The 123,401-nt window shown below is 38.6% G+C and overlaps 1 protein-coding gene across 1 annotated transcript; it reads right to left on the reverse strand.

Moving 5' to 3' along the window:
* Nucleotides 1-45,698: 45,698 nt before the first annotated feature.
* On the reverse strand, nt 45,699-120,915 carry LOC122812806 (interleukin-23 receptor-like). The gene is made up of 3 exons (XM_044084862.1): nt 120,821-120,915; nt 112,786-112,876; nt 45,699-48,076 (listed from the first exon to the last, which is right to left on the reverse strand). Exons 1-3 carry the CDS (start codon nt 120,844-120,846, stop codon nt 47,399-47,401), a joined length of 795 nt encoding a protein of 264 aa, XP_043940797.1. The 5' UTR covers nt 120,847-120,915; the 3' UTR covers nt 45,699-47,398.
* Between the last annotated feature and the right edge of the window lie 2,486 nt (nt 120,916-123,401).

A 123,401-nucleotide genomic window follows, 5' to 3' on the forward strand; every position in this document is an offset into this window, starting at 1 on the left:
ATTTTGCATATGACAATGAAGCCTGAGTGGGTAAATAACAGTCTCTGCTGGTAAACTCCAACCCTACTAACAAATGATTAGTGGTTGTTACTATTATATAACAATATATTTTAAAAGAAGAAAACAGCTTTAATTAATCTCATTTCATAATGTGGTACTTTTTTGTCACAGTAATTTTTAGACAGAAAACACCTACATCTACCAGGGTGTTTATTGTACTATTTGTCTGTCAGAACACTCAATAAAGATTCTGACAGCTTAGATTTGTGGCCAGACTTATTGGGATCTTTAATGTGTCTGCTTTCTAGAAAAAAAAATTAACACATGACGTATGCATTTCTTGTCTGTCAGTTCTCTAATATTTAAAAGTATAAACTCCAACATTATACCTGCATTTTCTTTTTTTTCCTAACATCTTTATTAAATTTACACATATGACAAAGTCAATCTTACATTTATATAAATGAAAAACATATAAAATGGTATCATTTTAGTTACAATTTACATCACAGGCACCATTGAAATAACTAAAGTGTAAACATTATATGTTACTTATAAACCATCCAGTCATTGTCAGTTAAGCATTATATAGCTCATTCAAATCCTGCCTCTAAAGCCTCATTCCTGCTCTGCATATATTGTTCCCACAATTCCCTTTTCATAAACAACAACAACAACAAGTTTGCTCCTTCCTTTTTCTAAAGATCCCAATTCCAGTTGTTTTATTGCTGTTACTATATTCACTACTTCTAGTAAAGTTTGTCTAGACTTTGATTTCTATTTTTTAGTAATCACATTTTCTTTAGTTATCAAGCATGCTATTTTATAAACATTCTATCATATATCAAATATTAATGTACACTGATAAATTTAAATTATCTCTAATTATTTATAAATCTACACTAAGTATGTCATGGACATTTCTTTACAATGAATCATGGTCAAATGTTGAACTGTCTGTATATCTGGAGTGTTTCTCCAGTAGTCCTCCAGATGTACAATATTTAATAAGATTGTTCTGTGTGGACTTGTGATCTTCCATTTTGGACAGATCTGGTTGCTCAGGTACTTGTAATGATGCAACAGAACCATCTTTTCATATGTGACTACTCTCGCTCTACATTTATCTGATTCTGCAGAGTAGACATTCTTGTCTCAAAGACTTATCCCTGGTTTCTTCTTTATAACTGACCATCCTCTCCTTTACTTGCCTTTCTGAGGTTCTGAGAGATTTGTTCAGTGCTTGTAGAAACATTTCTGCCTTTTTCTATTTATTAACATTTTTTACTTTGTTTCAGTTATCTGGCATTAACAAATGTGTAAACATCCATAATTTGCATTTTTCTTCAACTACTAAATGAGCTAGTGAGAAACTGAGAGTCTCTAGGAAATAAGTGATGTAGTACAAAATTAAAAGATAAGAAAGGTACTTACGTATTATCGCAACCACATTCTAAACGGCTCCCTCTGGCAGACGTTCAAGCTGTCGTTTTAAACCGCATGCTACTTCGTCCTCTATTTTTTTGGGGGGGGCTGGTTCTAAGTCAAGCACATATGTCTGTTTTTATCAAGTTATTATTAATAGTACATGTTTCAGTTGTCCAACACCTCTTAGTTCCGCATTTCTGCAGAATGTGCTGATGTTTAACTCATAATTTTTGGGTTGTTCCTAATAAAGTGTTTTGTTTTCTGGCAATCGTTGAGGACTGAAGTCCTCATTTTTTTTGGGTTGTTCCTAATAAAATGTTTGATTTTCTGGCAGTCACTGAGGATTGAAGTGCCTAAGTAATGACATACTTGTGAATGTAGACTTCCTATCATTCAAGAAAATGCATGCTAACACAAACCGTTTTATTGTACCAGCAATGTCTAAAAATCCCTGTTTTTTTATCTATACTGTCTCCGACTATTATGTTTTGTGTTTGGGCAGATGTATTAAACTCAGAGGTTTGGAGGTATGTGTAACAGTGTTAGAAAGATACTGTTGTTCATCAGAAACAGAAAATATTCTTGATGGAGCTCGTCAAACTTCTACCCCCTGATGTCATTACCATTTGGGGGTCTACCAGCATCTTTCTTTCTTTCTTTCTTGTTTTAACACATATTTTTTAATTCTGTTATAAACAACCATGAAGAAAATGAGGGGTTACAGCGATTAAAATATTGCCGTGATCAAATGGTGTTACATTAGAAGTGGATCAAAAAGTAAACTGAAAGCACAGTTGAATATCAGCAGCTTTTGGTGGGAAAAATAAAGATCATACAGTGCAACTTGCATGCTGACAAGCATAACATTTTATAACATCTTCATGTGTTCAATATTTATATATTTTGTGTTTTAAGCATGACATCCTAAAAAAGGTGGATTTTCTTTCCCAAAGAAAATGATAGCTTGAAGGGCTGCCACAGTACATTGACTGTGAGTTGTTAAGAATGTGGTTGCGATAATACGTAAGTACCATAAGAAACTCTTTTTCACTGGATTCTTTATAGTTAGACTAATTATTTCTGTCTGGCTATTAGATTGAATGTATCTTGGGCTAACAGTCACATGCCAGAACTTCCACTGTTATTCATATATTTGACATTCCATAATTTTGAATCATGTGTACTTGTCTGAGAATATAGACTTTAATGCATTTATCACCATAGCAGTTAAAGTATTTATTTAATCTCTTCAGGGTATTTGAAAAATAACCCACTAAAGGTGAGTGTGCTACCTTTTATGCCACTTGCACTGACATTTTGAATTTAGTGTCAGTACATTTCTGAAATTGTTCATCTGTCGTTGGTAACTGGAATATTACCCAAAGAAGTTCTTATTAGTTCTTTTGTTGAAGACTCTTGAGTGGTGTGAGATATAAGCTTTTCATCAAAAGGAAAGACAAAAAAAAGCTTTTATTTCAATTCTGCTTAGATATTTCAAGTTGCACTTATATAGTGATAATTATTGTACTTATCTGCTTTTTTGTTCATGGTTTAGAAAAAAAGTTACCTTTTGGCACTTTTTATTTTGTTTGGGGACCTTAATCATGTAGCATCATTTGCATTTGTGTGAAGATCATGTATTACTGCAAGATTTTAGCACAGTTTACACATTATACTGCACTTCTGTTTTCAAAAGTCAAATTACATGCAAAAGGAAGCTGTTTGTACTTTGAACCCAGTCTGTGGCCTCAGTCAGTCTTGTAGCTTCTTTCATAGTTGTGGCAGGGCTGATACTGCCAGATACTGCCAGATTTGAGCCTTGTTTAATCATTTATTACAGCATTACTAGTAAATTTCTGCATAATCTGGTACCTTTGTCAGTGGAAGGATTGTATTAGTGGAAGTACTGTGAATGCTGCTTCTGGATTTGTGCTTTGGTACTTTTTATAGCTGAATATACTTGATTAAAGTTGCATTCCCGTGAATTTCTGTTTACTTTGATACTGTTTTCCCCTGTTCTTTGAGTCTGCCCCATCCCCACTCAGACGTAGCTAAAACTTTCTGAAATTCTAACCATAGGACTAGAGCTGCAGTTTGACTTTTTTTCCCTCAACCTTCCCATACTTATCTTGTTGTGGTTTTAAAAGGCTTTGTCTCTAGCTTCTGCCCTTTATGGTGATATAAGTCAAAAAGTCGCTCCCTCCCATCTTTCATTGCTATTGTCTGTTGTCTGTTGTGTTACCTATTTAAGTACTTTCCCAGCCATTGTTTTCCATATATCCATAATATTATCTGACCACCCAGCAAACCAGTACCCCAGCAGACCCTGTAACAGTTAGGAACTATTCCAAAGCAAACTACATCCTATTAAGCAATAGTGTGTCAAAATTCAGTGCCCCTCCCAACCCTTTGTTCACAGCAACCTATGCAGAATTGTTCACAGAGACCCTGTACAGCCATGTAAATGGCTATATATAAGCTGCTGTACAAACTAGAAGTAATCCCAAAACAAACTCTGAAAACAAACCACACTGGTGAAATTCTAACCTTTATAGGTATACACCAAAAGGAGAAAATCATGACTAAAATCAGGAAGACAAATTCCATAATGACAGGAGCTCTGTGACTGAATTAAACAGGAAACTAAGAGGACTAATTTAGTTCAACAATGCCAGTTATGAAGTCAAAATAGCCTCACAGGCTAAAGACAACCACAAGGCCTTCTACAGCTATGTCAGAAACTTAAAAGGCAGTACACACCAGTACATATCTCTCAACCTTCCATCTCCTAAATGAGGAACACTACCTCTCATAATGTGGACTAAATGGGAAAAATGTGGAATACCTACAACCAGCTTAGTAACAACTTTAACTAGGAAGCTCACACGATGGTTAAAATGTGCTATTTTATACCTTTAAGAAATTATTTTGATTAGTTAAAATGATTCAGTATTATTTGCCATAGATTTCAGTAAAAAAAAATCCTAAGTCTGAATGTGTGACAGAATCTTTCAGTGTGGAACTTTGAGGAACATGGGCTTTTTCAGACCCAAAATGAGGAATGTTTCTCATAATGAGGTACACTTGAGAGGTATGCACCAGTATAATATCCATGACCAAACATATGCAATGACTGGAACATTCATAAAGGTTTTTTCCAGGAGAATGTAGGGTATAAACACATTGCCCTATATGTGTCACTTTAAAGCCCTGTCTCTATTCTTTTTCTCCTACTGGTTGCTGAGAGGCGATCTATGCCTGCCATACAAGGCATCCTCAGATCCAGGTCTGATGGACCTTTTGCATATCTGCAATGAACAGTATCAGAATCACTAAATAAAGGGATTTAAAATTTGCTTGTGACATAAATAAGACATGTTAGAGGGACAGATATGTGTCTCACATGATTCCCATGTTCTGGAATAGGCTTCCCATCCATGTGAAGGAGAGTCCAGCCCTAACCCTATTTAAGTATAACCTTGACCAATGGATGGAAATTAGAAATTCACATTGGGTCTGACCCTTATGTCTCTGATAGACAGAGAGAGAGAGAGAGAGAGAGAGAGAGAGAGAGAGAGAGAGAGAGACAGTAATGCCCAAAGTAACATACCCACCCCACATAACCTCTAGAAACTTCCTTATATGACCTCTCCTAAGAAATGTTCATGATACATAAGGACACAACAGCTGTGCTTATAAAGACCATGGTGGTCATTAGCCTAGTACATACTTATGAACCAACAATTCTGTTCTTCTTCTATATATTCTTTATTCCAGTCATTGTCCCCTTGCATGGTCCATATTTTATGTTTTGAGTCATACATGTTTCTATGGTTTAAGAAACATCCTCTATAATCTCAGAGATACCTTGTACAAGGACTTTTTGAATAGACTTTGCAATGGTTTTGTTTTCTTCTCTACCTGTCTCATATCCCTATGCTATTGCTAAGAATTATTTTCCTGAGAACATCAACGGTGAATCTGTAAAGGTTTTTGACACGTGTTTCATCTATTTCCTGTAAGATTGCTGCTCCTATAACATTCTATCTTACATCTACTTGCAACTCAGCTGTTTATTTACATCATATGTCAACAAAGGTGCTTCTGTTACTAGTTTATTGACCATCCCAGACCTGATTTCCTTTAATAGCTCCAGTTGTCATGTTACATCTTTCTCAAATGTCTTTCTGAGAGGCATGACTGTTTCAGACACTTTAGATAAAACTGTGAAGGATACTGAATCATTCCCAAAACTCTGATGATGCCTGTTTGCCTTCTGATTTTGACATGAGCACCGTTCTGTATCTCTATGAGTTTGTATTTAGTTCCTCTAATGCTAGAATATGACCAAATATTTCAGATTTCTCAGTCTTTTTTCTATTAGTTTTTATTTAACTTTAACATAATGCTATCTCATTATGTTCAATAGTGGGTCTGTGTCAGAAGACTGAAAGTTCAAAAGAATGACAATCAAAATATCTAAAACTCAAAATATTGAAAATATTTTTAATGCAGGGGGCAAGCCACCCCCTGCACCCTGCTTGTGGGGGATACACTCCCTACAGCCCCTGATACTTATATATGCCAACTCTAAGAACGCACAACAATGGAGAAAGGGCAAATTCCATTTTTGATATTTTGATTTTCAGTCTTTTGATCTTTTAGGCTTCTGAAGGGGATCTGTTCAATAGCTTATCAATCTTCTGACATGATCTTCCAATGCAACACATATATTATCAACTCATTGTAAGCCTTCAGTTACTTGCATGATTGCTATTTGCAAAACGTTGAGTGTAGATGAGATCCCAAACAGAACTATAAGAATTTATGTTTTCCTAAATGTGTGCTAAATGTGCATAACAAACAGCCTTCTTTTTCTAGGTTTTTCTGACAGAATCCGTTTGTTTGCATCCAATACTTAGAAACCTCAGTATTTGTTATAGTTGAAAACATAGTCAACAGCAAAGTGTAGTGTACTCTATTAATAACTTCATTCAAATCTTTCATATTAATGCAAATATAAACCTTTCCTTCTTTATAACTTGGTTTAGTCTGTTTCTTAACTAAACTTTGCATTCTATTTAATTCCAGTTGTAGTACATTCCTTAGAACATTTATTATTAGAATAGCACATGAACTTATGTGAATATGATGTTCTTTGGGCAAGCTACTTAAGCTGAAAATGTAAAAGCATAGTTATCTGACAATTCTTTTCTGTGGCTTTTTTTAAACGTGTAACAATTTTATTAAATTATCACTTATGATATAGGCAATTATACATTTATGTAAATGAAAACAAACCACATTGACATAATCATAGTTGCAAGAATTGCACATCACAAACCTTATTGACATAATTTTAGTTGCAAACATCATATATCACATATAATCTACCCAGTCATTGTCACACAAACATTATCCAGCTCATTCAAATCCTACTTTCTTTTAAACCTTATTCCTCCCCTGTATGTATTGTTCTCACAATTCCTATTTTTTTCTATGTAATTTGCTCCTATCCTTTTCTAATTATCCCAATTCCAGTTGTTTCATCTCTGTTACTATATTCACTACTTCTAATACAGTTGGTTTAGACTTTGATTTCCATTTTCTAGTAATTGCTTTTTTGGCTATAATTAGATTAGACTCAGCAAAACCTTACTATGTCTAGGCAATTCTGATTCTGATAGCTTAAAAAAAAATTCCTAGATACACCAATTTGCTCACCCAGTATCACTGATAGATTAGTTTGCAGAGAATCTTTAAAGTCTGCCAACTCATTACACTCCCAAAATATGTTCCCAGTTACCTTTCTTCCCCATTATACCTCCAACATTTGCTGTCTACCTTCAGAAAAATTCTCTGGAGTCTACTTGGGGTATAACAATATCTATATAAACATTTCCAAGCAAAAATCCTAACCCATCTAGATTTTGTTGCATATCTGGAAGACATACATATATATCCCTCATTGTTTCTTTGTGAATTGCTTATCCAATCTCTCTTCCCAGTCCTTATTAATCACCTCTGATTGATTCTTATAGTTATCATGCAATATTTATATGCTCTACTAATTGTTCATTTTTTAACAGCAGCTTCTGTTCTAGATTCTACTAAAAACTCTACCAGTGCTGGTCTTTCATTTAGGACCCCCTATTTCTTTTTCTTTGTCTATACTCTGAAATCAGTCCTTGATATGGAAGGTAATCTCTAGACTGCAGTCCAAATACATTTTTGGCGTCTTCTTATTTTATTAACTTTCCCTCTCTAGCTATTTGCTCTCAATACCTTGGCTCCTTTGCCAGTTTTCTCCAATAGATTCCAGACCCCTCTTGCCTATTGTCTGTATGCCTAATTGCAGTCATCTCTAGCTGCAGAATCTCCCTTCTCCACTCCTGTGTTGGGTTAGTTCTTAGAATACTTTCTGCTACTTTATGAATATAATATTCTTTATGATTATTGTTACTCTCCTTAAAGATCTGCATAAAAATCCCAGTCTCTCTTTGATTCTTGAGCTTCCCCCTGTTTCATCATCATCCCTTTCCAATTTGAAATATAGGTTCCTGCTTGTGCTATGTATAGGAACATTAACTGTGTAGCTCTGAAATACCCCTTCAAATCAGGTAATCCCAATCCACCTTGTTCTATTGGAATAATCATCTTATCTCACTTGACTCTTGCCATCTTCCCCTCACAGAAAAAAATCATTCAGCTCTTTATTAATTACTATCCACAACTTCTCTTTTGGTTGATAAAAATATGCCTGACCTGTGTATAAGATTAAAGGGGCAAAACATTTGAACTGCTTGTATCTTAGTATCCACATCCATATAACAGAGCTTCCGATTTATTTTTTGTATTATCTTTTGTTTAGTCTCTTTCCACATATCCTTAGCTGTCACATAGGAATAATTTTTAATCCATACTCCTATGTGCTTCTTTTTATCATGTCCTCATAAATATGGATATTGCTGAACCGATTCATGTGTGTGAACATAATTTACAGCTATTGCCTTTGTTTTAGCTTCATTAATTTTGTATCCTGAAAAGATTTGAAACAGTCTCAAAATGTTCCACAACACTGAAATGTCCTTTTCTGGTTTTATCAGCTATAAAATAATGTCTTTTCTGTGGTCTTGTACATTATTTGTAGTGGCTGTATAGCTCACAGTTGTTCCTGTCCACATAAACTCTGTGCTTACACACTGTGAACATATTTTACCATACCCAGCTTCTTACAATTTATTTTATTTTATTTATTTTACATTTGTTTACCAGGATAGTCCAACTGGATACATGTCCATTTTCAGGGGAGGCCCAGGGAGAAAAGCTCCACATTGACAAACTTACATAGATTACACAGAAGTTAACAAACAATTATAAAAACAATGTGATTATATACAATGGCTTAGTAGTGTTCCCTAGTAGGGACTCACAATTCTCTTGAACAGACACAATTAAAAGTAAGAGACATCAGATTGGAAGCAGAGCTTGGTGATGTAGTTACAAGTTATGATAATTACAGAATATGCTTTTAGTTTATAACTTAATCAGGGTTGGTACATAGGCATAGCCAATTCACTTTGGGATACTGTTTGAGGGTTTTTTTAAGAGACTTTTGGAGGATTGTAGGGTTATATAGTTTGGAAACGAATTCCAGATTTTGCCAACGAAGTTGGCAAACAGAGATTCACCAGCAGAGTTACAAGTCAGACAATCCAAATGTTAGGTGAATTAACTTATTTATCCAATGGTAGCATTAGAATGAGAATCTTATACATTCTATGTAAATATTCATATCAGTAGCTTCTGACTCAAAACCTTTATTTGTTGTCCACAGTAAGCTAGTAATATGCACACTACTATATTTTCACTGCATTTTCAGCCTCAGTGCTTTAAGTCTATATTTCCTGACAACTATCTACACTCAGCACCAGTGTTTGATTCAAATTCAACATTTATAATTAATTTTGAGCAATTCTTGTAAACAGTCTGATTGATTATGTTAAGGCTGTGTCTTTTTTCTCTGGCTAGTCACAAAATTGTCCTGCCCTGTTAAAGCTCTGCCTTTGAATAACTCAATTTTGTGTTTGGCTCAGTAACACACAAACTTTTTGATACACTGTTTATTTCTTCTTTTATACATCTTTGATAAATCATTCTTTCTACCACAGCTTTTGTAAGACTAATTGCAAACTGGATACTCTTTTCTTGTCATGCTTAGGATCATAGGATCATAGAAAATTACTAGGCTATTGGACTCTGAGGCCCTTACATGGCCTAGCCAAGAATTTAGTCCATGTTCTGACAAGTCATCACCCAATGCCCCTGTCCAGCAGGGACACAGGTGGAATTCCAGGGGTGTATTTTCTGTTCCCCATCCAGTTATCCAGGTTGCACTTAAAAAGGGTTAATGAGGTACTCTGCTTGACATGGAAGGGGGAGTCTATTCCACAGAAGGGGGAGTCTCTGGGACACAAATCTTTACCACCAACAAGTCTTATTGATGTCACAGACCAGGTTGAGGTTGCACACTCTGGTTACTCGAGTAGAGCTTGACTTGAGGATATGCAGCAGTCCCATCAAGGTGAGGTCTGAGATTGCTTTGTATGCCAGACAGAGGTCACCTCTGAGGACCCATTGAGGGACAAGGCTGTTAGCCTATATGTGTAGGGTAGATGTTTGAGGTCCTGGATTCTCTTGGCGAGGAACCTCTGTGGTCTCTCCAGTAGCTGCAAGTGCTTTGTGAGGTACATGCCAAAAGTGACATTGTACTGAATAATGGGTCTTATAAGGGAAGAATACAGGGATGTTATGACCTCCTTGTCCCTGGATGACATACTCTTACTAATGAGGTGGGCCACATAGAAAGCTTTCTGTACAACGGGGGCAACATGGTGGCAAAAGTCAGTTTGCTATCAACCTGGGTGCCCAAGTTCCTCATGACTGATTGCATGCTTAGGACCTTGTTATTAATGTGATAATTTGTGGGGATATCACTCTGCCCAATGGAGATTATGATGCATTTTTTGGCATTCAGTTTGAGGCCATGTTTCTGGCACCAGTCATTTGTTTGGGTGAGACTCTCTTGGAGGATGTCCACATCACTAGGGGAATTGATGGCAGTGCCCAGCTTACAATCAGCTGCAAATCTGGTCAGCCATAGCCCACTGATTTTGGCCTGCACCCCAGAAAAGTATATCCCAAACAACAGAGGCCCCAAGACTGATCCCTGGGGTACACCTCTCTTTATGGGTCTACTGCTTGAGGTGGCTTCCCCTATTTTGACTAGGTGGGTTCTATCAGTGAGCCAGTTTGCTACCCATATGGTAACATATAGATTGATGCCTAGTTGAGAGAGTTTATCTATTATACCTGAGTGGGGAATTTGGCCAGGTCAAGGTAGACATTGTGCACTGTCTTCCCCTCATCCATGGCTTTGGTCTCAAAGAAGTCGACCAGATTTAACAGGCATGACCTCCCATTGACAAAACCAAACTGCATGGGATCGAGTGTTTGGAGGTTGTCAATGTCCTTGTTAATGAGGTCCATGATAATCCATTCCACGGCCTTGCAGATCAGGCTACTTAGGCTGATGGGTCTATAATTTCCTGGATTGGTGGATGCTCCACCCTTGTGCAAAGGGATGACAGTAGCTGACCTTCACTCAGCTGGGATGAAGCCGGTACTCAGGCTTTGGCTTTATAGGGTGCCTAATGGTGCTGCAAGTTCCTGAGTTCATGAAGGATGCAGCCTGGGATGTTATCGGGTTTCATGGAGGCTGTATTTTTTTGCCTTTGATAGGGCAGTGATGACTTACTCCCTATAGATAAGGGGAGGGGAGCAGGTGCTGGGGTGTCCTGATTTACTGATGGGGGGACAGATGAGTGAAGTTTTCACTGAACCTGACTGCCAGCAAGTTGTCTATATCTACACCATTTGTGTATGTGGCGTCATTGACCACCAGTTCTGAGCAGATCTGAGTGCTTCCTGTGAGACTGCAGACATATGTGAAGAATGCCTTATGATTGTCTTTAGTAGATGTGGCCAATTTGGACTTGAAGTTTGCATTGGAGGATTTCACTAGTGTTCTTATTTGCTTGTTCAGGCTAAGAAGAGATTGCTTTCAATTAGGCGCCTGCTCCTTCTTGGTTCTGGATAGCAATTTTTTCCTTTTATTATATAGTTTATTTATTGCAGATGTCCGCCGGACAGGTTTACTCTTCCTTGAGGGAAGATGATTTTGTCCTGTTGGGTATTCCTGATTCCATGCGGCTATATAAATGATTGTATAGTACTTTGGTGTAGGTTTGGGCATATGTGCCAGTTCCTATGGAGGGGGAGGGGGCTGTGAAACTGTTTATACCTTCTCTCAGGAGGTTGTAATTAGCTTTGGAGAGGTTTTTTTGTTTGACTGTAGCTGGGGAGGGGGGGGGTCAGGGGAGATGGTGACTTCAAAAGTGACCTCTTTGTGGTCGAATCTTATCAGGGCAGATGACACTGTAGCAATGCTGCAGTGGTTACTCATGTTGGTTAATACCAAGTCCAAGATATTATCACCTCTTGTGGAGGTGTCGACCAGCTGGTCCAAGGCATTTACAATGATGAAATCAAGGAATTTGTGTTTTGTAGCCATACTTATCATATGAGACTTGTATTTAGCTGTGCCACACTCCCTACACACCTTGTGGGTATCATTTTCATAATCACTAGTGTTGTTATGCAATTTCACATTATGCTTCATTTTTATGTTATATATCTCATGTTGTGTCTTATATACTTCCATTTTTTCAATTAACTTCTTTAACTATGTATTTGAAATTACACTTACTTTGCATTAATCTATAACTTTAGATAATGTCAGGATCATATGTGTTTTCTGTAAAGCATATCTTATAGTTGAACATTTATACTCCATGGGTAATTCTTTCCCTCTCAAAAAGCATGCAATTCACCAAATTCATATCCTGGGATTCAGCAAGCAGCCATGCAAGAATAAATTATTCCTGCACGGCAGGGACTGCTCCTGTTCAGCATGGCAACACACCATGCATATGTATGAAGGCGTACTGCTGTGCTCTTAAATGGACATAGTTACGTGTACAAGCACAGGGTGTATGTGTGAGAGCAGAGCTCTCACAATATACACGCCCCCTGCACTCCAGAATTGCCTTTCGGCAATTTAAAATGAACGAGAATGCTTGTAACACCCCCAACCCATCAGGATAACAAATCTGGGTCAAAGCCATAAGGGACAATCATCCCTACCAAGACAAATGTTGTCAGAATAACAGATGTAGCATAAGCACATAGCGCACACCTCCCAACCCATTAGAGTAAGTAATGTGGACAAAGCCAAAAGGGACAATCGTCCTACAAAGCAGAAAGTTGATAAATAACAGGTTCAGCATTATCAGGAATATTCTGAAGGGTACAAATAAAATAACACAACAAATATTTTTTTTATAAATGTGACAAAGTTAATGAGTAACTACGCGAGTGTGCCTTTTGCTTAAACAGCACAAGAAGTTAAATAGCAAGAGACATCCAGCATAAGCAGTATTTCAATAGTGTAGTGGTTAGAGTGTACACTTTGCAAACAGCCGTTCCTGGTTTGATCCCCATTATAACCAATCTCCATTTTACATGTGAAGGCAGTACAAAAACATTTATTTTTATAATTAGCTACTAAATAATATATATTTGTTAACCAGGGTACTGCATTAGGTCCAGATGTAAGGTGTCAGTTTAATAACGTTGTGAATCCCCCATATAAACACAAGTGCCCCATACATTATAGTCACACATGAATAAATGTAATGAAAGCACATTGGGGGATGTCAGGGACAGTAAACAAATTCATAATATGTAATGAATGATGAATCAATGCCATACAGCAGATAGTCTATAAAAAGAAAAATAAGCAATGATAAGCATTGCACAGCTCTGCCTACCAGGTGTATGCATTGTGTAAATATGACTGCTAAGCAATGAGTAGCCTAGCTAAGTGGATTTGCCCATCGGTAAGCAGTGCTGGACCTGTCCCTTTAAGCACTGCTGACCTTAGCAAACCAGGTTTGCCCATAGCTTAGCTTAACTCAGCATATTCAAAACTGTCCAATCACAGCAAAGGGCGGGAAATCGGCCATATTTAAACCCCACAGGTAGGAATACAGCTCATAACTGGTTCCAGCTTTCCACTGAAGGCAGTATGGTTGGAGTTGGTGAGGGCATGCACTTCCAGGTGCAGTGCTGGGGCATACAGGAGTCCAAGGTAATGATAGGACTCTTGGTACAAAACCATGACGAGAGAATGCTACAGGGCCAGTACCAAGGCTCTCAATATAAACCGGAATCCTGGGACTGTCTCGTCCATGATTTCACAAGTGCCATTGGTATCCCTCAGACTGGTGAGCAGGTCTAGCACCACTATGTCGACTTGAAGTGGAGAAAGAAGGAGATCTTGGATGAGTGGGTCCAAGAAGCAAGGCAGAGGGGTGATGTCTCAGCAGTGTGAAGGTACTCATACCAATAACTCTTTGCTGATCTCCAGCCCCCAAATGGAAACAGTGGGACTGAGGTCCCCACCCATGGGCAGTCACCACTGCACCTTCATGGCCTCGAAGGTGGCTATGCTGGGGGCTGAGCAGGAGCAGCAGGCTAATCCTCTAATTGTGCCATGAGCCCCTCAAGCTGGTGTAGCAGATCTCCCAATTCTCTGCAGAGCTCCCTATTCATCAGACCTTGGACCTGACTTCAGGTGACAGGATCCTGTCTGTGCCTGCTCCCAGGGGGGGGAACGAGCCCCATCCCTTGAGGTGGTTTCACCTGAAGGTAGTGCAGGACCAGCTGATGAGAAGGTCCTGGGGTGGGTCCCAGACATGCTGTGGCCTTGTGCCATGGCCAGATGAGGTGGGAGAGGTGGGTCTGCTCAGAACGGCCTTCGCAAACATGCTATTGTGTTGCAGTTTTAGAACATATGTGGGTTGGTAATAGTCAACACAATCCAGGATTAGTTATAACAGCATGCATAGATATTCCCATTAACCCAAAACACCAGATTTGGAACAGTTGCATAGCAAACAGAACACATGCATATATGGAACCACAGTGGCTATTACAATGGCATGCAGGTTACATTGATAGTAACAGGCTACCAATAATAGTGTTTCAACATGAAATATGAATAAAAACACATTTCAGTATTTGTTGAACAATAGGATATATGTCCCAACATTAGGTTTGGTGAAAACATACCCATTGATTTGTGTGTTTAGATTATTGTTGCAAATATGGATGGGGGAGAGAGAGATGTCAATTAACAACAATTATATCCTTGCAGTATGAAGACCTCTGACCTTTTTTCTTATTTATATCTTCCAGGTACCATGTCCCATGAACGTCTCCCTGCGTATACTCCCCAGGAGAATGATATTATCATAAACTTCATTGTACTACATCACAGAACCCTCTTTGAATGCAGGGCCTATGATCTGCAGGAGAGGACCACTCTGTGGAACAAGCTCGTCCACAGTGTAAATGATGTCAGCCTGTGTAACCACAGTTATTAGCAGGTACAACATCATTGCACTGATCTCATCTGCCATGCCCATCAGCATGCTGCTGCAGTTAGAGGGGACCAGCTAGCCACAGGTGGGGGTCATGCCATCCAGCCCCCACTGACACATCCTGAGGAGCTCCTCGCTAGCCTTGGGGCACCCACCCACCAGCCAAGCCAGGAACCTGAAGATAGCCTTGTAAAGGTGGGTGCTACCCACACAATGGATGAGAAGCATGCAGGTAAGGCCCCAGGCCACATTAGTAGACCACTGTTGCTTATCCATCTTCATCTGTAAAGTATCTTCATGCATATGTCAGATAACATAGTCTGTTGCTGCAGTATAGTAATGAACAGATGTGCATAATCTCTAGTATTGTGGGTTTGTACTGCTGATGTACTGAAATCCTGCTCCCACCCTATACCAATGCCACAGGTGTGGGTACTGACATTACATCTCTCACACAACTATGTAGGTCCCTCTGGTATGCAACTAGGTCAGCAGCCTGTAGCTGGTGAGTATGGAGTTGTTTTGTTCAGGTTTGACAATAAATCGGCCATTCTATGGCTATGGTATTTGCCATGCACGCATTTAACACACCTACCCATAATGCATGCTGTACATGTTTACTTATTGTTGCTGTTAACTGCACTGCATCACAGTGGTCACCATGGTGGCATATCTGAAGGGTATGTAAGAGTCCTGCAGTATACCTAACAATCTGTCAGCGCAAGATGTGTGGACAGAGATGAACATAATGGCGGGACAAATGGCCTACAGTAGGGACATGTCTGAAACATTACCCTTATACAGTGACTACAACAGTGTAGACACCACTATTACAATGGCAACTGTTACAGATCTACACAATGGCATATCACAATACCACATTCCACATGTTTTACAACCTGTAATGTGATCCTAACATGAGCAATGAATGTGTAATATGGAATCCTATGTTAGGACAACAAATATGGGGAATACATACCTTAACAAACACTGGAAGCATATGTGTGCAGACACTCCAAATAACATAGTGTGGAAGCAGCTTTTGAGGTACTGACAGCATTCACTCTTCTTGAGTATGCACCTTATATCAAGTACAGGGCCTCAATGTCTGCTGTCCAAGAAGTATGTCTATGACATTTGCCCACTCACCTGCAACAGAGGCAGCTGTGGCTTGCACACATCTTACAAACTATAGAATGGATCCTATATCCAAAAGGTAGCACTCAGAAGTGGGAGAAGTAGCCTTACCTCACCATTGTATATACCATGGCAGACAGTGCAACCAGTCATGTATGTGACTATGAAGTATGGGACAACATTAATGTAGAAAATAAACAGATGCCCATCTGAGATAGATGACAACACATGTTGCAAACTGGTCATGGAGACTGGCAAGAAACATGTAGCAACAATGAGGGACTTGCAGGAATGTCTAGCAAGTACTGCCTGTGCAGTACCTGTGTTGACAATTGCCTGGAATCTGCATAAGTGTGGCCTATGGTTTAGGGTAATCAGATGGAAGAGTTGTTCCACAGGAAACATCATCCAGGGATCTCTACAGGTAGCATATGCATAACATCAAGTCTCCCAAAGGCATGTATTGCAATGTGTAATGGTGTACCAGGACCAAGGCTATTAAATAAGATACATGTGGTGCACAAGCAACACCTCACTCCACCTCAGGCCCACCATCCCCATCTGTCCCTTGCTGGTGTCAGTGTACACCTTTAGGTTTGCTGTTCATTAGCAGGAACTAGGCCAGTAAACATGGGGTTCTGAATTTGGAACACTGCAAAATGACACTCATGTGTGGCCCATAGTTGTCAAGCATCTGCACTAAGGCTGCGGATGGGGAGGGGTATCATCCTGATACACAACAGTGAACTGGAGCATACATCCAAAGCTTGCTAAGAATGGCTGTATCTGAACACAGTCAAAGTCATGAATTGTGCCAGACATAACCCTGACTCCACAGAAATAGTGAAGGCACTGTGTGACCTCCAAGGGCTGTGCACATGAGCTGACCTTGCAATCCGGCAGAGTTGGGGGACATTTGTAGGGCAGAGTGACCAAATAATGGCAAGTGAAGATGGGCCATGCTAGTAAACCCCTTCCAGGAATAGTGACTGCTGTAGTTCTCTTAACAGGTGCTGCAATAAACAATCATGTTAAGGGTGTGCACACTTATGCAACCCACATATTGTATGCATCTCAATCAGCATCTGTACAACTAACACATTTGTTTGATACTGTATTTGATTACACAGGTCATATGTCACATATCAGGTGTGTGTAATGTTAACATATGCAGTATTGTGGCCCCATTGCATATCATGGAAGAGGCTGGCATGTCAACAAGGGTGTGTACGCTCCTCATAGCCACAGTAAGCTTTGAAGGTTGTCAGTGTAATCAGATTTTATTGCTCATACATGCACTGATGATGATATCTGCAAATCAGAGGTCAGGCATTCACTATTGACATTTGCCCTCATATCATCCCAGGTATGTGTCAGACAAACACACAGGGGCTGTGAACAACAGAGCAAACATAACTGGCACACATATACACATTCATCAATGGTGTGTACACTCATGAGTTATGATGCACAGTACATGCCAGGGTGCTGAACAGGTGCACAGCAATACTATGTACATGAGTGCAGTGTGCTCCAGGGGAAGGGGAATCACCTACTAACACAACTCATGCGTCACAGAGATGTATAATATTGGTAGCAAGGATTGAGTATGGCTGCAGTGCATGCTGTTGAGTGCCATATGTCATGCATGTTGACTGTTGGGTAATGAGAGGGCTGTGTAATATCTTTATGCTACCTCACCTGTAAGTGTGTGTGTGTGTGTGTGTGTGTGTGTGTGTGTGTGTGTGTGTGTGTGTGTGAGTGTGTGTAGAGGTAAGCAATGATGTATAGGTCTTAAATTACATTTGTTGTTTTCTACTCACAGGTGGCGATGTGGGTCAGGGTCCCTCCTGCAGGCAAACTGATGTTAGTGTCCATACAGACTCTGACAATGATGATAGGTATGGTGAGACATAGGCAGGGTTGTCAGGGGCTGAAGCTGTGCCATTGGTTGACATCCCACTTTTATCCACCCCATTCCTGCACACAGTCACAATGCCTATACATATCCCATCAACAGTGGCCATAGATGAGGGACAATTGGTGGGTGGTGGCATGGGTCAGGACAGTGTGGTGACTATGGCAAGTGTGCCTGTAAACAGCAGCCATAGCCAGATGACAGGTAAGGTACCACACAGGCAGATGTACAGGGGTGCTCGTAGGAGCACTGCTGGCCATCATGCCCCTGGCAGAAGTGCCACAGCAGGTGCACCAGATGCATGTTTTGGTCCATCATGGAGGCACAGGCATGTATGGAATGTTACACCAGAGAGAGTCTGAGGCTCCAGAGGGCTACTCATTCTGCTGTACTTGACAACATCCTTGATCTTGCAGGTGCCCACTGTTATTTTGCAGAGGTCCTGGATAGATGGTTGGGTGAGATGGTGGGAATTCTCGACCGTGCAGTGTCTGTGTTAGAGCATATGGTGGGAGTAGGGTGACAGCCACATGGATGTAGGTCAGCAACACCAACAGGTGGAGGTCTACGTGGACATGCAACAAGTCACAGCCACTCCCACAGTGGCAGTACCAGCACCAGCACTGCAGGGGGGTGCTGTCCACACCACAACACAGCAGGCCACATGCACATGGTCCTGGCAGGTCCCAACAGGGACCTGGATCCAGCGGACATTTGTCATCATTAGGGGAGAGTACCATAGTTGGGCTTCTACCTGGTAGTGCCTGTGGAACCCCTGGCAGGCACAGTTCTCATGTCCGTGGCTGGACATGGTGCACTGTACACCCTGCCATGTACGGTCTGCAGTTGTCCAACAAACCCCTGTATAGGGCAGCCACATGGCAGAACTGTGTGCATACATACACACACACATCACCAACACAGCTAGGGCAGCACCATACCTACACACACCACATCTGCACAGCCCAATTAATAAAGAACCCCCTAACACACACACATGATGTCAACCAAATGGCTCAGCCTAGGTCTCTGGCAAACAAGCAACACACCCTGTGCATATGATGATACCTGTGCCACATCCTTGTTATCCATTCCATTGATGCAGGGACATGCAAATATGGTTCTGATGCACAGGGTGACTGTACTAAGGTTTAGCAATGTAATGCTGTATAACATGTTTTCAGCTGGAAAGTTTAACACTTACATGTCAGGATGTGTAGCTGTCCAGCCATGATGCATTTTAGCTGTTATTAACACTGACTGATTGTGGTCTCTATAATGTATTCAGTTTGTGTTGTAGGTGTCTATGTGTCATCAGGATGTTGGCCTGCTGTTGTTTCCTACAAGAGGTATGGCACTGTGGTGACACACTGACTGTGTCATATTCTGGGTACAGCTGAACACAAGTAACAGGTCTGTATAACAGTTACTGCATGTGCCACATGGCTGATAGGTCTGAGGTGTGTATACAAGTGCGTGCATAGTGGCTGATGTCAGCAGCTCTTCTACAGTGGACAATGGTAAGTGTACTGGGTGGCACATCCCAAATGTTTGTGAAAAACACACACAGACAGAGGCTTTGGTGTTGATGCAATACACAGAATACTGTACACATGGATGTACTTAATTTTGCATTTAACTCATTTTGGCCTATGCAATTCCACTAAAACAAAATAGACAAAACATCACATCAGTAAATAATCAGTCTGGCAGTTTAATGTCATTGACAATGGTACTGGCAGGATATATGTCTTCTTCCCCAATATAGTGCAATCCTGGAGTTGGTAAACATAGGTGTGCTGGTGTGGGTGGCACAGCCCTCCACTTTGTAGGGTGTGGGGTGGTGTAGAACCATACATAGAGTAATTAACAACTATTTAACCTGTTAACATACACTGTACAGTATTACAGCGACTAAAGCGGGGGTATACACACAACAATAACCCCAATGAGGGTGGCTATGCCCACAACATTCACACCCAACTATATATACCAACTCCAGTATCGCTGTACAGCTATACAGTGGGGAAGAGGGCATTTACACATCTACTACTAGTTTTGATGGAATGAATTTCCACAAGATGGTTCCTTTGAAATGTTAGTATTTGCCAGTTAGTTCTCAGACAAATGACCTCCTGGGACATGTATTTTCTGTAAATTGAGGTAGATCCCGTCACATACACACACACACACTTACTTGGCAACACTGAGAGTAGAACCCCTACCTAGGGACTTATTGGTACTAATGTGTTTGGTCTTAATTGCACACATCACATAGCTTTTAGGATGAGGTGTGGCCTGAGTTTCTTGTTAAATGAAGAACATCATCAGGTCTTGTACAGTATGGTAATGGGGGATGTACTAGGTGTTAATGAACAATACATAGTATGACATACTGTCATATACACATTGACAAACACATAACAGTCATAGACACATCTGAGAGACCTGGGTTATCAGTGCAAACTACCTTGACAGTGAGTCCATTCTGTTACAGAGAATTTGCACACAGCACATGCATCATTCGGCTAGATAGTGTAATCAGTTACCTGTATGGTTGATGGTGACAGTGGTCCTCATACAGTGGACCTTGGGACATGTACTGGGGGTACCATGGTGTAAAGACAGTATACCCAGCACCCACACCCCACATTGGATATTTTACTCACTGAAACCCATAATAATGATCTGACATACCCACAATCACACATTGAAAAGGACTGCAATACACCCCCCTTGTCTATCTAATCAGTTCTACTACAAGGATATGCATTTACTGCACATGCCACAGGGATAGTAGGGTGAGGGTTTGTCATGGCTCTTCTGTCAGCAACATCACTATCCCATATAATGTATGACAAAGTGCATTGTATTTGGAGGATGTGGCTTCAGAATGCTGTATTCTACAAATATACACACTCGCACAAATACACACACTTGCCAGGACTTAGAGGGTAACCCATGCCTATCTACCCATTTGTACAACAGTGTTATGCTGGTACTGCAAGCTCCAGGTAGCTCATAGGGTGAAGAGTGTAACAAGGTACATTTAATGTCAATTACAGCAGCAGCCATTTCTAACTATGGCAATGGGGGGTGTAGTGGGTGAGAAGGCTCTCAGGGTATTATCAACTCTAAGTTTACAAACACACAAGCACTGTTATTCTCAGTAATGCACACTGACACATTTGTCAGTATTGGGGTCCATAGGTGCAGGTGTGTACCAAGCTAATGTCCATGGAGAGATGAAAAGAGTAGGGGTTGTGGGTACACTGGTATCATGCCACCTGACATTTGTCAGCAGACCATCTATCAATTGATGTCGCTTGAGTAATTGCCAGGGTGACAGTCAAATGCAACATCCAATCATCTGGTTTTCTCTTGCCGAGGGCCAGAGAGGTGCTCTAATTGACATTTATGCAACATATATTACATAACATGGCCAGTGTCTGGGTTGGAGACCTGTACCTAACCAAGTTCTGTTGACTGTGGTAGTCTAGTTGAGGTATCCATGGCATGTGGTGCATACCAGGTGGGGTTTCCTAGCTGTGGCATTCATAACATAGCTGGCAGACATGTCAGTGTCAGTCAAGCATAGATTGCCTTTGAGCAGCCAAGATGGATACCTGACATCTGCACATCTCTACAAAGCACAGACAGAAATCAGCTAGCCAACAGGTTATGCATTAGGATGAATGTTTTGACAGATAGACATCTGACACTGATAGGTATGTCATTACTACATGACAGCAGCCCTCAATGACATGTCCTATACACATAGTAGTCTACAGTTAATATCCACATATCAGATCAATATCCAGTAGCAAATACTTAACACACAGCTCACACACCAAGAACACGATAATCAGTACTCAGAGTCCCGCTTTGCATGCAGGGGTGTATGGTTCCAGTACTACAATCTGCAATCTACTCTTACTTGGGAAAGCACTGTTAACAGTAGTAATGTAATTATACAATACATGCAAGTGTGACTGCATATAATCTGGGATACTACCCATGTATGAAACACATACCAAGAGAAAGGATTGTTGTACTAACCATATATACTCAGGTGTCCCATATAGTATACTCTCACCCCTTGCTACTGTAATGACAGCACATAGAATATGTTGTGTACATGGAATTAAATACACTTATTAAAGATGTCATTACCCTGCTATTTCATCAGACTGGAATGTGATCACTAGTTACCACGGCTGAGCTATGCTTAGCATGTGTTATCATCACTTAAATATAAATGCTAAGCACATTTGCGCACTGGTAAACGAAGCCTACATGGTGTAAGTGCCTTTTCATTTAACCGTATGTTAGCACTGCTTACTGTTGCGCAAACCCGTGCAAACCAACATAAAGTTGCTCAAAACTGCCTTAACCATTCTGTGTCCAACAGTCCTTGCTCTGCCTAGTAACAAAATAAACAGCCCTTGCAGGTCTTGAACCCAAGGACCTTGTACACTATAGTCACAGCAGTTAACACTTAAGCCATCAGCACTGTAAAGATGTTGGTTGTTTTTTCAAATATATCTTTCGATACACATGCTGAATAGTAGTAAGCAACTGCTTTGACTACTACAATTGTTTAGTACTTGTAAGTGAAAATAGTGTTGAATCAGTATGTTATACCTAAATATACACATATCAGATAAATATGGTGGGAATACATCTGGGAACGTATATACAACACTCGTTTACACCCAACAAGGATATGAATATATATATATATATATATATATATATATATATATATATATATATATATATATATATATATATACGTACATACATATATATATATGTATATATATATATATATATATATATATATATATATATATATATATATATATATATATACATATATATATATATATATATATATATATATATATATATATATGTATATATATATATATATATATATATATATATATATATATATATATATATATATATATACATATATATATATATATATATATATATATGTATATATATATATATATATATATATATATATATATATATATATATATATATATATGGGTCTAGGACATTTCACTGAATGCACACTTCACTGGAACTCAAATGACTGAACACAAATCACTGAAAGCACAATTCACTAAAAACTCAATTCAGTGAAACACATTTCACTGAAAGTTATATATGGCCTTTTCCCCACTGTAGTGTGACCCTGGAGTTAGTATATATATATATATATATATAAGGGGGGTTTGGGGGCGTAGCCCCTCACATATTTTAAGTATATATCATGTTCGGAAAAGAGTAATATATTGGAATTGCAAGTATCCATGTATATAGTTCAAAATATGCTCCCCACACCCCCCGATGTGGGAGTGGTGCCCCCTTACTATATATACTAACTCCAGGGTTGCACTACAGTGCAGAAAAGGCCATATATAACTTTCAGTGAAATGTGTTTCAGTGAATTGAGATTTCGGTGAATTGAGCTTTCAGTGAAAAGTACACACTAATTTGACTTTCAGTGAAATGTGCATTCAGTGAAATGTCCTAGACCAATATATATATATATATATATATATATATATATATATATATATATATATATATATATATATATTTATATATATATATATATATATATATATATATATATATATATATATATATATATATATATTATATAAAACATATGCCCGTAACATGTAGTGGAGTCATACCTCAGCACCAATAGTCACAACCTCTTAGTGCAAGAGGATGTAATGTAAGTATTGCAGGTATAAATGTAGAATGTTGCTACAATAACAGGGGTTGTGTCAACAGACATGTTGTGTGGGAAGTCACTTCTGATACTGACATGTACACCATCAGTTACTGACAGACATCATAAGAACATCATAGTGCGGTACCACACAAATCACAGTAATGATCCTGTGGAATACAGCAGAGATATGACCAATAAGCATGGACAGTCTGACACAATCTGGTCAGTCCAGAGGTATACACAGAACTCCTTAGTGCAAGACGTGCGGACCAAGCATGGCAAAGTGGATGTTTACAGCCATGTAAATGGGGATATCACAAAAATACTGGAATAGATAAGCTCACACAGCTGATGCATTCACACACTCCTGTCTGAACTAACACATATTAACCGGAGGAGCAGAGGCCCCAAGCCCACATACTTCCCACTAGTTAGTGATATACATCTTCACAGCACCCCACTGCTTTTTCAGAAATACACAACACTTATGGTTGCCAGGCAACAGTATATCTGACAAATATCCGGACATAACATCACAGGTAAATACACTGAGCTACTAGGCATGTCAAAAAGCATTGTACAAACTACAGGCAGACTGCCACAACACTGACCCACGTTTCCTATGGGGGAATACACATGTACTTGCAAATATAGCAGGCACTACAGGCATGTAACAGCCCGGAGTAACAGACACCAGTGTGAAAGTGCATACCCACAATCAATCTCAACACAGTCACAGTCACATTATGGTAAGCCTAATTAATAGCACAGTATATGGACTGTGTGAACAAAGCCATCCTCATATGTGCCACTCACACACTAACACTACACATACTGGCCCAATACATAGTATAGTCTGATGCCTGACTGTGGTATGGGACATGTCTCAGTCTGGCCCTACAAACATATACGCTGATAGGGTAACGTAAACTAGAGCAGCATGCAACGTCAGATAGAACAGGACCAAGAACAATGACATCTACCACAGTCTGTACACAGGCCAAGAAACATATTCACAATACACGCTCTGTCAACAATCACCATAAGTACACAGACTTCACTACTGTACAGACTACAACAGAATGTCCAAGTTTTGTCCTCAAATATAAGGCCTATATACGTAACATGTCTAGCTGTCTATCTCACTGACTTATCAGGTATGATGTCAGTAAATAATGATATACTGTACATATGCACCTCTTAATGCATGACATATGGACAAAGGGTGACAGACTTGGGGGACAGAGGCACAAACACAGGGCCAATATTTACATATTGCTGTGATAAACAGAAAATTCCTGGTGTAACAGGGTGTGTTGTGGCATATCTCTTCTAAGGGATATGAAGTCAGTAACTCACATGGATGTTACCATGTACTGACTGCAATCATCAGAGTATGCTACTGCATTTCTAAAGATAGGAAATGTGTGAGTAGCACAACACATGTAAGACTCTAAACTCTGGCCAGTCTGCAGATAGCCCTACAGGTGAGAGTCTCCTCAACCACATAATACTGTCATGCCAGACTTTAAATCATGTAGAACAGCCGTATCCACACAAACTCTGTTAAACCAACATTGCTTCAAATGTAGAACAGCAATACTTACATTCTGTCCCCATGTCTGGGACATCCTCCTGTTTGTTGGTCTGTCTCCACAGTGTATGTTGTAAGAGTATGTTGTAAGAGGTAGTTCCAACTACCCTCTGTGATGCTGTTTGTCAAACACCCACATGAAGTCCTGCTCACAGTGAAGGAAAAGTGCCAACACCCACATGAAGTGCTTAGTTATAGGAGTGTGTTTCCATGCAATTGGCTATAGGGATCATACCACAGCTGTTCCACGTGCAATTGGCAAGTGGGGGACTGCAATTCGTGCACAGCCATCAGCTGATCATGAGCATTACTTACAAAACTCAAGCTGCTGCCTGTGCAAAACAGATGCACTTTTCCACATCCACCAGAGAGGGAGAGAGAGAGAGAGAGAGAGACAGAGACAGAGACAGAGACAAAGAAAGAAAGGAAGGGAGTAAGAGCCAAGCGTGTTTGTGTATGATCCGTGGGTGGAGAGTGGTATCTGGGTATTATAACGGTTGCCTATACTGTTTACTAATCCATACTGTCACATAGTAATTGCACACGGCTATACACATTTATGGCTGAGGATTGTTTACAACAACCTCTACAGTGTTTGAAAACTGTTGGCCTTGTAATGTCGACATTGGGACATATAGGTCCTCAATATAATGATGTAGCAAAACCCACACCGCAATGGATCCTGTCATTACACAATCAACTCAACACCCACACAGGATACTGATTACACGCACACAAACACACTTACCAGTATTGAGTTTCAAACCCCTACCTGACTATGCATTGCCATTACAATGTTACACAGTTATTGCACGTGCCACGGAGCTTGCATGTTGAAGAGTTGTCCAAAGGTATCTTTGAAGGTGAGTAACATCAGCAACAGTGCTAAAGGAGGGTTAAGGGAAGTGTAGTAAGTGTGAATGTCCACAAAAGTAGGTGTCAACAAAGACATACACACACACACACATTATCATAGATGGCAGGATCAGGATTAGAACTCCTAATTAACTAGTTTGCTACACTACTAGCATCCCACTGTTTGTATTACGCAGTTATCGAAAGCACCACAGAGCTTATATGGCTGAAACATGGCCAAAGGGTTATTTCAAGGTGAATGACATCAGCAGGCATGCTAAAGTAGGGCAATGGGAGGTGTAGTGAGTGTGAATGGCTTCAAAATCATTAATCTCCACATGCGCACACACACACACACACACACACACACACACACACACACACACACACATACACACTTGCCAGTACTGACATGCAGAGATTCATTGCTTCACAGAGGTGTAGTAGGTGAATGGGCCTGAAGGCTGTACAAGGCTAGGCAAAGAGAATACCTTGGCATCATGCCACATGACAATAGTCTCCAGTGTGATTAAGGGGTGCAGTCTCTGACGTGGCTCCCAGAGGTGGGTATTGTATTCACCATCCACTCATCTGAGTTACTATTGTGGGTGGCCAGTGATATGCAGTGCTTCCCATGTATGTGATCTATATTCCATAACATTGACAGTGTCTGGGTTGTACACATGTCCCACATGCATGTTCTTTGACATGTGGAAGTGTACTTGAGGTCTCTGGGGCATGTTGTGTGGACAGATTGTTATCATCTGATGTAGCATTCCTGACCTCATTTGGTGAGACATGGCTATGGAACTGAAGCTGTGCTTGCATCTACATTAACAGCATGATACAGGTATTCAGTGGAGTTAGTGGCATCTGTCTATACAGGGCATGTGCATAAGGCATGGTATTCCCTTTGCAGGTTACATTTGCAGACTCTACAGTTGTTGCTGGCATCCAGTGGGGAACATAGCAAAAGGGCCACTGTAAGCATTTATTTGTCTACACGCACACACACACACATATGCACACACACACACACACTTGCCAGTACTGAGATTCAGACCCATACCTAGCTATGTATTGCTACTATAGTGTACTGCATTTATCTCATGCGCCACAGAGCTTATAGGAAGGATGTTGTCCCAAGGTACTTCTAAGGTAAGGAACATCACCAGCCCTTGTAAATACTGGCATCGGGTGATGTAGTGGGTGAGAGATCCCAAAAATAATTTTACCCTAAACACACATTTACATTTGTGAGGGGTGAGGTTCAAACCTCTATCTAACAATCTTTATGGACCATTATGTTGTGCATTTACCACATGCACCACTGACCTGATATGGTTTAGGGTTGGCAACAGGTACTTCTAAGGTGGATGATATCTGCAAGACTGCTAAAGGCAGGCTCTGAGATGTGAACTGGGTGTAAATGGGGCCAAAATCTTTGAGGTACACACACAAACACTTGCCACAGATGAGATTCAAACCCATACCTGTGTAGTTACTGCTACTACATTGTTCCACATTTATGGCATGCTCCATTGGAGCTTACATTTTGAAGAGCTCTCCACAGGTATCTTTGAAGGTGACTAACATCAACAGCAGTGCTAAAGGAGGGATAAGGGGAGAGTAGTAAGTCTGACTGTCCATAATATCAGGTATTATCAAAGACACAAACACTCTTACACAAACACACACAGTTTCACAGTTGCCATGTCTGGGATTAGAACTCCTACCTAACTGGTATGTTACACTATAGCATTACACAGCTATCACAATTACCATGGAGCTTATGGGGCTGTCCCTTCTTCAAAACGTTATTTCAAGGTGACTGACATCAGCAGGCTTGCTAAAATAGGGCAATGGGAGGTGTAGTGACTGTGAATGGCCTCAAAATCATTCATCTTCTCAAACACAGAGTTTCACAGTTGCCATGTCCGGGATTAGAACTCCTACCTAATTCATATGTTACACTAAAGCATTACATCATTATCGCAAGTGCCATGGAGATTATGGGGCTGGCCCTTGTCCAAAGGGGTATTGCAAGGTGACTCACATTAGCAGGCTTGCTAAAGTAGGGCAATGTGAGGGGTAGTGACTGTGAATGGCCTCAAAATCATTAATCTCTGCACACACAGAGTTTCACAGTTGCCATGTCTGGGATTAGAGCTCCTACCTAACTAATATGTTACACTATAGCATTACACAGTTATCGCAACTGCCACAATGCTTATGGAGCTGAGACTTGACCAGAGGGTTATTTCAAGGTGACTGACATCAGCATGCATGCTAGCATGGGCATTGGGAAGTGCAGTGTGTGTGAATGGGCCATAAACCATTCCTATGGAAACACACACACAACACTCAGTCACACACAACTTTACATTTGATAGGACTGAGTATATAAATGCTAGATGAATACAGATTTGTACTATCATGTTACACAGTTATCACAAGCACCACAGGCACTATAGGGCTGAGGACTATCAAAAGCAATGTCTACAGTGATTGACATCAGCCCATTGTGATACTGGCCAATTGGATGGTCCAGCACCTTGGTACTGTGGTGGCTGAGGATCCCCTGCTTGTACATATATCGAAGTAACAGAATGGTCATATTCTGCTGTGGCCATACCTCTCAGCTGTACAGATTCACCCAGGTTACCCAGAGGCAGGGGTCGTATATCTGGTCAACTCCCCTTTGTGGTTTATGAGCAAGTTTCTAGCCACCCATTACTGGGTTTGCAGGGAGGCGTAGTATGGGCACACATCAGAATTTCAGATTTCACACACTCCATGACGTCCATGCTTCTACACCCCCCACTCTGTTATTCTATCCTCTTCCTAACATTATGCAAGCGATATCTGATTAGTATCCCTATAGTTGTCCCTTCATCCCAGTAGTATTTAAGGGGTGGTCCACAGTTCATAAAGTAGGATATGGTGGGCATGCTGCTGGGAATTGTCAACATGGTCTTGCATTTGTGTTATGTGGACTGTGTTATGTTGTTAATTGGGACCCCATCAGATAACACACATTGGCAGTATGGGTGAGGCACAGGCCTTTGACAGAGGACTGTAGGGCATTTAGTAGTGATGCAGGCCATCTGTAGCAGGCATTCTGTCACTCCTACATTCCCAGGCTGCGAGCCACTGGAGTCCCCTGGGGTGACAGGGTAAGTGTTCAAGGTGTTAATGGCAATAGTTCCTGTCCATATTAATCCATTGGTGTGGATGAAGGGTGAGAGACTGGTGATTGGAGCAGATTTCAATGGGCATGTTGGTGAAGGGAACAGAGGGGATGAGGAAGTGATGGGTAGGTATGGTGTTAAGCAAAGGAATGCAGAAGGTCAGATGGTAGTGGATTTTGCAAAAAGGATGGACATGGCTGTGATGAATCCATATTTTAACAAGAGGGAGGAGCATAGGGTGACATACAAGAGTGGAGGAAAGATGCACACAGGTGGATTATATCTTATGTAGAAGGGCCAGTCTGAAGGAGATTGGAGACTGCAAAGTGGTGGCAGGGGAAAGTGTAGTTAGGCAGGATAGGATGGTGGTTTGTAAGATGACATTGGTGATCAAAAAGAGGAGGATGAGTGTGAGGGCAGCACCAAGGATCAAGTGGTGAAAATTGAAAAAGGGTAATTGTGAGGTGATGTTCAGGGAAGAGTTAAGACAGGCACTGGGTGGCAGTGAAGAGTTACCAAATAGCTGGGTAACTATAGCAGAGCTAGTAAGAGATATGGCTAGAAAGGTGCTTGGTGTGACATCTGGAAAGACAAAGGAGGACAAGGAGACCTGGTGGTGGAATGAAGAAGTACAGGAGAGTATACAAAGAAAGAGGTTGTTGAAGAAGAAATGGGATTGCCAGAGAGATGAAAAAAGTAGACAAGAGTATAAGGAGATGAGGTGCATGGCAAAGAGAGAGGTGGCGAAGGCTAAGTATAAGGTGTATGAAGAGTTGTATAAAAGGTTGGACACTAAGGAGGGAGAAAAGGACCTGTACTGATTGGCTAGACAGAGGGACCGAGCTAATAAAGATGTGCAGCAGGTAAGGGTGATAAAGGATAATGAGGGAAATGTACTCACAAGCGAGGAGAGTGTGTTGAGCAGATGGAAAGAGTACTTTGAGGGGCTGATGAATGAAGAGAATGAGAGGGAGAGAAGGTTGGATGATGTGCAGATAGTGAATCATGAAGTGCAGTGGATTAGCAAGGAGGAAGTAAGGATAGCTATGAAGAGGATGAAAAATGGAAAGGCTGTTGGTCCAGATGACATACCTGTGGAAGCATGGAGGTGTTTAGGTGAAATGGCAGTGGAGTTTTTAACTAGATTGTTTAATGAAATCTTGGAAAGTGATAGGATGCCTGAGGAATGGAGAAAAAGTGTTTTGGTACCGAATTTTAAGAATAAGGGTGATGTGCAGAGCTGTAGTAACTACAGAGGGATTAAATTGATCAGTCACAGCATGAAGTTATGGGAAAGAGTAGTGGAAGCTTGGTTAAGAAAGGAGGTGATGATTAGTCATCAGCAGTACAGTTTCATGCCAGGAAAAAGCACTACAGATGTGATGTTTGCTCTGAGAGTGTTGATGGAGAAGTACAGGGAAGGTCAGAAGGAGTTGCATTGTGTCTTTGTGGATTTATAGAAAGCATATGACAAGGTGCCTAGAGAGGAGTTGTGGTATTGTATGAGGAAGTCTGGAGTGCCAGAGAAGTATGTAAGAGTGGTACAGGATATGTACGAGGGTAGTGTGACAGCAGTGAGGTCTGCAGTGGGAGTGATGGATGTGTTTAAGGTGGAGGTGGGATTACATCAAGGATCAGCTCTGAGCCCTTTCTTATTTGCAATGGTGATGGACAGGTTGACAGACAAGATCACACAGGAGTCCCTGTGGACTATGATGTTTGCAGATGACATTGTGATCTGTTGTGAGAGTAGGGAACAGGTGGATGAGACCCTGGAGAGGTGGAGATATGCTCTAGAGAGAAGAGGAATGAAGGTCAGCAGGGCTAAGACAGAATATATGTTTGTGAATGAGAGGGAGGATAGAGGAATGGTGAGGATGCAGGGAGTATAGGTGGTGAGGGTGGATGAATTTAAATACTTGGGATCAACGGTTCAGAGTAATGGTGAGTGTGGAAGAGAGCTAAAGAAGAGAGTACAGGCAGGATGGAGTGGGTGGAGAAGAGTGTCAGGAGTGATTTGTGACAGACGAGTACCAGTAAGAGTGAAAGGGAAGGTCTACAAGAGAGTAGTGAGACCAGCTATGTTATATGGGTTGGAGACAGTGGCATTGACAAAAAGGCAGGAGTTAGAGCTTGACGTGGCAGAGTTGAAGATGTTAAGATTTGCACTGGGTGTGATGAGAATGGACAGGATTAGGAATAAGTATATTAGAGGGTCAGGCCAGGTTGGAAGGTTTGGAGACAAAGCCAGAGAGGCAAGATTATGTTGGTTTGGACATGTGCTGAGGAGGGATGCAGAGTATATTGGGAAAAAGATGCTAAGGATGAAGCTGCCAGGTAACAGGAAAAGAGAAAGGCCTAAGATAAGGTTTATGGATGTGGTGAGAGAGGACATGCAGGTGGTTGGTGTGACAGATCAAGATGCAGAGGACAGGAAGAAATGGAAACAGCTGATCTGCTGTGGCGACCCCTAACGGAAGCAGCTGAAAGAAGAAGAAGAAGGTGTGATGCTGGAAGGATGCTGCTTAGAGCTTGGGACACACCTGCATGGGGCACCTCTTCAGCATGCTGCATTCTGTGGGTATTCCCATACAGAAGTAGGGGGTCATACTGTACTCATTCCCAACAGCAGGGATATAACCTGTGATAAACCTGTGGCTGATGGTGGGATGAGCTGAGTCCATGTGTGATAAGAAAGCTTCTTGCAGCTGACTCACAGATATACCTGGGGCATTCCCCTTATGCTGCCTTGTGTGGGGACATAGGCAGTCTCTCATTACTTCATAACTGTGTCTTTTGTTGTCTGCCAGTGATTGGCCAGACTACATCAGTATTCCATACTACACAGACAACTAATGTGCTGCTAACCTGTATGTGCAATTCCAAAGGTGTGTGCAGTTAACAGTTACATTATATGTACTGTGTCTAGGGTGCTTCCTCCTGTGTACTGTGTGTATGTTTGGGCCCACATGCATGGCATGCCCATCTTTCAGATGGTGACAGATATTGACATCTGGACAGTGAGTATGGATGACTGCTGAACTGGGTATTGCTGGGATGCATTGTGGTTGGCACTGCAGTTGTCAAAACATGGCCCTGTCATCAACAGTACTGGCCATAGGCCACCAAGACACAACCCTCCATGCCTACATGCTGACCACTTCCACACAATATAGAACACACAACAACCTAACACATGGACCCCTGCATATTGTACACATGCAACAATCTATCATGTAAATTGGGCCAGCTCAGGTAATCTGTGCTCCACTGTTATTAAACCCACATGTACATGTTACTGCATTTCTACATAGGATCGTGGGGTGGGGGGGGGCACACCTGACAACTGTAAACATTTGCTATGACTGTACTGGTATTTCAGGTACTCTGTTGATTTTCATTATGTTTTGTATTCTGACCTATCATGCAGACTAGAGGCATATCAATAGAGTACATATCTTAGGTTTTATTGACCTACATTTCAGTTTCAGACTTCTTACCCTTCCAAACTAACATACAACTGGCAGACCTGTTGTAGTCTGTCTGTTTAGGTCTGGAGGGGGGCTGTTCACCACTGCCATCAATTGGAGGTCTTAGCACAGCCTTTCTTTATGGTTATCTACACCCGTCCTGCTGGCTGAGGCTGGTGTTGGGTATGTGAGCCTCACTGACATGCATATGTGTGTCCTATGGACACATAATTGGCCCACCACATGTCCTGCAATGGGATTTGTCACCTTACTTTGTTGACACCAGTTTTTGTTATGGATTTCATGCTGCCCATATAGGTGTCCACTATCTGCTGCCATCCCATTCAACCACCCAATTCCCTTGCATGCTCACATCCATACCATAGATACAACTAGCAGAACATACTACTCCATTCAGCAATTGATAGGAAAGGTGACTTACCTTGTAGCTGTGCCAGTATTGAGGATGGTGCTGGAGGGCTGACTATGTCGGATGCACATAGTACACTCCCTATACATGGTATTACACAGATAGCGTCATGTTTGGCATCCCTTTTACTGTATGTGTGTCAGAGAGAGGTGTCATTCCCTGGGTCCTTACCGTGTTAGTGTAGTGTATGTGTTGCCTCTTTGTCAAAGCCTGGGCATACTGGGCATGCCTCCTTCTGTCTACATGGGCAGGTTTGGTTGTTCCTCCTCCGAGTCCCTGTGTGCCTGTGATGGCCTTGGCAATGGTGGGGGATTGTGTGGCTCTGCCCCGTGCTGCTCCTGCTGCAGCTGTTTCCACAGGATCATACTGTGTAGCATGGCACATACAATGACAATTTGTGTACATGTAGCTGGAGAGTACAGCAAGGCTCCACCGGATATGTCCAGGCACCGGAATCTTTTCTTGAGCATCCCAAACACACGCTCTATTATGATTCTGGTTTGCGCGTGTGCCTCATTATGGAGTTTTTGTTCGGGTGTGTGTGCATTTCTGATAAGTGTCATCAGCCACGACTCCAGTGCATAACCAGCATCCTCCACTAGGTGGCCATATGGCATGTCCCAATTGGCAAATTTCTGGTACAGCTGTGTCATGTGCCAGATGTGGGAGTCATGACAGCTTCCAGGGCTGCCTTCACACACATTCAAGATAATGCTCTGGGCATCGCACATGACCTGGCAGTTGATGGAGGGGAAGCCCTTGTGGTTTATGTAGACCCTACCTCGCTCACCGGGTGGTGCTTTGATGTGTATGTGCGTGCAGTCTATAGCACTCACTACCTCAGGGTATTTTGCTATTTGGTGGAAGAGATGCATATTGCTGGTCAACACCTCACAGGTGTTGAGTAAATATATATGCTCACTGGCATTTGCTGACATGGCATACAGGAATTGGTGGAGTACCCCAGATGCTGATGTCTGTGAGATCTCCATGATATCTCCAGTTGGCCTTTGGAAGGTACCTGTGGCTAGTATTCCTAACTGTACACATACCTTGGTATCCACTGAGATGGGTTCCCCTTTGTTGGTTCTGTGTGTGAGGCGTGGCTGGCACAGCTCAACAATTTGCTGTAAAATGTCCCTGTCCACCCTATAGTACTCCACTATCTCCAGCTCATGTAGCCCCTGGTAGGTTACCCTGGGTCTGTACACTCTTCTCATCCTCCTCACTGTGGGTTGATCATCAGCATTCACATCCTAACCACCCTCAATCTCTTTCACTTATTGATGTATGAGAGCAACAGCAGCCCCTCACATTTTGTTAGTTTTGTCAGATAAAATTTCCCCATCTGCTACAGCGGTAGTGTAGAGTTTGTGGGAAAAACCAGAGTGAAAGGTGTTTGCATAGTTTATAGTAGTGTGCTGGATTGGGCTGCTGCCTGTGTAATTGGCTGATTCTTATACATTTCACCTGCCAGCTATGCTAGTTCTCCTTGATTGCCTTCCTACTGCTGTTTTCCCTTCCCATTGCCTTCCCATTTAAGCCACGGCACGAATACCCAGTGCTCAGATGTGAACAGAGCTGCTATTTCCTGTTTTTTTTTTTGTTTAAAACCTGGTGCACGGCATGCATCGGTTTAGATAATGTAAACATTGCTAGGCAGCCTCAGACCCCCCCCCCCTTCCTTAGCTGTGCTTAGCTAAGGGCAAAAACGGGCCACAGAGCTCCAATAAGCTTACAGCAAGCATGACACTCCCCTGTATGAGGTCATCTACCTCTTATACGTATGCCACAGTGTTGCTGCACCTACATGATTGGGTGCAAGCTAACACTGAGAAGAAATCTGATTCAGTATCAATCCCATCATTTGCATAAAACAGAATGCTAATTCATAGTTACCACACTCACACTGAGCCTTCCCCCTTAGCAACCACTATTCCCTGGTATTGTTGTCTTATGCATGCCATTGACTATCATGGCAAAATACTGATATGGGTTTAAAAGCTTATTTCCAACTTTTTTTCTTATTTTTGGGCCGATCCCATTTGGCAACTGCTGCCCTATGCTTAAACGGCCGAAATTGGCCCCCAAAAAAATAAAAGTTATTTTTTATAATTTTGCAACTATTTCCCATGCCAATGGCCATCTATATCGCCATTGGCATGCCTACTACATTGACTACATGCTTTCTTTGGAGCTATCATGCCTCTGTTTTGTAATCTGCAGAAATGTATTTGGTTAGTAACCGAATGCATTTCTGCAGGTTGCACTATTCCTGCACAGGTGCCTGCCTGCTTCCTGGATCGCTAATTCACCTCATTTGCATGGTTTTCACCAACAAATGGGGTAATTAGCATAGTGCAGTGGTGTCCATGCAGGAAGAGTGTAGGAGCGCTGGGGAGCTCGTTCCTGGATCACTCACCGGCCATATTGCGTGCAGCAGCTCTTGCACTATTCCTGCACACTGTGCAGAGCTTGTTGAATCCTGGGGATAGTCTTTGACTTTTGATCTTTAGCTTCATGAAATGAGCATCATTAATCTCCATTGATTCTTTATTTTCTTTGTAAAAAAAAAAATGGAACTTTTTATTTTCTGGGCTCAAAATAATTTCTAAATTTTTCTTGTTGTTGGTACTTAATATTTCTTTCCACTTATTAAAAAGCATACTTATTAAATATATTTATGGCTACTTTTTTAAGCTTCTCAGATATTCTACTCACAGTGAGAAACAAATTAAATTTCTGGATTTGCATTGTCCAGTTGTCTACTTACTTACTTTGTTGCCTTCAAGTAACAGACTTTTGATGATTGCTGTTGTATCATATTTGCATAAAATCAAAATGAACTTATAACTTCTGATTAGTTATGTAAGAATAACAGTATTTTCTTTAAAATAGTTTTGAACTACAAATTATAATTCGATTTTAGCTTTATCTGCATTTTATAATACAATTGTGTATTGTTTTGTTTAAGAAAACAATTTCATTGATTTATTGAACCATGTGATTTATGGGAATGTAATATGTGAGTATGTAAGTGTATAAGTTGCCGCAGTTCTGAATAAGTTGGTTTTACATGAAAGCACTTAAATGATGATTTTTTTTAAACTTTGGTCCTGCAATTCTGATTTTTTTTTATTTTGCTCCTGTGAAGCATAAACTCAACTTGGGTTTGTTAATAGTTGCTTTTAGTTGAAACTACAATGCAATTTGTGATAAAAAATAAAATATATATATTCTTGACATGTAGTATCTGATAATGACCCACAATTTCCCAGCCAGGAATTGTAGTCTTTTGAGAGAGAATTCACAAACTTAATTTCAAGTCAATTACATCAGCAATCAAATGGTCAAGTAAAGAGAATATTTCAAACAGCAATGGAAAGTGTCACTATTATAATCAAATTGACTGTCATTTACACCTCTCAGATCCATAAGACTTTCTCCAACATATCTGCTAATGGGCAGAAGAGGAAGATCCAAGCTACCTGCATTTTTTCCACCATAAAAGAGTAAACAACTGGCAGGAGAGCTGTTATAGAGTAGACAAATGAAACAGAATATGTTTAACAACCAAATAGCTGGAAACATATATGTTTTAAAAAAGACAATCAGGTCTGTCCCACATCAAAATTAGACCATAAAATAGTTACTGTCATTGGTAATCATAACCAACCAAGATCCTATTTAAGAGGCAATAATATGAAACTTTATAGGAGGAATTGTAGACAGTTGTTGTAGTCGTCAGATGTGGTTCCAACTTCAATTGCCAGAGAATAGTCAAGTCTTAGAAGAATTAATAATTCCAACAGGAAGCTGTCCCCAAAATGACTCCAAACCAAATAAACCATAGGCAGAAAATCAGAGAACCAGCTGTCACAAATGATCACACAATGAAGCCCGAGGGAAAATACTTTATTAATGTTGTAAAAACAAATTACATTTTTGTTCAAAATTTCTTCAGACATTACACAGCATATTCATTTGGTTTGCTTAAATACCCTCCCTACAATCAGTTAACCAATCACAACATGATTCCAATCAATAATTGTAATGCTTTAAGAACTTTAAAAACTTTAAAAACCTTATTCTATCCATAATGTGTCATAAAATTCAAAATGTACTTGTGTTTTAACTCATATGAACAAAAGTAAGTAAAAATAAATAAAAATACAGTGTAGTTAAAATAATTCATAGCTTGATGCCATTTAAATAAATAATTAAATAAACTCCATCTAGTGGTTGAAGTAAAAAGTGCTTGTAGTTGATTATAATTTAGCAGCTCTAAGCTTTAATACAGAGGCCAGAGAAATGAAATAATTTAATCCATAGTTTTTATTATTAGCAGCATCTAATTTAAGTTGCCAAAACAACTCACGATATTCAGTGGAAGTTTCCCATGGCCCTCCACATGGATCAATTTCAACATTTTCTACCACATAAAAGTGAAATTTTGCTAGAGGACAAGTGGTAATGTGTCTATATAAGGCATTCTTCCCTTCTTTGTTTTTGAGGTCATTTATGTACTCATAAATGCATCTTTTAAGCTTCCTAGTGGTTTTACCCATGTAGAAAGCATAGGTCACAAACCACAATATAAACTACCCCTACTGTATCACAGTTTACATATGTATTTGTCTCTATTTCTATTTCTCTTCTAGATAGATATAAATTCTTCCCCTGTAGGATATAGAAACATTGTGAACATCTTCCACATTTAAATGTTCCCTTCCTTTTGCCCATATTTCTATTCTTTTTACTTTCCAGGACCTCTTTTATGTTTCTACCTTTCCTATACGTAAATCTAAGGGTTTCTTTGAAAATGGTGTTCAAATCGGAAAAATTGCTAAATTTTTCCCAGTTAGAACTCACTATATTTTTTAAATGACCTCAAAAACAAAGAAGGGAAGAATGCCTTATATAGACACATTATCACTTGTCCTCTAGCAAAATTTCACTTTTACGTGGTAGGAAAGGTTGAAATTGATCCACGTGGAGGGCCATGGGAAACTTCCATTGAATATCGTGAGTTGTTTTGGCAACTTAAATTAGATGCTGTTAATAATAAAAACTATGAATTAAATGATTTCATTTCCCTGGCCCCTGTATTAAAGCGTAGAGCTGCTAAATTATAATCAACTGCAAGCACTTTTTACTTCAACCGCTAGATGGAGATTTTATTTAACTATTTATTTAAATGGCATCAAGCTATGTATTATTTTAACTACACTGTATTTTATTTATTTTACTTACTTTTGTTCATATGAGTTAAAACACAAGTAAATTTTGAATTTTATGACACGTATGGATAGAATAAGGTTTTTAAAGTTTTTAAAGTTCTTAAAGCATTACAATTATTGATTGGAATCATGTTGTGATTGGTTAACTGATTGTAGGGAGGGTATTTAAGCAAACCAAATGAATATGTTGTGTAATGTCTGAAGAAGTTTTGAATGAAAACTTAATTTGTTTTTTACAGCGTTAATAAAGTATTTTCCCTCTGGCTTCATTGTGTGATCGTTCGTGACAGCTGGTTCTCTGATTTTGTGCCTGTGGTTTATTTGGTTTGAAGTCTTAGAAGCAGATGTAAAGAACTAATATTCTGATGCATTGATGTCAGCTGCCAAATCCCATATTGAAGCCATTTCTATTACTGTGTCAAATCTACCCCAGTAAAAGTACATTAATTTTACTACTCTCAGTGGTGGTAGTCAACATATTAACAGTTACAAACCATCAAGTGACTGTTAATATTATACAAGGTATGGTTACAATTATAAATAGTTTATAAAAGAGTTCAGTACATTAAATCATATGCTGTAACTTGTACATGACACGGGTAGTCATAACTATAAAAGAATGACTTGTATAGACGTCTATTATCATGTAGAGGTTGTATATGACAATAGGAAGAGCTCTTCCTTCAATAAAAATGGAGAGTAAAGAGCTTCTGTCCCAGAGAGTTTTAATGAGTGTTGTTTCATGAAAAAAAGAAAGAAAGAAAGAAAGAAAGAAAGAAAGAAAGAAAGAAATAAGCAGTGGTGTCAGTCATAACATAAGTCTTTAATCGAAAGAGCTGAAGTTAAAGCCATCTCTCAGGTGTTTATATGTATGCCTTTTCATAGTACTAGTTTTATGCATAACAGACAGCAACCTAGAAAATAAGGGCAGCGTGTAGATTTGTTTACTTGAGTGCTTGATATCTATGCATTCCTATTCTGTCTGCTGCTCTACTCCATTTAATTTAGACAGCAGACAGAACTCTTAGAATGGTATTGGAATTTTCCAGCCATGAGAAAGCAGTCTCATCCAGTTTGCTGATGGGAATTAGGTGAAAGATGCCTCTCCCTTTCATAGTGAGACAGTTCCACACTTGTCTTATCAAACTTCTTATTTGTAACTATCACAGGCATTTCATACACGCAAAGCCAAAGTTGGAAGTGTTCTGCACAGTAATTGGTAGATCAGAATTTTTCATCATTTTCTGTGATTAAATACTCCCAACATAATATCCACTTAATCTAGCTCAGAGAGAACATACGTCTCTTTAAATGCATTCAACAATTCTATTCCGTGTGCTAGAGAACACACCAGTCAGGAAAAAATATGCCTTATAGGAAGTGGCCACACAGAATTGGTAGCTGTGAATTTGGTGAATTATGTGTCTTTCCATTACACAGATACAAGTCTGAACTTTTCTCAGCAGGTCTCCCTTTTTCGTTGTCTACACAGGTTTATCCTGCAGAAGAAGCCTAGTATGAAAATTCTCCTTCTTCAACTTCCTGCTCTAAATTCTGGTATGCTATTTTATTTTAATCGTATCTGTTTTAATCATATATAAAAATTGCTATTAGTCAAAGAACTAAGCAGCAGTTTACCTTTACCTTGTAGACTGGCCAGTATAACAGTATTTCTGACATCAGGAAATGTTCTTGATACTTAACTACAGTATCAGGATTATTTTCAATATTCTGGTCACCAGAATAAAAAAATAAACATTACCTACCATTGCATGTTGGTTGACAGGTGCAGGCATAACTGATTGGCAGGACTTAATCTCCATCATACAGTCATCCAAGGCAAGGAACACTCCTACTGCCTCTTACATAGTGCTACGTGTTAAAAAGCTTCGGAATTCCTTGAATTACACCATTGATATAGCATCTTTTTTTGTCATTTCTGCCCACTGCTCCCCAATCATCTATCATTTACCAGTCAACTATGCCATTCATTCACCTTAACTATGGTTAATGTTGGCGAGGAGAGGTCATCATTTAGGTAGCCATCAGGGCTGGTTTAGCTCTTTGCGGTTGCGCCTTATCTCCTACAAGGTCGTAACAAAGCTTCAGAAAGGGACATGCAGTGGTCTTTCTGTGGAAAGTCTCCCCTCATTTCTACAAGGAGTGTTTCCTCCAAACAGCTCTGTCCTTCCTGGGAAGCATGAACAGTGATTTCTCCAGTCTCCACCAAGGAAGTCACATTTCTTCAGCATGTCCTCCAAGTGTCCTCAACCCTCCCACTCCCATGAGATGGCAGTAGGCCACAACCCTTCACTTCTCCTTCTCCCTAACTGGTTACTCCAGGGCCAGGACTGACTGAACCCAGATCACATGAGTCACAGTTTGAGCACCACTCCTGTGCATCATGGAGACAAGCTTAGTATTAGTGTAACACCTTGAAATGTTTACAGTTTGTCACACATTTCTTCTTACAATATGCCAGCTAAAACAGTCACACTTCTGGAGCTGAGACAAGTTTGATTGTGCTCCTCTCTTCCTATTATTGTTTATGCTGGATCCTCTTTGAATGGCGTCAGATGAAGTATACACATAAAAGTTCTTAAAGATGAATCCCTTAGAGTGTCTAATTTATTTACAGATGATTGGGTTGCCTGACAAGCACTTTAAAACCTGTAATTTATCTACAGACAGATGATTGGCTACTTGTTTGAGAATCTTACTATCTCTAATTTATTTAAAGATTACTGGGTTACAGATTTGGCCATGTTAGAGTATCTAATTTATCTGTAAATGATGGGGCTGCCTGCTTGAGTACCTTACAATTTCAAAATTTTCTACAGACAGATGATTCGGCTACTTGCTTGGGTATCTTAAAATCTTTAATTTATCTACAGATTACTGTGTTACAGGATTGACCAACTCAGAATCCACAGACAGATGATTTCTTTATCTGTTGTTATTACAGTGACCATAATTCTGATCCCATGAATTTCCAAATGGTTATTTTTGCATAAATATACTAAGTCGCTAGTCATTGTATCTCAACATATCTTCCTACTCTGAGGTATGATGGTCTGAATGGTTGTATTTTAGTTAGCAAGGGGTTGAGGCTAACCTAATGTGGGGGCTGAAGGGGGTAAAGCTGTATACAGCTTTTCAAAGTTTTCACACCCTTAGTCTTGGGTCACACTTGCGATGAGGAGACAAATGATTGCACATTCATACTGCAATATGAGGTAAGACAAGTATTATTGCCCTTACATTAAAGAGGACCCAACTCCTTCAGCCAAATCAGTGGTTTTAAAGTAAATTCAGTTCTCCATAAATAATGCCATCAGTAGTGACCTCATTTCCTTCCCAGTCAACAAACAGTTGATTAAATTCCAAAGAATACCATAGCCCCCTTAAATAACAAAACATTCTAGTAATGAACTCCAGCCAGTAAAGATAAATATTCAAGCATTCCTGATGAACTGAAACACACTTTTTCTATCAAAAAAAGAATGTATGTGATGGTTAAAATGATTTACTAAATTCAACTAGGGTAAGAAGTTTGAGAAATGTATGCCATGATTAGTTAGAGAAGCTGCAGGGCATTGACTCAGTCAACATGAACTACTTGATCACATATACATGACTAGATGAAATGTGCACAGAATAAAGCCCTACATGATGATATTTTACATGGTAGAAAGATAATGCACTCCAAGTATAAAGCGAAGATGATAACATTATTGTCTAGTGAAGCTCTTTCCCTCTTTTTTGTTTAGAGAGAAAATATTTAACTCCATCAGTTTATCCTCATATACCTTAATATTCAGGCACCATGTCACATGTGTAGCCTTTCAGTTGGCCTTCTTGACTTGCTTGATTTCTGTCCTTCTGTGAAGGCAGCAGAAATGTACATACCACTAAAGCTGTGTTCTGACAAAAAATGTGTAGACTGACAGCATAAGCTCGACAGTTCTTGAGTTATTTCCCTTTAACATATATTGTGGTATCTTAACAACTTGAAGTACTGCTTTCTTAGTTTGTGCTTCATGGTTCATTTCTGTAGTCATTATCACTTCAAGGTCCTTCTGTATCCTTCTGGGTGATGTCAACTAATCGTCACTCCCCCTTGGGATTGTTAAACACCAAGGTAAAGTACATAGAACATGTATGTAGTAAAAAATAAAACCCCATATTTCTTTTACTGTTGCTTATTTATACCTACAAAAACAAACATTCTTTCTTTTCAGTATTCTCTCCATAACAATGCCTGCTAATAAGGCCAACATATACGAGGGTGTAGTTTCTTGAGATAGTTCATATTCTTCCTTTGTGAACTGGTACCACTGTGACTGCCTTCAAGTCCTCTAGTACTTGGTAGAATAGTTATGCACTTGGGTATGTGAACACATCTTTCAAGTTTCCCAGTATTTTATCATGTTTTGTTAGCTGTCCGTGTCTTTCTCTTTATCTCCATTCACATATCACCCTCTCCTTACCTTCTCTTTTATAAAGACTGGTGAGAAAATTTAATGAAGAATTCACCCCATCCTCATCCTCTTTGCACTCCTTACCTTTTCTCTGAATTCTCTGCACTTCTGTTTTTACCTTCCATCATTCACATATGCCCTTAAAGAAACTTCTTTCTCCGGTTTGATTCATTTCACTAATTCCCTCTTCAGCTTTCCCTTGGTCTTTCTTTACATGCTTGATGACCTTTTTCAGGTTACCTCAGTCTTCTGTTTAAGCTCCTCCCTTTTCATTTTTAGCTTTTGGGATGCTGTTTCATTTGCTTTGATTACCTTGTTGGCTTTTCTATTAAACTACACTGCTCTATTTTGCTCTTGCTATGTAGTTCCTTCTATATGGCTGTTTGTAAGTTTTTCTTAATCCTAATCTGCAATATGCTTCCATTAACTCCTTTCATTTCTCCATTTGTACTCCAAACAGTTCTCCCAGCCTACTGTAAACTGATATTCTAAAGTCCCACTTGTGTTCATGCTCATCTGCCCATGCTGTGAACCAGACAAAGACATGCTCACTGATGGTCAGGGGTGCCCCTAATGTCAGCCTCCATCCTTGGTAATTATTATGTGACAATATTTCTCTTTTCTTGTACCTTCAACCTGGAGAAATCCCACCTAATTTTCTTTTTAGCTCATTTTTGTGTGCACGGTAAATTTGGATGAAGGCATACTACAATTTTCTTCACACAGACTGTTCTCTATAAGTATGGCTTACAATATTCTTTCTTTTGCTGACCCTTTTATTCTGTTCTACTTTATTTCATTGTCTGTCATTGTTGCATGTGCCCATTCTACCCAGCTTCAAGTTAAACCATTTTAAAGGGGGGTTTCCATATCTGTCTACAAAGACGATATTGTGTCACTTCTTAGAAATGTTTGTTTTGTTCTGGAGAAATTTACACTCTTTCCATTTAAACCAGCTTATTGCTATGACTTCTGCAAGAAGATTATATGCATTACAAACACTTAGGGTGAGTCAACCTTATCTCATTTTTCACAAGGATAGGGTAACTTTGACAACAAATCCTTCATTTATGCCTAAAGTGGTTTCAGAGTTTACCTTGAGCCAGACTGTTCATCTCCTTGTTTTCTTTCCAGAACAAAAAATAAGAGAGAAAGCATTTTATCAACTCTAGGTGTTCAGAAGCAACTCAGCTATTTTATTGACTAAATCCTTCAGGACTTCTGATCAACTGTTACTTCTAATGAAGGTAAGAAAAAGGAACAATCCATATCAAAACAGATAGTTTTTAAATAGTTGTCTCACACTTTTTTATTCTAATCATAACAGCTCACTTCCAGTTAAGTTCAAGGCCCATTCTACCAGGGCTTTGGCTTCTTCTGTGTTTTTTTAGAAATAGGTATATCCTAGAAGTATAGTAGAGGCAGCAACTTGGCAATCTTTACTTTTACTTACTTACTTTTCCAAAACATTAGAAAATGAGATTCCTGAGAAGGCTTTGCTAGGACTGTTCTCCAGGGGCTCCTGGAGTCTGAGTATTCTTCTTCCTTGTTTTCTACTGAGTTTTGGTAATAAAACTAATATAGTTTATGCTACAACACCATTGATCTAATGATGACCATAATATAGATGTGTAAGTAAACTTACCATAGCAGTAGATATTTGACTAGATCACTGTTGCAGTAGGAACACCCTCCATTCGCCCTCTTCTTTTTGTTATTTTTGCCAGAGTATGGCTACATTTTTGTGTTCCCTTTTTCCTCGCATATAACCAAGTGGCAGGACTCTAGCTTCTCTTACTCTGAGGAAGGAAATCTCTAAAGGTTTGACGCTGTAACCAATGACTTTATACCACTCTCCTCAAGCTACACAGCAGTTAGGGTGTGTGGAAGGTGACCTTAAGCTTTAGAAGCTGGTTGGTTGTCATACCTTGGCAGGATATAACCCCTACAGCTTAGGCTACTGCAACAGTAATCTATTCAAGCATCTACTGTTATACTACATTTTTGTACACAGGGGTACTTTCTCTATATCCATCAAATTCCATTGGAATTCTACACTTTCAGTTATGGAACATATGTGTCTTACTCCGATTAAACTCATCTGCCTTTTAAGCTCTTCTGCAGCAGGGCAAAATATAAATAAACATTACTTGACAAATGCTATACTGCAGTCTTAAATACACCAGACTGTTGGAATTGAAACATTTGTTCATTCACTGTGTATTATAAACTACCTTTCACACATAAATGTGCATATCTTTTAATCCAATCATCCCTTCTCTCAGTTCTGCTAGAGAAACAATTGCTTATACAGCCTGGTCACCTGCAGATTATGGGGCATGTAGCACTGTGACTATGCTGAGAATAAGTCTGATGATACTAATGATAGTAAGTCAGAGCTGTGGAGAGCTGTCTCAGTCTTCCACTGTTATGAGAAACATGCCATTACATATCTTGTTGTTTTTCCAACACTACTTACCCCCCTTTATGTACATCTGGTCAGGTGAGCTAAGGAAAGAAATGGGAGGCTTTCATGCCAGTGTTTATTTAACAAAAAAAAATGTTTTAATTTCTATAGTCTTCTTTAACAAATATTAAAACATCTGCATATCTTATCAGCACAACTGGAAGTGATCAAGCATCATTTGTTACTTGTCATGTTTATTTATAGGTAAGCTTTACAAATAAATCAGACCTAGACATTCTAATTGTTTATAAAATAAGTATTATTTCTTGTCCTGAGATATTGTAGTAAGTATCAAATCATTTCTTCTTGAGAACAAATAGTCCATCGCTTAGATGTGATATTTTAGCCAGTTGTTTTTTAAATCAGTTTACTGAAGTATGTGATTTTAGTATAGACCAGTTGTTATACACCAAGTCTGAACATAAAAAATATTTATAGCTTTCCTTCCACATCTTTTCTTTAAGACATTACATATCTCAGCTATTTATTGGACTGATTTATTAAAACACAAGACTGTTATAAACTGACAGTTACAAAACTAGACAGAACGTTAAGCAAAGGCCAATGTGTATGCACTGTTTTCTTGATTCTGTCATTTTCCTTTCTTTGAATTATTACATTATTTTATATGCTGTTATTTCTTTGTTGGCACAAATTAACCTTTCTTCTCTTTTGTCAATGGATGTATCAAGCGCATCAGTGTCCTGAAAAAATACTGTGTTGGTATATGCAACTAAGGAATGCTGCATTGTTAATGCGTTAAAACCTAACTGAATTTTAACACTTTTTATTTGAATGAAATGTACTTGTTGGTCCGTTATGTTGCAAAATTAAAGGTGAATTACTTTTGAACAGATTTGAGCATGCACTAAGTCCAAAGCATGGCACAGGGAATTTTATTTAGGTAGAATTCATATTTAAAAGATGATATGACCTCAATCCATTGCAATTTTCCTATGTATACATGTTGCAGTGGTAGTATTAAACAGGACAACATCTGGTTTTGAAGAATGACAATCCACACAGCCAGTTCTGTCAGCTATGAAGTAGCTGCAGATCAGATGTTTTTATTTATTTATTTGTTTTATTTTCCTTGTACTAAAGAATGTGAGTAAAAACTGAGATTTGATCACTAATCCATGTTTATATGAAGAAATGTTTAGATAACTATAAAGTGCAATGTCTTTACTGTAAATGAATTTAACGCTTGCCCCATTTTAGTGTTGCAGATACTGGAAGTTTTACAATCCTCAAGGTAACTGCAAATATATGTGAACTGAATCAGCAAATTTATTTCTAGATGTATTAGTATATTTAACCTTCCAGAGAAATATTTTGATGATATATTTATATATTGAGTTGTAATTTTCTGACTCTGTCTAATTGCATAGATACTTTATCTTTCATAGGAAAGTAGCAGTTAGCACCATACAAACTAAATAAAAAAATCAACAAAGTATCAGTGCAATTTTGGTTTTGCTTCTCTGCTTCTAATATGTTAGACTCACAACCACCTGAAGCCCTAACTGGTCAACTGCATCTGACTGACAACACAAATCCCCGAAATACCACTTGCACATCTGAGTTAATGTCATCTGCAAAGAATTTCAGTAATCCTTCTGACAGCATAATTAATGCTTTGTGTCTCTCTTGTCATTTCTTTTACTTGATAAGTAACATTTATCCAAGGCATTTTATGAGCACACCGTAACGTAGACTTGTTCTAACTGCAGAATTGTACATTTACTCCGAATCACCCTGAGTTCTATAGTCCACTGATCTCTGCTTAGAATGCCTGTCAGTGAAGGCATTAAATATTATGCATCTGCAAACCCTAACTCTTTGATTTCCAACTGCATCAATGTGTCTTCTTAGCATTCTGTGGAAAATAAGAATTCATATCAGTTGTTGTATCACAGTGGCCCATATTTAGATGTGTAATGCATAGAGTCAGATTACCAAGAATAAATGTTTGTTTTTCCTCTGTCCCATGTGATAAATGATTTTTCCTTTTGAGTTCCTCATTAATACAGACAACTGATTCATTTCTGGAGGGCACCTCTACACAAAGGCCTTGTCCACTCTCACCACTGTTTACATTAGTCTTTACATTGTCAAGCAGTCCGTACCCATTTGTCAAAGTCTTAAACCACAAGGGGCTAGTATGGAAAATACTGTCATCTAACATACTGTGTTCCTCTCTCTCCAGAGGCTCATCATTTGGACCAGATATCTGAGCGTGGCTTTTCTGCAAATCTTGCAATAAATCAGACTTCTGCTTACTTAAGGAAATCTGAGGTTTGTAGCTGTTGACCATTTCAGGCAGCTGAGTGGTATCAGGTAGTCTTTTGTAGTATTCCATTCTTAGTCTGTCATCCTGAAGGCTGACATCTTCCATTACTAACTGGGGTAACATGCTTTCTGTTTCCAAACTATTGTTAACCTCTTGTGTGACATTTTCAGTCACTTCTGTTATGACTGGCTCTACATATGAAGAAATGACAATTGGATGGATGGCTTCAAGTTCATGGTACTCCTAGAAGAGAAAGAAGCATTTCAGATTAATTAGAAAAGGTTTTATATGATAATGGTAAGAGCTACATAATTTGTGGTGGTCACTGTAGTAGTAACGGGAGTTTAAAAATTAAACATATAATAGTAGTGGCATACTCGACAAACATGCATACACGGTATTCAGGGAAATCTTTTGATTAATGAGCATAATTACTCATACTAGATATGTTTCCACTGTAACTGTACTGATGACATAACATGCTACAGTCCTTCATTTAAGCAATAACCCATGCCTGGGTGTGGGTAATGCTGGATTTACCCACGGTTGGTGTGGTTTGGTCATGAGGACGAAGCCCGAGTGGCCAAACAAAGACAACCGCGGGTAAATCCAGCATTACCCACACCCAGAAGTGGGTTATTGCTATTATACAATGACATTATTTAAGAAAAAAATACTTACTTTTCTTAAATAATGGCATTGTATAATGCCTCCTTGCTGCCCTTCCGCAGCTGTCCAGTATTCTGCAGCAGTTCTAATGTACTGTGTGTGTGGAAGCAATGGAGAAAGGAAGATCTCCATTGCTTTTAAAAACTTGTCTCGCTATGTTAAAAGAGTTTAACATAGCGAGATAGCTTTAAAAAAAGCAACGGAGATATTCCTTTCTCTGTTGCTTTTTTTAAAGCTGTTTCACTATGTTAAATGAGTTTAACATAGCAAGACAGCTTTAAAAAAAGCAACGGAGAAAGGAAGATCTCCATTGCTTTTTTAAAGATATCTCGCTATGTTAAACTCATTTAACATAGCGAGATAAGAGCAACGGAGCTCTTCCATTCTCCATTGCTATCCAAAAAAAAAAAAAAGACTTATACTAATGGAAAAAGTCTGGGTGACCGGACCTTTTTTCCATTAGTATAAGTCTGATTTACAATGCGCATGCTGACCAATCAGCGTGCACATTTTGGAATATCAATGGGGGGGGTCGTTGTAGAATACTATATAACTTACAGGATAAGTAAAAATGTTCTGCCTGCTTTCTTATTACTTAACTCTAAATATTGTCAACAAATAAAATGCTAGAAAAATGTAGTGTCTATCTGATGAGGTGCATCTGAAAATAAGTTCCATCTCCAGAGAGAATATTGACTACCTCTCCAATGTTTGGTCCAACCTATATCAGCCTTTATTAGAACTGAGGCTGCATAGTAAGTGAGAAACACCTGTGATATCTTAGCATTCAGTTGATTTTATAAGATGAGAAATGCGCGTGTTAACAGTGAGATATTCTTGTCCACCACCTTTCTGTAAAGAAATAATAGTTAATCCATTATTATAGTGATGCATACATCAGGGGGTGCTTTATACATTTTGTCATATGGTTCATTGTGTTGCATTCTGACCTATCATTTGACTTCTGTCCAGTGCACACTTAATTGTTCTTATTGGAAAATACTGATATGCTTTTAGCTTGTAAACATGCATGAGACATTAATTACTTCCTGTTTGTATATAAATATATTCAAGTAACATAAATATCTGCAGCATATAAGTCCATCACTCCTGGCCTGCATCATCTGTTTGAAATTTCTCCTCTCTTATCTCTTCACCGGCATAAACGAAAGAGGAAGAGAGAGAGAGAGAAAGGAAAGGTTTGCATATGTAGGAGTGCTTAACTGAGCTGTTGACACTCTCCAATGCACTCCTCAGTTGGGTTTCCCCTTTAAGTCCATTACATACAGGTAGTTGCCAAGATGCAACAGTCTTGGCATGTCTTCATCGAATTACAATAGTGGGCAGGGCAATGGCTGCAATCATGGTCGCGTGTACTGACAGTCCTTCATACTTCAACAAGTCATACTCTTTAAAGGAATTTCCTAGAGGGCCTGCAAGGGCACTATGATCCATCAATCCTTCATCCTTTAGGAAATATCTTTTGTTTGTCAAACTGTAGAATTAAACATCATACTTCTCAACCTCTTAGCACAAAAAATCTGGACAAAGCCTGACAAAATGGGAGGACAGATTTTAAATATTGCACATATAAACTTAGAAAGTTGCTTGAATAATCGGGTTTGTTTTAGCTTGCATTTTTCTGATGGATATGACGTCTGAAACTCAAATGTATATCATTATTTAGTGACTTCAATACACAAATAATCCCAATGATTTGCCAGAAAATCGCAAATTTTAAGAGGAACAACCAAAATATGAGGCAAATATCTAGACATTCTGTGAAAATCTGTACAGTTGAGAGGTATAGTTGTCCACTAACTACTTAGATGAAATTGTGGTTTGACTTCATTATCCATTGGGAGATAGACAGGGTGTAAGAAATAGGTAATAGGTTTTATGTTCAGCTTTTCTCTTCGTTTTAATTACAAAAGACTGTAATAAGCTAAGTCAAAAACAGCTTATCCTTGAGCCTAAAGAAGTACATGTTTCAATTCTATCAAATGTACTGCTAAGTAGTTCTTATTGTAATTAAGTCTGCACTTTCAAAATATTCATTTGTGGTTACTAGTAGAAGTCCATAGATGTTGGACTGGATTCTAGTGGAGTTAAACAAATGCGCAGAATGGTTTAAAGTAGCTAAGTAGAGTGTGACCTCAGGTTTCACTAAATTAAATGGAATGGCGCCCTGGACGATGTTTTCTGGCATGGATACAGAGGCACAGTCTCTAGTGTGTGAATGTAACACTATTTAATTCAGATGTGGAATTTTTAAAGCATATTATATTTTCATTTTTTTTGTATAAGTATTGATCTAGTTGCTTTCTAGTTTATTCTGTTGTTAGTGTGCTAAACAGCGGCTTTGGTCTAACATGTTGAGATTACTCTATATTTAATTGTCATAAATTTAAAATTTCTCGCAGTGCTGTACTGAGAATTAGATTACAGTAGTGAGATGCTAACAAGCTTTCCCCAGTAGCACTGAGTTTGATTTCTTCAGTCTCCATTTACCCTTATGTCACTCTGAGCTTCAAACATTAGCTCAGATGTCACAGGTTCTGCAACTGTTTGTCATTTTCTTAAAAGGTATTTTGGGTGTGAGTGTCAGGAATTTGTTAGTGATATCTGGTATTTCACTTTAAATACTCCTTACCGATGATGCAAGTTCTTTTATACATGATCACATGATTTTAGCTGTGATATGCACCATATAAACAATTTCTCCTATTATTTATACTGAAAAATCTGGCAGTGTGTGATTTTTTTAAACTGGACTTAGAATATAGACTAGTATGGCAAGTTAAATGCAAATTAAATTGCCTATCTCATCCTGTTCTACAGTTTCAGTAAAAGACCGTCATTTGAAGTGTGGTCTTACCAGTTGTATATACTTTGGCATGGTTATTTTTATAACCGTTTTAAATATTTTACCATTGTGTAATTACAGCCAATTGGTGTGAGAATATACAAAGTATAATTGGTGGTATGACACCTATAGTAAAATGAAATGATGTATATCTGTTAAAACTCTTTAAGAGTTGAGCTATAACTATGATATGACAATACCACATTTTTTTGCCCTGTGATTACCAGTTTTATCCATTTAAACTGAGGGAGAATGCTATTCCTTTATCTTGTACAGCCTGTCGACATAAAAATAGTCCTGGTCCCCAGCTCTTAAGCTCCACCTGTTTATTGCTTATTTTATGTTTTCATACATTTTTAACACTGTTGATCTCTTTTTTGTATCTTCTGGAATGCCTTCCTTTATTTTTCTTGTCTTTAATGTGAATGAGTTGATGTATAAGATTCCATAAACAGCATAAAATCTTATGTAGTGCATGGAGTGCCACCATGATTATGCTCCAATAATAAATAATATCCTAGTTCTGTGCTACTGTAGCTTGATAACCAACCTTAGCAATGATTAGAAGGGTATTAGACAATTATTAAGCACCCCATATGCGCTGTTTAACTTAAGTCTGGCACTAAAAGCTAACAACGCTGACCAGTAAGCAGCAGCAGTAGAACAAGAAACTGTTTAGTTTCAATCCATGTTTCTTCCTGCTGTCTACGACATTACAGCGGGGTCTACATTAGCTAGCCAAAATGTTATTCTGGTGAACACCTATTCATTGACCCCTAATCAGTGAAATTCATGTCAGCAATTCACTGAATTTACTAAGGGTAATGAAATAGTTGCCTGAAGCACAACGGACCAACTTGTAGTTGACTCAAACACCTCCAAGTGGGGGGCTTTGCCAACTTCGAGATCACACTACAGTGGAGAAAAGGGTAAAGTTCTGTAGTTGTCTGTTGTGCTTTGGGCAACTATTTCATTGCCCTTAGTAAATTCAGTGAATCGCTGAAGCGATTTTCACTGATTAGGAGTTGATGAATAGGTGTTAGCTGGAATAACATTTCAGCAACGTAATATAGACTCAATACAGCAACTATTTTGATTCAAACTGCTTCCCTTCAACAGGGAATATGTAAGGACATCAGCTACTTCCCCACTGGTTTGCCAGCACAACACATTGCAATTTTTTTGTTTGTTTTAATTTTGTTTTTTTGCAACTAATAGTACATGGAGCAGATAAATCTCCACACACAACAAATAATTATGATGAGATCTCAGGTCATAACTTACTATTATGTGCTGTTGACATGGATGCCTAGATTCACATCTTGAGCTTTGCTTTCAAGGTGAATTTCTTGGCATCCATGTTTCAAGCATGTAATATAAACCAACAATAATCCCCGTGTATTCTAGTATGTTCTATTAGGTCTCTTCTTATTGGTCACATTCCAAAGATGTGAGATCTTGCATTTAAGAACAGCTTCTCCCCAAAGAATCTTAATCTGTTTGCTTCTACATTCCTTATATAATGTTAAACTTACATTTCTAAACATGCAGCAGTCTTATGCCACTAATCTCTAGATTGTCACTTTATTCTACTTTGAAAGAGCTAGGTGGAATAACAAGGTCTTATATGCAAACATTTTGTTTGCAATATGTATGCAGAAACTATTGTTTAATATGTGTCAGTTCCCAATTGCACCTTTGATTTAGCTTTATTTCGTACCTCATCATTAGTTCCTTTTTACATTTGACCTTGCTTCATCCCATAATACTGTTTGTACCATATTTGCTGTCACCTTTGCCATAAAATTGACAGCTCCATTGGATAACACAGTAGGTCTGTTTCTTTATCTTTTCCCCTGCTGGTTTAAGTAATAGTATAATCATTAACTGCTTTGTGAATTTTGGCATTTCCATTTCATCTTATTGGCAACTTCAGTTAATTCACCCTGGATTGCTTATATAAACCATTTGGTATACTTCCACCTTAAAGCTGAAGTTTTCTTTTTCCTCATCTGATTTACTGGACTTATTTCTTTTCACTGTTTTTCTCCTTCATTTGATAGTGATGCCTACTCAGCGTTGATATTTCTTGATTTATTTTTGCAAAATATTGCTCTATCTTTATTCTTATGCTTGATGTTACACAATAGTTTAAGGCAAAAACTCTTCAGATGTGACATTTCTGCCCTGTTTCTCTCTTCTTTTCTGAGCTTTATCAGTTTCTTGTCTGACTGTGTAAATACCTGATATCGACTAATCATATACAACCTATGGTCACCTCTCTTCTGCCTTCAGTTCACTGTTTTTCATTTATTGTTTTCCACTCTGTATGTATCTCTTTCATGGTGATGTTATTTTTAAATCCCTTCGTCTGGTCACCTTCTTCCCAAACTTTTATAGGTTCTTATTACCTACTAGTAACCTCTACAGCTTACTAGTCAGTCTGTTAGTATTTTCCCTTCTGTTTTTGCTTCCTGGCATCTGCTGTTGTTGTCTGCACGTCCCTCATAGCATTCCCAAATCTTTCACACTTTTACTATGTACTCTCCAGCATATTTACTTCCGACAATGTACTTAGTTTTGTTTTTGTCAAATTCTTGATCTGAGCTCTCATCTCTAAAGGTACACCTATCACTTCAATGAATTACTACTTAAGAAAATTTGCCATATTCATTATTAATGTTTAATCTAAGATTGCAAATATGTGCTTGGGGATTCAGAGAGAAACCCACAGGTGAGCTGCAGCTTAAAAGGACTGTTTCTGTGATCAGGGAAAACGCAATTCAGAGACATGTTAGCTGCAAAGATGAAAGACCTCATTATCAACTAATTTGCATGTTTCTGAATCACCTGTAATCATTGCAAGTGCAAATCAGTGCTTTCTTGCACTAGTCATCACTAGTAACCCATACATTGCATTAGTACAGATACCCCCATCCTTCCCCCCACACACACATACCAACATACCACTTACCTGTCCCTGTTTTGACAGAATGTCCTTGATGTATCTCATTATTGTCACTGCTCCCATAAATCATGGATACTTAATGTTGTTCAACAATGTCTGACTTTAAAATCTCATTCTTCTTATTGTTTGTAAACTACATCATGATGCTGCATCTGCTGCTTTAACATTTTAAGTGAGTACAAGTAATAGTTTAAAACTGTCCCTGATATTACAGAATGTTTCTGATGTTGCCTCTTGTACATGCCCTTTCCTTTGTAACTCATGAATAGTTGCAGTCGGTGAATAATGGCAGACACTGGAGTTCCATATGTCCTATAGTGTAAAAGTGCACTCTAAAGTAAGCTGATCTCTGCTAGTGTACAGGGTCAAGGCTTTGTCTTAATAAGTACCTTTCTCTGCTGCTTTAACTTCTTTTTTTTTAAACTTAAGGAAATAGATTAAGATCATTCCTGATGTCTAGTGGTGGTGCAGAAGTGTAACGCTTTACTAAGGAACTAGCTGTGTTCTGAGGCTACAGGGTTTGAAACTTCCCCCTTTTTCCTCTAACGTTTCCCCCAAGACTTAAGGAAAATTTTAAGAGTATCCTTGGTGTACAGTAGTGCACCGGGCTAAAGCACTACTAAAGAGCTGTTTGCATATGTTGGCAATACCAGGCTTGAATTGTTCTGTGTCTTTTGGACATGATATTAAGAATATCCCAGGTGTCTAGTATTCCCTGATCCTATGTCTTTCTTGTAGAAAATTTCTATTATCTTTTTAAATGCCTTTAGGGAATGATATAAAGAGTATCCTTACCATCTAGTGTACTTCATCCCCCCAATATTGCAGGATTTGTTTGTTACTCTAGGGAAGTGTGGAAATATGACAACTCACACACACTCATGGGTCTATATTATAAGCTCGACATTTGAAAACATCGAACAACATATGGTCGACACCATATCCTTATAAAAAGACAAAAAAAAAAGAAAAAAGTACCCTAACAGGTTTAAGAAGGGGGGCAAGCCCCCCTGTACCCCCCACTACTTAAATATACCAACTCCGAGACCACACTATATTGCAGTAAATGGAAATCTCCCCTTACGGAGATTTCTGATTACACGCTCGAGTTTCTGAGCGTTCAATATTCTCGTGTCGACAATGTCAGATTCACCATTGTCGGCTATAGAGAATATAATATAGACCCACACACACACACACACACACACACACACACACACACACACACACATACACACACGCACACACACACACACACACACACACACACACACACACACACACACACACACACACACACACACACACACACACACACACACACACACACACACACACACACACACACACACACACACACACACACACACACACACACACACACACACACACACACACACACGCACACACACACACACCTAAGTCCCACTTTATTTTTTACATTACTTTGGTGAAAAATATATTTCTTGTAAGAAAAATTACATGTGAAAACTGGTTTCATTTGGTTCCTCAGTGAGTTGTAACTTGAGGAATCATAGTAGAAGCTTCTAAACTTATACAAAATAGGAAACCAATCTATATTTATAGCATGAGTTTTAAGAATAGATAATATGTTGCTTGGTAATTCTCCATTGCTATGAATTTCTGCAGCAATGATCCTTAAAGTGTGACAAAGCACATTTTTTTAAACACAGTCAACACAAATATTCAAATTTCTTTCACTATGACTTGTTGAGTTAGAGTTTGGTGAGGAATTGAATTGCTGAGCATAACTGGTCAGGAATTCGACAGGACAAAAGTATTACATTTCTTTTTGCATGGGGACATGCTCCACTGTATCCCCACATAGGGGTATGGATGCAGGACCTTAACACTTTTCAAGACCTTATACAACCAGCTTCATAGTTGTACCAATAAAACAAAGGGAGAAATCTCCCAAAAAAGGTAAATCACACTGGCAATGATTTACTGTGGAAAACAACAAATGGGGAGTTCAACCTCCAATGTGCACTTGATGACTGTTCAAATAAAAGGAGTGCTGGTGCTAGGCCGGTTACTACCCTTCATCTCGCTGGCTGCGCACATACTGGGTTTGTTAGTCTTTGCATACATTTACCTCTTTATTATTAGAGGCTTGATTAGTTTCTAGTATGTTTTATTTTATATGAACAAATGTTAAGTATGTGTGTGGATAGGTTTCCTGTTGCCATTAGCTTTGCAGATAGATATACAGTTTAATGATTTTGTAAAAGTATAATGTTTGTATAATTTGTGTGCTTTCACATATGTTGGTTTAACCTTTCAGTGTTGAGTTAGTTTTCCCCAAGAGTATCTTTTCTCATACTCTGCCCAGCACTTTCCGAACACCCTAAAAGAACAGAGTACAGCATTCAGTGTGTAATTTTTTATAGCTGAGCTCCATCTAGGTGTATATATATCTTGGGGAGCATCCAATAGCTGAAAAAAGAGGAGTCTAGGAGACTGGCAACTGCCCCAATTGTTTCACATTATTTTAAATTCCTGAGCAATGATTCCATTATTTGATCATTTACTAGTTTGCAGACACCAACATATTCCCCTTCTGTTATAGCCTGTTATTACAATTAGGTTAATTACTGTTATCAACTGTTCTCCTTTCATAAATTCAACAGACATTCCCAATTTTGTGACAAAATGGAATTACGTATTATGCAGAGCCTGCAAGATGAATTAATACAGCTTCTCTTATAAGACACTTTGACAGAGAAACTGCAGTAAGGAAATAATAATAACATCTGAGAATTCTGTATAGAAGTTTTTATAACACTCTTATAATGCAAAATTCAGGCTGGAACTTGATAGAGTACCAAAAAACTGTGGGAAAAAGGCTGAAATTAGAAAGCTTAATATACTGATTATGTAAAATTAGATTTTTTTTTCATAATTTCCAGGCCGAGCCTGAAAATGGTCCATCTTGATCAGCGTTCCACCCTTGTTAATGAATAATAGATAAATACATACAGTGGATATAAAAAGTGTACACACCCCTGTTAAAATGCCAGGTTTTTCTGATATAAAAAAAACAAAGCCACAATAAATCATTTCAAAACTTTTCCCACCTTTAATGTGACCTATAACCTGTACAATTCAATTGAAAAACAAACAAATCTGTTAGGGGAAAAAATATAAAATTTAAAAAAATGTACAATAAGCTGGTTGCATAAGGGTGCACACCCTTAAACTAATACTTTGTTGAAGCACCTTTTGATTTAATTACAGCATTCGGTCTTCTTGGGTAGGAGGCTATCAGCATGGCACATCTTGACTTGACAATATTTGCCCACTCTTCCTTGCAAAAGCACTCCAAATCTGTCAGATTGTGATGGCATCTCTTGTACTCTGCCCTCTTCAGGTCACCCCACAGATTTTCTATTGGATTTAGGTCTGGGCTCTGGCTGGACCATTCCAAATCTTTAATTTTCTTCTGGTGAATCCATTCTTTTATTGATTTGGATGTATGCTTTGGGAAAAGTTTTGAAATTATTTATTGTGGTCTCATTTTTTTATATCACAAAACCTGGCATTTTAACAGGGGTGTGTACACTTTTTATATCCATTGTAAATATTATTATAATAACAGCAAAGTGTTTAGATGTAGATAAAGAAAAGTAGACTGAAAACAATAAAATATAATAAAATACATATACTAATGGCCTAGAGAATTATGTAAATAGTTAAATGATAATATGTGTGCTATTAATAATGATGTAAGTACTTTCTCAGAAATGAGTCATTTTGGAGAATCATATTGTGTTGCTTTAAATTCTAACAGTGCGTTTCAGTCCAGCTTGACATATGCCATTACATGGAAGAGGAAAACCAATATCTATCAAGAATGTATATAACATCTGCATGCCCTGTAGTATATGACTGCACATTCCTTTACAACAAAAAAGACAGTGGCCAAAAAGGGCCAAAAGGAATCTAATGATGAGATCAAAGTAGGTTGTCTCATATACCAAAAATATAGCAGAATCAACCTGCTTGAGCGTCATCATTTGCAATTTAATCATACATACCCTTACTGTTTAGGATAAAGAACTGGTTACTAATGGGCTTAAAGTTCTACTTTTTGTTTTATGTAAATGAGACTATAATCTTGTATCTGTAATAAACTCATGCACAAACTAAATGTAGCTGCATTTTCAAAGATTGGGATCAAGATGTTATACAGTGTAGATATGAAGTTTTGTTTGCTGAAGGCTAGCTATCTTATTAGTTTGGTAATAAGCATTTTACTTTTAGTAAAATAAAAACATAGATGGCAATGGCAGCACACTGGAAAAATAAAAAACAAAAACAAACCTAAGTGTAACATGGTCGAAGACTTTATTAACCGGTGCCAGGAATAAGCACTTTCGTCTAAACTAAAAAGATTTCATCAGATCATGGTTTATTTTTAATGTCAACTTTACTGCTTCACCGAAGCAGGCATTTGGCTAATGACAATATTATTGTCATACTCACAGCAGATAAAAGTGCCTTGGTACTTGTATTGACACAGAATTTTATGAGACACTTTTGTTTGGACATTTAACGGTTAGGAATAGTTATTTGCTATTAAAAGAGAATCCCACACCTTGTTTCATATCTGTTATTGATGTTCACATTTAATTATTTTAATTTGTTTATTGGAGTATGGCAATGGGCCATTTTTGCACCTAATTTGGTAATGTACACACTGATAAAAACAGTAATAGATTAAATAATATACAAGGTATATGCAAATAAAGTTTGTGTACAGAAGAATAAAGTTTTATAACTTTTGTAACACAACAGAAAGACTAAAATCAAGAAGTATTTTGAAGAAACTAAACTCTGCATAATCATAATTCCTAGAGTTTAATAAATTTGCCATTAAATAATATTATTCATCTAGACATTACATTATTGTGATTATAATCCATAAAATGTATACAATATGATCAAGTTTCTTACCTATGTTTTTTCTATGCATATAATATAATTCACTTTCTTATCTATGGTTTGTCTATGTTAATAATGTGTTTCATTAACAAAGGACTTGCCTATATATACACACAAGCATATTATGCTATTATACAATATTATTGTGAGAGTAAAGAACAGGTTAAAATGGATTTCTGTAGATTTTTCTGAAAATGTGAAATAAATGTTTTGCATTTCAGTGTGTAGAGTGCACTCAGCTAGAACTCAGTTACCTAACTTGGCAAAACTATATAGCTTGGCATTCATTGTTAATAAGAATCAATCAGACTATACTCATTAGAGCCCTTGGGGTAGGGTGTCAAACAGGAGAAATGCAAGTTTGGAAAATAAACAATGACAATAATACTCTAAAGCTAGGTTGGAGTGAATGCTCAAAGATAAATTGTTTTTGTGGGCAAAGACAGCAGGACAACTTTATTTGTCTATGTAATGCAACTTGTATCTTCGGGTACATAAAGTTTTCCAGTAACATTACCTTTTGGTCCACGGTTAAGAGTCATTATTACATTCGACCAAATAGTCCTAAGGTAACCCTTGAATTTGATGCCATCGTTTCTATTAAATGTTGTCAATTTCTTATATTTTATTTTGGAAAAGGAAAAAATTCAAAGAAATATCCAATATCAATACAATGGCTAATCTTCACATATGTAAAAAAGTGTGGTAATCCTACTATACAGGAAATTAGTATTCCTCCCAATAATACAAAAGTACAACTAAATTTTACTACTGGAGTTTCTGTAATATGTACTAATACCGCAATCATTACAGGCAGCATACATTGGGCATATGTTCTATCAGTATTAACAGGTAAACCTACCTCTGTTTATACAGACCATTTGGTTAAAATCCCTTCTACCTGTAAAAAGGTAGGCAGACAGTATCAAAAGGTTGTGGTACATTTTAACATCACATTCCCAGACACAGGCAGGTGCCGATATAAAAGGGCATGGTATGATACTCTGCTAGAAAGCCTAGGTACAAGCATTGGAGCTATTAATGCAGCTGACGTCAAAATTCTGACTAATCGATTAAAAGTAGTGGGGGAAGATATGTCTCAGATTGTGCATTTACAATCATCTTGGAATCCAGAAATATGGAAGACACACCTGCACAATATAAATCAGCAGCAATTTTTAGACAATTATGATGCTATGCAGCTATATCAGTTGAAATGTGATGGTAACATGACAATTTTTGTAAAGTGGACAAAATGCACTATGCAATCTTTGTATGTGGAAATTCAGGAAAATAGAGTACAAACTGAACTTATGTTACAAAATGAAAATGTTTGGCGACAATTGTTTAACAAATGAATACATGATACCGATTGGATTAGGTACTCCACAATATTGTACAGGAAAGTTTATGTATTATAATATTACTGATACAACTATTATGTGTCAACTTACTGTGTTACCTATGATATTTCTCGTACCAGAAGGGTATGAGTATTGGTTGCCACAATTTGAAGGTAATTATATGGATATGAGAGGAAAAACACATAAAACTGAGCATTGTACACAGACTCAAAATGGACTAATTTGTGAACAGCATTCGCCTGTCTATGAACCAGATTTACTGCAGCATTTTGTTAATTTGTGTAAATGGACTATTATGCCTTCTTCTTTTCAAATGTTTATAGACGTGGCTCCTCAGTATATTTGTGTGGTTACAGATCAAGACATAGGTCATAATTTAAAATTACCTTTTGTAGGATGTTTATCACATGTTGATTTCCTTAAATGGAATAATAAGACCTATGTGTTTACTGAACCCATAGAAGTGAATACTTCCAAAAACTGAATTATGACTTAATATAGCTTCTCAATATCTGTATCTTTGGATAATTTAAAAAACATAATGAACAATACTAAAATTCTCAGAGAGTATTTGGAAAAAAGAAATAAAAGTATTCTGTATTATGAGGCATTGAGCATCATTGCAAAACATAAACTACTTAGTTTGGCTGAAAAGATCAAAAAAGACACTGCTCACAGCTGTGGGATATCTTTACTGGTTGGTCAAAATCAGGAAAAAAATATGTTAAATTGGTTGATGCATCCTGTATTAGTAGTGCTTGGCATTATAGTCATACTAACTATCTGAAATTGCTACCTAAGTTGCCATTTGCAAAAAATTTATAGAGTTCAGCAAATCATGATGGTTAACCTGAATAAACTCGAAAAGGTTTCAATGTGTACCATTAAAGAAAAAATGAAAATGAACAATCATTTTCCGCTTTTTAAATAAAAAGTGGGAATTGTGAGAGTAAAGAAAGCACAGTTGTGTACACTTACCATGAATGTAGATGTTTGAGTGTATTCACTGCTGCAGTCATCACACTTGGGTTATCTGCCTGCAGGTAGCCCTCAGCTGGCCTGAATACCAGAGTCTTGGGATTTCTGCATCGGATGCTGTCGCCTCTTCCATGATGTCAGGTCGTCAGGGGTATAAAGCATGCAGCCGACACCATTACATCAGTTTTTCTTGCCCCAGATGTCAGGAGCCCCCAAAATAGGAAGCAATTACATGGTGTGGAACACCTCCAGTAAAAAGTAAATACCATTGCCATAACATATGGCCAAAAAGAGGATAGGTAGAAAGCAGAGAAAAGTCAGGGGGCTGGAGGGAGGGTAACCAGGACTGCAACAGTGAATACACTCTAACAACTACATTTATGGTAAGTGTACACAACTGTACTATGTTCTTCGTGTTTCACTGTTACAGTCATCACACTTGGGTTGATTTCCAAAGCTGAGGAAGGGTGGAGGCAGTCAAGAAGTATTAGGGCTGTCTAGCAGGCCTTGTAAGACTGCTGTGGCAAATACAGCTCTGGATTTAGAAAAGACAGGTAAGTGGTAATGCTTGGTGAAAGTGTGTACAGAACTCTAGGTTGCAGCTTCCAGGATGTCCCTGGTAGGGACTCCCCAGAGAAATGCTGTAGAGGTTGAGGTAGCCCTAGTGGAATGAGTTCTGATCCCTTGTGGGAGAGGTTTTCCATGGTGTTTGTAGCAGAAATGGATGCAGTGTGCTATCCATTTGGAAATGGTTTGCTTTAAAATGGCCTTGCCCTCTGCCCCTGTAGCAAAGCTGACTAGCAGCTGGTCAGATTTTCTGAAAGGCTTAGTCCTGTCGAGGTAGAGCCTGAGCTGTCTGCATGTCCAAGGAGTACAGGATCCTTTCCCCTTTATTCTGAGGATTAGGGAAAAAGGTTGGTAAATGGATGGATTGGTTTAAAGCCACACTGGATACCACCTTGGGCATAAATGATGGGATAGTCCTGAGGGAACCCCTGTCCACATGGAAAATAATGAAGGGTTCCACAGCCATTAGTGCCTGTAACTCAGACACTCTTCTTTCTGAAGTGATGGCTAGAAGTAAGGCTGTTTTCCAAGAGAGGAATTTTAACTCTTCTGTAGCTGCAGGCTCAAAAGGGGGAAGCATGAGGTTCTCTAGTACAAAGTTAAGGTCCCAGGCAGGGGTGGGAGCTCTCCTCGGGGGTCTTAAATTGTTGGCTCCTCTCAGGAACTGTTTGATCAGAGGGTGAGAAATGAGAGGTGGCTCAGTATTGTAATGAGCTAAGATAGCAGAGGCATGAATCTTAATTGATGAGAAGGATAGGCCTTTGTGGAGCAGCTCTGCTAGGTAATCTAGTATTTGAGGTAAGGTGGGCATGGCTGTGTCCTTTCCTTGGGACTGGCTCCAACAACAGCATCTTTTTCACTTTTCTGAATACAGTTCCTAGTACTAGGCCTTCTGGCCTCAAGGTTGACGTCCAGCACCTGTTTGCTGAGTTTTACTGGTGGTTTTTGTCAGACTGCATAGGAGTGGGTACCAGTGCTGGCGTGGCCAGTCAAGTGCAATAAGGATTGTCCTTGGTCTGTCCTGTTTGAACTTGAGTAGTACTTTTGAGAGGAGGGGCAGAGGGGGAAAGGCATAAATTGAGAGGTTTTCCCATGTAAAGGATAGGGCATCCACTTTACATTCTTGGCTGTGAGGATTTCTGGTGCAAATTTTGCTCAATTGATGGTTTTGGGGGGAAGCAAAGAGGTCCACCTCTGTTGCCCCCCACCTGTGGATTAGAAGTTTGAATGAGTTGGGTTCCAGTTTCCACTCATGTGGGTCCAGTAGATTTCTGCTTAAGTCATCTGCCAGTGAATTTTGTTTGCCTGCCAGGAATTCAGCTTGCAGGTGCACTTTGCTTCTCAAAGCTGTGTTCCACAGCTAATCTACAGAGTGGGTAGGAATGCGTTCCCCCCTGCTTGTTTATGTACCACATAACTGTGGTGTTGTCTGTCTTTATCAAGAGTTGTCCTGGAAGGATGAGGTATTTGAAGGCTGTCAGAGCATTCTGTACAGCTAACATTTCTTTTTGATTGATATGTAGGTGAATTTGTCCTGAGCTCCATTTGCCTTGAATGCATTTGCCTGCCATGTGAGCCCCCCATGCATAGTCTGATGCATCTGTTGTCATGGTTTGGGCAGTGAGGGGTTGAGTGAAAGGAAGTCCCTTGTTGTGGTTGCAAGCCTCTGCCCACCAAAGGAACTCTGCCCTTAGACAAGGAATGATAGGAATCAGTGTTTCCAGGTCCTGAGAATGTTGACACCAGAGATTTTTTTTAAGTACCATTGAAGTTTCCTCATATGCAGTCTTGATTGTGGAATTAGTAGAATGCATGAGGCCATGAACCCTAGCAATATTTTTCTTGCAGATAGCTAGGTTTTGGTGGCCATTAGTTTGAAGTAGTTTGTCAAATAAACCTGCTTTTCTGGAGTGAGGAATGCCATCTGGAAAGCTGTGTTTAAGCTTGCTCCCAGGAATACAATCTTTTGGCTGGGCACCAGATGTGATTTCTTTTCGTTGATGGTGTACCCCAGAGAAGTTAGAAGTCTATTTACAAATGCCAGGTGCTGAAGCAGCAATTCCTGACTGTTCACCTGAATCAGGCAATCATCCAAATATGGGTAAATTTGAATATTTCTTTGCCTGCAGTATGCAATGGCTGGAGCAAGGCACTTGGTGAATACCCTGGGCACAGTAGATAAGCCAAAGGGAAGTGCAGAGCACTGATAGTGCATAGAGCCTGCCCTAAAACATAGATATTTCCTGCAAGGTTCCCTTAAGGGGATGTGCAGATAAGCTTCTTTTAAGTCTAGAAGCAGCTGTTGTAGTATAAGCATTTTGAATTTTGGGACCACCAGGAAGGTGTTGAGAATGAACAGATTCAGGATAGGGCACCAAGATCTCTCTTTTATGGGCACCAGGAACAGTCTGTAGTAGAAACCATGTCCCCTTGCTCTATTGGAATAGGTTGAATAGCCCTGATACTGAGAAGAGAAAGTACTTGCTTTTGAGCCTCTGCCCACTGGTTTGGAGGAAGGTCTGGCAACCCACTTGGGGTTGGCAGTGAGTGGAAGTAGAATCTGTATCCCTGTGATACAATGTTTAGAACCCATCGGTCCTGGGTAATGGACGTCCAGTTTTTTTGCATGCAGGGAGAGTTTTCTTTCTAGAGGTGCAAGTACTTGGGCATGGCTGGGAACGATGATAGACAAGTCATTGTGAACCTTTTCCATAAGGGGGTGGCTTACCACTCCCTGTTTTTGAGGTGGGAGCACTCCATTGTTTAGATCTCTGCATACCCCGAGACTGTAGTCTTGGTGGTCTGTTACCTCTGGGTTTGGACTGAGAAGGCCTGGGAGGGACTGGAAAGGACCAGTTTTTAGAAGGCCAATGCCTATTGAATCTAGGTGGCAGTACCTGTAAGAAATCTTTAACAGTTTGCATAGATTTAGCTTTTTCCTCCATCTTTTTAAGAACTTATTCTGCTTTTGTGCCAAACAAACGTTCCTGGTTTAATGGAGCATCTAGTAATTTTGCTTTGGCATGGTCTGGCAGCATTTGTTCCTTCAGCCAAGCATGCCTTCTCAGTACAGACCCAGTGACAGCATCCCTGCAAGATGCTTCTAAGGCATCAAAACCACACTGTAAAGTATGTTTACTAACTTGGTTTGCAGAATGCATTAACTCTTGCAAATCTTTATTTTCTGTACAATCTGGAAGCAACAACATTTTTTGTTTAATTAGTTCCATAATATGTTGCCGGTACTTCAACATGTGAAACTGGCAATTTAAAGCCCTGATGGCAAGAGTTGCAGAGGTATATACCTTTTTACCCCATCTGTCTAAAGCTCTAGAATCCCTGTCCGAAGGGGTAGGGTTTTTGGCTGTAGCAGCCTTAATACCTTTAGGTCCCTGGGAAATGGTCTCTGGATCCACAGTGGGATTCTTAAAGAGAAATTTGTAAGAGACAGGTACTCTGTAGTACCTGTCAGGCTTTCTCAGAGCTGGTGATAAAGTATCAGGAGTAAGACTGGATTCCATGAAGACATCATCTACAATATCCAGGACAGAGGGTATAGCTAGAGGCCTGTGCTGAGGCAAGTCTAAAAATTCTCTGAGTCTCTTTTTGGACTGTGGGTAGTCCTGGCATTCCCAGTGGAAATGCTCTCTTAAGGTATGCAAGGTTTCACCAAAAGAAAAGTCCTCTGGAGGGGAGGCAGAGGGAATGGAATCCTCTGCATCTGAATCCTCATAGGTAGATAAGGGTATGTCCTGGTAATCAGAGGGAATCAGAGTCATCAGATTTATGGTCTGTAGAATCAGAAGGAAAATCAATTCTTTGTCTTTTAGAGGGGGAAGGCTGGCTTCCCCTAATTAAAATTATAACGTCTTCAGCCATTCTAAGCATTTGTTTTTGTGGCATGGGAGCTTGAGCATGCTCTTTGGTCATCGGTTTTCTAGGCATAGTGCAAACTCTGGGCCTGAGAAACTCAGTAGTTTTTGTCAGAAATGAAGTAGTCGGTTTAATATGTACATCAGAAGTTCGGAATACACCCTCAGAAGCCGGTGCCTGCACAGTGACTCCAGACCCATCTAAGGTAGAGACATCCGCAGGTTCCATTGTCGAAGAAGCATCTCGTGGCATACCGGACTCCGAATGGGTCTCAGCAGAGGCCTGTGAATCTGTAGAAGTGGGTATCAGGGGCTGCGAAGGGACCTCACTGAGTACTGGTGGACTTAACGGAAGCGTCGTCGGCAGTTTTGGACCTATGCGGTCTGTCTCTGTCTTTATCCTTATGTTTTTTCAGTAGATCGGTAGTTGGATGGCTTATCAAAAGCCATTTTGGAATACGGAGAATGAGAGCAAAAGAATTTAGTGACAAAGATAGCCCAATGATGAATAGTTCGGGCATTAAATAAGGCACAAAACTGACAGCGAGGAACGTCGTGGTCTGGGCCTAAACAGGTGATGCAGTAAGAATGAAAATCTCTGTGAGGTATTTGCATTCCATAGGCAAGACAATTGTTAACTTTTTCTGACATCAGTTAGAGCAAGAAAAAAGGATCCCCAATGGAGTACTTAGCTTTAGAAGACCTCAGGTTTGAAACTCGAAAAATGAAAATTTCAGGTAGCGGCCGACCAGCACTTGTGAACTGCTTCTACTTCAGGCTCCTGCATGGTAAGAAATGCTGGTTCAGTGGCATCGGCTGCATGTTTTATACCCCTGACAACATGATGTCATGAAAGAGGGAACAGCATCCGATGCAGAAATCCTAAGACTCTGGTATTCGGGCCGACTGAGGGCTACCTGCAGGCAGATAACCGAAGTGTGATGACTGCAACAGTGAAACATGAAGAACATCAGGTTAAAATGGATTTCTGTGGATTTTTCTGAAAATGTGAAAGAAGTGTTCTGCATTTCAGTGTGTAGAGTGCACTCATCTAGAACTCAGTTACCTTACTTGGCAAAACTATATAGCTTGGCATTCATTGTTAATAAGAATCAGAAGTAAAATATTTTATCTCTTATAAACTAAGCAGCTTTGTAAAATTATTATCTACAAGCAGGTCAAGACGAACTCTTGTATGAAGCTGTGTCTCGTCAACATGATACGCAAAGTTAGGTCAAGGACAAAAATAGTTATTCTTCAGAAACAGAATGTTTAAAATATGGAAAACAGACTGTCAGCAGACCAGCTTGAAAGGAAAGACTTATTATTTTGGCAAATTCTCTAAACTGCTGATGCAGGCAGAAAAGACACTATAAAGATTGGGACTTTTTCTTTTGTATCAGAGACTTTGATTATTCTATTCTTGCAGACCTAAAACTGTAAGCTGAAGTATGTTTTTGGTGTATATACCTTTCATTGTTAAGTTAGATGTAAACCTCGCGTGCAGTAAATGAATGTCATAGCAGCAGAACTGTCTCAGTGTCTTCACTGAGTAAAGGTACATACTACCTGAATAGTGTAGTATAACTTTAACAGTTATGTTATGGTATTTCCCAAACCAATGTATCCATTTCCCAAACCAATGTAAGCCCAACTGGCTGCTAAGTAAACTTCCAGTCAAGTCCTCACAGCACCTATACCTTGCCATTACCTATTTACCACCTCATGTTTCACTCCACAAATTAAAAAAATTGACCCTATCCATAGATTCAAATCAAATAAACACATCATTGTCCTGGGTCACTTTAACCAAAACTTTCCAGGTCAAATTAAGTATGACAACTGCATTTACTGCAGATCTCAGTCTACTCCAGCTAGTAGACATCCCAACTAAACCTAACCCCAAACCTAATCACATTCATTTCTTGTTCTCATTAATACAGCCAATCCGAAGAATAACTTCTCTTTCTCCATTCACCTACCAACTTTTAGTGATCATTGGTTCATCTCATTCTCCTTACAAAATATTCAAGTCAGATACGGCCACAGGCTAATAGCTTCCAGAACTAAACCCCTCATAAAATCCCCATACCACACTCAAAATGTGATACTATTAATTACTCCCTAATACTCTCCCATTCTGATGTTAAGCTGCCACTAGTAAATTAATAGACTTTCTACCCTCACTTCAGGACACACACTGCCTAGTAATCTCAAGGCTTCTGAAAGACCTCAAAACTTAATGTCTCCCCCTCAGAGCTTAAGTGTCTAATGAAGGTATGTGATGACGTCTGGGAAATGTGGAAACAAAACTTCACTCCCAATAATTCAGACTGTTTCAAAACTCTGAGGAACTTGATCAAGCAGGTACCCACAGACTCAAAACCAACAACTAAAATCTAAACAAAGCTCCTTACTCGACTCCCCTAAACATTTCTGACAAGAAGCCAAGAAAAAAACTAACAAGAAGATCCACCCCAAATGACTTATCCAATCTAGGATGTATACACTGCCCATGTGGTAACCTTACACCTTCTGACTTCTTCAGAGAATTCTCAAGCCTGCCCACATTCTCAGTTACCCTCAGTGTAGCCGCACAACAAAGACAACCTAAGGCCCTGATGTCATTCCAGACTTTCACTTCTCAAAAATTACCTCTAAGCATATTTTACCCCTACTTGAACAGAATCTTATGGACTCACAGCAAGGACCTGACAATATCTGCCCTTTGATCTTGTAACACTGCATAAATTTCATTGCTATCTCACTTAAGCATATTTATAACCTTTGCCTTACCACTAACTCTATGTTGAATATTTGGAAATCATCTTTTGTTAGACCAGTACCTAAAGAAACCAAGTCTTTACTTGCAGTCACATCTATGCTATCTGCATCATACCCACCCTTGGTAAAATTCTTGAAAATATCACATGAATCAAATTACCTACAAAATACCATCTGCTCTCCATCAAACAGTAAGGATTCTTGACTGGTAGGAGCACAATTATTGCTCTATAGATCCCGACTGAAAACACCTTAACTAATATGGGTAAAGGAAATCTGCTTACTGAAAAATGACTGTCTCCAGAAGATTTATTTCAAATCAAGTTCATTCACTAAGAAAAGAGCTGTCAGAAATTATAATAAAATCTGATCTGATGAGAAAAGATAACTTAGTATGTTGTTACTTCAGTGATCTCATAGCTGAAAGCTTACAAGTAGTTGTTTAATTTTCTAAGGTAACACTCCCAACATTTCAACATCCACCAGGAGTGCTTTATTGTTATTTCTTTGTTTTGGTCCCACAATTACATAAAGTAGAATGTGGGGTCCTGTCCTATGGTAGGTACACAGTTGATGTGCTATTAATAAAACTACATCATGAGGAACATAAGGAGGACAGTGCCATCTCTTTATTCAGCAAGGTCCTTGAATGTGTACTTGTTTAATTCGGTAATACAAACATAATATTTCCCTTTTTCTGGATCTCAAAACTATTTTAAGTATCTATCTGCTTTGATAAGACTTTCCCCTTATAAGAGTTAGACAATAGCTATTAGTCCCTGTTGTACCTATTTACTCCAAAACACATGAACAAGGATAATGAACAGAGCAAAGCATATACTATTAAACATGGCATAGTCCTATAAAGCTCATGGGCAGCTTGTTTAAATGCATTCATAATGGAGCCAGGCATCTAATGCCAACATTCTGACTCACGCATATATATATGTCTGCACACGATCCTTCATATATATGCAGTCAGTGCTGGTTCAAGTCATTTCATTTGTTTAACAGCAGTTATAAATGTTTTGATCTGATCCAGGATGCATTTCACTGATGTTCACATATCTCTGTTACTGAACTACTACAAATATGGCAGTCAGACTTTTTTAGTTAATTTTGCTATTTTAAAACTTGTGATTTGTAAAGTACTGCAATGCACCTGCACAGTGCTAATTCTGAGAGCCCCACAGTCAGAAGCCACTGAAAGTTATTTATGGATGTAACAGGCAATGAATGGTACTGGCATAACAAGATAAAAGCTACAATATAAAGCAGAAGAGAAGCAGTAACTTGCATAGCAGCACTATATCAGCATAAGGAGGAACAGCACTGCTACAGCATGCAGGGATATCATGAAGGGCTTCAAAACAAAGCCACCCACCCCTACATAAAACAGTACAAGTGGATCCATGTAGTGCTGTGTTGTACAGCAGTAGCTGATGGCAAACAACAACAGCAAGGGCAGCTGTGGCCAAAGATTATATAATTATGTTTTGTAATAATTTAGAGCTTTTCTCCTGTGGCCTCTGCTGAAAATGGGCTTCTACCCATTCGAACTTTCCCAGTAATCAGATGTCAATAAATAAATAAATAAAACATGATCATGCTGCAGTGGTAACACATTCATCAAAAGAATGAAGAGGGAAAGGGATAGATAAGAATGTAGGAAAGAGAAGTGTAGCAAGATGAGGAAAACCACAAGGGTAACCAATATGGAATGGGCGGTAAGAAGAAAGGAAGGGCATTTTTGTAGGTTAATTGTTTATCCCATGCCTGCTGACCTTCAAGCCTTCCCCAGTTAGAGAACACCCATTTATTTCTCACTAACATGAACTATGCCACATATCAAATGGGATGTGAGAGCAGTCCATGGAAGTTGCCATGCTGGCAATCATAAGGGTCATATATACCCATGCCAGCATCCTGACAACTGAGGGCAGTTTTGTATCGCCTTAACCCACCCGTTGAGTGATAGGATGAGCTACCCATTATAATCATTATACCTTCCCATTTTGAATGCACAGTACCATAAACTCATGGAGGCTATCACCAAGCAGTGGCTTGACAAGCAGAAAGCCCACTCTCCATGAGTGCTTTTTACAATTCTGTCCTTCTTTAGAGGGTTTATGGCAGTTACATCCCCCCTCAATACTACCCCCCCAGAATAGCCATAACCATAACCATCCTCCCCTGCTAATGCTGTCAAGCACTTGAGATATTAATTGTACTTGGGTCAGCTGGGATATAGTGAAGGCTTTATTCCTCTATGTCAGTGGTGTTGGCTGGATGTATTTTTTTGTGAGAATATAGCCCCTTTTTCATTAAAAGAGAAAGGAATGTGGGGAAGATGGAGAAGATATCAAGGAATAGCTTTGGGTGGGATACAGGGGGAAGGGCAGGTAAAGGGAACAGAGAAACATGTAGCACATTGATAGACAGGGAGGGGGTGGTGTATACACAAAAGGTGAAGTAGACAGTGAATATATACATATAGACAGAGGTACACAACTGGTGATTTGGAGGGCTGGGCAATGAACAAGACACAGAAGGGGGGGCTAACAATGGGAAGGGGATGGAGTAAGCTTCTGGAATGGTTGACTATAACACCAGCTAGGGGACAACCAACCCAGGCATGGCATATTTGGGTGACTAATGTTATGGGCCAGTTACTCCACTGGAATTCTGATGGCTGGGGATCACTGGTTAAGTGATTCCCCAAATTGCTCCAGAAAGTACTGTATGTTTCCAGTGCAAGCATATATCCACCCCTGTGCATCTCAGCAGCCACCAGCCCTTGTACCTGTTGCTGGGATACTACAGATGACACCCCATCTTCACCATCATTAGGAGAAGATTCACTCCCCTTCTGCATGTCAGACAAAGAAGGCACCACAGACACATTTGGGTCATCTCCAGCAAAGAAACCAACACCTCCCATGAGACAGACACAGAGGACACAAGCAGCATAGTATCAACTGCAGTGATTGTCAGAGTGAGAGATGAAGGAGTCTGCGTTTCCTCCTCTGTCTCAACTGGACCTGCATATAATTAACACAATGGGAAGACAATGATAAGACACACATATGACATGAAGGCTATTGCTGCTGCACACTGGAATGTTATAAAACACGTGCATACCCTGCTGTCTGAAAACTGTCCCTGCCTTCTGTCATAGTCAACCACATTTATACAATGCTATGAAAACAGATGAAGTATTGCTAAGCATAGGTGGAGAGCACTTAAGACAGAAGGACATAATTAGAAGAAATGCATTATATATTTCTCTCTGCATCTCAAAAACCTCTGTCTCACACTGGCAGAGCAGGTCAGGGTGGTGCCACTTCAGGTCATGATACTGATGCTTGGTTTGTTCTCTGATATGACTGATGCCCATGGAATTGTACAGCACTTGAGCAAGATCAAACTAATCATCAGCCTTTTAAAAATGGGCCATAATAATTCTCCAGCAAGTGTTCATTGAAGTCTATTTACATGGAGAACTGGAAAATGCTGCTCTCCCTGGCACACCATGCTACACCCAATGCATGCAGTGCGTGATATAAGCACCACCTCTGACATGGGCATACTCACCACATAAGGGGATACACTACAGAGTCTGTTGCTGACATAACTCTTGTATTGTACTGTCCATGATGTGTATGTGTGTGTGTGTGTGTGTGTGTGTGTGTGTGTGTGCGTGTGTATGTGTGTGTGTGCGTGTGTGCGTGTGTGTGTGTGTGTGTGTGTGTGTGTGTGTGTGTGTGTGTGTGTGTGTGTGTGTGTGTGCGTGTGTGTGCGTGTGTGTGTGTGTGTGTGTGTGTGTGTGTGTGTGTGTGTGTGGAACTAGCAGATGATCAGGTCACTGTGAAGTTGGTGAATGTGCTCCATGGCATGCTTGTGGATATGTAGCAACTATACAACGACCGAGTGGTATGGGACATTTTGACCCCTGCATTAACACATTCCATATCTAGATCTGTAACACTTTGAATACAGTTATACTACTATATGACCTAGTTAACAAGGCTTTATAATAGTTTATAACACTCGTCAAGAATAGTGAAAAAATATGACAATCATGCACAAATGCGCAGAAAATAACCCATCATTAAACACAACAAAGTATTATTCATATTACTGGTCTGTAACCTGGCACAATCATAGAGAACTCACATTAGCAAAGTAAAAAAACTAGAACACTGTCTGGAGAATAAAACCAACTTTAATAACAATTAAATTCATAAAACTGAATAAAACTTCAGATACGTTGAGTAAATCTTCAAATAAGCTAGTTAAATGTGTTAACTCCCTATGTAAAATTTATGATTGATTTCATTGTTAACATGTAAAAACTGTTAGTTAAATTCATTATATTTAGATGTTAAATAATATGTTAAAGAAATTAATATTTATATATTAAAATGTTAAATATATTAAATTCCTATCTAATATTCTTATTTAAAATATTATGTATTACATTTTTTTTAATAAATTTAATTGGGGTCAGATAGTCTGGGGTCAAAACATCCAGGCTCAAACTGTCCAATAAATATTCTCATAGACAATAAATGTGAATTTTAATATGAAAGCGTATCCAGTTGCATTGGGGTCAAGCCATCCAGGGTCAAACTGTTCTGCTTCCTGACTGAGAGTATCTCCACAAAGAAAAGATATTTTTCTGAGGTCACTGATTGCAAAAGTTACATTCATAGGTGTATTCATGTGATATATTATGGCTACCATATAGTCTGCCTCCACTGACAATGTGGGTTCTGGCTATGGGAAGGTTTGTACACAGGGTGGACATGCATGGTCTGACTTATGTTAGAGGACATAGACTATGCAGATGCACCATCAGTGTCACAAACTGGCACATGGCCTGGTAGCTCTGGTTGTGAGTGACATGGAACAACAGCTCAGGGTGCTCCAGCAAGGTCCAATAGTTATATCTATCTAGTAAACTGGCTCTGAGGTTCCATGACCACATGCAGATGGTGTGGGCACACATTTTTTTAGTTGAATTCATTTATACAATTGATCTTTAAGTGTAACGTAATGACATTTTAATTGGTTTAGCTTGATGGACAGTCTGTATATCAGCTAAAGGGAGCATGACATGTGCACACAGGGTTTTTATGTTCCTGATTTACTCTGCCATGTTTTTTTTTGCTTCATCGGCATGTATTTCACCCATGTATGCCTTAATTTGTATATTCTGCTGCTTACCCTTGGTTTGTGATTGAGCATGACATGTAGAGCTGTTTAATGAATACCAAACAGCGTACTCATCACTGTGTATCATACACAGAAGCTTAGAGCAAAGTGTAAGCTTTCATGAATTCTGGGCTTAATATTTCTTTAGCTGCATCAAATACAGTCCAGGTATAAATCTATCTGTGTTGCTCATCATGTAGGCTTTTAGATGAAATATTTCAATACTTATATACAGCAGGGTGGTTCAATTATTAATGCAGATGCCTATAGGCATCAATAGACTGATCATAAATAAACACATGAAGGTGTCATTAGGGTTTAATGAAATATCACAGGCTTTTGCCTTTTGAATATTTGACCAGTTCCATGGCATTATGCTACAGCATGTGCAGGACATCAGAGAAGACAATCAACATCAGATTCCACTGTATAGACACCTCTGATAGGGCATTACAGTATATTCCTGAGTTTTCTTGCAAAATATTCATTCACTGTGGCATGCTGCATAGCATGGTCTTACAAACAGGCAGTACAGTTGAATCACACCATGGCAGAACATGCCACAAGTGATGCAGTAGCAGGGCTAGGACAAGGTACAGATAAAGACAATATAGCACTGGAGCCAGAGTTAAGGCAGTAGCAGGCACAATATACTGCAACACTGGCAAAGTGTGGCAACAAGTAGTCCATAACTAAGGTCCATGTCACAGACAACACAAAATAATGTAAAGCATGCTGCAATGATCAGGCTATGCAGGCAGTGCATGGTCTAACCATCTTGTACATCATATATCAACATTCCCACACAAGTTAGGAGGTGGGTAAGGTTCAGTAATAATCACTGGTAAAAGTGGGAGAACATTGAAAAGCTATAATGTGGAGTAGAGTCACAAGATGTCAGATCAGAAGCTTTTTACTCTGATTAATTGCTGAGGGTCACTTTTCACATCCTCCATTAACAGTGCTGAGATGCCACTGCTTGACCATTATTGACATCCACTGTGCCAGTTGTCAAGGATCACATCCTCCAACAATGAGGTTGGGATGCTACTATATGACTATTGTTGCCATCTACTGTGTGAGCTGCCAGGGATCACATCCTCCAGTGTTAGGGCTGGGTTGCCACTGTATGAGTGTTGTCAGCATCCACTGTACCATTTAATGGTGTTGGGGCTAGGTCCATCTTGTGGAAGGAATAGAATCCTGTGTGCACATGTCATGCTCCCTTTAGCTGTCATTTCCAATGCACTTTGGAATACATACAGGAGGACACCTAGAAAAAAAATGTTAGAGGTTGCTGCTGATATCATTAATCTGTGAGTGCAATAGCCTTTAATACAAGGTACTGTTACTTAATCCAGATCAAGATAAGTGAAGAATCTGTAAAAAACAGAAAAAATGGTTACCCTCATATGATATGCAAGCATCAGATCTCACCAAGATAAAATATGGCTCATCTGTACAAGAATGTTTGATGTAACTTATGAGTGATATATGCAACATAAATAGTAATATATTACAAGGAATATAACAATATCTTTTCACAGTACATGGTATACAGACTGTCCATCAAGCTAAACCAATTAAAATCTCATTACGTTACACTTAAAGATCAATTGTATAAATGAATTCAACTAAAAAAATGTGTGCCTACACCATCTGCATATGGTCATGGAACCTCAGAACCAGTTTACTAGATAGACAGACTAAATGGAGATAGATAGAAGTACGACAAGCATTAAACAGAATATGACACATGAAAGACAACCCCAATACTTATAACGCTAAGCAAAGTTTTATAAACTATATCTGTATACTCTCTCTCTCTCTCTCTATATATATATATATGTATATATATATATATATATATATATATATATATATATATATATATATATATATGACATACTTGAAGCATCATCTTTCACCTCTGCAACTATGTCCAGTACAACACTGGGAAAACTCAATGAGCTAGTGGACTGTCCAGACAAAAATATACATTTATACAGGCATCCATAAAAAACATGTATGTCTAAAACATTTGCATTCTAGATTCAGACATCTGTTAACAATGCTAAGGACATGTCAAAAGAACAAATTTTCGGTATGTCATATAAGTCAGTGATCCTTTTATAATAGCAACCATTAAACCTTCCTTACATAAAGGAATTTGAAAATTGTAAACAGCACTCAGTTAAGTAATTAAAATCAAAGACCATTGATAAAACAACTATTCCCCACATGCTACAATAGCAAACACAAATATCAAGGACATAACCCTCTTCTAATTGTATTGCTCTTGTTTATGTCAGGCATATACAGCAGGCTTACCATACTATATTTGCTGAAATGTAACTTTGACATTACTACTTCTAATATACAGTTTCTTAAATGTGTCCACACCCTCAGAGAAATGTTGGTATAAAGGCATGTAACATTAGACTAGGATCATTACAATACCAACTGCTATACCTTCTATACCAACACAAACAGGCAAAATGCAGGCATCACTCAATTTCCACTGAAAAATAATAGCATCATAACTGTGTGACTATTACTTGTAAAAAGCCATCACATATCTTGGCAGGATATGCAGTAAAGTTTTCCATAAGTAATGTCATTGCAGCAGTCATACAGCAGTATCTGCAGATGGTGAATCCAAGCAGTCTTCCCTACAAAAATACAAGTTCCTCAGTCCCAAGTTGTGCTTATATAGTGCAGATTAACCCCTCTGGATACGATGAATTTGTAAATCAGGTGTCAGATCATTATCATTCATGAATCACTCGATCTTCTTGAAGTGCTGGCAAGTAAACATGTTGTGAGGACCTACACAATGAAGTGCACATGCCCTAGCAGTACAAAAGCTAGTATTGAGAAGTCCAGCTAGCTAATCACTTGTAAGTGTCAATCATCACCTGTAGTGCACAAATAATTAAGTGGTTAATACTCTTCCCACTCTGGTGTATACTTACAGAGGATGTGTCAGACAGAATAGAGTTAAAAAATAAGTTTGAGATTACATTGACTTACTTAGTATATAATCTTTAAACCACCTTAATGACTATAAGCTTAAGAGGTAACTGTGCCTATGAGCATGAAGTGTGTGTAAGTTATATGAAGTACATGAAATTTAAATATACAAACAATAACTATCCAAATAAATACAAATCATAATGCAATAATTTTACAAATGTATCAATGGAGAGTACTACTCACAAAAGAAAAGGAAGAACACACTCTTGTACTGTATATATTTGTTTTTATTGTGACAAGATTTCTTAGGTTAACTGGTATTAATATCACATTCATCCAGACAGCTACTGTGAAATGACAAAGGACAAATTTGAAAAAATTGGTATATTGCCCTATAAATGTAAAGTGCTACAATATTACAACTTGAGTATATCTGCTCCACCTTCTCTGACTCGTAAATATCTCTTTGTATATGGCAAATACTATTAATCTTCTCAATGTTTCATGTTAATGCCATGGTTTCAAGGTTCAAATCTAGAGAAGTTGATGTTTATGTGAATGAAGGGATCCTTAATGTCTACATTTTCATAGTAGAAGACCACAGAATTGTGAATTCACTACACAGAGACATTTGTCTTTTATTTTTGGGGCATAACTTACTGACAGCAATGACTAGCATTGAATGACAGTTCAGTTCCCCAAGGCAAAAACTCAAAAGTTTAGTTCAGGTGGCTGCCAGTGGTATTAATGAGACTGGTGCTGCTGTACTTCCATCAGCACTATGGGCAGTACTGAGTGAAGAAAATATATCTGTCATGCACCTTTTGTCTGTGGTTCAAGGTGTTAATGCAGTAAGCTTAGAGGAGCAGCAGCAGAAGGAATACAATATGAATGTATAAAAAGTTCCATTCAGGATTAAACCAAGCGGACAGTCTCTCCTGCTCAAAGCATACACGAAGCAAGTTGTCTATTCAGACCAATAGCAAAATTCACGACAAGTACTAGATGCAAGACTTGTTATATAAAAGTCTATTCAGACCATATATATGAATTCCAAGACCAAAACAGTATCAAATAAAATACTGAATTTATTAAACGAGGTTAGCGCTTTCGCTAAATAGCTTTTTCAAACCATCAAAGATACAAGTTCAGCACAAATAGTTATATAGTTCAAAAACTAATTAGAATAATTAATTATCAATTAAACAAAGATTCTTTCTGAAATAATTTAAAGATATATAGACTCATATGCAACTCATTCAACACATTTTTACACTTTACATTTATATATAATTAATACATCATAAATACTACTAAACATGTATATGAAATCTAAAATCTCAAGTCTAAAAATTAAATTCTAAAAACTACATACCTACTTAAAATCACTTACATTTTATTTTATTTTTGATTTCCTACCTATTAATGTGGGCTTCAAGGGAATCTTCTCATTCAAACCAGGGAATATATGAGCCTGTAACTTAATAATCCAACTGGTTTCTTTACATTCTGTTACATTTCTAACATTCCCTCCCCTTTCATTAGGTATGTTAATATCTATAGCCATGAATTTAAAAGTATGTTCTGTTCCTTTCTGTAAAACATGCTTAGATAGTGCATTCACCTCGAGGCCAAGGGTCGAGGAAGAAATTGCTCGATGAGCAGGGGGCGACAGAAGAGGAAAGCCTCAGATGTAGAAATGAAGGAACCAACTTTAAAAAAGATGTGGGAGAGAATGACTTAGTTTGGAATTTATCACATAGACCTTTAAATAAATTTGAGTTAGAAGTTTTGAATAAGGGTCTATCTTTTATTCCATCTAAAAATAGTAATGTAACAGACACTATATTAGATATTAAGTTATTTGTAAGGAATCTACAATTGAAATTGTTCTATAATGAGAATAAGAATTTAGAAGTTAGTAGACTTTTTAAAAAACCAAGTACATTCGTCCCGACTTTGCATCCCCTTATAGAGGCATTTAGTAAAATAGTGGAAAATGACATCTATACCTTAAATAAGGGCAATATAAGAGAAGATAAAAGAAACAAAAGAAATAATTTAACATTTAAACAGTCAAGGGCCTTGCAAGATTTAATTTCTGATAAAAACATCTGTATTAGGCCTGCTGATAAGGGAGGACCTATAGTAATTTTAGATAGAATATCTTATGAAGGCATTATGACTGATATGTTAGGTGATGTATGTTTTTATGAATTGCTGCCTAAATCTATTAGTCATAAATACATACTTGAAGTTCAAAATACACTATATGACTTATATAATGCAAATTATATAGACCATGATATGTATAATTTTTTGTTGGTTGAGAATCCTGTAGTGCCAGTCATTCAAGGTCTACCCAAGGTACATAAGGATCCTTTTAACCCACCCATGAGATCTATAGTTTCAGGCTGTGGGTGAGCTATGGAACCCTTGTCTATATTTGTTGAAAAAACTTTGAGACCCATAGTAAATTCAAATGACCATATTTTGAGAGATTCGAAACAATTTTTAATTGATTTATATGAAGGGACTAAGTTATTACCTGATACTCTCCCATATATAATGGTTACTATGGCTGTCCAGTCATTGTTCACTAATATTCCAAATGATATAGGAGTAGAGAGCATTTTTAAGTACCTAGTTAGACATTCTAATATCTTGATCAATAAGATAGAACTTTTATGTCTCCTTTTGAAAATGATATTGGAAAATAATATTTTTATGTTTAATGGACAATTGTATTTACAAAAGGAAGGTGTAGCTATGGGCACATCATGTGCCAATAGCTACGCCAACCTAGTAATGGCTTTTTGGGAAGAGGAGAAATTGTTCACATTGGACTTATATAAAAGGTTTGTCTATTTTTATAGACATTTTGTGGACGATTTGTTTTTTCTTTGGACTGGCACTATAGAAGAATTATATTTATTTAAAAGAGAGGTCAATATGCTCACATCTTTTTTAAAATTTACTATGTGTGAGTCTACAGAAAATATAGCTTTTTTAGATGTGTCTATTCAACGTTTGGAAAATGGAAAGTTAAATACAGGAGTCTTTAGAAAGTCTTGCTACAAAAATAATTTATTGCATAGGAGTAGCATGTATCCAGGACACATATTCACCAATATTGTAAAAAGACAAGCCATTAGAGCTTCAAGGTTAAATCCATTACAAGATGAATTTGAGGCAGAACTAGTAAATTTGGAAGAGAGGTTAAAAGTTAGGAATTATAGAATGGAAGAAATTAAGGAAGGTTTTTCCTTTACATAAGGAGCTCGAATGGAAAAAGCCTGTCCCATTTTTTCTGAAAAAGGAATAATTTTTTATAAGGAGACTGATAGGGACATCTATAAGACCTTTAGAGACCAATTAAAAGTAAATCTATATTATACTCAAGATGTACATCTAATAAAAAATGTTATTTTTAAGCACTGGGACATTTTAACTGTTAGTCCTGAAATCAAGAGTATAATAGGAGAACAACCAAGGTATATTTTTAAAAATAAAAAGAATTTAAATAGAACGTTGTGTTTCCCTCGCTCTTTGCAAGAAGATGTATTGTGTAAAAATTATGTTACCGAACCATGCAAAAAGTGTAATTTTTGTTCCTATATTATTAGCACAGGTATGTTTGTACATCCTAACACTGCACAGATTTTTAATTTTAGGGTAAAAGCTACATGCAATTAAGAACATTTAGTGTATCTTGCTACCTGTGTTAAATGTAATGCATTTTACATTGGAAAAACAGATAGGAAATTCAAAAATAGAATTAGGGAACATATTTATCAAATTAGAATTAAATCAGAGGTGAATGCACTATCTAAGCATGTTTTACAGAAAGGAACAGAACATACTTTTAAACTCATGGCTATAGATATTAACATACCTAATGAAAGGGGAGGGAATGTTAGAAATGTAACAGAATGTAAAGAAACCAGTTGGATTATTAAGTTACAGGCTCATATATTCCCTGGTTTGAATGAGAAGATTCCCTTGAAGCCCACATTAATAGGTAGGAAATCAAAAATAAAATAAAATGTAAGTGATTTTAAGTAGGTATGTAGTTTTTAGAATTTAATTTTTAGACTTGAGATTTTAGATTTCATATACATGTTTAGTAGTATTTATTATGTATTAATTATATATAAATGTAAAGTGTAAAAATGTGTTGAATGAGTTGCATATGAGTCTATATATCTTTAAATTATTTCAGAAATAATCTTTGTTTAATTGATAATTAATTATTCTAATTAGTTTTTGAACTATATAACTATTTGTGCTGAACTTGTATCTTTGATGGTTTGAAAAAGCTATTTAGCGAAAGCGCTAACCTCATTTAATAAATTCAATATTTAATTTGATACTGTTTTGGTCTTGGAATTCATATATATGGTCTGAATAGACTTTTATATAACAAGTCTTGCATCTAGTACTTGTCGTGAATTTTGCTTTTGGTCTGAATAGACAACTTGCTTCGTGTATGCTTTGAGCAGGAGAGACTGTCCGCTTGGTTTAATCCTGAACGGAACTTTTATACATTCATATGACATTTTTCTTTTACATTTTCGTCAGGATTATTTATTTGCTGGAGGTGGTGTATATTTTTTCGTTTATCCTACAGAAGGAATACAATGTTTAAATTTAGATTGCAAAGAGTTTTACTGAGATCATCATAATAACAATTGTCACAGACTTTTTATTAGGAATTGAACCTGAAACGTAACTATCAACTTGTACCATGAAATGTGCAACACAAGTCTGTGTAATAAATGTTAAATCAGCTGTAGTCTGTGTGAAGTATGTTAAGCATAATTTAATTTAAAATACACTTGCATATGTATAATCTTCACAATATTGTTTTGAAAAGATACGACTTAACACAAATGTCATTATTAGGCGTACAGGACAGTATTTCATGCAAAGTATGTATGGCACTTCCCTCAGCATGTTTCACTTAGCTTATTCAAATCAATGCATAGGAAATTGACACCCCTGAGTTGTGTAAGTATAGTGACCCATCACCAGCCAGTGCTTTACCATGGATTGGCCAGACAATACACTTTTTCATTATTTTTGTTTTTTACTTTTCTGTACAGCTGCTGAAGACATAGCTAGAAATATGGAGGTGCATCAGGAATGACTGGCATATGTCAGAGAGCCACGAGGTGTGAATTGATCATGTATTAGTGCAAGCAACATCATAATACATCTGACATTTTGTTAATTTTACTAAATTTCAGGGTATCAGTCCATATGACCTTGAGACATACACACAGCAGAATAGACATACCTTACCTATATATAATTAGCTCTTGAACAATGCATTAGGCAATGTGTAAATCAATTTAGCTGTGTGTGTGTGGGTTCAATTCCAAGCTGCAACTGTTAGCTTTTAACACAGAATAATGTATAAAATCTATTTTCTGCAATCATTAAATAACTTTGAACTTTCCATTTTTGTAAATGGATATCATTACTTAGAACACATATATCATGTATCATATATGCCATAGTTGCTCATTTGCCTAATGTGTATAATGGCATTAGGATTTATGTATTTTATGACACATTTATGACTTTACAACATATCTGGATGTACAAACATTTACCATATGCGTCTGTCAAGTTTGTTATAATTTGAATATTAAAATGACATGGGATTAATGTTATTTTATATATTTTCACTTCCCTAACCATATAGCTGTTTTTTTTCTCTGTGGAAACATTGCTGCTATAATACAAATGACCATCAGCACAGGGAGATAGACTGACCATTGGGGATTGGATCCCCATACCTCCACAAATGGCTGCAGTGGTACAACCACAGGCAGCACATTCACCCAGCACATCTGGGTCTGAAACTGTCAGTACTGGCTCCATAACTTCTGCACTGCTTGCTCCAAATATGGCAGGTGACTCTTCCCCAGAGATTGGAGCAGTGGTACCCACTAGGAGTAGTACTATTAGAGGTGACAGCTTCATCACCCATCAGGAGCTGACAGGGCTGTTGGAGGATATTATAGAGAAGGGGCTCTGTGCCTGAATTGGCAGAGTAGAAAAAGTCCTATGTTGAATTGCAAAGGTAATGCCCCATCCAGCTCTGACCCAGGGATCTGCAACAGGAGACAGTGATGACAGTTGTGAAGGTGAGAACGAGATTCTTACTGTGCTCATGCTGGATGCAGATGCACTTCTGATGCTCCCTACTTATCCCATTCAAGCTGTCTCCCAATCTTGTGTGTCTATCGCCACCCCTGTCTGTTTTGTGTGTCTGTACCTGCTACCTAAGCTACACCCCTACCTAAACCTATTCTTAAAATACTTCCCCAGCATTCCTTTCTCAAAAAATAAAAATAAAAAACGGGCACCTGTCCTACAAAGAACAAATGTTATGCCCCATACTACCACTTGATTGGTCTAGTTGGCCATACAACATTATTCAGCCCTGATATGGTGACTATCCAAATTCATCAAATTCTTGTTACAAATGTACATTTATCCTGTAAAGATGTGGATAGTTATGGTTCTCTCCCACCCCATCCTGCACATTCCTTTATTCTTTGTCCTGTGCCCTACCCTCTGCTTGTCCTCCCCATCAGTTTCACCAGTGTCTTAGCAAACCTTTTTACAAACATCTAACCTGGTGAAAAATTAGAAATCATGCACAACATGCATGGCCAGTAATGGCCCATTAAAAAAATGTTTTTTGTCCTCAGCATTTGCACGGTGCTTGGCCTTGTGCTCCAGGGGTAAATGCATGGCATTTCATATCCTATGACAAATACTGAAGATTTTAATTTTGACACCACTAGTATCTTTATTGTCAAACAAAAGTGTGTAGCCCTGCTGTGCTACTGAAATACAGACTAAGATCACTATTGTGAGACAGTTGCTTACATATTTATTAGGCTGCTGTATGCATACCTCTCAACCTCAAAATGTCAAAAATCTGGACAAAGGCCCATGAAAAGTAGGTACAACTGGCCAAAAATTGTGATGCTGATTAACATGAAATTTGCATACATAATTATGTAACCACTCACTCCAATGGGATTGTGGGATACCATCATTGAAGAAGTTGAGAGATATGGTGTGTTAATGCAATTTAAGGACACAAAACTTACTGCTTTCAGAAGTGTTAGCAATCATGTTTTAAGTGCACTGTGATAAAAAATGTGTATTCATTTTCTAATTGCTAAAAATGCTGTAAAGATACTGAAAGCATAAACTAACAAGTGCATGTAACAGGGAGAACTAACTAGTGGTGAAAATGCTAGAGCAAATAGTGTTTCTAGTGCTGAATATTCTGTTTTGATTACATTCTGGTTCCAGAACAACTAGCTCTAATGATGACTGCAAACCTATAAAGAGAACAAAAGCCTCTTTGTATTCAGGTTTATGAAGTAGTAAGGGACAATCGGATTTTACTGCAGTTTAATGCTGAAGTTGTATATCACTTACTATGCAGTCTGAAAGCAAATTAATGAGAAAGCGTAGGCAATGCTGCGGGGCACATGCTAGACAGTTACAATTACCAATTAAGCACTATACTTTGTCCTATCTTCCACAGTGCGGTATAGACACAGATTGTTCACAACTCTCATAACTTCCCATTCAGCTCACAATTAGTGCCAATCCCTCAATAAATACACAAGAAAAAATATAGAGTGTCGTAAATGAAGTAGTCTGTGAAGTATGAATTCCCATGTGGCGTGCTCAGGTATGTAGACTACATTTTGCATAGTGTCAAGGGTTCAAATCCAGACGTATGGCAAACATTATTTCATGTTTTTTTTCATATTAATATCATGTATGTAAATGTTGGCTATATATGTTATTAACCCATTAGTATCCTGCTTTGATCTTACTCATGGTTCTACTATCTTACCCCTGGTTGCACTCTGTTTGTAATACTTTATTACACAGATAATGATGGAATCATTATGATAGCAAACCTAAGAGTAAAACACCATAAAGATGGTCAGAAGTGGTCCATAAACAAAAAATAAATAAAAATATGTCTCTTTCCCTATCTCTCTCTCTTACCCTTTCTATTGTATCACATTTTGTCCTCAGTATTTGCAAGATGCCTGGCATCAAGCAGCAATAGCAACTCGGTATAAATGACAGTTCACATCCTATGGCAAAATTGGTGAGTTTTTTACTTTCAGCTGCATTAGTCTGCTGCCCCTTGCACTACTGTGTTTAGCCTTATTGTGCAGTGGAAAGGTGGACTGAGAGCACTAGGAGGAGACTGTTATTATTGTATGTTTAACAGGCTGTAGAGTTGAATGTACACCATATGGAATGTTTCAGTTATGAAGTATGCTGCACACAAATGTCCTTGCTTCATAGTGTTTTTATAGTCCCTTCAAATGTATGTGTTTTTCCACCTGATGTTTGCCTTCCTTTGTGGTGTGATTAGTTATTGGTCATGTCTATTGGCTGCCAATGCAGATTGGCAGGTGTTTCAATCCAACATCAGGACTAAAAATATTGATCATTATAATTCATCATTACATTTTGCCTTATGAATTCCTGTATACATCTGTGATTCCACCAGCAGTAAAATGATCGGTCCCTTATGTGGTTCATAATCACCCTAAAACTGCACATGCCCTCCCAGCAATAAGTGCAAGATATTTGTTCAAATCAATGCTTTATGGAGTAACAATCATATTATGCTAGGCACATCTCAAAAGTATTGCTGCTATACACACAGACGGTGATAAGATTAATTATCTTGCATTACCATGATTTTCTGAAGTCTTTTAAGTATGATACATTAGTGGACCGGAGTTCCACTGTGGTGACCCCTAACTGGGAAAAGCCAAAAGAACAACAATAACAACATGCTTATGTTTTCAGGTAGTGAAAATACTGATGTGGTCTTCCTCACAAATGTGCAGCATCTCACACTTAAAGTCAGACTTCTCCTGTGGCACACGTGGTTGATACAATGTATTCCTGATTGTATAAGTGTTGAAATACAGCAGTAACTGATTATCACGAGTGTTTGTGTGTGTGTGTGTGTGTGTGTGTGTGTGTGTGTGTGTGTGTGTGTGTGTGTGTGTGTGTGTGTGTGTGTGTGTGTGTGTGTTTGCTTCTGTAGTGTTAGGTAGGACTGGCATCACCCATACATCTGATGTGTAGAAGTATACTCAGGAGAAACATTTACTCTGGGAAACTCCCCTATTAATTTCTTCCACTTTCACACAAGCAATTGTTCTGTTTCACACTGATGAGGTCATTCTTTCAAATGTGCACTGTCCCACAATTGTAGCCTGAATTTTACTGTGGTACTTGTGACTGATACTATGTACTCTAAACTGAGTAACTAAATATATAGGTGCCTCAAATCCAGCAATGAAGAAATAGTATGAATAGGTGTGTGCTTCTCTAGAGTGAGGTACAAATGGCTTTTCACACACATGATATGTGTACACTTACTCTCAGGAGAGACATTTACACTAGGAGAGGCTCCCATATCAATTTCATCTACTTTTAACACATAATTATTCTGCAACACACTGACGACGTTAACCTTTAAAATGTGCTATATCTCACACTAACAACAAGACTTCTGTGGTAGCACTTGTGGTTGATACTGCATATTCTAGAATGTGTAATGAGACATGTAGGTGGTTTAAATCTAGCAGTGACTGACTACTGTGTGTGTGGGTGTGTGGGTGTGTGTGTGTCACTCTGTAGTGCTAGACAAGAATGGCTTCACCCACAGATATGATGCATGCCTTTACAGTGGGACAGGGCTCTCTCACCATTTTCAGACCCTTTTATCACACACATCTCCCTTGACAAACAGTGGTGATGTCATTGTTTCAAATGTGTACTATTTCACAATTGTAATCAAACTTCTTGTATAGCACTTTTGATTCATGTCATGTCCTTTAGCTTGTGACCTTAGGTAGTCATTTCAAATGCAGACATTATTCCATCAACTCAGTTGCATTAGTGTGTGTGTGTCTGTGAGCGACTGTAAATGTAGGTAGTAACGGCATCACCCACAGAGCTGATGTGTAGGTGTATATCCAGTAAGGGCTCTTCCACTACTTTCTGTCCATTTTAGCTCAGACAACTACTTTGTTAAACAGTGATGAGGTCATTTGTTGTAATGTGATTTAGCTTATCCTTGTAGTAAGCCTTCTCCTGTGGCATGAGGAAATGATATAACATTTTCTAGCTTGTGGATGTAGTTAGGCATGAGTATGAATCTATCTTTCATTATCTACTGTGTATGTGTGTGCTTCTACAGTCACAGAGATGACTGGATTATGTAACACATGTGGTAGTGTACACTTAACTTCATGCACGATATTGGCACAAAGAGACAAATCATACCACTCTTTTAATCAATTTAAGCCACACATATGCCTTGCACCAGTAGAATGATGTCATGCCTGCAAATATGCCCTGCCTCACAGCTGAAGTAAGACTTATTCTGTGGCACATACAGTTGATACTGTACCCTGTAGCTTGTGCACCTAGATTAGCTGCTCAATACCCACAGTGATTGAGTAGTATGAGTGTGTGACCCTAGTGTTAGCGATGAATGACATCCATAGGTTCATAGGTTCATACTAGGCTATCTGCCCTAGGACATTTATAAGCCTAGCCAGAGTGTGTTTGGCTTTCGCCACCCATTTTAAATTAATTTTGCTATGCCCTTTTTTGAGGTTAGTATACTGTGCCTCTGTCTAACAGTGACACAGAAGTGATACCCGGGGTAAACCTACTATCTCCCATCCACTCATCAAGATTCCTCTTGAAGAGAGTCAATGAGGGACTCTGCCTAACCTGGACTGGGATTTTATTCCAGAGTGAAGGGGGCCTCTGGGTTATGATTCTGTCCCTCCAGCATGTCCTATTTATTTCAGTGCTGAGGTTCAAGTCTCTCGAGCGTGTAGCATGATGGGATTTGGATTTTCTAAGGTGCATCATGTCCATTAATTCCGGGTTGGACATGGCTTTATACGTCAGGCACAGATCTCCTCTGAGCAGGCGGTATGCCACTGGGTAGAGCTGGAGTTTCTTTAACCGGGCAGCATATGGCATCTGTTTAAGCCCTTTGATCCTCTTGGTGAGGTACTTTTGGGGTCTTTCCAGTTGCTGCAGGTGTCTGGTAAGGTACATCCCAAAAGGGGCATTGTACTCAATTATGGGCCTGATGAGGGATGAGTAAAGAGGCACGATGACCTCCCCTGATCTAGATGTGAATCCCTTAATGATTAGGTGGGCTATATAAAATGTTTTTCTAACCACTTTGGCCACGTGGTTGTCAAATGAGTGATTGCTATCAACCTGGGTCCCCAGGTCCCTAATTACTTCTTCCGTACTTAATGGATTACCACCTATGTGGTAATTTGTGGGCACTTTGTTTTTGCCAAAGGGGATGACTATACACTTTTTGGCATTTAGCTTGAGGCCATGGCTCTGGCACCTGTTGTCTGTTTCTATGAGGCCCTTTTGTAGGATGCTTGTGTTGGCTGGAGAGTCTATTATGGTGCCAGTTTGCAGTCATTTGCGAACTTGGTCAGCCACAGTCCTTCCGTGTTAGCCTGTACCTCCGAGAAATATATACTAACAAGAGAGGTCCCAGGACTGAGCCTTGTGGGACGCCACTTGCAACTGGTTTGGAGTCTGACATGGCTCCAGAAATTCTAACCATGTGGGTTCTGTCCTTGAGCCAGTTTGCAACCCATCTAGTGACATAGGGGTTTATATTTAAGATGGTGAGCTTATCTATAATGCCCAAGTGGGTTATTGTATCAAAGGCTTTTGCAAGGTCCAGGTAGGCTGTGTGGACCACCTTCCCCTCGTCAATGGCCTTGGTGATTGTTTCAAAGAAATCAACCAGGTTTAAGAGGCAGGATCTGCCCTTAACAAAGCCGAACTGGGTAGGATCCAGTGACTGTAGGTCCCCAATATCTTTATTTATGAGGTCCATGATGATCCTTTCCATAGCTTTGCAGACCAAGCTAGTCAAGCTTATGGGGCGATAGTTTGCAGGATCCATTGAGGTACCACCTTTGTGGAGAGGGACCACTGTTGCTGTACGCCACTCTTTGGGTACATATCCTGTAGTAAGGCTGAGATTGAACAGTAGTTTTATGTTTGGGTTTAGTTCTTCTTGGAGTTCATGTAGGACGCAGCCCGGGACACCATCTGGTCCCATTGATGCTGTGTTTTTTGCTTTGGAGAGGGCGGCTCTTACCTGAGCATCTGAGATGTCAGGGGGGCAGCACTCTGCTGGGATAGATATTTGCCCTTTTGGTGGGGAAGGGGGGGAGAAGTTTGCGCTGAACCTGTCAGTTAGGATGTTGGCAATGTCTGTGGGTTCGGTGTATTTTTTGTCATTTTGGACTAATTCTGAGCATATCTGGGAATTCCCACCCAGGTTCCTAACATAACTAAAGAAAGCCTTGTGATTATCCTTAGTGTCCTGTGCAATTTTTCTCTCGAAGCTGCCCTTAGACGATTTTATGTGTGCCCATAGTTTTTTGCTAATACTGATCAGAGATGCCTTCCCTTTTTGGGATTTTGCTCTATCATGTAGTAGCTTCCTCCTTCTATTGTATAGTTTGTTTATGGCTGGGGTCCACCAGACAGGACACCTAACTTTGGAGGATTGGGTCTTGGTTTTATTTGGGATTGCATGATCCATGCATTCCTGATGGTGTTCATAGAATGCATTTATAAAGGATTCTGCGGTCTGGGCCATATTTTCCACAGGCCCGGGGGCTTTGAAGGATTCCACCTCGGTTTTGAGGAGTGTGAAATTTGCTTTAGAGAAGTTTTTCACTGTGGTTTTTTGGGCAGGGGCTGGGGTCGGTTGTGAATATCTAGTGAGATTAGTTTATGGTCTGATCTTACTATTGAGGGATACACTTCTGGTCTGGAGCATAGAGTCCCCATGTTGGTGATGATCAGGTCCAGTATGTTTTCCCCTCTTGTGGGAGTGGCAACAAGTTGTTCCATAGCATTTGAGTTTATAAATTCTAGGAACCTTTGGGCTAGGGTGTTGGAGCTAGAGTAATGCTCCCAGTCTATGTTAGGGTAGTTGAAGTCACCCAATATAATGGTGTTTGGAGAGACCTTCATATTTTCCAGTGTTCTCAGGAAGGCTGAGTGGGGTTCCTGGGTTTGGGAGGGTGGTCTGTAGCAGGCTATAAACTGGAAGGCAGTTTTACCCACTGTTAGTTGCACATAGATAGTCTCTGATGCTTCGTGCTGTGCCACCAACCTGGAGGTGTGGGTATCTTTGACGAATATTGATACTCCCCCTCCTTTTGTGGTTCAGTCCAAGTTTTGGGGCCGAGAAACATGGTATGAGGTATAACCTGGCAGTGCTGGGGTTCTCTCGGGAGCCTTGAACCAGGTTTCTGTTACTGCACAGATATCGATGTTCTCCATGCTAAGGAGAGTTTCAAGTGCGTGCATCTTGAGGTTTAGACTTCTGGTGTTGAGTAGCATTACTCTTAGTTTCTTATCCCTTGTGATACCTATGGAGGTGGGTTTGTCTTTTGAGCCTTGCCTAAAAAAGGCACTATGGGAGTGGCAAGAGCCTTTGCCAATATCCGAAAGCCCAGGGGTGACAGGTGCAAGCCATCCCTAGCGAAGCATCGTGGCTTGTTGAGCATGTCATCCCAGGCAGACAGGCATTGGATCCCCTTTGAATGACACCAGTACTTAAGTCAATTGTTGAAATTGATCATCTTGCCTTCATATTGTGGCATCATTCTTGGTGAAGTGAACTACAGTTCTAATGTGTACTCTTACAGGAGGAGAGGACTCCTCCATTGTTTTCTGTCTTTTTCAGCCAAAACAACTGCTTTGCACAATAATGATGATGACATACTTTCAGATATGTTCTCTCACACCTGTAGTCAGGCTTCTCTTGTGGCACATGTGGTTAATAGACTGTTCTGTAGATTGGGGACATACAAGGGCAGCTGTTCAAATCCAGCAAAAGACAACATAATATCAGAGTAGAGACATGAAACAGTGATATATACATTATATCAAATTTTTTATATCACTTTTAGGCCTAACAAAGGTTTTTCAACACACTGAGTATGTCTTGTCATTCAAATATATGGCATGTGATGCTTGTGATGAGAGTTCTCCTGCAGCACATGCAGTTATTTATGTCTATAGCATGTGTAGTCAGATAGGCACTGGTTCAAGTCAGGGAATGAACATGTGCAAAAAATATTGATGGACAAGAGTGGTTTAAGCAACAAGCAGTGCCATGGCTAAATTCCACTTGTGTGAACAATTACATTGTTAAATCCTTTGGATTCCTCAGAAGAACATGTATTGGATACATGACCATCAAGAGCCTTTCTTAGTTTACAGCTTGAAGTGTGTTCTTTCTGACATCCGCCTGTTGCTGTCTCTTGTGGCAGACACAGTTAATCCATGGCTATGTAGAGTGTGGCGCATGATATGCAGGGATTTGAATGTCGTAAAGTATGTCTGTTAGGCAACTGTGACAAGCAGGAGTGGCCTATACAAAGAATGGTGATTCGGTACAGTAACAGGTCCACATTTTTTTATATCTCAGATGCTATGTTAGGGGAGCCAGAAACATTCCAAATAGATACTGAAATAATCCCTTCAAGTGTATTCTTCACGTGACAGCAGATATGTTTCTTTCTATGGCATCAATGGTTGATATACCTCTCTTTCTGAAGCCTGCCCTCAGGCATGTGTCCAAGTCTAGCAAGATGAAACTGCTGAGAATATTAGACAAAGCTTACAGACATTATTAATTTCACCAAACAATAATGATCTGTATTCCGCAACTTATTGCAAACATTTACGGAGATCTTTTATTATTATGTTCACAAGAGAGGGCTTTAAAGGCAATGATGGTTTATTCATCATTTCTTTATGAGTGCCATGCTGCAAAGTTGTCTCAAAGTGTGAGTGGACCTGTGCTATGTTACTTTCTTGTAGTTTTGTGATGTGTAATCAATGTTATTGTAGTCATTACTGGACTGCCTTATGAGCATGCCCAGTATTATTAAGATGTAGATGCATACCACGTAGAACAAATTTATTTGTTTATTTTATTTATTTGACATTCGGTTACCGGGAAAGTCTGGCTGGGTAAGAAACCCATTTTCAGTGGAGGCCTGGAGACAGAAGCTCCAGTACAAATACAACACAAAATAACTTTTACATAAAGAACAACAGTATGCAAAACAATACAAAGTGAACAGAAAGTCACTTTTACATAATAAACAGAATACAAAATCAGCATACCAAAGAAACCCAAGAATCCATATACATACTGTTGCAAAAAAGATTTAACAAGCATAATTGACATGTAGGCACTTTTACAAAGATAAATTAGCTATCAAATTTACAAATATGCATATTTTCATGGAAGTAAAACTAGGTATGACAGATAAGTCATTTTGTCTTAAGAGACACAGTTGCATTAGAGGAAGAGTTGTAAAGATAAAGATTTAATAAAGAGAAATGAAAGAATTAGAGATTTAATAAAGAGAAGGTATATAGAATGAAGAATATAGGGATTAGTGATCAGGTAGAGTACAGTAAGGGGCTATGAAATGGGCAAAGGTAGGTGAGAGATTAGTAGAAGTGAGTGTAAGGAGGATGGAATGAAGAAAGCAAGAGGGGAAGGGGTAGCTGAAAAGGAAAGGAAGGTGGATGAGATGAAGAAAGACGAAGGAAGAAATAATAGGGTAGGTGAGTGGAGTAAGTAAGGGGAGAGCATGAACAGGAACAATTACACATCTTGAGTAGGTATTCTTTTAATTTAAACTTGAGTTTCTTGAAGTTTAAGGAAGTTCTAATATCTAAGGGTAATGTGTTCCATAATTTGGTCACTGAGTAGGAGTATAAGTATTAACCAGCAGTTTTGTCTGGTTTCTATACAGTTAGATGATGCTTGTCTTCAGAACAGATAGCCCAGTTAGGTCTATAGATTTGTAGTATAGAGTTTAAGGCAGGACAGGTTTCAGGTTTATAGATAACTTTACGGGCGATTGTTAGTTGGAGGCACTTTAGATGTTGGGAAAGTTCAAGCCGCTTAAGGGAGCTAAGAGCAGTACAATGGTGTTTATAGAATGGTGAGCCTGTTGCAAATTTAGCTATTTTATTGTAACAGGATTCAACCTTATTTTTTAGTTTAATTTGAAGGTTGCTTAGTATAGGGGCAACATGTAGTAAGGAGGGAAGTAGGTAGGTTGAGGCTAATGATATTTTAGTGGCTGAATCCATGAAGTTTTTGTGCTGATAAAGCATTCCTACTTTGTGGTGTGTTTTTTTTTTCGATAGTATTATGGATATAAAGGTCAAAGGTAAGCTTATTGTTTATTGTTACCTCTGATAGTTTGGTATATGGAACCACTTCAATTTCTATGCTATTTAGTGAATATATCCTGAAGTTAGTTGAGAGTTCCTTTGGAGTAAATAAAAGGAGTTTGGTTTTATTAGGGTCAAGTAATAGTTGTGCATTATTAAGCCAGGATTCAATAGGTGAGAAGACAGTTTGGGTTATCTGTCAAAGGTGTACAATGTTATTGGAAGAGGAAATGAAAGATGAGTCATTGGCATATTGGATTAGGTAGTTTTGGCAGAAAGCAGCATGGAGGTTATTTATGAAGATATTGAAGAAGAGGGGTCCAAGGATGGAACCTTGTGGAACTCCCATTTTATTGGTTAGATATTGTGAGAGAGATTCTTGACATTTTATACATTGTTTACTTTCAGATAGGTAGCTCGAGAACCACTGTTGAGAGGCAAGAGAAAGGCATAGGGAAGAAAGTTCCTGTAAAAGTTTGAGGTGTGAGACAATGCCAAATGCTTTCGATAGAGCAAAAAATATTGCTGAGGTTCGTTGGCCAGAGTCTCTTGCTTTGTTAATTATGTCCATGAACAATATTAGTGTGGTCATTGTGCTATGCACTGGTCTGAAGTTGTGTTAGGTAGATATAAGTAGTTTGTTTTTAATAAAGTAGTCTAGGAGTTGTTTATAGGTTCATAGGTTGGTACTGGGCTATCTGCCCGAAGGTATATATTAGCCCAGCCATGTTGTGTGGTATTCACCGCCCCTTTAGTAGTTCCCTAGACCCTTATACCAGCAGCTAATACCCTTGGCCCCTATCTAGTAGTGCTGTTGTTGTGATCCCCGGTGTGAACTTTCTGTTACCCATCCACTCATCAAGGTTCCTCTTGAAGAGTGATAGTGAGGGGCTCTGTCTTATGTAGATACATAATATATACATTTTCCCAAAAGTTTTGCGAGTGGAGACAAGATGGACAATTCATTAGATTTGCCTCCTTCATGTAAAGGAATTATAATTGATTTTTTTTTTCCAGAGGAAGGGAACATGGGATTCTATGATGGATCTATCAATGAGAATACTAACAGAGTAGGCAATAGCATCAGCAGTAATTTTTTTAAGCTTTCGGATAGGATATTAATGGATGGTATTAAGTAATCAGTGTTATGAGATAGCTGTTGCCATTTGTTCTTCTTCAAAAGGTAATAGAATTAGCCTCTGGAAGACTGGCTTTGCCACTGTGCAACAACAGAGGTAGTGACTTACACATGTAGGATAACATTTATTACAGGCAAGTGTACAGCTGGTCTATGCAAAATGTAAATTGTCAACATTTCACTGACTAATACACATTAATATTTCATGTGGTTGTGATTCATGTTACTGTACTGTCATACAGGTTTTACTAATGTGTTTAACAAGGCTTATTACTTCAAGGCTAAATGTGATGTACAACATGATGCCATACTGATTCACATGTATATTTGGATAGACAACATGTATGGTGTGGTAGTAGCAGCAGGAAGGACACACATAATATAACTGTTTATATTCACACAAATGCATTGGACTCAGTTAATTACACCATGATAGCTGATACATTTCCTCTGTAGCTGATATCATTATACAATGCTGCTGGCATGAAAGTCTGTTTGGCCTATGTCTTTTATGGGCTACCTATCCATTTGTACTATTGGTATCACACATACATACAGCTTATGCATAGTGATATATGGACATTCCTACACACACACCGCACATGTTGTGACTGAGTACACATGCATTTTTCCTTGATTTATATGCATGTTATGCAATATGTGATATGACCATACCTCTCATGTTGCAAGTACATACGTCTAATATCTGCTATAGTCAGGGCACTGTAAATCTGGATAGTAGAACACTGTTCTACTCATATGCTGGTCAAAGTTGCAGTTCTGTATATATGTCATGTCCTTCTGTACTGCAGTACATGCATACATGGTCACACTTTCTACCTATCACAGCATGCAGATTGTGGGTACAAATGTTTGTTTTCTGCAGTAATACTATTATTGGAATGATTGCACGGGTATCTGTGATTCTTCTTAGCATTACCACATTGCCACATGTGTGTACATTATCATTACAACTTCATTATTGTTTTGCTCATACACATAAGGCAATTAAAAGGTTATAATCCTTTAACCTGTATGTATGTTCTAACATCACTTGTGTATCTACATTATTTCCTTTGATTACTCTCACATTATACATCACAATGGAAGTATAGGTCCATATATCTGCACAAGTGTAGCTAGGCATACTCAATGTACTCCTGTGAGAAAAATTTTGCTGAGCATGTCTCAGAGAATGTATAGTTGAAACAGTGCAAATTTTTATTACTATCTAAACTATTGTCTAATGTACATTCCTATACAACACATGCTTTCCAAAGACAATTTTACCCATAAAATAGCCTTTTTACAGTTACAAGTGCCAGCAACTACCAAGAAAAGCCCATTCCTGAAGTACATAGGACAATAGTTTGAGAGTTGGGTGCATTTTTTAATGATAGGTTGTTGGTGGAGCAACAGCATAATTATTTGTTACAACATATAACTTTCTGCCTACACAACTGATGTGCACTACCTGCAGTATATGCAATATCCCCTAATGTATCTGCTTGCCTTGCAAACTATCTCACATCTTTACTTTAACACCATTTTACAGATATCACATTTTGCTATCTTTGTTACATAGTAGCTGTGTTCCTCTCACATCCTTTTGTCAACTTTTCCTTTTCCATGTAGATGTGTCCTTAAGTGGACAGACTTTCTTCTATAGTTATCGATAAGTTTAATCAGCAGTGTTTGCACATTAATCTACTTGTATATAACTACACATCCCTTATTAAGGGATCCCTTGCATCTAAATTATGTACTTCAAATTGCCCTTGCCTTGTATTGTGCCTTTTGCTATGCTTGCTTACTGAAGTTGAAGTTATGTACAACCTTTTCTTTATGCTGTGTGCTCAAGGCTATGTGCACCTCAGTGTGTCTCTTAGCAGGTGTTCTGGCCATGAGGCCATGAACTCGTACTGCTTAGCATATAGTGTTGCTTACTAGCTTGCATATTCAATGAAAAATGCTGCTCGTCATGCTAACATGGCCAAAATGTGTTGGTTTAGTGCAACATGTATGTGCTTGTTAAGTAATCTTCAGGTAAATGTTGTTCACATAATATTTATAATGTCATAATTTTCAAATTACTCTAAACATCTTAACAGCCAAGCAACAAAAACAGAACTGTTTACACTCAAATGAATGCTCAACAAAATATTAAATGCTGTTTACAGTATGTGTGTAGCTTGAGTGGTTACTGAGGTGCAAGTTGTTTACAAAAAAAATATAAAAAAATAATATTTACTTTGGTTATTGTGATTTATAAAATCTACTTTAAGGCCTAGAATTTAATTAAAGCCACCGCTGCAAAGATTAGTAGGTGCTAAACTGTTTGCCATTTAAATTTATATGGCAAAATGAATGGTTCTAGAGAGATAGGAATATGTGTTTAAACTGTGAATATAACATGATTTTGTCAAAGTACAGAAAGCTACCACTGGATGTTAGAGTACAAATTTCTCAAGCCTTACTGGAAGGAATGAAATACAACTAATGTGTCCTCTGCAGTTTGCTGGAAGGTCGCTGTAGTTAGGATGACCAGCACTACACATACCTTTATGCCTACTGGAATGGGCAATTCATGAATACCCTTCAATTATGCATACTGGTGATATAGTTTGACAAGGTGGTATAGCATCTCCCTGTCTATTCTGAAGTGATCAATTATCGCTTAATTTGTCAAATGATCAAATGTGCGTTGCTGTCTGTATCATCTTCATGATATATCTACAGATGGGACAGATAAAACTCACTCAATGTCAAGTACCTGAATCACAAGAACAGAAGAGAACACCAATCACTGTTTCCAATATGAATCACTGCTGATGCAATTTCTGCATTGTATGCCAACAGTGATTCCTTTGATTAAGGCAACGTCTCCCTTGTTTGCATTTGTGTGACTGTGATGGTGGTGGACCTAGTTCAGAAGCACAGAAGTACAGAAGAATGAACTTCAAAAGATCGAGACCACAATGCTGAAGCTTCATAATAATGAAAGCCGAAAACAATGAACTACAGAACATCGAACATCTACACAGCACTATGGAGTAAATAAAAGTACAATCCAAATGTTTTTCAAGGAAGCAAGCCCCCCCTGTATCCCCCCACGTGGAGGCACAGTCCTCCACACATCCTGCACATTACATATACCAACACGGAAAGCATACTGCAGCTGGAAGTTGGTATAACCCCAGACCTAGCTGTACTGCAATCTCGCACAATAACTCACCTGCCCATTTGATGCTCTAAAGTTAATTGTTTTCAGCTTTCATTATTATGGAGTTTTGTGTTCTGCTCTTGATATTTTGAAGTTAATGCTGCTAAACTTTTGTACTTGTGAGGGTAATCTAATGGTGGTACATATAACTTTGGATTATTCCCACATTCGGTGGGGGGTACAAAGGGGCTTAATCACCTGAAAAAAAGGATTACAGTTGGAGAAATTTCAGCCTTTCAGTATTACAGGCATTTGTACCAAAACAAATACCATGCTTTACGATAATGTACAGGAAAATATTTAATAAAGCAAATATTTAGCAATTTCATCTACAATAGTTTAAAAGGACTTTATAATATAAATCTAACCATATAACCATTCATTTAAATAACATTCATAACATTCATGTGATAAACCACATAGTGTGTTGACATTTCCAACATTAAAAGATTTTAAAAAAGCATACAATTCGCTAATAAAAAAATCACTAGCACAATTTTGCAGCATTCATCCTTAAAACACTCGATTTAAATATACTTGCGGCACTTCAGGCATTTTTGTCTATGGTTTTGATCATTCGGGATACTATAAGTCAGGGTTGCATAAGGCAACCCATCTTCATGATATTCAAGATTGCCAGCACTATCTCCAGTGATGCCTATCTACACATGCTGTTGATCCCTTGCGTTGTGATGCCTAACATGGATCCTGTGATATACGATGTAAGTCATGACATTCAAAGTAGTGAATGAGGGCATACAGTGCCACCATTTTATACAAGCCTTAATTGGTATGCCATCTTAGCCTCCTGCATTTGCATATTCTTATGCTGTTGATTTGCATGAGCTTTCTCATTAATGTCATTATGCATTTAGTTGTACACTTGCACTCTTGCTCAATCCATGTCTTTGAATCACTCACATTCTCCACATGGCCACTTTCCATGCTGTTTTGCTCTGTGCATTCTATCGCACCTCTGTTTTTATGCATCTTTTTAATGCATTGCTACCAATGATGTTTCTAGTTTTTTTTTTTTTTTTGCAAATTATTTGCTTGTGTTTCATGTATTTTATATCCTGCATCCCATATTTCCAATATTTCTCTGCCCCGCAGATTTTTACTGTAATGGGATACCACTAATGGTACCAATGAGACTACTCAGTTAATAAATAAACAGACAGCACTATAAGATAGTAGGTGATAAGCTGTAATTGTTTTGAATATGATTGCATTTATTTCTTATGTGTGACATTGGGAATACAATTTGTCTGACTCTGACATATCACAGGGAATGCATTCATTCTCTCTCTCTCTCTCTCTCTCTCTCTTTGGGGTAAAGGATTACAAATCTGCAGGGATTTCTACTGCTGCTCCAGATTATAACTCTTCATTTATCCAGCTTTATAGAATAGGAGAGAGGGTCACATTATTTTTCTTATTTTCTATTTGCTCTTTGCCTGCCAACCACCAAGGCTTCCTAATTGGAAGCTATTCCATAGAACAGAGTGATAAAGCCTTAGCTATGTTGCAGATGATCTGAGTTTGAGCAGCAGGTTGGTCACCAGTCAGACCTGGCAAGAGAGGATGGGAATGAGAGGCTGATGCTAGCTCACTCATTCTGGTGGAAGGGAGGTGGCTCTGGCTTACCATATGAGTGACATCAGTAGATATATACCAAGTGAAGCTTGACTCTATCAAGCTCACACTGACATGCAAAAGTCACACTCTGCTACCTGGAAGGCAGCTATTGGAGAGCTCAAAAGAGCTATTATAGGGATGTATTCCACTGCGAGAAAAGATAGGCTGTCTCGCAGAACCAGCAAAGCTGATTTACTCCCTAGCACCTGACTCTTCCCACTGACTGAAGAGCTCATGGGGAGGAACACTCTTGCCTGTCCAGGAATCCCCAGGACCTGCAACAGTAGAATGAATAGGCTGATTAGGTGCAGGCTCATTCCTGTGAAGATGCAAAAAAAAAGTCAAGCGCATTTATTTTTCCATGAAGAGGAGTTCCCACAACCATGGATGTGAAAGCCATCTGGAGGTTCCTCATTCAGGCAGCCATGAGGGTTGCTTGTGTTCTCACTAACATCAGTTCTATTGGTTAATTTTTTGTGGCCTAACTCCACCACTGGGTAGGAGGAAGAGCTACCTGTATCACCGTAGAGATCTACAACATCTCCTCATGTGAGTTAATGACAGCTACCTTCAAACTTAACTCCCATCCCCAAGATATCTGTACAGCATTGCCCCTCCTCCAAAGCATTATGGCAGTATGTTTTCTGCTCTGCTCTACCCAGCCCCCCCAAGATGGGCATGCTCATTCTCCACTGCCAGGTCGATCAACTGCCTTTGCCTTTAATCAAATTCAGGTCACCTGGACTGTAGTCAGAGCTTTATCCTTCTTTCTATCTGAGCTGGGTGAGGGTCACATTGCATAAAGGTGGATGTAGTGCTTTCTAGTTGCTTGCTAACTTACATCATTAATTGATGCAGCATCTCCTCACACTTTGTTAAAATTAATAATTATCTGTTATACACATTCAGTCACATAACTCATTCATACCTTGTCAGAGTTTAATTTTATACCTCCTGCTACCTACAGAGTTCCTGGCTGGAAAGTTTTTACTTGAGATAATTTACTGAAAATGCAGTTTGGAAACCTGTCTGTAAACAGATGTACATATACTGAGAACTGTAAAAACACAGTACAAATATGAAAATTGTCCAGCACAAGTGCATTGTTACAACTGTGATATTATTCATCACCAACATATAAAGCTGATTTTGTACTGAGCAATAAATTATGCATACCTACACTTTTTATTATAATTATACCAACAACTGTTAACATCTCTCTAACCACAGAATATAGACCACTACGTATCAGTGGTACATTTATTCACACAGATGTGATCTTCAATTTTCTGTAAAACAGCTGATGTCATTCCCTTTTTGAGATATTTATACAGCTATGATAAATATGCATATTTGAATGCATAATTGATAAATATAAAATAATAGATAAATAGATAAACCCATTGGACACACAGTCCCTTTTCACGGCAACCAAAAAGTAATGTCTAGTTAAGCTCTAGGTCTAGAATATCGTGTTAAACCTCAGAACAAAACACCAGACACATATATGTGCAAATATATGTAAATATCTGTTAAGCAGTGCTAGTTAGATATGAAATATCTTTACAAAGATTGTCCTGTATTAAATAATACCAAATGAACGTTTTTTTAAACACCTGTATGGAATTATTACTTGTGACATAGGCAAATTTACATTTATACAAAACTAATCAAGCTATATTAACAAATTAACATTAGCAAACATTATACTTCACATATATTACTATATATCATATAATCTAAGCAACATTACATAAATTATTCAGTTCCTGCCCCCTTTTTTTTAAAGAAAAAACATCATCATTAAACCATCACTTACAACATGAGCAATCATAACAAATGAAAATTTTATGGTTCAAGTAGTTAATAGGAATATTAAAATATTGCATATATTTAAATTTTGAAAAATAAATTATAATTCCTTAGTTACTGTCCACCCCATTTTGGTCAGAAGCCATTGTTGACCTTTGTGCTAGGGTGCTTGTGAAATGCTGTTCCATAAGGCTTTCAGATAGACAATGCTCAAGACATTTACACTCATATGATATATATCCATATTTGTTTATTTTATTGCTGAATATATATAAATATTGGTCAAGTCATTGCTGTTAGGCGCTGGCTTTTTATGATAAATGTTTCAGCATTATATAGGTTTTCATTTTATCCCATGAAGCAACAAATAAAAACTGTTTACATTTCCAACAGTCTGAGAATAAATTCACTGTGTGTTTTTTTTTTCTGTTAGTGATAGAAAAAATATGTTATATGTGCAAAAGTTTCAGTCAGGAACACTTAATGATCTGTGTGCTGACTGGAGCAGTCAAATGTTATTGCAGAATTCCTCAAGTGGACACTGCCTAAAATATTTACATAAATATATCTGATGCATATTTTATTGTTAAACAAGTATCAATATCTGCAAAGGGATGGCACTTATACAATTTATTGATTGATTGATTGATTGATTGATTGATTGATTGATTGATTGACATTTGATTACTAGGAAAATCCCAATGGGTAGGTGCTCATTTTCAGCAGAGGCCTGAGGAGAAAAGCTCCAAGGCATTACAAAAAACATGTTTAGGACAATAATTTTACAATCTTTAAAATAATATAAAACATCTACCTTTTGAATAATTATACTGAATTAGACATAATTGAATATATACAACTTAAATAACAATGATTTAATATTTACAGAAATTTTAGCCAGTTTAAAGAAATTAAAAGAAAGTTAGTATAATACAATCAGGAATTACAATATGAAATGGGAGAGAAAAAAATAAAGTTATGGCATATTTAGATAGCGAGTCAGGGGAAAAAAATGATTGAAGTAAGGAAGGGAGTTAAGAAGGAGGGAGTAAGGATGTGCAAGGTTTGAATAGGTACTTGTTCATATATAGGGATTTAGCTTTTCCTGGGATTGAACAAGAACAGAGACAGACTTGCACTAGGAAGTCTTTTAGAATGGTTTTAAAGGACTGGACGGAGAGTACTGACCTGATGGATATAGGTAATGAGTTCCAGGTCTTAGCTAGATGGTATAAGTACAGACCACAGCCAGCAGATTTGATAGGTCTGTGAACAGACAGGAGTGTTTGGTCATTGGATTGTGTTGACCAGAATGGTTTTAAGTGCTGGACAAGCAGATGGATACTGTATAATTTAGGGCTTATATTACGGCATCAAAAAAGCCATTAACCGAATGGCTTAATAATCGAAAATACCGGTAATAGAACTCGCTTTTGTAGGGGGTCGTACCCCCCCACTAATTATATATACCAACTCCGAGATCGCACTACAGTGAGGAAAGGGCAAATTTTCCAATCTTTACTGTACCGCGATCTCACAAAATACACTTCTGTTACTGGCATTTTTGATAATATACCCGATCGACTCCAGTAATATAGACCCATAATTTAAAGGTGAGAAGAAGCTGTATATGTGTTAGCTGATGGGGTAGTTCTAAATAATTTAGGCTTTTTAGTGCTATACAGTCATGGGTTCTAAAAAGGTATTTGCTGCAAATGTAGCTACTTTATTACAGCATTGTTCAGGTTTTGCTTTTTGTGATTCCTGGAGGCTAATAAGGTCGGCAACACCATAAAGTAGTGAGGGGTGGAGGTAAGTAGTGGCAAGTTTAGTTTTAGTTGCATTGGTGAGAAAGTTTTTGGCTCTGTAAAGCATCATTCATTTTTGGGGATTTTTTTAATGCAATTTTTAATTTGCAGGTGAATTTAAAATTATCATTCACTATCACCCCTAATAATTTGCTGTAAGAAGTGACTTCAATGGTTATATTATTAAGAAAGAAGATTTTAAATTTCGTTTTCTCATGAGAGAAGGATTTTGGGGGAAAAGTAGTATTTTTTTGTGGAGGTTGTTCATGAGTTGTGAGCTACAAAGCCCTGTTTCAGTGGCTGTTAAAACTTCTTGAGTAATTTTTTGGAGGTGTGCCATGTAGTCAGATGTGCAAATGAGTGTGGAGCCATCTGCATATTGTATTAGGGAGTGCTGCTGTGTGGATGTATGAAGGGTGCTGGTGAGAATGTTAAAGATGCAGTGACCAAGGATGGAACCTTGTGGAACACCGGTGGTGACTAGGAGGTATGGAGAGAGGGTGAAGTATTATTTTACTGATTGATACCTATTGAATAAGTAGCTTTTGAACCATAGAAGGGTGGGCTGAGATAGATCTTAAGAAGACTTTTGAAGTAGAAGTTTACTGTGACAAACTGTGTCAATGGTTTTAGATAAGTCTAGAAATAAGGAGGAGACTAGTGTGCCATTATCTCTAGCTTTATTGACAGTATCTATAAAGGTTAGAATAGCAATGTTAGTACCATGGGAGGGATGAAAGCTATATTGTGTTAGTGATTGGAGTTCTTCCTTTACGAGATAGCTTAGCAGTTGTTTTGAATACATATTTTAAGTATTTTGGAGAGGGGATAAGATTGCTATAGGTCTGAAGTTAATGATGTCTATCAAATTTCCTCCTTTGTGTAGAGGGATAAAGTGTGACTTTTTCCATGGAGAAGGCATGTGGGATTCCTGGATTGACCTATTTATAAGGACCAGGATAGGCAATGCTATTGGCTGCTATTTTAAAGCACTTACCTCGAATGTCAACAGCTGAAGTAGAGCATGTTTTGAGTTTAAGAGTAGTTTCACATAGAATGTGGGCACAGGCTTGAAGGTGAAAGTGGATGTGGTGATATGTGGCTGTTGTGCAGGGTTAGAATTATATATTGGGGGGTCCTTGGTTAGGAATGCTATACTATCTCTGAAATATGAGTTGAATTATATTGCAGTTTCAAGTGGAGAGTTATTGGGAAAGGTGTTAGGGCTGAATTGTTGGCTGGGATGTAAAATTTCTTTAATGGCTGACTAGAATTTTTTGGGTTGCGTTTACTATTGTTCTGAATGTTGTCATGGTATAGGTTTTTGTCTTCATTTATTTACTTTTCGTTGCAGAACATTCTGAAATCTTTGAGATATTGGGGTGTTCTATATTTCTGTCATTCTTTTCATGCTTTTTCTTTGTACTGAATTAATATTCTACTATTTTTGGATAGTCAAATTGCATTATTTGTTTCTAGTCTCCTCCTTCTAGGAGGTGCAAGGATATTTAGGGTATTTAGGAAAATTGTACTGAATTCTTTTACAGCATCATCTGAAGGTAAGATTTTTAGGATTTTCAGTTAATACATTTTAGGCTAGTTATGAATATTTGTGGGTTAAACTTGGACAGGTTGTGTGCTGTTTTATAAACCTGCGGTTTAATTGGATGTGTGAGATGTCTGGTTATACAGATTGGGAGATGGTCACTGAGAGAGTCTGACGTTGTACCTGTAGTTGTGAATTTGCAAGGGTCTGATACTATGATCCAGACAAATAAGGAGTTTGATATCTTGCTATAATGTCTGGAGCTATTAACTAGTTGTGTGACACTGTATAGGTTTATGCTAGATGTAGGAGAATTAGAAATTATGGCCAAACAGTTGATATTGACATTACCTAGTAGTATTTTTTCTTGTGGAATTGTTATGGCATCCAATGCAGAATATCGTCCAGTGCAGCTGTATTGTCACCAGAAGGGATGCAATGGATAGTAATACATATTTATTTATATTTGTTTATTTTCAGGAAAGAAATAAGAAGCTCTGCTGAACTGAATTTTGGTATTGGTTTGTTGTATGAGGAAATGTTTCAGTTTTTGGGAACTATTAAAGCAATACCACCACCTTTAAGCCAAATTTCAATTATAGCAAGAATATCAGGCTTGTATTAGGTAATCCAGGCATGTAGTTCAGTAGTTTTATTTCTTATGCTTATAATATTTATTGAGGAAAAGGTTAGATTACCACGGTAGGGTGTTGACCATTGAGGAGTTCTAGTAGTGAGTGGAAGGGAATTATCTTGATGATGGTTGTGACAGGTGTGGCTATGATTAGGGTGAATGTCTCCTAGGAAGATTTTAGGGAGAAGTATGGATAAGGTGGTTGGGACAGAGTTGAGGAGATGTTGACAGCTATTACTGAGTGATGACAGGATGAGAGATGGCTCAGTAGAAGGAGAAGAAGAGATGACATGCTGGGGAGTAGAATGCTCAGATAAAGGGATCTTCTAACCCTCAGCTCAATTATTACAGAAGCAATTGTGTTATAGCAGGAACAGAGCAACTAACAAGGCAGCACAAAGTAGAACAGGCTTTCTTGTTTTTTTTACCGAATGCAGAAAAACAAGAAGCTAGGAAGACTAAGTAATTGGCATATGCAGTGTAATATATTGGTCAAGGCAAAGACAGTGGTCATCCTTTAGGGTGCAAGGACTACTGCTTTGGGTTAATGCCACAGCCACTTTCCAGCACAGGGCAGCACATATTTGACTGGTTACGGTTAATACACAACAAGGCTCTTCATGTTAAACTTGCTTACATTGTACAATGAGAACATTCTCGGTGACAATTGTCAGTGAGAAGTTTTCTATCATTATGTATTTTAATTTGACACCTAAGTACCCAGTGCTGCGGTAGCGTTGTTGCCTCACAGTAAAGACGTTGTCCTGTTCGATTCTCAGTTAGAGTGCCTTCTGTGTGGAGACATGCGTGAGTGGGCGTACCTTCAATGAAGTTTGTGCATCAGGGCCGGCAACTCGGCATGCAAAAAAATCTACTGCCAATCATTAGTGGACCGGAGTTCCGCTGTGGCGACCCCTAACCGGGAAAAGCCGAAAGACACAACAACCAAAGTACCCTACAGTCAAGGTCAGGTGAAATGTATTCCTGCAAGTCTTAGTATGCATATTTTGTGGAATATGGCCCTCCATTTCTGGTGAGAGCTGGTTCTCAAGTGTACTGGTTAGCTTCTGGAAGGTTGAAATATGCTATTGTGCCTTCATCTTCATTCCAGTCAAACACCAGAAGGATACACATAAGCTGACTTTCTTTTCTTTCTTTTTTTTTTTTTTTTTGAGGTGGTAGGGAGGCAGGCACTCTTCCAGTTTAAGATTTATGTATCCTCACAAATATTTGTCTTCACTTTTTGTTCATAGGTTCATAGGTTGGTACTAGGCTATCGGCCCTAGGGCCTATACAAGCCTAGCCATAACAATTCCCTGGATATTTCTTCCCACAATATATACTTCTCTGGACCCCTGTCTAGCAGGGTGACTGACATGATCCCTGGGGCAAATTTCCTATCTCCCATCCAATCATCAAGGTTCCTTTTGAAGACGGCCAATGAGGCACTCTGTTTGACTCTATTCCAGAGTATAGGGAGTCTCTGGGTCAGGAACCTATACCTCCAGCATGTTTTGTTCATTGTGATGACAAGGTTTAGATCCCTGGAGCATGTGGCTCTGAGGGATTGGGATTTCTTTAAGTGGAGCATGTCCAACAGCTCAGGGTTTGACATGGCCTTGTATGTTAAGCAGAGATCACCTCTGAGTAGATGATATGCCACAGAGTATAGCTGGAGTTTTTTTAGACGGTCAGCATATGGCATCTGCTTTAGGCCTGTGATCCTTTTAGTGAGGTATTTCTGTGGCCTTTCCATCTGTTGCAGATGTCCTGTGAGGTACATACCAAATGGGGTATTATACTCTATAATAGGTCTAAAAAGGGATAAGTACAGTGGGACAATGACCTCCTTTTTTCTGGATGAAAAGCCCTTAGTGATGAGGTGTGCCACATAGAAGGATTTCCTGACTGTTGTGGCGATGTGGTTATCGAAAGTGTGACCACTGTCCACCTGTGTCCCTAAGTCTCTCATCACACTTTCGATGTTTAGTGTCCTGCCACCTATGTGGTAATTCATGGGTACATGTTTTTTCCCAAAGGGGATAACTATACATTTCTTGGCATTAAGCTTGAGCCCATGGCTCTGGCACCAGGTATCTGTTTCTGAAAGGCCCTTTTGTAGAATATCCACATCATTTGGGGATTCAATAATGGCTCCCAGTTTGCAGTCATCTGCAAACTTTGTTAGCCAGAGTCCCTTAGTGTTGGTCTGTACTTCAGAGAAGTAGATGCCAAACAAGAGTGGTCCCAGGACTGAACCCCAAGGTACTCCACTTGTCACTTGTCTGGAGCTGGATTTGGAGTCAGCTACTTTTACAGTCTGGGTTCTGTCAGTAAGCCAGTTGGCAACCCATCGAGTGATGTAGGGATTTATGCCCAGCTTAGTAAGTTAATCTATTATTCCAGAGTGGGGGATGGTGTCGAAGGCCTTGGCAAGGTCCAGATAGGATGTGTGGACCACCTTACCCTCATCCACAGCTCTGGAGACTGATTCGAAGGAGTCAATCAGATTCAGGAGACAAGATCAGCCCTTCACAAACCCAAACTGGGTGGGGTCCAGTGTTTGAAGGTTGCCAATGTCTTTGTTTATAAGTTCCATTATAATGCGTTCCATGCCCTTGCAGATCAGGCTTGTCAGACTGATGGAACGGTAGTTCCCGGGATCCAAGGCGGATCCTCCCTTGTGGAGCGGGATAACTGTAGCTGTGCGCCACTCAGTGGGCATGAAGCCTGAGATGAGGCTATAATTAAACATGACGCTTAGGTGAGGTGCCAGTTCATTTTGCAGTTCATGTAGTACTCAGTCTGGGATATCATCTGGTCCCATGGATGCTGTATTCTTAGCTTTGGAGAGTGCGGTTTCTACCTGTGTGGCCGTGATTATCAGAATTTGGCAATCTTTTGGTATTGAGATGGGCCCTTTAGGGAGTGAGAGGGGGTGAAGTTGGCACTAAATCGATCTGCCAGGATATTGGCAATATCCTTGGGATCAGTATATTTAATGCCATTCTGTTGTAGCTCAGAGCAGATCTGAGCATTGCCGTTTAGATTCTTGACATAACTATAGAATGTCTTGTGGCTGTCTTTGGAATCTTTGGCAATTTTATTTTCGTAACTAGCTTTTGCGGATTTTATTTGGGATATCAGCTTCATACTGAGGCTGGTGAGGAAGTTTTTTGCATCCTGGGATTTTCCTCTTTTTTGCAACAGATTCTTCCTTCTGTTGTATAGTTTGCTTATAGCAGGGGACCACCAGATTGGCTTCCTTTTTTTGAAGAAGAGCATCTTGGTTCTATTTGGGATGGCACGATTCATGCACGAGTGGATGTACTCGTACAGTGCCTTAGTGTAGGATTCTGCAGTCAAACTGCCAGATCCCGTCTGCATGGGTGTTGTGAAGTTTGTCACTTCTGACTTCAGTAGCTTGAAGTTGGCTTTGGAGAAGTTTTTTAAGGAGGTTTCCTTACTGGGGGGTGGGGGTGGGAAGTGGATGTCAAGGGTGATTTGCTTATGGTCAGACCTGACCAATGAGGGGGTGACCACTGGTGTGGAGCATCTATCTCCCATGTTGGTAATGACCAGGTCTAGGATATTGGAGCCCCTGGTGGGACAATGGATTAGTTGATCCAGGGTGTTGGAATTTATGAATTCCAAGAACCGTTGGGAAAATGAGTTGGTACCCGAGTAGTTTTCCCAATTAATAGCAGAGTAGTTGAAATCACCCAGTGTTAGGGTGTTTGGTTGTATCTTAATATTTTCCAGTATGTTTAGAAAGGTGTAGTGAGAATCTTGGGGCATGGTGGGGGATCTGTAGCAACCTACAATTTGGATTGCTGTCTTACCTAGTGTTAGTTGCATCTGGAGAATTTCAGATACATTGTGTTGGGTAAATAGCCTGGAGGTGTGAATATACTTGGTGAATATGGACACTCCTCCACCTTTAGTGTTTTGGTCTTGGTTTTGTGGCTGAAAAGTGTGGTAAGAATTTTAGCCTGGTATTGCAGGGGTGCTCTCTGGAGCCTTGAACCAGGTCTCAGTTACTGCACAGATATCGATGTTCTCCATTTTTAGGAGTGCCTCGAGAGAGTGCATTTTGTGGTTTAGACTTCTAGCATTGAGTAGCATTACCTTCAGATTTTGCATGCTTGTATCTGTTATGGTGGTGGTTTTATCCTTTGAACCTTGCCTAAAAAAAGGCACTATAGGGGTGGCAAGAGCTTTAGCCAGTAACCTGAATCCCAGGGGTGACAGGTGTAGACCATCTCTAGCAAAGCATCATGGTTTGATGATCATGTCTTCCCAGGCAGACAAATACTGGATCCCCTTTGAATGACACCAGAAGCTTAGCCAATTGTTGAAGTCAATCATTTTGTCCTTATACTGTGGTATCATTCTGGGCAAAGGCAGGATGCTACTCAGGGCTAGGGTCATACCTACCTGGGTCACATGATCCAAAAGCTCTTCCATGTCTCTTTTCATGTAGTCCAGGGAGGTACGTCTCAAGTCATTCACTCCAGCATGGACAATGACAGAGTCGTATTTGTACTTGTTGTGGAGTGACTTGAGTGCATGCATTATGTGGCGGATCCTGGCACCCGACAGGCAGCTGACTTTAATTTTCTCCTTGTTCAGCCTGGTGAGTGGGACACCAGTGTGCCTGACTATAGAGTCACCTATGACTAAAGTGTTGGGTACATTGTCTTGCCTTAGGGGCTGTTGTTTGGTGGCACACTGGTGTTGTGAGCTATGTGTCGCTTTGGTTGTGACTGGTGTTTGTTTGCATTTCGGCTTCAGAGGGCCTTGTTGCTTGGGCAGGTTAATGTTAAGGGCCTCCACATATGTGGGTTTAGTGTTGCTATGTGTGGGTGTTGATGGTGTGGGTTTTGAAGGGCTATGAGTTGCCTTGAGGTGTAATGCAGGTGTTAACCTTCTCCTCTTGACTGTCTAGCACAAGCTTGGCCGGAGAGAGCTTTGCTTCCAGTTTGGCTATGTAAGTGCATCTCTCACAGGTTGTAGTGTTGGGTGGCAGGAGGAGAGGATTGTCTGTGTACATGAGGCAGTTGCCGCATTGCCCCAGTATGCCCAGATTCACCAGGTGGACAGGAGAAATCACCGGAAGCTGACCCTTGGACATGCCTGTTTAGGTGCCTTTTTGTAAAGTTTAAGAGCTGTTTTCCCTTACCTTTGCAAGGTACTTTGCAATTATAGGCTGTTTAATGCCTATGATTAATTTCTACTTATTGACAAGGAGAGCTGAGTTCTTGTATCAGTTTCAGGCTTCCTAGTGCTTTCCAGCAGGTTCTAGAGCAAGTGTTAGTCACAGGGGTTCAGATTTTAGTGCTACTACTGAGGAACCAGCTAGTTTTAAGGGAAAATTTGAAGAACAGACTTTCTGGCACCTGGAATAGTTTAACTGTAGTCTCGCAGTGCTGTACGATGTGAACAATGTGCAAACACACACGTTTTTAAGCCAGAAAGTTGAAAGGGATAGAAATCAGCACAAAAGGCTAATACAATTACAATTTCAGAGCTGGAAATCACTCCTCTAGCGTCAGAAGCAGTACAATGCTCACCAGTCCCACTGGTAGGCAGTAGGACTTCCCTCTACCAAAGCAAAGTATGGATAGCTCTGAGCACAGAAAATAAAGTCCTGAAACAAGCAAAGCCTAGATATGGACTGGCTAGAAAAGGTGGGAAACGAGCAAACAAGATAGTATTTTGTTTTTTGTTGAAACAGGCTAAACAATGCTATAATACAGTAAATAAACTCAGAAAAGGCTAACACACAAGTGTGTAGTCCTAAACAGTAAATGCAATTAAAACTCCACAAAATTAGCAATTTAAAACTTTTTAAATGAAGCAAGGCAAGTTCATTGAAGGTTGTGCGTCAGGGCTGGTAACTCGGCACGTAAAAATCCACTACCAAAACATTAGCTGACCAGAGTTCCGCTGTGGCGACCCCTAACCGGGATAAGCCGAAAGACACAACAACAACAACCCTTCATGTTACTTATATTGTCTGTAAAAAGTGCATATTCAATAGCTCAAGTAAAGTTTTTTATGAATGCTGCAATGTTTTCTTTAGTGTAGCATTATATATTATAAACTGTGGAGCTGTTACTTAAGCTAGACAGTAACTGCTCTTCAACTTAGCTTAGTATATATCTCCTTCAACTGTTATTACCAACATTAACTACTGCATAACTGCTCAGTCATGGCCCCATTTGATATCTTGTTATGCTCTTCAGTGAGTTTCATGTTTTCTTGTTAAAAAATTAGTTATTATGATTATTATACATTTAGATCCATGTGCTTTTTTTTCTGGTAGAAGCCTACTTTTCCTAGCAATTCTTCTATTTTTTGTAGCTCACCACCCCTCATCAAGTTACGGCACATCACTTTCTAAACCAATTATTTACAAACATTTGGAAGGTACTGGATGAAAGTCCAAGGAAATACCAAGCTGTTAAATTGTTTCATACAGTAATTTCCTTTGCAGATAGAACATGAAATAAAGTATCAGCATCTGCCTGTTCTTATATACAGTAAGTCTGGCATACTCTTGTATTTCCTGCCTCCACAGGAGTCATCATTGAGTTTGCTGTTGTCAAAATACTCAACAGAAAAATGTCAGTTAACAGATTACCAGTGTTTTCTACCAGGCTGTACTTGAGTACTGAAGAAAAAAGCTTCAGTTAATAAAAAAAGAAAAGTGCTGCCACTGTAAAATAATTTTCTTGGTTGGAGGAAGCATACATATGTAAAGTAGACAAGCCTATAGTTCTTTTCTTATCAGTACACACAGTAATACAAAACAGAAAGAGTAACATATAAGGATACTAGATTGCATTCACTTAAAACTACAAAGGATTATGATCAGGTAACCACTCTTAATCCACTTACTATGAATTTCAAACATGGATGTCAAGAAATTCACATCAAAAGCAGAGCAAAGTGAAGTTTTGAGGTTTGATCCATGTAGACAGCACATAGTAAGTGAGTTATGATCAGAGGGACCCACTCATAACTTTTTGTAGTGCTTGGAGATTTCCCTGCTCTATGTGCCACCACTTACAGAAAAAAATGTGCAGGAGCACAGTGTTTTACTGCTTTGAAAACTGTAAGATACTTAGTGTAGCCGCAGTGGACAGAAGAAGTATTTGCATGCATGCATGTGCTCATGTGTGTGTGTGTGTGTGTGTGTGTGTGTGTGTGTGTGTGTGTGTGTGTGTGTGTGTGTGTGCGTGTGTGCGTGTGTGTGTGTGTGTGTGTGTGTGTGTGTGTGTGTGTGAGATGGCAAATTGTATTAAGAAGTGAAAATGCTTTGGACTCTGTCCCGTGAGGCCACTATTATGCTCTGCTGTGAGTCTAGAGCCTAACAGTGCTGAAAGATGCAACAAAAGGTGCAACAAAAAATTTTAAGCACCTTTTATATGTTAATGGTACTTAACAAAGTTGTCTTTTTCTGGAATGTTGGGTGTAATTGCTGCAGTCCATGCACTGCAATATAGTAACAAAGTCTGATGCAGGCAAACATATTTTATATTGTCAAGAATCTTTACCTGAATGCATTTTACTGCAGTACTGTTTTCAACTTTAGGAAAGTCTTCAAAAAGCCATTTTGGCAACCAGGAAAAACATACCGCTTTAATCCTGGAAAATAAAAGTACAAATTGTCAGTATAAGCCAGCCGTGAATTGGACTTAACCTTTCCGTAGCACAGTTTTGCAAAAAAAAGTATATGAAATTATACTGCTTAACTAGAGATTAGTTTTGCTATGAGTGAGAGGTTGAATATTAATGCTCTTTCTGAATATTATGGTAATATTATTTATTTGGCTTTTTATTAAAATCATTGAAAAGCAAAGTATATTTTGTTAAATGGAACTCATTTGGCACAAATTTTCTTAACTTGTTATACTACTATTATTCAAGCAAACAGTATATATCATACTTAACGGACAGTGAAAGTACAATTTATATTTCAGAAAATGCCGCCTCCCCTTCACCACCACCAAAAAGAAATAAGAACCCTGATAGTGAACAATGTGCTTTGTGAAAACAATAGATTTGCATGCATCAAATGCTCCTGAGTATGGACAGACTGTATTTTTAGTAATATTATTTGTAAGGGGGCTGGCAGCCATTTTAACCCCTGTCTAGTTCTTAAAGGCATTGGGTTAATGAGGCACCATTTTCCTATGACTAGTATTACTGAAAATACTGTTTACATTTTCTATAATGTATTGACAAGTGCTGTTATTATAACTCTGCTAGCACTAAACTAGTCAATGAACAACAATTATACAAGCATACATTTCCTTATTTATAATTAAGTCATAATGAGGACCAGTATTCTTATCAATTGATAAAAATGTAACAGTTACTTAGTTAAGAGGAACAGTGAAATGGAATAAGACAGTGCCTTAAAATGCAAAATATAAGTAAAAAGGTTGGGCAAAAACAAAGTAAGGTTACCTAGAGAGACCTAAGCAGCAGCAGTGTATTACACTGTGAAGAAGCGCACATCAGCAGTCAGAATGAGAGAGGATTAATTACACAATATGTCAGTCACAAGACAATATGACTGTGATTAGGATATGTGCAAACCACAGTACACAGCCTATTGATGGGACAGGCAAGAATAAAAAGTCAGGGCAATAAACTTATAAAGAAAGGAATGAAATAGAAAGAGGCGAGACAGTGTAAGTACAGTGAAGTCCAGAAATAGCTACACAACTCATGCAAAGTTAAATATTGTTTACAGACCACAAACAAATAAAACAAAGTAAATGGCATATGAAGTCATACACAAAAGTCATAACCTAGTTTATAAGAATTTACATTCTACAGAAACTGAAATTGTAAGTCTGTACTTTTTCCCATGATCCATCATTCTTAAAACTCATTGGTAAGGTGAAGAATATTGCCTGTAATGCCAAAGACCATGATCATTCCACTAGTAACTTTAGTACATACTGGATGGCCTTTTTTGGGAGGGGAATCAAGCAGCAACTGACCAGTTCTGTTCAGTGTGTGTGTGTGTGTGTGTGTGTGTGTGTGTGTGTGTGTGTGTGTGTGTGTGTGTGTGTGTGTGCGTGTGTGCGTGTGTGTGTGTGTGTGTGTGTGTGTGTGTGTGTGTGTGTGTGTGTGTGTGTGTGTGTGTGTGTGCACAAGCGCACATGTGCATGTGTATAGGGGAAGGCAGGCGAATAAATAAATCCCAGTACTGAGGTAGTGGATTTCTGGAATGGCTTTGGTCAGCCCTTCATGGTTTGTAGAAGCAATGACTGATGTCTTCAAAGAAGTAAATATGGATGAAGAAAGCAGATGTGAATCCCATATTTTTGTTTCTTTGTAGATGTAGTTTAGACTTCATGGTCTATTGAAAATCACCCCACAAGTCAATGGGAGCACCAGCAGTGTATGTGCCCTTTCCTACCCATTAGTGTTTAAGGCAGAAGAAAAAAATGGTCAGAGTGGGGTGCTGCATCAGAGCATTCCCAAATTCAGCAAGAATTTTATAATCCTTATCCACAAACCAGCAATGATTTTTTGGGGAAATACTGCAAGCTCAGAACAGTGGCTAATGAAGTTTTTATTTATTCACAAAAACATCATGGATTTTAACCTTGGCTTTCAGCACCATTTCTCTGTCCTTCAAATTTAGCAGTAAATGATTACTGGGTGTTAGTAATGCAGGGATTGTGGTTTGATAATGAGGGTAAAACCTAAAACCAACCAGACTTGGGCGTGTTAATAATGCTAAATTTGTAATAGGCACACTGATGATTCTGTCTGATCATGCATACTTTTTGAATAAAAATCAGGTTTTGTTTTATAATTTTATTTTTGGAGTATGTTTCTATATTTAGCATCCATCCGGGATTTTTTTCCCTTGTGAGCTGGATACAAATAGATTACTGTCTCAAATGAATAGGATTCACAAGAAAATGATGTAAGAAGAATTTAGAATAGCTGAAAAAAAGAGATGACTGTTCTGAGCATGCAAGTTGTTAAACCAGATTATAAGACCAGCCTACATGAAAAGAAGTATTCTAATTTCACTCTTTTTTTAGTCATGTTGTTTGTTGACAATCATCAGCTTATTCATGGTCTGTTGATCAATTTGGCCCCTCATCAACATCGGCAAGGGTCATCTGAGAGGGCACATAATTTAAGCTAAGGATATTCTTGTTTTTGCAGTCATACACCCCTACAGATGTTCAGTTATGCAAGAGAATGAGGTGTGCAATGCACTGTGCATGTTAGTAATCATTCTCTTCTATAACGGACAATGCCAGCAAGCAAGCATTCCCACCTACCATCTTTACACATGGGAGGTGTTTTCCACAGTCTCCAGCAGAGAAATTGCACATTCCCACAGTACTCATTGACTGTCTTCTCTTGGAGAGGCTAGCAGACCATGCCCATTCATTCTTCTTTATCCCTGCCTGATTCTCTCAATACCATTGCTGGTAATCAAACCCCAGTCACCTAGATCACATTCAGAGTGCCATACCCCTGCCATGAAGCCAGGCAAGCAAGTTATTCTTAATTCCTTGCATGGTACTTACATAAAATAGCATCCTCTCGAATGCACTCAAGAAGATGTTATAGATGGACATCGATATATGTCTTAGACTTATATATGACCTACTATCTATGTGCAATGAGCAATCAGACTATTTGTATGACAAGTTATTCATTTAAATCACAAGGAATGCAACTGCAAAATGAAATCATACAGAATCAATAATGTTAGAGCTTAACTGAGCAAACTGACAAAATCTCTGAGTAACTTAAAAACAGGTTAGCAGGACTTACAGAGGGAAAGCTGGAAACATTTCAGCAACAACTGCAGTGGCAAAAAACTCCCTGTGAAGCAAGTCTTCCAAAAAACAAAACAAAAAAAAAAAACTTCTGTCCTTACAATAGGTAAATAGGTGGCAAGTAATGGTAAGACAGAAACTGTAGTAATTAAGAGATATAAGAATTCTAAAGATGCATAACTGAGAACAAGATAAATTAAAGCAGGAGAAGACAGATGAAATGTCAAAGCTTAATTAAAACTAAATAAAGCAAACTCAGTTAGGAAGGGGATAAATGTATTTATTTACTTATTTGACATTTGTTAACCAGGTTGGTCCAACTGAGCCCGAAGCCCATTTTCAGTGCAGACCCGAGGAGAAAAGCTCCAATACAGACAAGTACAGTAACATAAGCATGATAAAAATGTTTTTAAGTACAGCAAAAACAACTTGAAGATCTTATATAGTACATACAGCAATTAGAAATTCTACTACAAAGATAGAATTCTAATACAGAGAAGAATTTAAAGTAGAGCTGAAATTTGTACATATTTACATGTGATGTAATAGTCAAACTTGTGGGTTTAAAATTTAGTAAAACTATGTATTAAGAGAGAAAAATAAAAAATGGTGGAGTGAGATATCTGTATAATGAGTAGTGGTAATGCAATAGTGAAGAGGATTAGGGAGCGTCATGACAGGGGCAGGACTTTGTGTTAAATAGGAGTAGTCTAAGTTCCTTTTTGAAGTGATTGGGGTGGGGGATGCCTCTTATGTGTGAGGGGAGTTTATTCCAGGCTTGGGCTACAGAGCATTTGTATAGTAGTTTTCCAACATTTTTGTTATGTTTATAAATATTGAGGAGTTGCTGATTGGATGTATGGAGGGGACAAGTCATGGTGTAATAGGATACAAGGGAGGAGAGCAAAGGGCAGGAAGATGGTTTGTACAGTACTGAGTGTGTGATTTGAAATTGTGATAGTAGGAGTTGTTGGGGGAATTCCAGCCAATGAAAAGAGCTGAGTGCAAGGCAGTGGTGAGAGTTGTGAGGAGAGTTAGTGGCAAATCTAGCTATTTTGTGGTATGTTTATTGGAGTTTAGAAAAAAATGTAGATTGTATGTTAGTTAAGATTGGGGCAGCATAGAGAAGAGAGGGGAGGAGGAGAGCCTGAGCCAGGGATAGTCTAGCATTTGAGGTTAAGACATTTTCTATTTTGGTATAGTAGACTAAGTTTTTGGTGTTGTTTTTTAATACTTTGAAGGCTACGCAAGTTAAATTTTAAGAGCTTAGTGTGGGGTTCAGGTTTATGGTGATCTTTTCAGAGGATGTGATGACAAAGGTTGATGTATGTTGATAGAGAGAGAAAGCAAGGAAGAAATAGCAAGAGTTTCATTTTTTAGGGTTTAAGATGAGCTGATTATCAGAGAGCCACTTTTCAATGGATGGGAAAGAGTCTTGGTGTGAGCATGGAGGTCAAAGACATTGTCGGAAATGGAAATGAGTGTAGAATTATTGGCATATTGAATAAAGGAGGATTGTTTGCAAGAGGTATATAGTTCAGTGGTGAAAATATTAAACAGAAGGGGTATGGAACCTTGGGGTACACCAGATGTGATGGGTAGGAAGGGGGAGCAGGAAGTGAGCGATCTGACAGATTGTTGCCTATTGGAAAGAGTGAACCAGCCAAGGAAAGGACCAGAGAGCTTGAGGTCAGCTAGTTTAGATAAAAGTACAGACTGAGAAACAGCGTCAAAGGCTTTGGAGAGATCAAGGAAAAGACGGGATACAAGTTGGTTATTATCTCTGGCCTCAGCTACAGTGTGAGTAAAAGATAAGAGTGTGGTGGCAGTACTGTGGTTTGGTCTGAAGCCACATTGAGTTGGTGTTAGAAGGTCTTCCTGGAGAAGAAAATTGAGCAGCTGGGTATGAATGCATTTTTCAAGTGTTTTAAAGAGAGGGAGGCAGAATGGCTATGGGTCTGTAGTTACATGGGTCAGTAGAATTCCCCCCTTTATGCAAAGGGAAGGTAAAGACAGATTTCCAAATGTCTGGGACTGTGGCTCCTTGAATGGATCTATTATTAGCAGAGATACAGGGTAGGCCATGGATTCAGCAGCTAGTTTGAGGAAGATAGGAGGAAGGTTATCTGTAGAGGGAGAGCAGGGTTTAAGCTTGAGCTGAAGCGATTTGATGTAAGAAATGGAAACAAGTTTAAGGGAGAAAAGGTTTTTGTTGTGTGGGTTGGAAGGGGTGGAAGAGGGGTTAGAGTTGTGGTTGGTGTGAGTAATATTTTGACTAGTATCAATGAAGTAATTATTGAGAAGGGTGGCAGTTTTTAGAGGAGTGTTATTTGGAAAAGGGAGGCAGTGGAAGGGGTACCAGGATGGAGAATTTTGTTAAGGGTGGTCCAGAATTTTCGTGGGTTGGATTTACTGTTAATTTTGGGAGAGCTGTAGCCATGTATATATACATTACTGAGTGAAGAACAAAACTAAAAGAGGAATGCTATGGTATAGTATAAGGAAATCAAAGCAAGAAATATAAAAATAGAATTATTCATGAAAAAATATTAATAGTTTTTCAAATACCATATTTGGCTTACTTAAAGTAAGTAACAAATTAATTTTACTTTGGAGGGTAAAGCTGCCTAATAGAATCACCTTCCTCTAGAAAGGTTTGCCGTCTGCCCTTCCTCCATTTTGGTACTGCTGACATCAAGGTTGTACCATAAAAGAAAGAGTGGGTTATGCCCCAATAGTAGGAATACACAAGCTTTTTAAGCCTCTGAAGACAAAAAGGTCATTATGCTGCCCTAAACTCTGTAAAGATTGGGTCTCATGCTAGGGATGAGCAAGTGACAATGTCAACCAGTAAGTAATAGTGACAGAAGAAAAACAACTTTTAAAAGCTGTTATCACTTTACTCTGGGATACTTATAAATAAAAAGTGTAGTAGAACAAAGTGTCCAATAGGTTTTAATGTTGTTCGCCCTTCAGAAGACAATTTATTTCTGCTTGCTATCTGTTTGACAGCTCTAAAGTGCTTTACCCACTTTCAAAGACGTTAATGTGGGTACAACACTTCCTACTCTTACACCTTTTTGTAACTGCTAGCACGTGGAATAGATAAAGCTCTATGTACTACAAAGAATTACAGTCTGATCTCACATGCATACATGTAATCCTCTAGACTTACCATATGCAACATCATTAAAATGCCAGTCATATTATTCAAAAAGCAGTGATAGTAGTTCATACTTCTTATTAATACTGATATTAGAAGCAGGACAGGAGGTACATAAATAAAACAAAATATACATATTCCAAAAATAAATAAATAAATAAAAGGGTTCTAGAACAACTGTAAAAGGATAAGTGAGAAAAACCTAGCAAAGGGATTGTGGGATGCACCTCAGAAGTGACTCCACTGCCTACCGTTTTAATAAAAATGAGAGGATGGGGTGGTACCATAACATTGAGAAAAGACTGATGTGACTCTGTTTCATAGCACTGATGCGAATTAGATGCATAAACCTATAAAAGATTAGATTGTGTTTTTTGTCTAAACTGATTTACTCACTTGAGAGGAAACGAAATGAATTATGCAAGACCCTGGGGCACAGGATTAGTAGGAATATAAACTGACAGTAGACATTTCAGGGGACTGAGGGAGTTATGTGAGAATTACCTGCAGAAATTTAACAGGACATTTGTCAGAATTTGTTACAAAAGATAAATATACATTTCTTTAAGCCTAGAAATGGGTGCTATTGAATGAACTAGGAAAAAAAAAACTGCTGAGTGGAAGAACACACAAAGTAAAACTATAAAGAAGAGGAAGTTAAAAGTAAGATGTTACAGAGCTTAATAAAGGCACCAGATCTGTTTTAATATCGACGGCAACATAAAGGAACTGGAAGGGGAATTTTGTTCTGTCCAAACAACTGAAGTGTCTGCATCATGGTTGTTATAAAATGGCTTGAAAATAAAGAGGAAGCCTATGTTTAAGCTGAAGGCATGGCTAAATGTGTATCAGCTTACAGCCAGAAGAAAGGCAATGCAAAGTACTATACTCATAAAGAAGAAAGAAGAACATGTGCAATGATGAATTACTAAAACTAAAAGTAATACAGAAATAGGTCTTTGCATAGGTTATCAAAAAACTAAAGATGAGCACGCGACAGGAAAAAAAGTAAACATAGAAATGCTGCAGGACAGTAGAATATGCAGAGAGAAAGGTCTCTGCAGCAGAAACTGACAGCCCTTTCAACTCAGTACAAACAGAATCTGATATATCATATATGGAGTATGCTGCACTGCACTGAAGACATAGTGAGAAAGCTGTCCTTGTCTAGACTACAGGATGTAGGCTGTGGCGAGTCAAGTGTGAAGAATTCGTAGTAAGACAAAGGGAGCCTGATGTACTTTCCTGTAAAGAAACTCAAAGAGAAACAATAAAGCAGACTATTATAATTCAGGGAAAATGAAGTTCATGAACAAGAGGCCCGATTCAAAATGGTGAAGACGGCTACCTAAATGCCATGTGAGAAAGTATTATTTAATGTGATATTTGTAGCTTTATAAAACAGGATTCATGCTGATAGTTTATTAATAAATAAATAAATTAAAAAAAACATATAAGGTCATTTACAAGATGAAAAAGAAAAAGATAAACAACACGTAACTTTGTATTACACATGAAGTGACAGAGAGTATTTATTACAATTATGTTTTTCTATTAAAAGTGTACACATTTTGAAATACAGATGAGGAATGCCTACTATACCTTTGCCTAATCGATTTTCCAAACATGAGAGTTATCAGGACAGATGCCAAAATGCTTGCAGCAATAATTATCCCATAAGAAAATGGAAGGCCACTATAGTATTCTAAACAAAGAAAATAAAATAAAAATGTAATCAAATCTGCTTATCACAGGAATCATACTGATGGTAGTAATCAGTCAATGTTACATATATCGTGAAAAATATATGCATCTGCTTAACTCTTTTCATCACACAACATATTAGCAGTACCTTCCAGCAGTTAAAAGCAATTTACCTTTAGTTAATTTATTACATAATGCAGAGTGCATGCATATGGCACAATAAATGACTGTAGCTGCATTGTAACATGGGTCTTTCTGTGTATGTCATTTTTATTTTATATAGCATCTTGCGCTTTGATATGATTATACAGCATATGTGCTCATGATGCACTCTGCAACTTTAAATTTGGCATAATGCTGTGACAGAAATTAGCATTCTTGCTTACTATCATTGGGTATAAGCAAAATATGACATATTTTACAACAGTTTGCAGAATGTGTTATCTTGTTTTTACTTCTCTTTTTCTCCTATAACTCAGTAACACTTTTTGGACCAGTTTTGCTTTCCATTTCTCGCAACAGCTTTTCTGTACATTATCTTTGGCTAATAAGTGAGTTTATTATAGTATCATAAATCTGATGCCCCCAGTCTTGCGTTGGCATCAGTTTAGTTTGAAACGTATTCACAAACACCATCAACAGCTAAGATACTATGTACAAATTCTTCACTACATTATTGTATCACAAAATAATGCAACATAGATATAAGAGACAGCATCACCAAGAAGAAGAAATGAGTCAGTTTGGCATGTTGTGTCTTGTGAAACATCATTAAGAATAAAGTATGTCACTGCATTGTGTCCTTAGCTACAGTTACTGACCAATATCATCCCAAGTACCATTATTAATTATGTTACCATTCTACGCTGCCTTACACCATCATTATGCACAAGACAGTGCACTGTACTGTGCTGTGCTGTGTCTTGCACTGAAAATAAGTAGAAATGCACTACTACTTGTAAACAAGAAAGATTTTTTAAAGTAAAAGAAATACTTGTTGTTTACATTTTCTGATGTTTAGCATTTTATTTGGTAGTCAAAATATGTCTTTCACCATCATTATGCTCAAGTTACTGCACTATACCAGATCTTGCATTACCATTAACACAGCAATGTGCTATACACTGTTGTGCACTATGCTGTTCTTTCTTCTGAGCCCTAAAAAGTTACTGTCCTATACACATTATTGCACTACACTGTATCTTGCACCATCATTAACCACATTACTGCACTACAGTGTATCTTGCACCATCATTAACCACATATTACTGCACTACAGTATATCTTGCACCATCATTAATCACGTTACTGCATTACACTGTATCTTGCACCATCATTAACCACATATTACTGCACTACAGTATATCTTGCACCATCATTAATCACATGTTACTGCATTACACTGTATCTTGCACCATCATTAACCACACATTACTGCACTATAGTATATCTTGTACTATCATTAATCACATGTTACTGCATTACACTGTATCTTGCACCATCATTAACCACACATTATTGCACTACACTGTATCTTGCACCATCATTAACCACACATTACTGCACTGCACTGCTTCTTGTGCTATTTCTCCCAAGCCTGGATACCAGCCTGACACTACAATCTGCCAGCACATACAGCACACAGTGGAGCTGGGTTTGATGATTCCCCACAAAAAGTAGATGCATATTCAAAATAATTATTACAGAACTATTGCCCAACCATTTAAACCTTTACGTTCACCTTCTCCTGATATGATCTGTTGTTGTATGTTATATCCTAATTAATTTCTTCTGTTAATCTCCTTTATTCTGTTAATCTCCCTTTATCACTTGCAGTGGGGAACCTTCAGACGTTGTTATGCTGTGTGCTACATGTGTGCCCTGAGAAAACTTGACATGTTACCTAGTAAGTTAAAACATAATCTCACAATTGACTGCTCTTATATGGCAAAAAATAATGAAAAAGACAATTATTTTAGTTGTTTTACCGAATACAACGAAAACCAAACACATAGCTTCAAATGTTACTATGTTAAGTAAAGTGTACAAAACAATTTGGTATTATTATTTTTTGTTGCCCAAAAGTCAGAAAAAGATAAAAACGTAAAATGTAAAATTAGGCACAGATCACATCTAAGAAAACATAAGTCAGTATATTGGTGATATATGGACTAATATACAATTAAATATCCACATGATGGACTCATGATGATGTTCTTGCAATGGGTCTATATCAGGAGATCGAAACCTTAGGTAGTCGAATACCTAAAGGTCGATATGTAAATATCGAAGTGTTAAAATCGCGAACGTCTGTTTCTACACAGGGAAACAAGTCAATTGGCCGTTATGCGGATTTTGCCCTTTTCACAATGTAGAGTGATCTTGGAGTTGGTATATTTAGTTAGGAGGTGTGTGGGGGGCACAGCCCCCCACTTGATTTGTTTTCAACTTTTTTTTTCTTTAGTTTGGCCAATGGCAT

This window comes from Protopterus annectens, chromosome 10.part0, assembly GCF_019279795.1.
Source record: "Protopterus annectens isolate FY-2018-M chromosome 10.part0, PAN1.0, whole genome shotgun sequence".
NCBI classification, from domain to species: domain Eukaryota; kingdom Metazoa; phylum Chordata; order Ceratodontiformes; family Protopteridae; genus Protopterus; species Protopterus annectens.

What these genes read in the sequence shown, in the direction of transcription:
- LOC122812806 (XM_044084862.1), bottom strand. Translation starts at nt 120,846, where the DNA reads ATGTTTGGAAAATCGATTAGGCAAAG. An exon ending in GGAAAATCGATTAGGCAAAG is followed by an intron (nt 112,877 to 120,820) that starts GTATAGTAGGCA and finishes TTTATTTTCCAG; the next exon opens with GATTAAAGCGGTATGTTTTT. An exon ending in CTGCAGTAAAATGCATTCAG is followed by an intron (nt 48,077 to 112,785) that starts GTAAAGATTCTT and finishes TTTCTCTTCTAG; the next exon opens with GAGTACCATGAACTTGAAGC.